Genomic DNA, 143,229 nt, shown 5'->3' with positions numbered 1-143,229 from the left:
AGCACCAGCGGCCAGACAAGCTTAGGCACGTCCTGTCCAGCTATACTGGTATTATTCCAATACACTCTTACTTGTTCTGGGCATTTCCAAAGGTGCCAAAAGGATCCCCAGCCATGCCTCCATCTCCAGTGAAGATGTAGAGATACTCATCATCTCCAAAGAGCAGCTCTCCTCCGTTATGGTTGGAAGCAGGTTCTTCTATTTCAAGGATTATCCTAAGTGAAAACAGGGAGAAAGCAATTTCCTACTGCACAAGCACTATGCATAGGGCAGAGCAATGTCATGACAGTGTAGATCTTGACAGATGGAAGCAGCCACAGATTGGTTTTGATACAAATTCCTCCATATCCTAGTTACTGAATTTTTCTTGGGCATAGCTGATTTTCTAACCTTAAATAGTTTCAACATATTTTCCAGATTACAGAAACACTAAATTGTGTAATATGGAAAGTCTGGGAAATCACATGACAAAATATACTTTTAATTGCTTAAACTTTTCCTCTGATTCTTTCTTCCTCCTTGTTAATCTTCTTTTTTATTTTTCTTTATAACTTATTAAAGAAGAGGCATCTGAGCTTATAACCAATTGGAAATTGTAAGAGAAAGGACTCCAGTCCATCTGTGCATCTGTGCAGCTTTTGTCACAGTCCTGCCAGGTGCTTTCAAGGCGAACATAAAACTTCTCAAACATTAAGGAATAGTTAAATTCTTAAAGAGAGAAGAATCCTTGAATGATAATTACACACTCAGGATCTTTTGAGTTTAAAGAGCAGTTAAAAGCAGCCTCAACAACAAACTGAATTTACCAAAGGCTATTTAAAGAAGTACCAACAAAATTTACCTTAATTTTAACCCCACAGCCTTTATTTTATTTGTTTATTTTATGCTTTTGGAATACCTTCCATAGCATGAAAGGGGAAAAATACATAAATTATAATTTTATAGAATGGTAAAGCCACAAATACATGCAGTGGAGGTTCCCAAGTATAACAACTGAAGTTTATTATTTCCAGATTCTAAAAGAGTCCAGATTTCATCTGGCAGTGCATCTTAATAGCTACAAAAGCAAATTATAACATTTACTTAAAGCATCTCATTTTTAGACATCTTTTTTCGATTCTGAAATGTTGATAGTTATTGTGAGTTGTGGGAAGGAACCCAGCTCTGGAGTTACTGTCACCTCCTGTTAAATGTCAGCACCTCTGTGACAAGGTAACTGTACAAGAGTGCACAGGTTCCAGCTGACAGGAGGAGTGAGGAAGGATCCTGTACGGACACAAAGGTGAATCTTCCTCAGCCTCCCAAAGAAGATGGAAAAAACCAAAATTCATTGAGAAACATCTGAGGTTAAACAGACACATGCATTTGAGCCAAGGCAGTGCACAGCACATGTCAGCCTGAGCTCCCTCTTGGGCAGCAGCTCAGGGTGAAGTCAGTGGGCCCTGAGCCTACACAAGCACAATAGGACCACAAGCTTGTTTTCTTAAGCTTTTGCTGTACTAACCATAAGCTAAGTAAGCACAGAAATTGTTACAAACATAGAGCCTGAGGATTCTTAAACAAGACAGCTCATGGGCTGTTGATACCTGCAGGTTTCTGATTCGCTTTCCTGAGTGCCACGTTGTAATTCCCCCTACCTGTCATCTACAGGGCTGTTTACACTGGATTGCTGTAAATGCTTTATAAACCAGTATCCCCTCTCTATCATTAGGCTATGTGCATTTTTGAGCTAGAATCATCCATTAGGCTATGTGCATTTTTGAGCTAGAATCATCCACAGCTGGGCGTTGGAAAGCCCCTAATAAAATCCAAATAATGAAGAAAAAATCTTTGAATTAGTAATATCCAAGGGTCTCTTAAAACAGTGGTTCTATAACTATATACATATATAGTTACATATATACATATTACATAGCTAACATATAGAACAGTGGTTCTATATGTTGTAGAACATAGTTCTGCAACAGGTTATAAATCTGTGAGCCTGATTCTACAAACAAGTCTCTCATCATCTGTGCATATTAGTGTGGAACAACTGCAAGACCAGAGTCAAACAAATTACGTGTCCAATTAAAATGCACTCGATAATAATATGGTGACTTGTGTTTTATTTAATTTGATATTAAATTTGTAATATCAAAGGGTTGAGTTGTTCAGATAAAGAAACATGGGACCAATCCATCTTTGGTCTGGTATCACTTAGTTTGTTTATACTAATTTTGGAAATCTTTGGCTTTGGAAAGAATTTCACTCATTCTTTGCAGAAGTCTGTTTTAAAGGGTAATCACAAAAGTACAAAACAAACAAACTTTAAAGCCCCACCCAACAATAACCTCAAAACACAAACTATAAATAATGTTTAATCCATGTTTAGTTAAAGCCTCTGACATGCCAGAATTAAGAACTGTACATGTTTTACCCCTGCACACTTGCAGTTCAGCCATGGAGGACACACAGCTTCTGTACCTCAATACACTAGACATGGACTTGGACTAACTTTGGAATGCAGAAACATGAAGCTAAGTCTCATTCATTAATGATCTTTAAAAATGCACAAGTGGCCTTCTAGGATCTTAAAAAAAATGTGTGTACAATACCTTTCAGAACCATGGTCCAAGGCATTCATGTCAGTAGGAGAAATTCTGAACTCACTGATTCGGATCCTCTCTTCATAATGAACTTCAACTGAATAGTAGACGTACACTTTACCATTAAATTTGAATTTAGGATGGAAGACAATACACAGAAACCCTCTCTCATCTCCTTCCCAAGGCGAGGTGAGCACAGCCTCGCTGATGTTCAGGAATGGCTTTTCGAGCCTGGATCCATCAGGAAGGTAGGCCCACACCAGGCCGACCTGCTCGGCGATGAAGAAGCGGTGGGTGCCGTCGTTGGCGTGCACCATGGCCACGGGGTTGCGCAGCCCGTTGGCCACCTCCAGCAGGCACAGCTGCAGGCAGCCCTCGGCGTCAGCCGTCACCAGCCCCAGGTTCTGGTTCAGGTGCTGGTTGGCCAGCAGGTGGGGGAAGCAGTAGTCGGTGTCCTCCAGGGACAGGTAGCGGCAGAGCTTTGCCGCGTTGTTTTCCAGCGCCGTTAGCTCCGGGTCTGCGGAGAGGGCGCGGAAGATGGAGCGGCAGCTGTGCCACAGCTGCGTGCAGTAGTCCTGGCACAGCCCTGGGATCGTCCGCACGGGGGTGGAGGGGTCCTCAGCGTCATACAAGTGAGCCGCATATGGAGAGCACTCCTAGAGGGAGGGAGAAAAAGGTTCAAATCATTTATTGGATCAGATTTGAAACAGCTGAGCAGTGATGCTAATTGGAGATATTTCATCTTAATTACAAGATATGTTGTGGTTTATTCGGAAGATATGTTAACAGAGGGAAAGATCTTAGAGAGGGGGTTTGTCTCAGCACTCATGGAAATTATCTTCAGCTTTCCTGGTGAAAGCTGACTTCCTCAAGCTGTTACTCATTTATTCTAACCACAGAGCTCTTCAAAAAACCCTGCAATGACGCCTATGTTGCTATATCACCCTAGCAGACCGTACTGGGGAAAAAGAGACTTTTCTTCCTTGGATGCTCTGACTCTATCTATGAAATAATAAGAATAATCACAGAGCAGAAGTGAAACCAAAGAATTAGCTGAGAAGATTCAGGCCCTGCACACTGATGATAGAATGGGAAAGGCCATCAGGGTCAAAGCCTGGGACATTCATACCTCATCATCTGATAATCCAGCCATGACCTCAAACATGGATATGGTTTACAGCTTGGAAGGAGTGGGATGTGAAAGTGGAGGAGGAGGGGAGGACACCGTCCTTGCTTGGGTCCAGCTGCCTTTGCTGGTGGACCTTTGCCTACAGATAGTTTACATCCCCAGCCAGGAGTGGGGAAAGGCATCTCATGATCATGACATGGGTCACCAAGTTCTGCGAGGGATGCTGAGGCTACAGGATTTCAGACAGTGAGCACAAAGAGCCATAATCCAGGCAAGGTCCTGGCAGCAGCTGCAGCTCAACCCGTGTTTATGGAAGGTGCAGCCTTGGAAATCTGCTTAAGGACTGGATCAAGTTCACACAGCTCATTGAAATCTCCATGATGAGAACTCCTACAGACACATTTTCCTTATGAAAAAGCTGCAATTCAGTAAAACTGTCTGTAAATTACAAACTGACCAAAGTGACTCAGTTCTGTTTTGCAAGGGTTTTTGCTTGTAATAAACACAATATTTTCCAGTTATAATGCATCTTCCCAACAAGCACCTCAAAAGTGCTCTTCAAATAATGCAACATGACTCTGTGGAGGCTCAATTATTTTCAAAGTTATATTTCAGTAAATACCTGAGGCAACAAAGGTCAGAAGAGAAACCACTATGTAAATAAATTCTGTATTCTTTAATTCCTATCTGGCATTGCTTCTTTTACTAAGCAAAACCAGCTTAATAAAAAAAAATAGGGAGCTGTTTCTAGATCTATAGGGAGACATTTATTAATGCAGATCACAACTCTATTCAATAGCTGAAAAGATGTAACATCTGAGATTCCGAACTGTTTAAATTAGCTGATGAGCATACACAATATTTAATTTTTATTTTATTTTCCATTACATACCATAATAAACTGAGAGGCCATATAACAGATCATTAGTGTATAATAAGCTTTCCTCCTGGAATGTCAAGCCATTCATTGCAAAATGAAGGTTATTAAGCTTCCAAATGAGCAGCAATTATTGTGGTAAAAAGAAGATTGCTTGTGAAACAAAACACCGAAATTACACAGGCAGATTGGGTAACACACTTGGCTTGGTTACATGAGGTGTGCCGGGGACAGAAAGAGACAGAGCATTTGTCAATTCACTTGTAATGACTGAAAAAATTGCCTTAGAAGACAAATTGAAATGAGATAGAAAGAGAATTTGATGGGAGGGCTGGGTGGGAGCTCAATCTGTTGTTGCCTATGGAGGTTTCCCATTCAGAGAGATGAGCCTCTCTCTTGAGTACTCAGGTGTACCTCATTCTGTGAAAGCCTCTTTCAAAGCAAGCAGTGATCTTATGCATTACAAAGCAATGCCCTGGCTTCAGCATCAGAATTTAAAATAGCCCAGAGACAAGGATTCCCTGTGTCTGCCATTGCAGGCTGCTCACCACGGCCTCAGCTGTGTCTGAATAGAAGCTGGGGGCAACTTCTTCCCTCCTTACAACATTCCTGGTGGCATACAGCTAATTACAGCAGCATTACACTGGCAGTGAAATTCAGAGATCTATCACTAGCCTGAAAGTACCTAAGCATGTCCTTGGGTATTTTCAAGACATGTGAAATATTTTCCAAATTTTATTCTGGAAGAGATGGAGCCTCATGCCTTTTGCTGAATTTCTCTGCTTAGAAAGCAAATGTTGTGGTCCTTCAGCCTTCACATCATCCTGTCATGTTCACATAACTCAAAATGCCAAGAAGCTCTACCCGTAGTCAGAGCCCAGAATCGATATTAGATCTAAATTGTAATTTCCAAATGATGCTGTCTGCTCATTAATTTTAAACTATGATGAGGTCCAGAGACTGAGGAAACTACTGGGCAGATGATCAGTTACTTCAGTAGGGCTGGAACAAGTTTGTACTATGAAAATAACTCATCAGAAAACAAAACAAGTCACATTAAGACAGGCTAACCAAATGCATCCTGTCTGTTCCAGGAATTCAGTGGCAGCTCCTTATCTGGGGAATTCCAACAGTCTGATGGAACACCCACATCAGGCAATGTCTTATTTACTGCTGCTATCAGCCTGGAGGAAGCAACAGGACTCCTCAGAAAAGCATTTAACCTCCACATTATCCCTGACATTCCTTGACCGCCTCATCTGGAAACTCAAGCCTTTAAGCAAGCTGTTCCCTGAGAAGCAGAGTGAGGCACCTGCTCTTGCAGTTTGGTGGAGAAGAGAAGGCTCCAAGGTAACCTTATGGCACCTTCCACACGAGAGCTGGAGAGGGATGATTTACAGGGAGGTGTAGTGATAGGACAAGAGGTAATGGCTTTAAACTGGAGGAGGGTCAACACAGATCAGATTTAAGACAGAAGTTGTTTACAATGAGGGTGGAAATACTATAACTATATAGAAGGTTGCCAAGAGAGGGGATAGAAGCCCTATCCCTGGAAACATTCAGGTTGAGTAACCTGATCCAGTTGAAGCTACCCCTGCTCATTGCAGGGGAGGTTGGACTAGGTCCTTTCCAAATCAAACTGTTCTATTATTTTATGAATTCAGGAAAAGGCAGGGATCCACAAGTACAAACTGAGACACTTGTCAAAATAATTTGATCACATTTGAGAGAAATCATGAATTGTGAGCAGAAAGAGACAGAAGTGTGCTGAGTCACAGGTAATTCAGGTCTAGGATATAAATTGTATATATAATGAATAAATAGAAGCAGAATGTTTCTAGAGTGTTTGCAATGACTGAAGTTCTGTGACATGCTTGTGCAGTCAGAGGCAGTGGTGTGTAGCCACATCTGGGCTGGTGATGCACTGAGCTCATCAGAACATTTTCAGTGAATCATTGCTCCCACATGGAAATATTTCTCTGCTGCTGAAGACATTTTCAATGGTTGGCTTTCTGACAAACACAGGAGACTTAGTTATCACTTCCAGAAGCAGGAGTGCTTAGCACACATTGCTAATTGGTGTCCTATCTGCAAATGGACTCTGAGACAACACTTGTTGTAGGAATATATTCAAATGTTTTTTGCTTCCAGTACAACGTGAGATGAAAAAGGAGCCAATTCTATAGATCCTGGTGTGGAAAAGTGTTGTCTTTCTCTTCACACTTTAAGGAACCCAAGAGGTACTGGCAAAACGCCAAGAGCAGGATTTCTGAAAAGCCATTTTGATCCCATCTGAGCACAGCAGACAAGACTCCACTGTCTGAATTAATTTAAGGTTTACACTCGCACAGTGCTGAGCTGCTCTGTCTTAGGGGCATTTTCATACATGCGAGCCTCCACTGATGATAGGGTGAGACACTTTGCTCTGTGCAGACTGTGATCATCCCATTATCATACCTGGCCCCAGAACATCAGCTCTGAGTGGAAATTCCCCCTTGTGCAGGATGGCCACCACAGAGGTTCCTAGGCCACATCCACAGGCATTGCTCTGCACCCATCACCAGGACTATTAGCCCCTGGCACCTGCTAAAAGTGCTGTAACCCAATACAAAAAAAAAGCACCTGACCCCATCAGCTGGTCATAACAAGGAGCAAGATTTGTACAGACAGGTGCCCTGTGGGTTTCTTCACCAGATCTGGTATCCTAACCCTGGGAGGGGAGGGAGTGTGCAAACTGAAATGCCCACTTACCTATCTCAGAGACTTCTGCTCCTAAACTAAAGAAGAGCAACATCCCTGTTCCTCTTTTAGACAACTGCCAAAGAACAAAAAGTCCACTGGGATACTTGATGATGGACAGTCACTCCTTCCAGTGCCTAGGAGCACATGCCCAGGCTGCTGTGCTATCCCTGATGCACTGATGTGTGGGCTGATGTACCCATGCCTGTGCCCAGGTGCCAATGCCATGGCTGATGTGCCTGTGGCTGGGTACTCCAGTCTGGGCTTGGGAATTCACATCATGGCTCACACTCCCCTGGACTGTCCAAAGTTCCTGTGCCTGGATCAGTGCACCCATGGGATCAATGCATCCCTGTCTGGGCCAAAGCATCCCCACCCGGGATGGGGCAGAAGCATCCATGCCCACACCAGAGCTCCGTGCGGGGCTGACCGGCCCCGTGTGGCCGAGCCCACGCGGCGGGGTACCCGCAGTGCAGAGGGGCTCCCGGAGGTCTCACCTGGCACAGCAGCTCCTGCAGGTGCCCGGCGCAGGCGGCGTAGGTGCGCTCGTCGAGGCTGGCGCTGAGGCGGTAGAAGCGCTGCAGCAGGGCGCTGTCGCGGCGCGGGTCGCAGCAGCCGAACTCGCCGTAGCGGCGGCAGAAGGCGAGGCCCCGCGGCGGCCGGAACGGCGGCTTGAAGTCCAGGCACTGCGGGTGCGGCCGCGCCGGGCGCGGGGCGAGCGCCGCCGCCAGCAGCAGCGCCAGGGCCGCCCGCGGGCCCCGCATGGCTCTGCCCGGGCGCCGCCGGGGCACGGCCGGCCGGGGCAGCGCTGCCCCCGCCCCGCTCCGCCCGGCCCCGCTCCGCCCGCGGCCCCGGCAGCGCCCGCACGGGCGGCACCGCCGCTCGCCGCACCCGCGGGCCTCCGCCGTGCCTCTGGACCGGAGGTTTTATTTCGATTCCGTCCAGAGAGCAGCCGGGCAGGTGCTTGGCTGGACAGCCGGCACAGGGTGTCACACAGCACCGCAGCGGATCCTACTGGGAACCGATTCCTTAGACCGACTCCTCGAGGGATGTCTGCTGGACTCGGCTCTGCCGCTGAGACTTTTGTGTGATCCAGGCACGGCAGAATAATAGCACTCGGAGTTTATGCGGGTGATGGACTTGTTTAATAACAAGATGTTTAATGTTTAATAACAAGAAAACCCAAGTTCAGTACAACTAGTGCTTCTGCATCCCTTGTCAATCTCATCCTGGGCAGAGACCGATTAGATTTAGCTTTGAGGTTGGAAAGCAGTCTGGTGTAGTCTTTACACCGTGTGGCCCTAAGCAACCCAGGTGACATACTTGGCTCTGTGAAGCACTCAGAATGATGCTCCCTTGCCCGAGGAAAACTGCTGAGGACACTTTCCTTACCCTAAAGCTCCTCATGGCACACCTCAGGAAGATAGTTACTCCACATGCACATGGTATATAGCCATATCATATGTGGTGCTATCAGCTAGTAAGATCTAGTCCCTGGCAGATGGCTATTTTTTGCTGTTAAACACAGCTAGCCAAAGTGTATTGTGTATTTTAATACTAACACACTGACTGCCCCTCAAAGACAAAGAATGGAATTCATGCTGATATACTATTTCTGACTCCTACTTTGAGACCAAAGAACCACTGTACAGTGCACGTGGACTATAAAATCACTGCATGGCTTGCAGCATCCTGTCAGGAGACCATATGTATTACACATTTAATACAAGTTTATTTTCTCTCCCTATGCTTATGTAACTGCTGTTAAGGTCACTCAAAACTCTCCAAATGTGCAGGCAACCAGAATACCCAATGATCTCAGCTGAGAATTCTCTGCCCTTTTATTTTTGGTCACTTAAAACCACTTTTTTCACAGACAACGTTTGCAAGGGCTTTGGAAAGCACGTGATCAAGTTACTGCCCCTGAAAAGTTTGAGAGCCATGCAAAACATGAGAATGCAGTTATGCAACTCCATATTGCATAAAAAACCTGATGTAAAGACATCTCCCTCTTCATCCCAGCTAATCTTTTATTCCTGTGGTTAACACTGGCTGTTTCAGTGTTTATAATGATTATTAGACACTGTTAATTAACACTGAAACAATGCTTAATATATAAAGAATGGATTGCAGTAGCCAAACATATTCTGGATAATGAGATTTATCCTATAGCCTCTTGATTTGCTATTGGACTTCTTGATTAGTTTGGCATCCGTGAAACGTTCAGAAATGAAAGGAAAATTAAATGCTGTGCATATTTAGCAGTCAGTTGTAGAACAAGAACTACAGACTAGGTCTGCTCATCACTGTGAAACAGCATGAAATACCTTCTGGAAGTCCCCTGTGAGCATTTACAATACACCTCCCATGCCAGAGCTACCACTGTTTTGCTCTTTCGGGCAGGGCAATTATTTGGTTGCCCCTCAGGCTGGGGGCTGCTCAGCAATTCACAGGCAAGGCTCTGCTGAAGCAGAGACTGGAGCTGCTCTGGCTTATTAATGAGATCATTCCATTAAAGATGGCTTAATTTAAAGCTTGTTGTCAGCTGAGTTTTGAGGCTTCCCAGGCCACAGGTAGGAGCTCCTGGGCTGCATTTGAGGGATCTGTGGTGTGGTGCATAGAGCACACAGCTCTGCCTGGAGACTTAACTTACTATTCCCAAGATACTGTGCTTCTGCCTGGATTCTCCCATTCGTGGAATGAGGGCAGTGAATGCTCATCCACCCCATGGCAGTCTCTCAAGGTGTTGTTTATTTATATTTTAATCACCTTTTTTTCTTTTTTTATGCGTTCTCTGCTGAGCCATTGCTAGAGACTAAGCTCAGAAGGGGAACTGTTACCCTTGACCTGACATGCTAAATTTGAGGTTGCCCTTGCTCCTACCCAGGGGCAATAACATGCATCTGTGCAGCAGTCACAGAATGGGGATGAAGTTTGATTTAAGCAGTATTCTCCAAGATCATATGGTAGGTTGAGAATTTTGTACTCAGGAAGTTTTGTATTAAAATGACTCATTTTTAATTTGGTTAATTTGAATACTCATTCTTGTGCCTGATGGCCTAAATCAATCAATTAAATATTTTGTGCTGTATATCAGCTATTGGAAACAAGTCCTTTTTTCTTTTATTTTATTTTTGGTGGCTTTTTGATTGATATTTTTTGTTAAGATATTGGATTTTTTGAATTTACATTGAAGTTTTTGGCTTTAATTAATTCTCAAAATTAGAATTTTTATTGATGGATGAAATTGAAAAAACCAAGTGTGAAAATGCAGTATTTGCTTGCAAACAACACAACATTAAGGCACAAAAAAACTGTATTTAAAAAATGTTGTTTGTTTTGGTGTATGAAACCTGAAATCTTTAGTGAGCATTGAAGCAACCGATAGTTATAGGTACCCTGCAGCTCAAAAAAACTCCCTTATGTACCTCAGACCGAGCTCCTTGAATGTGCAACATCCAGATTTTTTCTCTTCCTGCATACATTAGAATTTGGTAGTGTTCATGGGACTGTGGGCATGAATGAGTGAATGTGGGCACATTGATTAAAAATGTAAACAAATTGCGTTTGATAAAATTACCAATATTAGACCCCATGTCTGGAAGTCCATCCTTAAGGGGGAGCTTAATGCTCTGAGCTTTAATAGCCAAAGGACACACTGCTCATACCCAAGTCAGCTGTGAACACCATCCCTAAAAACTTAACAGTCAGGAATTAAACACAGGGTTATGGCTCTTCTCAAAGGAAATTAGGCTTTGCTTTCTCAATGCTCATCTGATCACAAAACCCTTCTGCTCCTCATTTGTCTTCTCAGTGTTTTGTTTTCCTGACTGATGGAGATACTGAGGACAGATTGTTATTATGAGAATAAAATAAAGGAAAATGTGTGTGTGCCTGTACATACAAACCCACAATGCAGGTGAGCTAAGACCTGGACAGAACAGAACCCATGCTAGGCAGTCTGTGATCCACTGGCATGGAGGCTGCTCATTCACACAGCTCTTACTATTCTACACAAACAATTGAAACAATGTGTTAAGCCTGAGGAGAGATGAAAGAATAGTTTTATAGAACAGTCAAAAGCAAATGGGCATCTTCTATTCAAGGTGATTTTCCAGGGAACACAAGTAGCTGAAGTCACACTGGCAGTGACAGGCCTACCAATACATTTTGGTATTGGGGAAAAGTTTACTGCGGGAAAGCTGGGGAGCCAGCCCAGTGCAGGCAGCACCGTGTGCTGGATCAGGAACACTGGCAGAGGGTTCCATAAGCAGAATTCCCACTGCGGCCTGGCATGCTGGGATGACTCAGATGTGGAATGAAACGAACTGCTGCAGCATCAAAGACCTAATTTCTCATTCTAATGGAACAATGTCAGTCCATCACATCCTTTCATCGTGCTGTGATGAAGCACCTTCAGCAGTAGCCTTTGGTGCACGTTTCTGGGCTCTGTGTCATGGCAGATTTTTGTACAAAGCAGTGAGCAACCCTGCAGAGGATGTAAATCAGCAGAGCTCAACCATGGTGTATAATATCCAGGATTCCCATACAGGTGGCACATTGCTAAATGCTTTTCCTGTCCTTCTTATGCTCATTTTATGCACAGGCAGGATGAAAACACCACAGTTTTACAGCATTCACAGCATTCAGATAATTGCTTTTTTTGCTCTCAACTTGCTACCATAGAAATTCTAATGTCAGAGTCCTCAAGAGACCATATGGGCAGTAAACATTCCTTATGTGTTGCATGTGCAGAAAGAACATATTTTCTTATCAGTTCACACAAAAGCAGATCATGCAGAAATGATTTTTTAAAATTACTACTATTTTCCCTGCGGTAACAGCAATAGAACAATAAGTAACAGCCCTTGAATGGCTTCTCTCTGTTATAGTACATGGATCTTTTTATTTTGGTCACAAGAGAAATAAAGACATTAAAATGTATATTTCTTTTCAGAAAGCGTTGTATTGATTTTATGTAACATCTGAATATTTTGTGTTGTAACTTAACATATAACCATATAATTTGTCTGTAACAAGAAATAGACCAAAAGACTTGCTCAGTGAATTGTACAAATGAGCCTTTCCTCATCAGTGATCCAAGGCATAATAAAATACCCCGCTTTTTCATTTCCCTCTGTGAGGTGAAAAAGCTCACTTACAGAAGCTAGTATATTCCACTGAAAGAAAAGGTGATTAATCATAGCTTGAGCTCATACTCAAAAGGAAAAAATTCCATTTGGATCCAGGCATTTGTCCCAGGATCATTCAGTTCCATCTCTAGTTTGGAGAGAATAAGGTTTTTTTGATTAAGAACCGCAAAAATGTTACTTTGTTGGAAGAAAGCTAGCAGCAGCCAATGCTGCTATTACACCACCCCTGTTGAAGGACAAAAAGCTAATAAACAGGTTGTTCAGATATTTTCTAATGGTTGAAAATACAAGTCATAGCCAATAAAAGCCAGCTGAAACTTGAAAGATTCTTCCCTAAAGTAATCAGGTTATGCAGCAAAGAATGGATGCTGGTCTAAACCCAGAGATATTACAAATTTAGTATTTCTGAAATCTTTCTGAGAAATGAGGTGTATAACACTGACAGCTCAACCAAGCCCTCAGATATGCATTTCATAAAAAACATACCTAGAGGCCAAACAAATTTTCAGGAAGGACAAAATAGGAGAGCAAAAAAAAAAAAAAAAAAGAAAAGAAATTGCAAAAGTCCATGTGGATATTCTAGTGGGCTCTTTGTCTCTTTTCTGGAGGAACAGGGATCATGGCTGTGTAGACCATGCATACTTTAGAACACCTGGAGAATCCTGAATCAATCATCAATCTCGGGTAGTTACATCCCTTGCATATCTGCCCCAGTACCAGCAGGCATCTGGTAACCACACTGCCACTGGTTTGCAATCAAATCCAGTGTCTTCATGAAATACTCAAATAATTACTTTATCTGATGAGGGAATATACAAATTTTCAGTTTCTTTACAGTAGCATTGCATTTAAGGGCCAAGACAACCATTCTCCTCCATCACTGACTCGGTGCTTTTCCTTTCACATTCTGTGGGCAAGGTTGAGAAGAAACACGTGGTCATTTCCCTCTCCAAAGCTGAGGAGGCTTTGTCCCCAAACTGCTGTGGGGTATCTGCCACTGTGGGGTATCTTCAAGCACCTCTCTTGGTAACAGCAAATGCTGCAGTGGTCTGGGAACATTGCAACTAAAACCTGCTCTAGGGGCAGTACCTGGAAACTTGAGGGCAGATTCTGAGCAGGTTCTGATTGCTTCCCTTCCTCTTGCTGCTCTGCCCCACAGAAAAGGCTGTAATGGAGCAACAGTACTGCAGACTACTCAATTCTCTCACAGCCTAATTCTGGAGGAAGTTCATGATGGCCTTTTACAAATCCAAGTGGGTTAGGTGCCTGCCTGCCACTGCTGTCCACACAGGCTCAGTGTCTGGTGTACTTCAACACCCTTGGCATTTCCACTGTCTGTATGTGCCTCTAGACTTTTGCAATTCCAGCTCTAAAGTCCTATTGACCTAAATAATGGAATTAATTCCTAAGTTTTGAAAGAATGGCATTTTCAGACACTTAGAGTTATTTTGCCATAAGCAAAATGTCTCATAGTCTGTATATCAGTTATGATTTATGAGTCAACCTGACATGGTTCAAAATGCTCAAAAGCAGATCTGGCACTTTAAAAGCTTTGCAGAAACATAGCTGTGAAAGCCAAAAAGGCACAACCACATCAACAGGCACAAACTCTAGGTTTTGTGCAGAATTTTTATTTTTGTAGAGTTTTCTAAGATCTGCTGGAAATAACTGCAAATTAGAGCTGTATTTGTTTGATGTTTAATTCATGAGTAATAGTATCTGTTGCTGTAGGAGTACATGGGTTTAAAAGAGTTTCTGCTCTTGGCTCTTCCCTGGCCTCAGCATTGGCTGCAGCATTTTCAGTGGGGACTGGGGTGTCAGGAGCTGTCAGCTTTGGCTGTTGAAGGCAGGAAGGAGCACACTCAGGAGCAAAGGGGCTTTCCCTGTCAGTGACCTGTCACAAGCCCTGAACAGGTCATATCTGGGAAATTGTGGTCTGATCACCTCCCACAGCCCCAGCAGTCCAGCAAGGGAGAGGTCAGATAAGGAGGTCTTGAACTAACTACAGCTAATATATGTCAAAATTAACAGCCTGATTGTCACACAGAGATAACTGGGAGGTCACTGGAGATCACACAGCATTGCTATTTCTGGATGCCCTTGGGGCATCCTGCAGTAACCCAAGCTAGATTGAGCAGAGCCCTGTTCACTGTATCAACATCTGGGTCAGGAGCAGAAGGAAATCCCCTCTGAGCAAGCATCAGCAGTGAAAAAATCATCCCTGCTCCTGGTGCTTTGGCTATTCCTCAGCTAAGGAGGATCCTGTGCTATTTCTAAATGCTGACTCTGTTTTATGCAACCCAGGCAGTGCCCCATGAAATAACCACCATTTATCCCTTGACTGAGAGCAGCTACTCAGGGCCTCTGAGCTCTTTACTGCTCCCAAATGCTGTGGATTGAGGAGCAGAGAAGTGTCTTTCAGGGTCACTCAAAGCCCAAGGAAGGCACTGAGGTGCTCCTGGATGGATTGCTTCTGGACTCCACTGGAGGAGACAGCTGAGCTCTTGGGATAATGCAAATCTTGCAGGTGCTCTGAGCTTTCACCATGAAGTTCTGCCAGGGTACAAACTCTGCTGTCAACAGATTCTCACTTAAATTGTGGTGTCCAGTGCATAGCCTGCTACCATATGGATATTTCCAGTATCTGACATGGCAGAGACAATGGGATGGATCTGGGTTAAGGATTAGTACTTTTCTCTATTCTTTATGTGACATCTGTATGGTGGATCCAAATCCAGGTTTCCACGTCTGAGTCTTTGTTTCAAATCCAGTTAAGTAACACCTGAGGGCTGTTACCACACAAATAGCTGTCATGTGAGCCGTATCCAATGGCATCTTTATTAGCCTCTATCAGCTTGGGAAACTGGCTTGTTCCCAGCACTGTCCTCACAAGGGAATGCCCACACTTAGCCTTCTTCCCCTCCATGCCTCTGCATCCAAGCACTCAGCATTGCCAGCTGCCTTATTTGTAAGCTCCAAGAGAAAATTTCCTGAATATCTCAAGTAAAGGTCCTCTCTGTGGGGCAAAGCATTGCGTGCACTGATGCTTCATGTGGCATGACTCCATCTCCTGGTGACCAGGGGGAAATAAAGCCATCTGCTCTTTGGGAGTCCCAGGATCATTCTTGGCTTTTTGCTGTTACATGGAGTGTGTGTGTCCCCTGGCTGTGCCAGTGACATCCTGAAGGTGTAAATGGAAGCTGCCCACAGGGTCTGGATGCCTCCAGTGTGAGACCTTCCATGCTCAGGCCAGCCTGATGTGGCCAAATATCTCTCTGTTGCAACTACAGTACATGAATTAGGAGTATTTAGCCCATAACTGTACAGATCTCACCTTTGATGCTTTAAGGAGGGTTGAGCCCACCCAGCAGTAAGCAGGTAGCCATGCTGAAGACTTGGATTCAATTCCCTTATGCTGAGACCACCATGAGTTAAAGGTGTTCAGGATACCCAAGGCAGGAGGTTAGAGTATGTAGCCTAATTTCAGTACTTAATCTCTTATTTTCCCCTGTTTTCATCAATAAAAAGGGGAGACAGATCTTTTATACTTCACAGTACCCTAGTATTGTACCAATGCAAGCCATAAAAACACATAGAAGTTCTCTTCTCATCTTCTCAAATAAAGACTTATACATTTTGGACAAGAACATCTTATAAGACTTTAAAATACATATAATAGACACAAATATTGATAATCATAAAAACAGAGAAACTGTAGAGAGGTGGTAACTGATGCAGCAGTTCACTACAATGATGTGAAAGGTTCCTAGAAATGGAAAAATTCCTCCTTCACAGTGATGACTCTTGCCCTCTAAAAAAGAGCCAGATGAGACTTTCTACCCACAGGGCTCTCCTGCAGTGACAGCTACATTAACCTTTGCTGACAAGCACTTCTCTTTGCTTGTAAAATCAGCTTAGTGAGTGCAAAATTCTTCCAGACTTAAAAATGGTTACCATCCTAGTGGAGATACACTCCATGCAAAACAAAACATCTCGTGCCTCACAATTACTCCTGTTTTTTTTTCCTTTGAGATCTCTGGGTGGGCTGATACAGGATGATGTCTGGGCATCTGTCTGCTTTGGCTAATATTGCAGAAGAGATGTGAACGTAGGAAAGGACACTGAGGTTTTTCCTGCCTTTCTCTCCCTGGGCATTTTTCCATGCTTATCACCAGATTGTCTGGGCAATGAGCAACAAAGCAGAGGAGCAGTAATATATGCTTGGGCTATCTGTCTGTTGTTATTAGAGAAATGCTTCAAAATTGCAGGAGCAGCCAGCCCTCTCCCTCCTGCGCAGGGCACGCGCACACGAACGCATGCTCCATCCATCCCTGACGTCCTATTTCCCTCTATTAATTCCACATCCTTCTGGATTATACATCTGAGCTCTCCTATGCATGCAAGCAACTCCTCCCATGCAAAGGGAATTCTTCTGGGCTTGGGCAAAGGGAGGCTGTGCCAGTCTCTTCCCAGCCTTTGGCAGCACCCAGCCTTTGAAACTGGGTCACACGAGCTCTGCCACCTCGTCAGGGTTGAGCTTTCACATCACCTTGGGCCATTTCAAAGACTTCACAGCCCCATGGATTGAATTTAAACCATACAACATACACAGTTTTGATGCACTCAGCAGTTCTGTGATTTTTCTATGACATTTGTAATTGCTGACCAGAAATCTCCAGGACCAGGACATTGGCATAAAATGCACCCAATCCAGTGCCAGCTCGTCACAAACTGGTCATGTCCTGGATATCAGCAAGGTACAGGAATCCATACATAACTGAAAAGATTAAAAAAGCTTGGAACAGAGAGAAATGGAATGGAATGGAATGGAATGGAATGGAATAGAATAGAATAGAATAGAATAGAATAGAATAGAATAGAATAGAATAGAATAGAATAATACATGAAATATATATAGACTATAAAAATGCTTGAAATAATGATTTTTATATCAGGATAATTTTGCAGTGTAAACACAATGTATTCTTACACTGTCTTTCCTTTAAGTGCCTACCCATCACATTTATTGCAAAACTCCTACTGAGCTCTGAGAGGCAAACCTTGCTTTCAAGCCTGTCTTTTCACTTTATTTGGTGGGGCTGGAATTGCCCAGGTCAAATAATTGACTGTTAACACCTTAAAGTAAAATATTACATTAGGCATCAGAAGGAGCAACCTTCTGCTGCAGAAGCAGTGGGCAAGAACTTTGCTGCAAAGATCAAGTGAAGTTACTTTTCTAATAACTTGCAAATTAAGCCATTCTTACTGTTTGCATTATTCTGGGATGTTGGATTTGACATAACTTTGTAAAGATGTAAAGTTAACTGGCAAATCAGACCAAGAATGCTGAATTTCTAAGAATTCTGTATGTATGAATTAATTGCATGTACTTAGTATTATCAAGTTAAATTTTGGAACTGACCTTGTCTGCTACATGATAAGATTTAATTGTGTCATATGGTTCATTAAGGAAGGGTCCATGATTTGCTGAAACTAGACTGAGTTCTTTATGAAGCATGTTTATGAAAATTTGTTTGCTGGCATTTAGAGGGGAAATTATTTTCTGTCTCCTGTATACTCACTTGAAGGACTGCCAACATCTTGTTTAATACAGGTATAATTCCATTATTTTGATACTGAACAAGAATCAAAATTCCAATATAAATACAGATGCGAGAAATCAGACCTGTTTTCTGCAGATCACAATGGCAGCCCAGTCCTTGACTTCATTTGGACCAGGATTTTAGCCAGGATACTTTGTCATCCAAGCTTCCATGTTAAAAGCTTTAAAATAACCCAGTAAAAAAGGAAAAGATCATGGATAATGCAGTCAGGGTGTATCATTCAAATGGACTTTAGAGACAGCTCATAAGCCAGAGCTCTAAAACACAGCACAGTCTGGATGGTGAAGTCCTTGGGACTGAAGGCAATTCTTTGGCTTCCTTTGCTGGGGCACTAAGATTCTTTTTTCACTGGTGGACTAATTACAGATAATTATTACAATTTATTCCAGTGAATGGAATTAGTGGACATTACAGTTGTGCAATTTTTTTTTCCACTGCCTCTGCCCATTTAGCAACTTTGCTTTCTGGCTGGTGGTGGTCAGCTACAGGCTCTAAACAGCACATCCCTTTGCTAGGGAGAAGAGATAATTTAAAGGCCATGTGCCACCCATGTGCCTCTTGGGTACTCTCCACTCCCCTCAGTCTTCAGTGTTCTGCTGTCACAGGGTCCCAACCCTCCTGGCTGCTCTGTGCCCATCTTTTTCAGACCTCCACACCTTCTTTATTTGCACCTAAATTGCTGCTAATAATAAAACAGCAGTTCAATTTCTTAGCTTCAACAAATGCATCTGATTTCTGCTTTTGTTTCACAGTTTCAGCTATGAATAAAACTAATCAAGGCATGTGAGGAAGCCTTGGGGTCAGAACAGTTTAGAAAAGGGTCACTAATAATCTAAAACTGTGGTCAGAATGTTTTGTTTAAATGTCTAAAAGAGCCATGGGAAGGGAAGGCAACTTTTTTCTGCTCTTAAATTCACATGTAGAAATGTTTCCAGTTTAATATCTGCAACTCTTTTGACTGAAACGATCCACAGTTTCTGGAAACAGACTAACAAATCCTGAAATTGGCATTTGGGAAGTGGTATGATTATTATTCCAGTCTGATCCAAGATCTAAAAGAATTTCTAATTTATCATATCAAGGTTTCCTGATGAGTAGCCATGAGGGAGATTTCAAAGGTCAGGAGAAATGAAATGCAGATTTAAATTCAAATTAATCAGAGGCAGACTCCAGACTGGCTTACACGTACATGGGTAAACATTCACCATGGACTATATATCACTCCAAAACATGGAAATGTAATCTAGAATTGAATTTCAGAGCACTGAACAAAATGTAAGCCATAAGAAAAAAGCTGTGGCTGAAGGTGAAAATCACACAGCAGAGACTGGGGAGCAACAGAGCAGGGAAATGGGTGGACATGACCCGAGTCTGCCTAGGCAGTCCTTATCACTGGGGCAGGGGAAAAGCTGCTCTGATTGATCCCATTGTGAGCTTCAAGATGGTTTTCCAGGATCAGATCCCTGACTTGCTACTTTTCTGGGACTTGTCATTTTTTCAGAGTGGGAAGAGACCCTTAAGGACCTGTAGCCACCACTGCAGGAGAGGCTGAGCTGTGTCACAGAGACCACGATGCTGACCTGGTCTGAGGCTTAGAGATTTTATATGACAGCTGTTGAATGTCTGAAAGTTTTGGTCAAAAGTTTGTCAGCCATATAGAAGCTCTAGTAGATGTGTTTGCTTTATTTAATCCATATATTTGCCCATTAAATAATTCAGAAGGTGTAGTATTAAACAGACTTCAGAGAAAAGTGATGGGAGTGCATTTGCTGAAGCAAGAGCTTGTATAATGAGACATTTCATAAAAGAAGCTGGACTTTTAAAGTCAGAATGGATTAAGGGCATGAATTCATGTGTCCCATGAGAACTTATTATAAACCGGAAGGACATTCAGAGACCTTCGGCAGGAAGCAGCTCTCACACTTGAGTTTAATTTTAGTACCATTGGAGTTGTAAATAAATTGTTTTTATAGTTGTTTCAATGTGAATAAGAATCTTATCTGATCACCCAATTAGCAGTATGGGGAGGGGGTTGTAAAAAATGAGAAATGTATTACAGATGATTCTGTGCATTTCTGAACACAAAAGAATATATCTATAAAAACGGTATCTTTCTTTTAAGGCTACAAAAAAAGAGAATTTAAATTATACCAAATAAACCACTTTGAAGAAAGTCAAATGAGTTTTTTCCTATCTGTGGCATTGTTATAACACAATCAGCTGGACACTGATAACTGCTCATCATACTCATGGCTGATTTCCTATTCTCACACAGTAATAATCACATTATGATCATGCTAACTACTGTGTTGCCAAAGCTACAGGGAAATGATAACCTGCCTGAAAGTATCACCTTCAGAAGGAGTGTAAAAGAAAGAAACCCAAACTGGAAACGTTCCCATTGGTCCCCAGTTGAGGTGAGAGCATTTTTGCCCAAACCTGGCTGTGGACAGAGCCAGAGCAGAGAGGATGAGGGAGATGGGATCTCCTGCTTCCAGCACCTGAGGCTGATCTGTCCTTCCAGATTTCTTTTTCAGAGCCTATTTTGCAAAGCAAGCTTCAGTGTGGTTCTCCCCCTGATGCCTCAGGTAACACAAACACTCTCTTCCCATCCTATTCTATTTCCCTTTCCCCCCTCATTTTCACAGAGACTTCAGCTTTCTTTTGGCTAAACTAGTTACAGGGAAACCACCTTTCTTAGTGGAGATTAAGTATAGTCAGTGATTTAAAAACAAGAGAACAAGAGTCCTGCATTTAACTTGCACTAAGAATTTAGAAAAAAAAAAAAAAAAGAAGGCTGTGTAAATGGTCACTCTATTTTAATTCCTCTTTGATTTTTCTGTAGCAGAAATAATTGCCTCCCCTATTTATTTTAGAAGTGCTTTTGAGCTGTTCAACATTATTCCTGCTTTGGACATGAGCTACCACTGTTACAGGTGTGTGCAAATTGTGATAGAATAGAATATTTCAGTTTGAAGGGACCCACAATGCCCACTTAGTCCATCTAGGCTGCTCTTCTGTGATGGACTGATGAACTGATGGATATGATGGACTGATACGATGGACTGCTGGGTATGATGGACTTCTATGATGGACTGCTTTGCTCAGCTCAGGGCCAGGAGACTTTTATGTTTCACCCATCAGCTGCTCCTGCTGCCAGGGAGACTCTTTCCTGTGGTTCTTCAGCAAGGTTTGACCTCTGGTATGTGACAGGTGAAAGACAATGACTGATCTGAGGCCTGGATCTCATTTGGTGATTCTGCTAATGAAGTAGCATGTGGACAGGCAACAGCTTTCATTAGCTGTCCATTTTTTCAACTGCTGTGTTTTAGGTTCACAGCAAGAGTTAAGGATTGTAGGATGGAGTCTGAGAAGAGGAAATATTAAGCTCACTCAGGCACCAGATTGCCTTCTCATCACAAGTTTTGTACCAAATAATGATATAATTAGTTACCATAATGATTTTTATTTTAAAAATATATAATATCATTTATCAACCACAAACTAATTTCACTTTTTCTGTCTTATGAATTTAAGATTCATGTAAGACTGATCATACTGTAAGTGAAAGCAAGTCCTATTTTTACTTAGCCAAAAGAGTATTTGCAGTATGTTAAAGCCATTGTTGCATTTCTTACTGTTCCAAGCCTTTTGCATTTCAGTTGTCAAATACAAATATATAAAAGTTGCACTTCTGAGATTTTTAAACTTTTGGTGTTGCATTGGGTTTCTTTATTTTTTTTAATGAAACTATTAGCTTAAGATTTAAAGCAGCTTAATTATGTGATTAAAAAAATATCTCCTTAGTTTGCATTTTCTTTGTTTGGCTGCTGTAGATACAGATCTGCCATCTCTTGCCTTGCACGGGTCTCTGAAGGGCAGGGACAATTTCCCTAAGATTTAAGAAGAAGAATAGCACTTTAGCACTACCACAGTAAAGAGCAGGAGTGTGTGAAATTATTGGAACAACAAGGCTTGGTATCTCTAAAGGCTTAACCCTTGTGTCCATCCCAGGGGCGGTGAAGGGAGGGGGCAGTATAGTATAAGACATTTTCCCCCACCAGCACCCCCCACTCCTGGCTGGGAGCACATTTCCAAGCTCATTCTGGTGAGTGAGTAATTCCTGTCTCATACCCAGGGAGGGATGAGGCCCTGCCAGGGATGAGGCTGATAATTGGTTTCTCTTTGAGGTGCTGAGATGGGGACACCTGTTAATGAGAAAGTTGGCCAAGGACACCAGCCCCACTGACACCAACTATTTAGCAGCTGTCAGGCAGTAATGACTCCAGTCACTCCTATCTGGCCTGGTTTGAACCAGTAACCCAGAGACAAAGGCCTCCTATCTCATTACTGCCTCTCCCTGGAGCCAGCCCCCTCTTTCCCAGCAGCTGTCTATCGCATTATTGTCAAAATCTTGCATGTAAAGGAAGAAGTTTGCAAAGGTACATCTGTCCAGCACCTAAAAGCTCCCTCCTGCACCCAGAAAGTTCTGTCTCAGGATGCCAGCTGACTGGGGGGTACTGCAGGGTCCATCCCATCTTGGCTCCTCCACTCCCACATCCCTTTTCCTCTCAGTGCCCACTGTACTTCCAAGCTAAAAGTCTTCATTATATTATTATTAAGAGCACTATGTGTGGCCTCTTAAAATAGCTGGGGGACAAAGGAAGGGGCACCAAATTATAGATAGGTATAAAATCCATTTAAGTTAGCTGAGGTGCTCCCACTTACCCTAAGAGAAGATTCAGCTCACCCAGTGAAAATAAAATGAGTAGGCTTACCTGTCTAACATACCTGATAAGTACAGGGGCTGCAAAATAATCTTCCTCTAAGGATATACATGAAAATATCAGCAGCCAAACACATTTTGGCTTCAATTTATCAGGAGTCTGATCCAGATAGTATTCAGTAGTGAGCACTACCCAAAGTGTATCTACAAGCTCCAAAACAACATGCTTCTGGGATAGAAATGGCAATAAAATGTTACCTGAAGACACTACAGACAAAAACAACTCCTGCATCTTTCCCTTCCCCCTGCTTTCAACCTGGCAGTGCTGAGCTCTGCCTACAGAAATGAACAGCTCCTGCTCTGGTAGGAATGCTGCTTCCAGCAGGGCTGTGCGCCACAGTGGGCAGGGTCCCCTCCCAAGCCCCACGGCAGCTTTTCCAGTCTGTCAGGTCAGGTAAGTGAAGTGAAGAACAAAAGCACTGCTGTGTGCAGGAAGGGGAAGGGATGGCAGCAGTGACCTGTGGCTCCCACAGCCCACCTTGCCCCAGCCCCCAGCAGTGAGGAGAGACCTTTGCTCAGGGTTTAAAGCATGGGAAAGGCTGCTGATGTTGGTGGTGAGGTGTAGGTAGGAAGAGGGTTGGCATGTCTCTCAAATCCTCTGCATATTAGTATTAGCATTACTGTTGTTGTTATTGTTATTCTCTTTATTATTATACAGTTTGTACAACAGTCATTTCTGCGGCCCCCAGTTGCAGACCCCAGGCCATGCAGGGTAACAGTGACTGCAGAAAGGCTTCCTCTCTGACCAGCAGAGCTCTCAAGGATGCCAGACTTGCATCTAGGAATTCTCTGCTCTGGATAACCTGTGCAAGAGCAGCAACAGCAATCCTTCTGTACAGCAAACCATGGAAGATGACGATGTGCTGAGTGAGCAGGGGTAGGAAAGGGAGGTGGAGCTCTTTTACCATCACAGATCTCACACAGATGCAGTTCTGGGAGTGGTGATGGCAGCAGACAGGCTTGAGGGGCTGAGCAGATCCCAGGGGGCCAAAGGGGCTGTCCCATGTACAGCAGGATCAGGAGACTGATCACTGCTCCCTGCTCCCTAGGCACTGGGATGGCTCCTGGGGGATACTTTTATTGCTCCCTGAGGAGTTAGGTCTAACCTAGACACCTGCCAAAGAAGCTTCCACCTCTTTTTTCCCTCTCTCTCTTTTCATTACTTGCACAGGGTTTGTGTGGAAATATGCTTCCCAGTTCAGGCAGCATGAAAACCTCCTTTCTCAGCCTCTCTCCTTCACTGTTCTCTGCAGCTGCCTCAGCTGCAAACAAAACAGAAGCACCATGTATAGCAATAACTACTCTTTTTCTTGGCACAGAGAAATTCACTGTGTGGGACTATTCCTAGTCCAGAGATAGAGTTATTGAAAGAAGCAGAGCTAAGGTAAAGCTTTGGAAGCTTTATGGGCAGCTTTGGAACCTTTACAGGCACAGCCTTCTGCTGGTGGCAATGTGTGCTGCTCCCTTGTTGCACTGCATCGTTTGCCACCACCCTGCCATACTTTCTACTCCTGAGCCTCCAGAAGGCCAGCCCAGGATCAGAGAGCCACTCTGGAAGCACCAGGAGGGTTGTTCAGTCCACTGCACACTTTAACAGGCAGGCAACCAGAGCAGAGTATCCCCACCAACAGGACTGGTCCTCGTGGCTGATGCTGTTGATGATCCCAGCACTAAGGCTGACCTCAAGGACAGGGGTTGAGCTGCAGGGAGCACATGGGCGTGATAAATTTGCTTTGATTGGCTCTGTTCAGCTGGAACTTTGGTTTCCGGAGTTGTCGATTCTGGGAACTTTCCTGAGCGTTACATTCACTTCTAATGAAGGCAAAGCAGGGAGTACAACAAATAAGCTCAAATGTGCAAGCAGAACTGATCAATTAAGCCTGGTACATCCTGCATGCTATCAAAATCAATGTACATCACGGCTGAAAAGTAGTATCTGCAAAACAAAGCTCGAGTTGTATCCAAAATGTAAATTCCTGAGTTTGTTTGCTCTGGAAATGAAGAGACTAAAAATAAGATTATAAATATGGGGATCTTTGCTGCTCTGCCTGCTCAGCCCTAGAATGGTTCCCGTGTCTGACAGATTATCTCCGCGCCGCTAAAAATGATCAGAGCCCTGAGGCAATTAATTCCTCACTTTCAGAGTTTCACTTCTGCGGCAACAACGATTGCCAGGGACAATGAGGGGGCGGCCGAGAGGGGCGGGTGCGGAGCGGGGATAGACAACGCAAGGGGCAGATAATGAGCGGGGACACAGAGGCACGGCGACCTGCTTGCTGCAGGGAACAGCCCCAGCCAGGGCAGCCCTGCCCGGACCCACTGAGCCGTGGGAAAGCCTTCATCCCACCGGTGACAGAGTGCAGGGAATGCAATCACAGCCCGGGCCATGCTGGGAAGGGTGCCCCACCTCACCCGGGCAATCTGACCACCCCACATCACCTGGAGCTCCCCTGGGCTCCCGGGGGTGGACAGGGGTGTCCTGCATCCTCTCTACATTCAAATGGCATCCCTGCTGGTGATGGTGACCCCGTCTGGCAGTGGCAGCAGATGGGGGCACAAGAGACAACAGTCACCTGCCTCCAGGACCTGCTGTGGTCACCCAGGCCAGGACGGGGATTTCAGCCACACCAAAAGGTGTGTGGACTGAGATCACCTGTTAGGAGGTGCAAAATGACATCCCCTTCCTGCTTGGTTCACATTTGCAGAGCACATCACGCGGTGCCCAGCCCCACACCACGGAGCTGGCAAGGGGTCAGTGCTCTCAAGGCATTTCCTGCCTGTCACTGTGATATTTTATGAAAAATCCCTTTGCCAGGATTTCTTCTTCTGGGAAGCTTCAGCTTCTCCCTGTTTTCTGCTTTGGAATGTGATTTGGAGAATTGTTTATCCAGCATGTGAATTAATTTTTAATTAATGACCAATCACAGCCATGTATTGGACTCTCTGAGTCCGTCACAGGTTTTTATTATTCATTCTTGTCTAGCCTTCTGATGTATCCTTGCTTCTATTCTTTAGTATAGTTTTATAATATAATATAATATAATATAATATAATATAATATAATATAATATAATATAATATCAGTCTTCTGAGAACAAGGAGTCAAATTCTCATCTCTCACCTTGTCCTGGGAACCCTCACAACACCACAACACCTGCCCAGCACCCAGCCTGAAATATCAGCCCCAGCAAGGGTCACCAGTCCAAACCATGGCCTGAGAAAAACAGAGTAGAAAACAGATTGCACACTCCAGAGGATTTTTTTACTTTCACACAGGCAAGGAGAGACAAGCTGGGAGTGCTACTTTTATATCAGAAGTGGAAGTGTGATTTCCTGGAGGGCTTTCCCTCACTCAATTCAGTGTGATGGTAAGGGTCTTTTGGAAAAACATGAGTCTGGCTTCAGTCCAAAACATCCTGAGAATTCCCAGATCCCTGATGGACCAGCAGCATAAACACCTGATCTCCAGCCTTTGCTTTGGACTTAATTGTTTTGAAAGGCAGTTGCTATAAGGAGCAGAAAGTGATCCTGGAGACCTGCAACAGCAACCTGGGGTCAGCAACATCTCTGCACCAGGATGAACCCAAGGGGAAGGGCACTTTTTGTTGTCTCTTCTTCCAATCCAGGCCAAATTTTATTTCATTCCATTTCAAATACCACACAAGGCAAAGGTAATGGGTAATGTGACAAATCACAAGGAAATTCCCGTGTTTTGTGTATCACCCCACTTCATGTAACACTGTTGCAGTTCTTCCTTGGAAAGACTGATGATGGATTTTGTGTAAGAAAGAAATTTGTGGAGTATTAATTTTTGTGCAGCATGTACTAAAACTGGATGTTGTCACTTAAGCCACTGTTCCTTTAAGTTGTGCTGCTTGACACTATGAATTATTCAGATATCTCTATGATATATAGAAGTGGTGTCAGCATTTTAGGGCAGGACTCTCCTCTCTTATCTACTATAAAATCCCAGTGGCTTCCTTGAACTATAAAAGGCAAAAATTAGGTCCTCAGCAGCATTGTTGTCTTGCAAGCAGAAAATACTCTTTAACACTGAGTGAAGGGTACCAACAGGCCCCGCTTATAGCATAAAACCAGATATTTGTAACTCCCTGGTGCATCAATACATTTAAAAGGTCATTTAATCGTTCAAGAATGAGAAATCAGAGTGCAATGAAGATGGGGGATAGTGTAACATTGCCTATTTTCTCTATTGCAGAGTTACTCAGGTTGCATTGACCTCATGCTGCTAATACCAATGGGCTCATCTGCTGAATAGTGAGGAGTCTGTGCTGTAGGCAGCAGGGCTGAGCCTGAGCACAGAGCTGTGCTGGGAAAAGGAGGGTGGATGTGGAGTGGAGGAGCCCAGAATAGCCCAGGGGCTGCTCCATCCCCTACAGACTGTTCAGGGCAAACCTGTCAAGCTCAGAGGCTGATTGGGCTACAAACATTTGCCATGAAACTGAACAGTCCCTGCGAACAGGGCTGATAATTTTTCTATCTTTGCATTGATTTTTTTCTTCTCCTGTTTTTAACCAATTATGTCAAAGACAATTCAGTTGAATCTGTTATAAATTCATTGTCAAGCATGGAAGAACATTCACTCTGCCTCCCCAAAACTGAGGGGTTGTTAGAGCTGTAAAAGAAACAAGGATAGAGGAGACAAGAGAAAAAAAAAGAAAAAAAGCATGTGATGTGAATATACTCTTGACAAAGCCAGGGTTTAAATTACCAGTGGCTTAAATGATAGAGATCTAAATTCCTGGAGTTTCCTGTGCCCTGTCAGTGTGTGGATGCTACACACTCAGGAAAGATGCAACTATAAACCAGAGAGTGCTTTTGTCTGGCAAAATAACCTCCTGCAAGCTCCTCAGCCTTCAGGAACCAAGTCCTGTCCCCATATATGCAGAGCCCCCCATGCTGTGAGCTCTGTGTGTAACTGAGGGCAGAATTTGTCCTCAGTGATGCACCCTGAAGTCAGGGTAACTGAGGGCTGCAGTTCAGTGATGCCAAGGCAGATGTAAATTCTTACCTTCCGTTTCTCCCATCTCTTTGGTGCAACACTTGTTGTAGGTATTTACAAAAGAGATATTTTAAAAAGGCAAAGACATATCAAGCATTTCTGGCCTTCTTCCCATGTTGGATAGGATGGTAAATATTTTTGGAGGGGATGTAAACCTTAATGTTTCTGGAGTAGAAGCCAAGAGGTACCACATGGCTGAGAAGAGGAAACTCACCCTATGGGCAGGTTTTTTTCACAGTATTCTCACCAGCATCTGGTATTTGCCACTGGCAGAGACAATACAGGGGCCAGCACTTCGATCCAGTCTGCCTGTCTTTCTATTCCTGCTACTGATGTCTTACCTATTTAGAATAAGTTCTGTCACATTATTTTCCTGACACACACTTGGATCCAAAATCGCAGTGTCTCTCCTCTTTGTGTGGATGACGTGACAGCTTCCCAGCACATGGCTTCAGCTCACAGGCAGTTGGCAATCCTGATGATTCAAATCTTGTAAGTGGAGTTGGGAGATTTTTCTTAATACTTCAAAAAATTACTCTGATATTGTATGCATTGTATGTAGCCTTCTGACTGCACAATGAAGTTGGATCCCTACCAAGCACTAAATTTGCAGTGAAATTTCTGCTCTAGTTGTTATGTATGTGTTTTGGACATGTCAATCACCTGCAGCTCCCAGGTAGGAGCAGCATTGACTACTCTTTAGGATTTAGCTTCCAGTCCTTTCCCAATGTACAGGTTAGGGATGAGGGAAAAAGACTCCATATTTAGAGTTGCACAAAATGGTTATAAAATGAAAATGAAGTGGTAGGAAACACTGTGGGTGAGGGGATTTTTATGGGCTTTTTCTATTTGGCTCAAACATACTGTGTATGCCTACTCTGCAGCTGCCACTGCAAGAGATCTGACGTGGTATTGCTCCTTCAGCCCTGCAAAGGTGCCTGCACAGAGCAGATCTGGACCCAACATGTGAATGTGCACCTCTTGGGTGACTGCAGGACACTTTGAAATGGACTGGAAAGCAGCATTTGAGGCATATCTGGACAACACACACCTTCCATGCTTTCCTTCAAGGAACAGCTCTTCATCTCCACTGGTCTTCAGTTTGGTTGCTACTCTTTGTGCAGTGTTTAAAGGCCACTGCTTATGCCTTTTGGAGGACCTGTTTTTCTAGCAAGGCAAAGATTTTGCTGGCCACAACCATAATCCTTCTTGGAATATCCTGAAGTGCTTTAAATGAGTTAGTGCATTGGAGAATTTTCTAGCAGTTTCAGGGCACAAAATAAAAGGCTTTGTGGACACAAGATGAAAACCTCCAGTAAAACATAGTATTTTCATAAGAAGAGAGAATTAACTGGATGGCCCAGTTATATTGCCAGAAGCCAGCATTTAAGAGTGCTGCATAATCTTCCAAGAGACTGCATTTTCCTCATTGCTCAGCCAGATGGGCAAATGGAGGCACAAAGGCTTCTCACAGGATGGTTCAGCTGATCTGGGAAAAGCAGGAAGAATGACACAAGACAGTTCTTCAGGTCGTTGCTACTTGGAAAAGAGTTCTGGCTGAAAATACTGCTTAATCAGGCTGGAAGGGAGGTTCCTATCTTGATAGCAGAGTTTGGAGCATGGCTCAGTTTTTGTTATTGCACAGCTTTGTCTCACAAAGAGAGCTCCCATTGTTGCAACCTCGGTGCTGGATTTCAAAACATTAATCAAGGATTAGGCCTTGGTGCTGATTTATGGGAAAACACCAGTGCCACAGAGGGTATATCCCATGTAAATGATTAATGGAGTATGTGTTCTTTGAGATGGGTCCTTGGCACATATAAACTGGGTGCACAGGCAGCAGTGTGTATTCCTCAGGCTGCCTCAGAAAACCAAGCTCCGGGAGAGTCTCACTGGGATTAATCCTGCCCCTCTGCCCACTCCCACACCCCAGAGTGGGCTTTGGAAGAGCCACCCTCTCCGGGGAAGGGAGGGAAGCGGCAGCACAGCTCTGAGCTGTGGCGGTGTCTTCTGTAATACTGACGTATCCCTGTAGAGGGAATGCTTTGGTAAGACTTCAATGAGGCTGTGTATCTCTGTGTTCTATCACGGACCAAATTCATTTCTTGCATCACCTGCTGAGTTCAGGACTTAACATCAAGAGCATTTTTACCCAGTAGGTTGCTGGTAGTTGTTTTGTTGGGATTTTTTTCTACAATTCTTATTTTGCTACAATTCGCTTTAAAATTTTGTCCCTGACTGAACAGGGTGGAAATGCCCATCTGATTCAGTGCAAGGGATAGGCTTTGATGCTGTCTTACATGAGCATCAAAAGCTTAAGATAACATGCATATTAAAAGTGTTTTTCACTGGCAGCTTGCAGAAGGCCCCATGGCCAGATGTAACAAGAGGGAATCCATAGCGTGTTGTTTATCAACTCCTTCTACACTTCATCTAAAATGCACAAGGAAATCACAATGCCTTCTGAACAGCACTGGGAAATAGGGCTTTTTTCACTAAAACTAAAACTATGAACACATCAAAAATACCCCAACATTATGTGTTATTTGTGTTGATTAAAGTATGCTTTGCAACACTGGGTTTGTTATTGACCATTAAACTGTGCACTGACCTAATCCTTTCCCTCCAAGCTGTCAAAGTATTTAAAGACTTATCTACACCCAGCCCTTGGTTCCACTGTGCCTATAGATCACCTCGGCCACAGACACTTTCTGATGCCTCTCCTCTAGCACTGCTGCCTTGCCTTTCCAAAATGAGGGGATTTTCCTCTACTGCATTGCAAGGCCCACCTTGAAGGGAAGGTGAGGGAGCAGTACAGGTGATGATGCACAGTGTCCTCTTTATTCAGGTCACAGCCACTCAGACCATTTGCCATCTGGACACCTGACAGCTTCAATGCCATCTCCTGAGCACACAGGCCTCCTGATGCCCAAGCACAGCAAGTCACCATCCCTCAGCATCCACCTGGGCACCAGAATGGCAGCACTGACAGCGAACCCTTGTGGATGGCATCAGGGTGGATCTGTGGTGTTAACATTTCCAAAAGCACAGACATACCCTCTGAAAGCAAGTCTTAATCATCACAGGGACTTCCTTTGTGGGTATGAATGATCTCCTCACTTCCTCTGAGGAACCCCCCTGTCTGCTGAGCTCTGTTTCTGCAGAAACATCAATAACACTCAAACTTTGAGAGGTTTCACCTAGGAAAGACAGCTTTTCTTGGGAAAGGGATGAAGCAAACATCAGGCGAGCCCAGCAATAAACTGCCCAGGCCAGGCACTGCCACAGTGCAGCTTTACCCATGTCTGTGACAGCTGCCAGAGGCTTCTCTCTCTTTTCAATTGGTCTTGACTTTGGTCAATGATGAACAATTTCTCTGCAACATCCCCCTGCTCTGCTTCTCCTTCCCCCGGCCACTGGCCAGGGACCTGCTAGTCAGATCAGCATGGGAGGGTCTGGGAGAAGCACTTTCCTCTTCCTGTGGGGAAGGATATGATTAAAACCTTGTAAATAAAAGGCTTGGCTCAAAAAATGTCTGGGTGCCTCCTGGACACAATGCAGCCATGAGCTGTGGCTCGGGGTGGTGAGAAGCAGAGGTGGGACACGGCGTGATGCCATGCCACGCTGGCCATGGCCTGTCTGCCCCAGACCCCAGGAGCAGGCACAGACACCTGCTGCTTCCATGTCCTAAGGGCTAACTGAGGTGGCAACCCCAGGAAAACCTGCCACAACCAGGACTGCACCTTCTGGACAACTGTCACCAAGGTGGAACCCAGGTCAGAGCACAGCTCTGGTCCTGGGTGGTGCCTGCTCTACCTGCTCAGAGCCATCCCCCTTGAAAGGAGCAAACAGGCCTCACCACTGGCTGTACAGTGGGGTTCCCTCCTCTCTAGGGAACTACCCTGGTGTGGGTTTGTGCCAGGGGAGAATTGTCCTCTTTGCACCTTCAGGTGTGTGTTGTGTGCTACCAAGAATCCACCTGCAAATCCCACACAAAGTGAACCAGTGTCTGTGCTCTGTCCTAAGCTCCTCTTACCCTTTTGACAATAATGGGATAAAAATCTTCCTTAGGGGGACAGGGACAACAGCACCCATGGAGGGGATGGGCTCCCCTAGAAGCAGGGAGGGTCTGCTGTTTTGCTTAATTAGGGAGCAGGCAGTTGTCTTGTTTGCCAAGGGTATATCTGGGCTCAGAAACCCAGCAGCATAGACTTGTGCACAAAAACAGGAAGAAACTGCAGCTTTACTGAGACTGAGAAGGATAACATCAAAAGGCAGAAGTTGCGATCCTCCATCCCTCTCTGTTCCGATGTTCCCTCCGTGCACAGGCCATATGCTCTGCATCCCACGCTCTGGCATCGGATTTGATGTCTCTTTATAGCTAGAGGGTGTCTTGACCAGCTTTCCAGTGTGGTCAGAAACCTGATGTTGCACTGGATTAACCCTGGAGTCAAACCATTTACTCAGGTTCCTAAGGAACACAAAGCTGGCAATTCCCTGGGGCATTTTAAGGATACTCATGCTGTGTCCTGGTGTACCTTTTGTTTTAACAGTGTGAGACTGGCCAAAAGGCAGCCCACAGAGAGACATTATAGCCCAAGGAAAAGTGCATTAGACTGAAACTCAGGGGATGTGATGCAAAGATATAGGAAATCTACCCACATGTTGCCTAGGAAATTCACTTTATGAACTTTCCATGCCCTTTACTTGGTTCTGTCCGATGTGTGCAGAAATTGAGACTGGAACCCCAGCCTCCTGACAGTAAGGACCAGAACCTGTGACGGTTTTACCGAAGAATAAGCGTTGTCTGCGACTTCAGGGCCGTTTCCTCCCGCACCGCTGAGGTATAAAGGAATCTGCCGTTCCCAGGAGCAGAGAGGCGGCAGGGATGCTGGAGCCAGCTCTTTCAACCTGCCGAGGCAGGAGGGACCCGCGGACAAAGGCGGCCACCCCAGAGGGAGCAGGGCAGAGAGCCGCGGCTGACAAAGCCCTTGGCGGGGGCGGCAGCAGCGGAGATGCTCCGGGAGATCCCGCTCCGCTCGCATCCCAAGGCGGCCGCCCGCGGCTCGGGTCCCTCCCCGCGCCTGGGCAGAGCGGGACCGGGGCCATTTCGGCGCCGCTTCCCCGGGCCGCCCGGCAGGCGCGTTTTCCTGCCGGTCCAACCCCACCCTTTCCCGGGATGGTGCTCTCTCCGGTACCTTTTCTTCAAGAAAAACCGAGGAAACCCATCTGAAAAAAAAAAAAAAAAAGAAAATGAAAAAAGAAAAAAAAGGCAAAAAGCGGGGTGGAAGCCCCGGGGGGGCAGCGGCGAGGCAGCGCGGCCGCGGCGGGCAGGGCACGGCAGGGCACGGCGGGGCGGGCGGAGGGCGGGCGGAGGGAGGGAGCGAGGGAGCGGCCCCGTCCCTTTGTACCTGCCGTTCGAAGGCGCCAGGCGGGCCCGCATTGGCTGCGGCGGCCGCGGCTCCGTAACCCGAGCCGGGGCGGGCGCGGCGCACCGGGCCCGGCCAGCGCCCAGCCCGGCAGCCAAGGGGCGGCTCGGCTCGGCTCGGCTCGGCACGGCTCCGCCGCCAGCAGCCGCCTCTCCCTGCGCGCCGCTGGGCTCGCCGGGGCAGGGCCGCGCCGCCCTGCCCGGCAGGAGGTGGGACCAAGCCGCGGCGCTGCCGCCCCCTCCTCCCTCGCTCGTTCCCTCCCTCCCGAGGGCTGAGCCATTCCGGGAAGGCGCCGGCTCCCCCACCGCTCCTCGGCAGCGCCGCACCGGCATCGGCCGCCACCGCGCCGGGCTCGGCCCCACGTCGCCCCGGGGCTGCGGAGGCTCAGCGGCGGAGCGCGGCGGGCAGCGGTGCGCGGTGCCCCGGCGGGCGGCGGCGGGCGGCGGGCGGGCGGGAGGACAAGTGGACGGAGCGCCCGGGAACGGGGGGGCGGCCGCCGCGTAGTTGTTTTGCCCGGGGTAAGTTGGCCGATCCCTGCGGAGGCTTCGCTCGGAGAGTGCAGCGCTTGGCTCCCGGCTCCCTGTCGCCCCCAGCCTCCGGGGCAGAGGGGGCGCCTTTTTTTATTTCATTCCCCCCCCCCCTCCCTCTTTGGTTTGTGTTTTCATTATTATTATTATTATTATTATTATTATTATTATTATTATTATTATTATTATTATTATTATTATTATGGGGTCTATGGGAGAGCAGAATTTCCAGTCCGGCGTTGCTCTTCTTCCTTGTCCAACGCTCAACGGAGAACTATAATATTTCTTCCCCGAGATGCTGTAGTGATTTTTAGTTGTAGGAAATCAGGCGAACAAAACCATCCGAATAACCCGAACCATTTGTTATCCTGTGAGAGCAAACGCAGCCTAGGCAGAGATGATGGCAAAAAATTCCATGGAAGGGTCTAAAGAAGACCTGAGCAAAATTACAGAAGAGGAGATGCTGAGATGGAGCAAGGAAGAGCTGGTGAAAAGACTGAGGAAAGTGGAGAATGAAAAGATGAACTTAATGGTGGAACACGGCAACTTGATGAAAGACGTGAACCGGCGGCTGCAGCTCCACCTGCACGAGATCCGCGGGCTGAAGGAGGTGAACCAGAAGTTGCAGGACGACAACCAGGAGCTGCGGGAGCTCTGCTGCTTCTTGGACGACGACCGGCAAAAAGGCAAGAAGCTGTCAAGGGAATGGCAGCGCTTCGGGAGGCACACGGCCAGCGTGATGTGGAAGGAGGTGGGCATGTACCAGCAGAAGCTGAAGGACCTGGAGGCGAGGCAGGAGACCCTCCTGCGGGAGAACGTGGAGCTGAAGGAGATGGTGCTGATGCTGGACGAGGAGCGGAGCGGGGCCGGCTCGCGGAGCTCCATCGACAGCCAGGCCAGCCTGACCAACCTGAACGGCGGCTCGGCCACCAGGGACGTGGGGGACGGGAGCAGCACCTCCAGCACGGGCAGCGCGGGCAGCCCCGACCACCATCACCACCACCTTCACCACCACAAGGCCGGCGACAGCAAGGCCGGGGCCATGCGGAGGTCTATGGATGACCTGTCCGCGCCCCTTCACCACCGGAGCATCCCGAACGGCCTCAATGGTGAGCGAGCCCCTGCCCTCCCTGCCCTGCCCTCCCTGCCCCGCTGGCCCCGCGCCGCCACCCCCGGCCTGCCCGCTCCCCCGTGCGGTGGGCGAGCGACTCCGGGGACGGGGGTCCTGGCCATTCCCAACCCCGTCCATCCTTGTGACCTCTTTGGCACAGCAGCCCCGGGAGCCGGGGAGGGGCACCTGTGTGCGAGGTGTGTGTTATCAGCGCGTTAACTGTGTTATCGATGTCCTGGGCTGAGGGTTGGAGCCTCTTTTATCTCCAGCAGGGTTGGTGTTTGGTTTTGTTTGTTTTGGGTTTCTATTTTGACAAAAATCAGCCTGAGTTTTCAGGGTTAAATAAACACTGATTGTGTTCCCACTCTTCCTCCTCTTTCTCTCCCCCTTTAAATATTTTGGTTTATGTTTAGCTTGTTTGTGTGGTAGTTTGATAAGATTGATAAAGATGGGATGAGATTTTGGAGGCATCTGATGAAAGTTCAGGTTTGTCCCACAGAGCATCACCTGTTAGCTCCACAGGCTCTCAGAGCAGGCTAGCTGTGGAGTCCTCAGCAGTTTTGGAGAGGGGCAGCTCGGCTTTCCCCTGTCTCCACTTCAGAAAGAGGAGTTTTGTTTGTAGAGAAGAGATTGCTCTCGAAGGGACGCTGTACTCACGATTTTGTTCAGGCTAGTCATTGAAGTTGAAAACAAACTCCACAATGAAATCGTGCCAAGCCTCCTCTGGCAGCTCATATCCAAGCAAAGTTTCTCCTGTTGTCTAATAGTGATCAGGCATTAACATAATATTGAAATATCTTTAAAATGGAGATTTTAAAAAAAATCTTTTAAAACTAGCAAGATCAAATACATGATTTTTAGAATGTGTGGTCAAGAGGATTCAGTAGGAATCAAACCAGGCAGCAATCTAAAAACTTCTTATATATAAGACTACTTTTAATGTTCTTAATCCTCTTTTCTCACGAGAGAGGGCTATTTTCTTTGTGGGGTGTCCTTTTCCCACCTCTAAGCACACAGAGGGGGATGGAGCCCCAGAGGTTGGCTCTGATTTATGTCAGCAGTGGATGTGCTTACCAGATAACCATGCTTTCAGTTCCCAGAGCTTTTGGTGTTCTTTTTTTATTTCTGGTGATTTGTGGCAAGTCTTTATGTCCCAAGAGACCTGAGGGCATAGAGGATTGATCAACTCGTTTCACAAGTGTTCATCCATGAATGTGCTGTTTGCAGTCCTGCTGCCTCAGTGTGTCAGCTCATGGCTGGAGATGTTCTGGCCACCTTGCCCAGTAGTCAAGGATTGCTGATTTCAAGGGTGATCCAGTCACCAGATGGTACAGCAAACATCTTTAAGTGTTTGGTGTGGAATTTTTTAATCTCTCTCTCGTAGAGCTGTGTAAATCAGAAGTATCTGCTTTGTAAATCTGCAGATAGCTTCTGCTCTTGACGTGACTTGACTTTATTTTCATAAAGCATTTCTCTCCACAGAGGCTTGAAGAGCACGTGACAGGTATTGAATGTGCTGTCACTGTTATGGAACAGGAGGGTTTCACAGCTCTGGTTTGGGAACCTTAGACCGTGTCCCTTTTAGGTGTTGGTAGCTGAACGGGACAAAGCCAGTTGAATTCATCTGTTAACTCAGGGCTCTTGAGTACACAAAACATAACCAATACCTTAGAGCTGTCCCTTCAGTCCGGGGTGACGGCACAGTGGGATGCTTCACCTGGCATTCAAAGTCGCCCCTGTCAGCACAAAGAGTGAAACCTCTGCTTTCAGAGCTCGGTCCTCATTGCGCTGTGTGTGGGAATGTGCCCAGCAGCATCTTTTGGAGGGGGCTGCGAGCCGAGTTTCATGTCCTACCGTAGGCCAAGGGTAGGAAAGGGAGGATGACCATCTGCGCACACACAGTGCTTCCATGCCTGCCTCTGCACACCCCTTCTCATTTCCTCTGTGGGAAGGATGGGTATGGGCTCGAGCATTTCACTAAAACCTTTAGGTTTTGGTGACTTCTGGTTGTGGGGTGCGTGTGGAAGGTGGTCTCTGTGGGAAGCATTGAAGCTCTTTCCTGTGGACCAGTGCGGCTTCATTTCTGAGGGTGCAGCGGAGATGATCGGCACTTTTAAAGCTAATAATCCTTGTAAAGATGTAGACAAGCCTGATCTCTCCACTTAGGTAGTGAAGCTGTAAAATGACTTGAATAGTTGTCATTCTCAGATAGCATCGGTATTCAGCAAGGCCATTTCCCTGGCTGGGCCTTTGGAAATGCCTCTCAATACATATGCAAATGCAGGGCTTATCAGGCCCCTTTTTTTGACTGACAGCAAGAAGTCTGGGAGGGGGTGTTTGCCTGGGTCCGAGCAACAATTCTGTTAAGCCTGTGAGGGCGTAGAGGAGCAGGGCAGGAGCAGGTGAACATGAAAAACCACTCCAGTGAGTCAGGTGGGCGGTGGAGCTGTCACCGTGCAGCCCCGCAGTGAGCAGCCTGCCGTGTCTCCTGTCCCAGCTCCTGTCTCCTGCTCCTGTCCCTGCCTCCCTGTGTGCAGCCGAGGTCTCAGCCCTTTTGTGCTGTCCTCTTGGTGCGCTTTATTTTCCTCAGGTATAAGACAGAAGGAAGGCAGAGGAAAGAGAGTGCGTGGCCTCGCATTTTTGGGTTGTAAGCTTGAGTCTGGTTTGCTGTTGTCTGATGTTTTTAAAGCACTGGAGAACTAAGCAGAGGGTGAACCAGGGACTGCCCGGCCAGCTCAGCTGATACTGAAATGTACAGCCCTGTGTGCTTTCTTAGGGAGAGGAGGTGGCTGAAAGGGATGCAGTGCAGAATTTAGTATCTCTGGTAAGAACTCAGCAGAAGCTTTGGACAACTGGTGGGAACAAGGTTGCTACTTCTGAGCTGCTTGCTGGAGTATTTTTGCTTATGGAAAAGCTGGAAAATCCTGAAATTGGGAACTGGAAAATGCAGAACTCTACTGCCCCTGCTAATGGTATCCATTGAGCTTCACTTGTTAAGTGCTTTTCTAAAGGTGTCAGGAGTATCGTGGCTGTTAAAACACTTACAGGAAGGTAGATTTTCAGTAGAATCTTAGTGAGCAAATGTGGGTTAAATGTTTCTCATTTTCTGTTCAGCGATCCTTGGAAGTGAGTTGTTGAACCAGGCTTGATTTATTGGCCCCAGTGACCCACCCCAGTGTGAGGTGATGAACTCTAGATTTGTAAGGTGAATTCAGAATAAATGGTGTAAGTGCAAAAAACACCCCCAACCCAACTGGTGGTCCACCTTTGCTTCACTTTTCTGAAGTCTATTTACTTCTGCAAGTTGTCTTTCAGAAGCTGATGATTAATTATTCGCTCATGGAAGATAAGATAATAATTATAAGATAGTGTGAGAATGGCTAATATTAGAAGACATGTAATCCTGCTTGTTGGGAAAGTGAGAGGTATGGTTAATCTCTGTGTGCACAGGGACCTGGGCTGTGGGACAGGGGCACCCCCAAACTGTGTGATGGAAACAGTTGCCTCTGTAAGGATATGTCACAGTTCTAAACCTACCCAGATCTAGGGCAGAAATTGAGGGCAGTCACTCTGTACTTGTGAGTGCTTTGGCTTTCCTTTTTATGCATGGTGTGGATCTGTGTGTGCACACACAATCCTTCTGCCCATCCAGCTTTAGACAGCTCTGTTGAAGCAGCTGCTTGGAATTGGGTTTGAAAAAGAGAATTAAAAAAAAAAAAGGTCAGGCACATTTTGTGATATTGATATTAACATGCCCTGGGGGAAGAAAAACCCCTCAGGTTTATTCCCACAGGATGTACTCCTGGACTGTGAGGTATGTGGGAACATTGGGAGGAGTGACTCAGAGTTCCCTGAGGCCAGGGCAAGGGCTTCCACTGGTTTTAGCCTTATCTAGATCTCACTGGGACAACTGTTCATCCATCTTCCAGCCTGGAGGCATACAGACTCAACTAGCAATGTGCCAGGGACAAAATCCTGTGCATGCAGGGAAAGCATTCAGGCTTTAGTTTTATTTCACACCCATCAAGTGAAGTTGTCCTTAGAACCTCACCTTCCACTGAAACTGTTTGTTCTAGTGTTTCCCAAATGGACTGTTTCCCAAACTGTTTCCCAAATGGACTGGGTGGTTTCCAGTGTCTCTGACTTTATTCCAGTTGGGTGAAGTGTTAATTTTGATGTTTTGTTTTTGTAAATTATTGAAAACATCAACAATTGAAAAGTAGTCAGGGAGGCCCTGTGGGTACATCCTGTTGTAGCAGATGTATTAATCTATGGCCTCTTGTTGCTGTCTTCTCCATGAAAGAAGAATGCTCTCTCTGGGTGAGGGGGTGGGAAGATCTCGAGTTGTATTGATTCCCACTTGTAGATGTCCACATATTTACCTAGAGGGTACAATATATTGCAGTTAAAATGGTGGCAGAGAGAAATGGCTGTTCTCTGTGGGTTGGTATTGATTGGTAATGCAGCTGCCCTTCTTTGCACACCCTTAAGGCCAAAAGACTTTGTTTTATTAGTGTATTAATAATCAATATACTTATTATTTACAATGGCATATTAATGAGGCCTTTGAGATGAGAATATGCAGGGGCAGAAGCGAAAGATGAGATTCATCCCATTTAATTTGAGATATCTCCAATATAGGCTTTAACATCTGCATTCCCTTGGACATCCTTTATTGGCCACGTGGAGAGAGGCACTTTGGTGTGATGATTTATGTGAACTGTGTCTGCATCAAAGAGAGCAGAATTGTGTGCGGGTTGTGCTCTTTCCCTCTGCTGATGCCTGGTCAGCTCATTCAAATGCAGCCATCTAAAGCCAGATGAGATCAGCCCTGTTCCAGGTCTGGTGGTGACCATTGTCCACTTTTGCAGTGCTCCTGTCCTAGCTCTGGTGAAAGAGAGGAAATTGCCTTTCTCAGCAGCATTCAGATACCATCCCCTCACAGTCCCTCACTGGTCAGAGAAAGTCCTGTTCTCTGTGCTGGAGACCTCTCAGAGCTCAGTGGCTCCTGCCAAGCTTAAGCACAGGTTTGGTTACTTGACCAATTATTTTCTTTCTTATATCAAGAGCACTTTTCATCCTATGAAAATGGTTTTAATGTTGTTTTTTTAATACTGCCGTTTTTAACGTGTTGGTATTTTTGGTGCTGTAGGCTGTTACAGACAGACTCTTGTGATTAAGACAGGAAATCAGCTCTGGGGTGGTACACTAGATAGGGGTAAGACCTCTGGAGAAACACCTGTTTCCATCTCTGCTGTAAGTTCAATGGGCTCTGCTATTTGGCTTATCAGTGCTGAGGTCTCAGATATGAAGGGTACAGCTTGAGTTTCTTGTAGCCAGTAGTCATTGGCCACTCATTCAAAGGACTTCCACGGAGTGCTTCATTTGAGGCATCTTTGCCCTTGTCCACTCCTGCCTTCTTGCTGGGGCACTGCCTGTGTGGCAGCCTGCTTGGCTCCCAAACCTCAGGGTAGCTGGTGTCCCTGAAAACAAGGCTCAGGATGCTTAAATTAAAATTGGGCCATATCTGGAAATATATTCTCCATGGTAATGTGTTCTAATTTTGTTTTCCTCTTGCGTATTATATAGAGATATCTTATTCTCAGCTGTCCTGTTGAAGGAAAAAACCTTGTATTGATTAAAAGACAATTTTCTATGGGCCTTTGATGGAATTATCCACTTACTCTCATTGAAAGCAGTCAGAATAAGGGAAGTAGCCTGTGCTGGTTACATGTAAATGATTTGGTACTCTGGAGACATTTCATCAAATAAAGCTGAGGATTGAATTAAATGGTGATCTAATGAAGTGGCAGGCATGGGAACCCAAAATGCAGCCCTGGCAGGTGTTACACCTGATGTGTGTGTGGAGAGGAGAGGCACGAATACCAACACTGACAAAAGCATTGCATCTGAAAGCTGAAGGGTTAATACTCTGTGGGGACAAGGGTGCCTGCATCCATGCAGCCTTGGGGATGCTGGGGGCCTGCCCTGGGAGGCACAGGGCTTTGTATCTGCCCCACAGCATGGCTGTGGCCTTGCTTGCATCTCACACAGACATTTCCTACGGCAGGGTCTGCTGACATTGTCCCTCCAGACTGCCCTTGCAGCATCCTTCTGTACTGGGCTGTCCTTTGGAGATGCTCTGGAAACAGAAAAGTGTTCAACAGCTGATGGTAGGTGAGATGGGGTGAGGTGCTTAAACTGGCAAAAACATCTGGTATACATCAGGTGTGGAGTGAGGCTAATGAGAAACATCTAAGCCCATTTAAAATTCAGCTAAAATGCTTGAACCCAGAAGGCTGATGTTCTTTCCACACTCACACACAGGCCTTAATGCATCCCACTGCAAAACACACAGCACTGCTCTCCTGGAACAGGGAAGGTTTGGAGGCTGCACATCCAGTTTTCCTGCGAATTAGCTGCAACTGGCTGGGTTTGCTTCTGCATTCTGTATTTTTAACCTGATTTTTTGTCTGCCAGCCAGAATTCATCCTGCCCTGTCGCCAAATGTCATCATCCCCTTGTGGTTAACTTGCTGCAATTCATGAAACACTTGGCTGCCATAAATAGTTATGTGCAGAGGTTCCTGTGCGCGCGGGGCGGGCAGAGCGGCGCTGCGAGGCACTCGCACACGAACATGTCCACCAAGAGAAAGTTGACCCACTTCTGCAAATAGATAACTCCTGGCAGAAAAAGTAACACTGTCTCAGAGAATCTATCTTCCCCTTGCCTACTGAATTGTGAAGCAAAAAGCAAGCCAGCTCCATCTCCTGAATTAGCAGTGATGTGGGCACAGTGCTCCCCATTGAAACCGGGGTGCGTGAATCGGCCCTTGATCTGAGGAGGGCTTAAAATTGGCCACAATTTGGTCGTGATTTTTTTTTTTTTTAGTATAATGAAAGCTTTTGTTAGTGAACAAGGTGCATGGGGTTCAGGACTCAGCTGCTCTTAGGCATTAGGAAACATTATCACCATGGCAATTGAAGGCTGCTGGGCAGGTTATTTTGAACACTTTTCTAGTGACTCATGTCTAGGTCAAGACCATATATGCCAGGTTACTTTAGCCCCTGTACATACAGGTGTATATAGTCTTCCTTCCCTTAAATTGTTTCTTGCCTTGCTATCTTGCTTCTCTCAGGGAACTCATTGCTTGTTCTGACTTATGCCTCCAAGACGGTGATGCCAAGCAAGGTTCACTTGCTCAGAGCCTCTTCTGTAAAGGGTCTTTGTGACCTAAAGTCCTTGTGAAGTAGATCACAGGTTAGTTTTGACTGGCTTTGAGACTTCACGGATCTTGCCGTGAGATTGAAGCAATCCTAAATCTGATGTGAGTTATCTCATTGTCTGCTGGGGCCCTCCTAGGGCTTGTAGGAAGGGATGTCTCCTGTTTGCCCGGGGTGGGAGGGCTGTCTGCAGCAGAGGGAGCACCGTGGGTGAGTGTCGGGCTTGTGGCAGCAGGGCTGTGGCCAGCTGCACGCTGCAGTGGCAGGGTGACACGCTAGCTGTCTGCTGTGGTTGTGTCAATGCTGGCTTGCTGGCAGAATTAGTTCAATCAAAGCTGGAGTGCTCTGAAAAGCCCTTCAGACTTTACTCCATCCCTGAGCTCTGTGCAGTGACACTCAGGACTGCATGCTGCTGCCTTTTCCCCCATTTCAGCCCAAACTCCTCTGCTGCTGGGGTTTCATTCATGCACAGGAAGGTCAGCTGCACTGGAATGTCTGTGTGAAGTGAGAGATGAAGTGTGTGGAGCAAATGGATGGGGTAGGGCCTAGGCTGGGAAGCAAGAGGAAATACTTAGCTGCTCTTTCAAACCATCTCCAGGATAGTGAGATCAAACCATCTCCAGGGGTGACTGCTGGGGGTTTGATGGCTGTGTCTGATCTGTCCCTGCATTCCCAGGGGAATGAGAACCCCCTGGCTGCCTCTCTGTCCTTGTGCTGTAGAAGATCCATGAAGAGGAAAGGAGCAGGCAAAAGGACTACTCAAAGTAGAGCAGCAAAACCAAACCATTGTTTTAGAAAAGAAGAGAAAAGACAGCATTTCCAGTCCCCAAAGTGTAATATTTCTATGGAAATAGCAGGAAGAGGCTTGCTGTCAGTCTCTGATCTAGTGGGACTGACTAGATTTTGTTTGTTCTTCCCCACATCTTCCATCATCTCTGGATCATCTGAAGACAGGTTGCTGTGCATCACAAATGCAAGATTCCTGGTTTCTGACTTTTGATTAAGTGCTAAGCAGTCTCTGGAGGACTGGCATCTATCTTTCATCTGCAGTTTTTTACTTGCTAAGGTACATTTCTCTCACTCTATGACACCTATTGATGATGCCTTGTCCTTTAAATGCCACTTCTGTGACACTCTGCTCCTGGCTGTGACTTTTTATGAGGCCATGGGCTGTTCAGTGCTGTGGTACATCTCAGTGGCCAGTGAAGTTACTGTGGGACACTGTTGGACTTGAATGAAATTGAGACTTGGACCCTTTACACTTGCTTTGGTATTTTTTTCAAAGGAAATCCAGAGTGTCTTTAATCTCCAACAAGGGAAGTAATCTGTCCTGTTTAGGCAATGTTCTGCTTGATTTTTGTGTTGCCAGAGGACTACTGCTGGTTATATACTTACAGGAATTTACCATTTTCATGTTGCTGTTTTCACTGTTTCCCCCTCATTTTTCTTTTTAATAGGATCTAATAGAATAGGTTCCAGGACAGTCTACATAAAAGTCTACTTTTATGGAGTAGAGTAATATCATCAGATGCTAATGGAGTATCAGTAATTAAAAATAACTAATTTTGGTTGATGCTGAATCTTTTCCAGCTCATAACAAAGGTTTTAAGAAAGTCTTATTTTAATGTACAATCTTAAAGGGCTATTGTGATGCCAGGAATTCTTTTGTCTTCTTGGTTTCCTTTTCTTATCTCCCTTACTGGGATTTGCAGTCTCATATTTATCTATTTCCCAGCAGCTGAATATAACTTTGATCTATACTTTGGATCTACGGAGCTTTTAATCCCTTTCCAGTGAGTTAAAAGCTTGTTTGCAGTTGAATGTGATACATAGTTACAGGTTATATGATCTTCACCAGCGGTTCATGCATTGCACAGGGATGGCACATTGTGAAAACCTGATAAAATGTTCCCTTGTTCATTTTCCGGATTGCAGCTGAAACCCAGCATGGGAGTGAGTCAATCATTCACTCCTGGTCAAACTGCTGATACAAACTGTCCTTTGCTGTTACAAATACCTCTGCACTTGCTTGCTTTATTTCAGTTATTTATTCATTTCTCTGTGAGGTTTATTTTTGAGGCTACAAGCCAGCTGAGTATTTCAGTCAGTGCAGCAGCCTTTCCATCTTTCAGTTCTGCCAACATTTAGAGGGTTTTCCTTTTCCTTTTAACACCTTTTAAAAATAGGAATCAATTTTTAAAGCCTATGTGTTTGTTCCTCTTTGATGTCTTGAAGCATGATAATATATGCCTTGTTTGTGGAGATCTTCTCTTCCGGAGTGGCTGCAGTTTCCACCTCAGGAGCAATAATGGTTTCTGCAGCTCTGTCCTCCAGGCCATGTGGGTGTAGCTGCACGTGTGTGACTGTGTTCAACCATCTTCTGAAAGTTGTTCTTTTCGAGTTTTGGTGCAGCTCTTTGCTTCCTGGATCCTGAGCAATTTAGCTGAAAGTCCCTCCCATGCTTGTCTCCTGATCTCTTGTAACAGAATGCAGTCCTCTTTTTATGACATCAGTTAAGACTCTATTGTTTTAGATGTAAGCTTTAAAATAACAAAAGGATGGATGGTTCTGCAAGTTTGGAGTGCTGTCTCATTGTTACGTGGCTTTCTGGTGTAGTCTTTTAGCTAACTTATGTGATTTGTGGTTCTCCTTTTATACAACCAGGATAATATATTTCCTTTGTCTTCCCCAAGTTTATTGTGGTGCTCAACAGAATTAGACCCTTACCTCAAATGGGGCCTCTGACCATTGCTATGATACCAGTGATAACAAACAGGTTTTGAGTTATACTGAACTAGCAAGGATACATCTTTAGAGTAACTCCACACATTTCTAATTCCCAGTTTTGGAGCTGCTTCAAATCCTGTTTCAGTTTTACTGGGATAAAAGCACTTTACACATTGGGTTGCCTCCCTCTGTATTGTATATACTTCTTGGAACCACAGGATGATGAAGTGTGTCAGTCTCTCACCACCATAAAAAGTGGTGATGTGTGTCAGGATGAAGTGTGTCAGTCTCTCACCACCATAAAAAACCAGAAACTTGTCAAATAATAATTCCCTCAAATGAGAGATGAGAAAAATTAGATGAAAAGCAGGGTTTGCCTCTCCACAAACACAGAAAGTGCAGAAAGATGCTGCTGCTGCAGTCACAGTGACAGGTTACCTTGATACCTTTCAGAGAGTGGACACAGCATTTGTTGTTATTTCAGCTCGTCCCATCTATGTTGCCCAGTTGAATATCATGCTATATATGTGTATTTAAAATGTTTATCTGTCAGCCTAGTACAGTGTTGACTGAGGTGAAGAATCACAGCTGTGAAGTAGAAGGGTCCTGCTTGTCACTGCAATGCACTGGTGTCTTTGCTGTAATTGCTGAAGGCACTCTTCCTCTTTCCAGTTAAATTCTTACCTGATCCCTTGATTGCTTTATTTCTGATGCTGGTAATTTGGTAACTCCTAATGAGTCCTGACTGAAAAGTCATCAAAGTCATTCTTGGGTGTGAACTCAGAGTTTCTTAACCACATGGGCTTTTATTTCCATTTGCATGGTGGAATTGGGAGGGAGGATCTATTTGTCAGCGTATCACTGATGCCTTAGGAGGGTGACAAGACCACAGTAACTCTTCCTAGGCAATTATGTATGAAAGGTTGTCAGTATGAGTAGTATGGGAAGTTAAAAGCCTTAATTTTCATTTGGAATTGAAGCTCTAATGACTTTCCACTCCCACAGCTCATAAAGACCATGCTTCAGCTTCTAGTTGACCAAGAAAAAAAAAGGGGAGGGGAAATCTTTTATTTCAGACTTTTTTGTGCAAATTTTTTATGAAAAACCAGGTTTATGAGTCACTGTTCTTTGTATAAAAGATGATCACTGGGGTATGAACCTCAGAAAAGTGACACTTTATGACTTTGCCACTAGCCACACAATTTTGCTTTCTCTCTTTTCAATTAGTTAAGTTAAACAACATCTCAGTTTGAAAGGACTAATTTTGTTCCTATTTGTTGTTTGCCTTATACACTAATTATTTTCTCTATGTTACGCTAAACAGCACAGAGGGGAAGAGAAAGGATCATCTGAAGTGAATGCTCTCTAATTTTCAAAATGATGGGTGTAGATCCCATGGGGTTAAGTAAAGTGTATTCAGTCCCATCCCTCACTTGCAGCATAGTAAGGAAGAGAAACTGGATCACACAAATCCTTTTGTTAACTCTAGGAACATAATTAACTTCCTCTGGAAATTTGTTCTTTAAAAACACAACCCTCTAAACATCAATGTTGTTTAATCTGTGCTTAAAAGTAAAGCTATGTTTTTATCCACTTCTGTGTGTTTTGTTGTTGTGTTATTTAGTTTTTTTTTCCCAAGAAATAAGGGAGCATTTTGTATCTCAGCAGCATCTGCTGCCTAACACAAGTGAGAGCCCAGGGCAGGAGTGTTGGTAGAGGTGGCATGTGCAGGTCACAGTCCTGCTTTGGCTCTGTAGCAGCAGGTCCAGAGCTCTCACAGTGACAAGTGATCCAGAGCATGTTTGTCTTTGTGGGTCCACCAGGGATATTGAAGGGCATCTTCTGTTCAAAGCACAGGTGCTCAGCATTTTCAGAGTATTGAGTATTCTGAGTGATGCAGGCTTTATTCTTGAAGTGGTTGAGGTGACTAGATGATTTTCTTGGCCATGGGGCTGTGTTCTTGAGAAAGCATTGCTCCAGAGCTGTAAATGCCCTCTGTCCATAGCAACATAGGTCAACCAAGTTTTCTGATCCTACAGCTCTGGAGACAAGTTTGCTCAGAGACCTGCAAGATGAGGAATGGATTGTGTAAACAGCAGCTGATGCAGTTGTTGGAAAGGCCTCTATTTTTATTTTCTTCATGTTTTCATCTTGGCCAGGTTGGACAGAGAAGGTTTTCAATGGAACATCTGCTCTCCTGTGCTTCATTCTGCCTTATTTGGATAAAAATTACGGTGCTGTCCTTTTAAAATTTTTCTTCTAGTTGGCAGTGTTAAGTGAAGGAAAGATAATATTTTGGGGACAGCCTTGGAACTGCCCCTGTAAAAGGAATGCTGTATAAAGAGTAAAACTCCCTGACTCTGTTATGTTCAAGGTTGAATTTAATATTTTTTTTTCGCAGGAGAGATTTCATGTGTGAATTTAAACCAAAACTGTGTCATGCACAAAGGGACAGGTTTCTTCTGAGGAAAACAACATCTGTAGAGCTGGAGGGAAGGGCTGGGCTGCATGGAGTGTGTGTCCTGGCATGGGGACCCACGGAGGTGCTGCTGTGGGAGGGTAGGGAGCAAGAGGGCAGCTGGGGGCAGAACTTTCCTCAAGCTCAGATGAAGGTCTAATGCAGCCCTTGTGCTGTGCTGGGGGGAGAAGATCGTGAGGAGTGGGCAGCAAGAGCTGCCTGCCTAGCTCAAGATGGGGTTGGAGACCACCACAAAGGGATGTGGCAGCAGCTGAATGAGGGGATGGAGTAAATCACTGCAAAGATGTGGTTTGGGAGCTAGCTGTTATTTTTAACAGCTGATTTTGTTGAACTGGATTGAACTCCCTCCAGCTCAGCATTGATGATGGTGCCTGGAGCTATAAAGATTGTATTTTGATCAGCAAGTCAAAAGCAAGTGTACCACTAGTTATGAATACATTTTCAGAATTACAAGCAAAGGAGATCTCAGAATAATAATGGGCAGAAAAAGTTGCCTGAAGGAACCAGTTTCCTTGATAGATGCTGGAAGAGGTGTGGACCTGAACTTTGCACTCCTTCCCATATCAGCTTTTTAAAAATGTGCCAACAGATCTAGAATCTGAGTTTTGAACTTGTTAAAATCCTGAGTAGACATAATGCATTACGGCAGGAAAACCAATAATGTTGAGGTTTTGAAAATACAAATGGTTCAGCTGTAGATGTGTGATGTGGGTTAAAAACGGGTGTGTGTGTCCTGTGCTGTATGTCGTTGACCCAGTTGGTTATTCAGTGATGAATTCTGATCTGGATGTTTCGAATGACAGATCTGGGTTCTGAAGTGCTGATGAGTAGATTAAGACAGTGTGGTAAACCTTAATGGTGCATGAAGAGCTACTGCTGGATTTGCAGTAATACCTACTTTTCTGCCTTAGAACAGCATGAATAATACTTTATGGTTGTATAACTCCTTCCAGACAAGGAGTCTAGGAGTGCTTTGTAAACGCTAATGAGTTTGGCCTCATAGCATATTTATAAGCCTGAGAAGAAGCGTTATTCCCCTTTTTTACAGTTTGGATGTTGACTAGCCTAAGTATGCAAAGAACATGCAGCAGAGCTTTCAGTCTGCTGACCCTCAGTCCTGGGCCTTATCTGCAGGACTTGCTAAGCTTCCTAAGTGTGTCTGACGCATGCTCAGAAATTTACTGCAGATTCATTCCAGAAAAAAGGTTGAGTTTTTTTGCAAACCTCTGAGTGTCCTTTGTAAAGTGTAAAGCATTGTAATTATTTGATGATAATTTCGTGCTTGCCGTCTTGTTCTACAGCAGCAGAGATTGAAATTAATCCTCTGCTGGAATGAAATCAGATTGGGCATTATGAATATTGTTTCCTTGCCCAGAACAAAGAGACTTAGTTAATGTGAATGCAAACTTCTGTTATCTTTACGTGGGAGTTGCAGGTGGGTAAGGAATGTGAGGTCAGGAGGATTGGGAGCAGATAATTGCCGATGTCAAAGGGCAGTGAGAGTGATGCCTGTGAAAAACGCCTTGCAAAGTAGGTGGGATCAGACACTGCAGCGGGCACACACAGATCTTTTTCCTTAGCAGCTTTCTCAGATGTTCATCCCAGAATGTCTGTATTATTTCTACAGATTTACGTTGTGGGATATTCTACAACATGAGCACTGTGTGGATTGTAGATAAATTTTATAAATATTTTGGGTGTGAATTTAGTGTTTGGTGACACATGCTGTAAAGACAGTTCTAGAAGGATAAGTCCCTCTTTAGCTGTAGGATAAGCATATGCAAGCAGACATTTCACACAGTGCTTTCACATCCCTAACCTGAAAAACTGCTTCCAAATCTCACAGCTTCTTCATGGACTGGAGACCAGTGAAGATCCCAGCAAAGAGTCTGTAGAGTTCTAGATGTGGAGATGGTGATCTTCATGATGTGGTTGTTAGAATTAGCAGCATTTCTGGTCTGATAGAATGATAAAATAGTCTGGTTGGAAGGGGCCTTCAGAGATCACCCAGTCCAACCCCCCTGCAATGAGCAGGGACAACTTCAAACTGATCAGGTTTCTCAGAGCTCCATCCAAACTAACCTTGAGTGTTTCAAGGGATGGGCATCCACCACCTCTCTGGGCAACCTGTGCCAGTGTTTTACCACCCTCATTGTAAATAATGCCCTTCTTAGATTTAATCTAAATCTACCCTCTTAGTTTATGACCATTACCCCTGTTGTATCCAAAAAGGCCCTAATAAAGATTTTGTCCCCATCTATCTTATAACTTCTCTTTGAGTACTGAAGGCCACACTGAGGTCTCCCAGGAGCCTTTTCTTCTCCAGGCTAAAGAAACCCAACTCTCCCAGCTTTTCCTCTTGGAGAGCTGATGCAAGCCTCTGACCATTTCTGTATCTCTCTTTTGGACCTGCTCCAGACATGGACAAACAGGTTCATATCTTTGTTTTGTGAAACTGTGTTCAGTGTGTTGCTGCACTTCAGACCTGTGTATCACTGAAACAAGCGCCATTAAAGCAGTTGCCTCTTCCTTATGACTGGATTTCTGTCTGATTCTGGTATATGAAATGCTATATTGGCATGTGACTTTTCCTTATCTGGTTACTTCTGGAACGCAGCTTAGCCTTAGCTCTTCAGCACAGAACAAAAGCTTTCCTGAAGCTGTTTGCACATGGCTACAAATAGAAACCTCAGGTGATTAGCAAGAGGTTTTGGCAAGTCAGGCAGATACATGGGCTATTTCAGTGTGTGATGTGGCATCCTTGCAGAGCTGGGGGCAGGAGGATCCTGTAGGGAGCCTCTAGTTGACTGTGCAGTGCTTAATCTTTCTAATACATCCCATAATGTGTAGTGGAAGATCTAGATAATGCAAGAAAACAGTTATTTATCTGGGATTAACCTACATAAAACATTTACATTGAGCAGAAACTAGGCCAGAACACCACTCAGTCTGATGAGGAGTAGTTGAGGGACGTGGGGAAAAGGAGGCTCAGCCCCTTCCTGCTCTCTACAGCTATCTGAAAGGAGGTTGGAACAAGGTGAAGGCTGGTCACTTCTCCCAGATAACAAGCAATAGGAAAAGAGGAAATTAGCTCAAGTTGCACCAGGAGAGGTTGAGTTTGGTATTAGGAAAAATTTCTTCAGCAAAAGCATTGTCAGGCATTGGAACAGGCTGCTCAGGGAAGTGGTGGAGGCAGCATCCCTGGAGGAATTTAAAAGATGTGTGGATGTGGCACTGTGGGACATGGTTTAGTTGTGGACTTGGTAGTACTGGGTTAATGGTTGGACTCGATGGTATTCAAGGATCTTTTCCAACTAAAATGATTTGATGATTCCATTATCCTATGAATTGCAGTGTGATATATCTTCTAAAATCAAAAGAGCCTTTGTGGTTCTTTCAGTGAGTGGACCTTAGCTCTGGATTTTGTCTTAGTACCCCTTTTTTTGGTTTGTACCCCTTGACTTACTACAGTCTATGTGTATTGATGTTCTTGTATTAAAAAAACTAAATAAATCGACTTAGCCTCCCAAGCACCCAAACAAGCACACCAAATAAGTAGAGCACAATTAATATAATCTTTATAACAAGCAGGTTGGCTGGTTATCAGTACTCCTTATGAAGAATAGTCTGCCTGTTTTTCCAAACTCCTGCTCTGTTAGTGGTGCACAAGGCATTCTCCTGAAGATTTATTATGGTAGGAGCTACAGAGTAATGCTTGGTAAATAGATTTATACATCTGACACTCTACTGAATGGGAGATTTATACCTGGCTATTCCATTGCTGCTTATTACCATATAATGTTTCATTGAATGCAATTACATGTCTGCCTCTACTCTTTAAAGTTCAGAAAGGTTTCACAATATTACTATCTTCCTCTGCTCAGCAGAGACTCACAAAGAGGCACTTTCCTGTGTGATGGATGGGGGGTTTGAGGTGGCTTTGTCTCTGGTAGGTCTGAATGTGAGGGAAGGTGGGTTTTGGCTGTTAGCAGGACTCATGGAGCTGTTGTGCTGAAGGTGTTTGAGAAGTTTTGCTCAACTTTGCCTGAAGTCTCACAGATTTGTGCTGCAGAACTGACCTGGTCTTGTATATTGTTAATTGTGAAGACCCTTGTAACTCCTACAGGTTTCAAAGAGGCGTAGGTCTTTCCTCTTGATGAATTTAGTGTAACATATTCATTACACCAGCTCAAGATCACAATATTTTCTCTGACACTAGAAGGATGATTTAGATTTTTATTAGCTGATATTTTTCACCTAGTTTCTTTGGCCCATATTTTACTGTTTACTGCCATTATCTGCTACATTTTTAATCAGAAAACATGAAATCAAAATAATTTTTTTCCTGCTTTGGAAATCAACACAATGTAAAATCTTTTCAAAACCGTGCCCTAAAGCAATGGGGTCTGCTGGGTATTTTATTTTGTGTAGATAATTTGTGAGACACCTTGAACTACACTGAGGTCTGTGGCAAAACTTTCCTTGGCTTTGAAAGGACTGGACCTTCACTGCTTATTTTCTGTTTGCCTGCAACTTTTCATTCCTGGCTATTGCATATTGCATCTTTAATGATTTCTCTTCAACGTGCCTTTTAGAAACCATGACCCTTTTTGTCCATGGTCAAGCCCTGTGTTGCTGCACCCCTGTGCTCTGAGACCTCATTCATAAACATCTCTCGGAGCACGGCTCTTTATCCCGTGTCCAGGGATGCGAGAGAATCCCGAACAATGGCGGGGCTGAGACAAAAGCCGGCATTGTGCGGAGGGCGCCGGGGCGGGAGGGTTTGGGGGCCCGGGAGCCTCTCCGGGCTGGGACCATTGTGCCCCTAATTGGATTGCATTGGATTGGATTGGATTGCTGGTGGTGGTGGTGGTGGCCACTCCGAGGGACCCACCGGGACCTGCTGCAACAAACCTGGCGGCGACTGGGGCAGGCAGATGACCTCCAGAGTCCGTGTGGTTGAGCGAGACCTAATACGCTGCAAATGCACCAGGTTGCAACTTTATTAGTGATTAGACACACAGATAAGCCTCAGCACGTTGCCTAATCTGCAGAGTCTAATTCCAGGCATTGAAGGCGGGGATGCTGATGCAGCCTGAGGCCTGCTCAGGCCCAGGGAGCTGCAGGGACTGCAGACAGCGAGAGAGGGACTTTGGGGGACCTGGGGCAGGTTCTGATCAGCCCCTGATGTGGGGATGCTGGGGCAGGGAGGCAGCCACAGAAAAGGTGGAACTGAGGGCAGAGTCAAACAATTGGTGACTTCATACCCAGCTTAACATTTGCTATGGCTGATCAAGAATTTTCACATTGACCAAGGATTGCTCCTTTTGGAGAAAAATAAAGGTGCAGGCTATAGCTCAAAGTGACTTGTAGAATATTTAAGAGGGAAGCAAACTCTTCCACATTTCAGTTTTTGCATCTGAGGCTGTTCCTGGTGCTGTTCTGAGTTTTTTTGTCATCTTTTTAGACTGGGCTCCCTTTCCCGTGATCCAGGATAATGTCTTAGGTGGGTTTGGCCTGTGGTGATTGATCCATGCTGGATGTATTAGTCTGTGACTGAATCCTGGTAGCGTGTCTGCATGAATGGTGGTGGAAAATGTCAGAGGTTGCAGGCAAAGATAAATCACCATAGGCCAAGGGCTCAGACAGCACAGCAAGTATGATGCTGTGGTATGCACTGTTATTGGATTTCCTCCAGGGACTGCTCTTTGTGGAGCTTTGGCCTCATGGCATGCTGCAGAGACCTGCTGCTTGGTGCCATCCTTTAAGCACAATGTGGGAGCCTCCAGTTGGATCGTGTGCAAATCTTGGGCTATGTTACAAATATATGCATTGAAATGCTTGGCAGATTCACTCTGCAAATCCAGACAAGCCCATGCAGCCCTAACTTTTAAATCTGTGGCTTGGAAATCTGCCTCTCAGAGCCACTGCAAACTGCCTCGTTCTGGACTCTCTTGGATGGCATCTATCTTTTTCTTCAGACCCACCTAGACAAGTACACAAATATGATCCAAGAAACTAGCTTGCTAAAACCCAAATCCTCAAAACTTTGTTGTTCAGAGGAGCTGGTTTTGACCTTTATTTGGGCAAACGGGTATTAAACTAATCTCACCCAATCTCTGCAGTGACAGGATGACCTATTTCTTTTTAATCTTATAAAATTAAGTTGTTAAAGTTACTACATCTCACTGCTTTTGCCCCTTGCCTCCAGGCAAAACCCATTTGGGATTCCTGCTTCTCTAGTTTTTCTCTTAGCCCTTCCTGTGTTTTGACTTGTATTTTGGAACACCTGGCTCTGTATTTGGGACTGAAAGGGCTGAGAAGCCTCATTTGCTGTAAGAGAAGTATCACTGGGCTAACATTTACCCCCAAGCAGTGTCAGGCCACAGAAATTAGAGATTCTGGAGAAACCAAAATCTTGTCTTTGTGATGTTAAATTTTTTAGTTTGTTATGGGGGAATTTGGAGATGTTAAATTCTCCAGTGGTCTGTTCAGGACTGGGAAGTGACCTGGCCAAGGCCTGGCTGTAGGTGAGACCTTGGCAGGTCCCAGGTCAGCATCCCTGTCCCTGGGAGAGCACTTTGTTAGGCTTCTGTGTCAACTTCCCTGTGGCTTTGCATTGTTTTCCCTTTTATTACCCAGCCAGGGCTAGCTGTTGGACCTTTGCCTCCAGAATTTAGGAGAGGAGCCACTGACTTCCCTTTCTGTCCATGGCAGCTATGCATTAACTAGTCTTCCTTGTTCAAAAAAGTGTGAATCACGAGAAGTTTCAGTTGCCTTAAGTGTTGGACTGGACTTGATTTTGTGAAGTCAAAATCTGTGAATAGCAAATGATACAGGCTAAATATCTGGTGGCCTGTCCAGGCCATTTGGGCATCTTCCCCACAGGTGTAAAGTAGATATTGTTCCACCAACCTTGTGTTTCATGCATCACCTTCCCTCGGGATAGGTTTATGCTTTGTTCTGGAGGTGCTTGGAGAAGGTCAAGCAGGAGCTGAAGTGAAGTTGCTCAGCCCACAACTTCATGGCTTGCCTGTGGTGGGTGATATCTGTGAAGGTTTCCTGGACAGATGCAAATTTTGGATTTGTATGTCTATTTTTGTTTTCTGCTTGCATGCTTTACTCCAGAGCAGTGCTAGTGCTGCTGTAGACACCTCCTATGCCATAGCTTCTGCTGGAGCTGATTAGGGCAGGATTGCTCCTAAAGCCTTAAGAGGAGCCTAAACCCTTCTACCTCAGAAAGGAGAACTCCTTGTTTGCTCTGTTGTCTTAGAAGGTGGTGGTGTGACTTCTTCCCACCCACTTCTTGGAGGTAAGGACAGCAGAAGCAAGACACTTGGGAGAACAGCTTGTATTGGTCCTGTGAGCAAACCTTCATGTCCTGGGAGGAGGTTTAGTGAGCAGCAGGCTCCTCAGCACCTGCTGGCAGCTCCTTTCTGGGAGCCAGAGGTGCTGCATCCTCTGCTGCCAGCCCTCAGCCACCCACGGCTGTGGGGGCTCCCGGCACCGTGGGGTTGGGAAATACTTTGTTTGCTAATCTCCAGACAGTGTGGCCTTGGTTAGATAAATCCATGCCTATAGGCAGATTTCTGGGGCTCATTATAATACTAATTCAGTTCAATTCCTAATTAGAGACCAGTGGTTTCGTGTAGGTATTTGAAGTTGGTGTAACTTTCTTAGGGTGGAGGAATCATCCACTCAAAGCTGCTTTCGGGACAGAGGCTGAAATGAGATTGAAATCTAAAAAAGGATGTCTATAAAATAAAACATCCATTTTAAGTGTGTTGTATGGGCTGGTGTATTGCTTCAGATCAGCCAGGGTTTGGAATTATTATTTTAGTTGACTTTTTGTGTGCAAAATATACCTCTACCTTGGGATACTAGGAAGGACAGTTTTCAAGCCCAAGTCGAATGTTTCTCTGTTGGAGTAGGTGAGAGGGCTGCTTCAGATAATTTGAATTATGATTAAATAAAAACAGGCTTGAAGAGACAGAGAGAATCCAAAGCAAGCCTTGTCTGACCCCTTGATAACTGTGGAGAAATCCAAGCAATGCCCCTCTTTGACCATTCGGGGTTAGATATGTCCAGAACAAGCAGAACAAAAATTAATTATAGCCCATGTATTTTAATTTTGTAAAGTGGAAGAAGCAATATGTCTACACTGTACCATGGCCTGGTTAGGCTTATGATCTCTTCTATTTATATTGCCTCTTCTGTTTGAAAGGGCTGCTTTAGAAGGGTTTAGTTCAGGGAGTGTTTGTGCATATGTTTTTGTGTTGGTGTTGCACTCTATCATTGCTCTAATGGATCTCTGGGGAATGTGATACAATAGTTAATGCCAGCTATGCTGTTAAATAATAGCTCTTTCAGGAAGGAAGTGAAGAATAATTTATGTACAGGAAAACAGAGCAGGTATACAGAGAACAATAAAATAGATAAGCTGTGATTTCATTAGAACAGTTGAGCCAAAAGTGGCTTGGACTCCATGATGCCTGCTGGTGCCCTCCTGCCTGCTTCCAGCAGTGGCAGCTCCATGAGGATGCTCCATGGATGGCCTGTGGCTGGGGCTCAAGGGGCCTGGACACTCAGGAGGACACAGTGAGGAGTGGGCCAAAAGCCAGAGCTGTTCAGCCAGTGCTGGGATGTGCATTCAGCAGCCCAAATGAAGTGTCCTTGCCCATGCATGGCCAAAATCCTGCACTGGTAAGGGTTTCAGGAGGGAAAGGGTGTTACCCCTGAGTACAGTTCTGGGGTGAGGGGCACTGCTGGAGCTTGTTTATACAGAGAATGGATTATAAGCTGTGACCTGCCTTTTGATTGTACCAATATGCTCACTCTTATCTAAATAGATTTGTGCATTAGCGTACTTAATTATCTGCTGGACACTCTCAACTTTTGTTTGGATAGCCTTCCTTTTGTATGTAAAGGTAAATAAATACTGATAGAGTAGATTGGGCTCCATGTGGGCTGTGGGGCTGAACAGGAGTCTCTGCTGTGCTATGCTCCTGTGAGCTCCTCAAATAAACAGAGACCTTCTCCAGCGCTACCGGGAGAACTCCCCCACCACTAATTTTAAAAGTAACCTATAAATCAAAAGCATATCACTCTCTTTCCTCTAGCATTTCACTTTTAGAGGTGGTTTACTTTTGCAGTGCACAGCTGAAATGGCAGCTTTTGATTAGCCCTTGCCTTTAGTCACTGAGATGTATATTTAAGTGTAAATACATTTGCACGAGAAGTGGTATCCTGTGTCTAAGCTGTTGGGAAGTGAGCACTGTTTATCTTGTCATAGAAACTTCTGCAGGCTTCACCTGACCACCCCCACTCCCCTTCCCTGAGCCCCAGCCCCTCTCTCCCCATTTCTTGTGTGTGGTGGCCTCTCAAGCAGAGAAGACATGAAAGCAAAGAAATCCCAGTTGCAATCTCGTAAAGAAACAGACCACCTATGTGATGGGGCACCTGGGCATGTAGGTCAGCAGTGTATTTTGAGAATGTGGATTACCTGTGGTGGGGCTGCAGTTCACATTCCCATATGACATGGGATGGGATAATGCTATCTGCTACCTCTGGCACCACTATCGCTTTTCTACCGAGCTTCAGATGGTAATTTTAAACCATGGGAAAATATTTTTTCTCTTTGAAGAGTATTGTTAGTCACTTGAAGTCTCCTCCCTTGTTCGTTTGCTGAGTGCATCAGCCCTCAATCAGACTGCGGGAGGGGAGCGGGCTGCCCTCGCTGCGGTGGATGCAGGGACAGAGGGGACTGGCATTGCTTTTCTCCTGGCTTTGACTCATGTGAGTGTGCTGGTCTGTGTTTGTGAGGGCAGGAATGCGACAGACACCTTCTGAGTTATTCTTGGATCAGATTAACCAACATTTCAGAAGAGAACTTCTACAAATTCACAAATTACAGTTAGGTCAAGAAAAGACTAATTGCCTGCAATTTTCCTTCTACCCCTTCTCACCTCCCAGCGTATCTGTGTTCCCTCACTGATAATATTCCACCTCTCTGGAAATGTAGTCGAATGCCTGCATGAATTTCAATGGAAGTGTCATTACAGTAAAAATGCTTGGTGTGTTATGTACTGCCAGGTGTTATTGGCACAGGGGGGAAATCTGCACTTTAACAGATCCTTGGCTTAATGAAGAAGTGAAAATGATGCCTGGTATCTTAAGGTTGGTTGGTTTTTTTTAAATGGAAAAGCTATCCCTGATCTCTTATGAACAATGCACAGTCACTATAAAGTACTTGCATTTCAATAGTACTGTTTTTTTTTCTCTCAGTGCTGGGTTGAGGGAGATCTGATAATGCAATCCAGGGTGGAAAACCTTGAAAACTTGAGCTGTTAAAATAAAACACAGCGTGCTGTGTTGTATTAAAAGATAAGGCTACAAAGGTGTGGTGATTATTTTTGTGGGTTTTTCTTTTCTAGAGGCAAGAGGTGGGTTTGACAAAGTCAGAGCAGGGAGTGGGGTGGAGGCAAATTTGTTGCTGGTGGAATTGTGCTCGTGATCATTGTGCTACCAGGCTATAGCTCCATTTAGGTTTGCTAGAAATATTAGGTCTCTCCTAGAAGATAATGACTGATTGTAGGAAGCAAGTTGTGAGATAAATATAGTATCTTTTTGAGGCTTTCTGCCTTTTTTTTTCTAAGCTCCTGGGAGCTGTTTCCACCGAACACCTCTCCAGTCCCGGGGAGGGTGAGGAAATCCCCGCCTGCAGCTGGGTGTGTGCCAGGCGTGATGTTGCCCTTATGGTAAAAACAAACCTCCAGAAAAACCCCAACAAAACCAGGGCTTGTGCAGCTTCAAAGGAAGGGCAGGGCTGCGGGCAAGAGTATGCTGAGAATCTGACCCTGGGAGCACAAAGCCAAAAGGGCAGCGGCAGGAGCAGGTTACGGCCGTGCCGGCACAGCGGCTGTCAGGCTGTTTGTTCAGTTGCAGTTTAATTAAAAGCTGGGGTGGTTGCAGCCACACTGTTATTTATTTATTTGTGCTGGTAGAAGCTCTTCTCTTTAGGAAAGTTTAGGTTTCTGGAAGGGAAGTGGTCTGAGTGTTGAAGAAGCTTTTCTAAAGAATAGCTTGTGGCATTGCCTGCTCTCCAAGGATCTCAGTCCCATCTCTGTGGTGGGCATGGTCCAGTGATGATCTCACAGATACAAAACTGACAGTAATGTTGTTTAGCTAGAATTAATTTTTATAGTTTTGTAGAAATATTTAGGTTGGAAAAGACCCTAAAAATGACTGAGACCAGTCCTTAACCCAGCACTGCCAAGTCCACCACTAAATCATGCTCCTAAATGCCTCATCTGCACTTCTGTTAAATACCTTCATCACTTCCCTAGGGAGCCTGTTCCAATGCTGGGCAACCCTTTAGGTGAAGAAAGCTTTCCTAAAAGCCAGTCTAAACCCTTCCTGGAGCAACTTGAGACCACTCCCTCTTGTTTTTATTAGGATCATCTCCTTCTGCTGGAAACTAGAGACCCAGAAAATGCCCTTTCTTGGTGAGGGAATGTTGGTTGATTTGGTTTTCTTTCCCTGGTGCAAATGCCAGGCCAAAGCTCACCCCCTGCAGTTTGTGTCCCTGCCTTATTACTGCTGTTTCTGTTCCAGAAGGTGAAAGCACCAATCCAGGTATCTGTGTGATCCAGTTAGATCTGGGCAGGCACAAACATTCCCAAATATGTGATAAACTGATGGATTTTTTTTGAAGGGGTAGAGTGTTGTCAATCCATCCATACCAGATAATTTTTAGATCTATTTTGTTTCTGTGCACCAGAGGCCTGTGATCTTGATGACATTCATGATTTGACTTTTTTGTGAGGTATTCAATTAGAATATTGCATTAAAATTCTGCTGTCTTTAATGATACTCATGTGGAAAGTACAGGCAGGTAATTACACATAATTTCCATGGGGTTTTTTTTCTGAGATAGACAACAATCTTCACCTATACTAGGATGAGTGACACAGAACAATCTTTCATCGAGTATGCCTTAATTAATACAAATGTTAACTAGTCTTACAAATAAGTCTCATTTAAATGTCAAACATTTGTTATTCCTTGCCTATGAGTAATTTTTCTTGCTTGCATGTGTGTGAATTAAGCATATGTTTTGAAGTCATTAGATATCTGAGGTCACAACTTAAAATAGGGAGGTACATTGTTTGCCATCAAGGGTAAAAGAAATTCTTGATTGCAGACACTTTCCTGCTGCGTGGTGTTCAAGGGAGAGAGAAGGGCTCTGAAACATTTGTGTGGTGCTGTGGGACCTTCCTGAATGCTGGAGTTCTTAGGGAAGAACTTTTTACTTGTCATTACAAATTTCCTTGTTTGTACAGTCTGCACCAGAGCCATCCTGTATGGGTGTTATTCCCAGCTGCAGAGCTGTGAATCCAGATATGCCACTTCAAAAAAGGATGAGTGACAAGGCAGTGACAAGTCCTTCTATTTGATTTCCCTCTGTATTCACCAGTGTTTTTATCCTATTGCCAAATGATCAGCAAAGAGGTGGTTACAAGCCTTTGCATTTCAGTAGTCTTTATGTGGAAATAAGTGACAGCAGCTGGAACCCTGCAAGCCTGTGCTGATCTCTTGTTTCCTGGTGGTGACCAGAGGAGCCTGCCCTGCTGCAAGCTGACACACAGCAGCTCTTCTGCTGCTGGGATGCTCTGTCTTAGGTAGGGCAGGCTGCTGGTGGCCTGCTCCAGCCCCTCACTGCTGGTGGGAATCCTTGGAAGGGTCATTAGTCAGGATGTTTGGAAGTGCCTCTGTTGGGGATACTTGGAAAAGTCCTTGTTGGGGATCCTCGGAGAAGTCCTCAGTAAGGACACTTGAAAAAGTCCTGGCGTGACCAATTCTTTAAGCTATTTATCTGGAATGGATGCTGGTTTTATTTCCTTCAGGGATCTCTCACTTGCAGCTTTTGCTATTTTAAGAGGTGGAAAGTGAGGTTTCCCTGAGGTAAAAGAGGTGAAAAGGGAAGCTTTTGTAGGAAGCCACAAGGCAAGTGCCAAGATACTGTTTTCCAGTTGTGCTTTAAGGCTTTGTGCAGCTGCTGCTGAGACAACTGCTTCATGAAAATGCTGCTGGAGCTGTAATTCTCTCCTGAGCTTGGCCATGGGACTGTAAAAGCACCCAAAGGAAACCCAAGCTTGTTCTGCTGGAAAGTCCATCTAGCACAGAAAGGGTGATTTGCAGCCAAGCCAGGCAGTCAGATCTGGGGTGTTTGGACATACAAACCCCCTCACTGCTGCAAGCTCAGGAGAACTGGCTCTTGCCTGAGCTGGCTGTCCACTGTGGCCTGGCCATTGAAACTGCTGGATGAGATGGAGGTGCAGGAATTGAGTAAGTGTCAGAGTTGGAAACTGGAAATGATGCTCTGCATCTAGGAATGCTACAGGGAAGGAGTCTCCAAATGTTGGCCTTTCCAGCAAAACTTTTCATATCCATTTATACTTCTTCACCATAGCACAGCATTTGCTGATTCTATTCTCTTTGTGGAAGAGACTGGGACAGGGTGAGGGAGGAGCTGCAAGGAACAGTGGTCTGTGGAGGAATGCAGAAGTTTGAAGTGTGGAGCAAGGCTGCCAGGGGCAATTGCACTGGGGCAGTTGTTTTGGAGCAGAACTGCTCCCCAGACAGCCTGGTTTGGGGGGAGACTGGCCTGGCTCACCTCCTCCCCACTGCCTGACCCTCTGCTTCCTCTGATGCTTGGTACTGGGACCTGGGAAGAGGCCTCTGATTATTTTATTGCTGAGTTTAGGGCTACTTTTGGAGCTGTCTTGAGCACAATGCCTTTGAGGAGGGTTAGCCTGTGCTTTGATTAGGCAATCTGTGCTTTGGGCAATAAAGAGCCTTAATTCTGCACTGAGAGTTTTGCAAAACAGATATGAGGCCTGGAAAAACAGATATTTGAGTCAAGGAGTCCATCCTGGCTGCTCAGTTCCAGGCACAAGATAGGAAAAAAGTATTTCAGTGGATCTAATCCCTTGCAATATCATGGCCTTGGGTGACAACAGGAAAAAAGAAAAAAAAAAAAGCAAGATTTTTCTCCCCTGTAATGAAGGAAATGAGGAGTGACCCCTTGGACTGTCCATAACCTCCCAGCTTGTCAGGGATGCTCTCACAGATTCCCCTGCCAGCCTGGGTTCCTGCCTTGAAACACATCTGATTTATCTAATCTCTGCTAAAGCATCCTGAGTGATAAGGGATGTTTTTATTTCTCCATTCCTCCTTGTGCTGTCTGGGGGGCTGCAGTATTTCATAAAAGCACAAAGCTGCTGTTTTAGGCAGCAGTAGGCTTGCTGGCTACTCGAATCAGGCACCCTGTCTTTCTCCAGGTTTTGTGCAGGACTGATCCCACTGGCAGCAATAGATAACAGCAGTTCCCTGTTGTGCAGATGGAGGTGCAGATGGAGGTATTAATGTACCTCCTTTTTGGGGGTAGTGAGCCAGCCCTGGGGGTTACCCACACTTGGGTTTCCAATGGCTGCATTGAAATTTTTGGTGGCATGATCCTGTTTGTATCCCTCAGAGCTTGATGTATATCAGGGGTGGCTTTCAAGCTCTGAATTTGCCATCCCTTGAGGTGGGATTGCAAGCTGATCACTCTGCAGAGCTGCCAGAATGTGCCTGTGACCTGCTCTGGGATGGACTTCAGCACCTGCTGGGCTCTGAAGTTGCACTTGTGGGGCCAGCCTGGAGCTGCTCCCTCAGCCTGAGCCTTCCCCGGAGCCAAGCCAGCAAAATGGGTTCAAACAGGCTGCTGCTAATCTGCTTAATGTCCCCACATGAAACAGCACATGAAACAGCACATGAAATAGCAATGAAACAGCACATGAAATAGCAATGGAATAGCACATGAAATAGCACATGAAATAGCAATGGAATAGCACATGAAACAGCACATGAAATAGCAACACAACAGCACATGAAATAGCAATGGAATAGCACATGAAATAGCACATGAAACAGCACATGAAATAGCAATGGAATAGCACATGAAATAGCACATGAAACAGCACATGAAATAGCAATGGAATAGCACATGAAACAGCACATGAAATAGCAATGGAATAGCACATGAAATAGCACATGAAACAGCACATGAAATAGCAATGGAATAGCACATGAAATAGCAATGGAATAGCACATGAAATAGCACATGAAATAGCAACGAAATAGCACATGAAATAGCAATGAAACAGCACATGAAACAGCACATGAAACAGCACATGAAAAAGCAACACAACAGCACATGAAATAGCAATGAAATAGCACATGAAATAGCAATGAAACAGCACATGAAATAGCACATGAAATAGCAATGGAATAGCACATGAAATAGCAATGAAATAGCACATGAAATAGCAATGGAATAGCACATGAAATAGCAATGGAATAGCACATGAAATAGCACATTGTCTGCTGCTGCTGGTGGGAAACAGGGCTCTTATCACTGCTGGTTTCAAGTGCCCAGTCATGCCGCCAAAACAGATACAATTCAAGTCCCAGAGCTGATCTGATGAAATTAAAATTAAAAATTGGGCTTGCTTATTTATTTATATTTAAAACAAGTCATCCTTCCCTCAAAAGAGCTGAACTCCTCCAAAAAAGTCTCCAGCCAATCCTCACCCTCCAGCTGTGGCTCGTTTGATGCTTTTCAGTCTCTTTTTGTGGTTCCTCTCTGAAAGGAGAGCTGTGGGTGAGTGCAGTGCTGGGAGGGAGGAAGAGCACATGGTGCTTGTCCTGCTCTGTTCTCACATGCTTCCAGGACTGGGAGGTGGAGGAATGGGAGCCTCCCAGGGTGTGTCATTGCTGCAGTACATACCCAGGTCTGTGGGTCTGGTGCCTGTTTCTGGTGTTTGTTTGCTCTGTGCTGTGCAGTCCCTCTGTGTGAGGCACAGCCTCACTGCAGGAACATGCTGTACATCACTGTTCCTGGGGGAGGGAGCGTGCTGGAGGTCCTGAACATGTGTGTACACCGGTGTGATGGCATCAGAGCAAACATGGAAGGGGCTGTTTCTTCCTTGGCTGCACTGGCATTGTTGTGGTGATGTGACTTTCTTGTGTTCAGACAAGGCTTTGGGCAGAAAAATGGCATTTTGGAGATGGTTGGCCTGGTGGAAGAAGTTGCTATTCCCTGCAGAGTGGGACCACCTCCTTAGTGTCTCCACTGATCTGCCAGTGGAGCACAGGTTGCCTGGATGAACTCTTCTCTTTCCTTGGCCAGAGCCAGCAATCAAGCTGCTGGGGCAGAAGTCTGTATTTTGTTATAAAGGGAGCAATAGGCATTTGTGATTTTGTTTGTTTAAATACATATTCTTGAAATGAAAGTAAAGCATAAAACAGCAGCAAAAGAAGGCAGAGAAGCAGCAAGAAATGAAGATGTGAGGAGGAAGAACATCAGCAAAGTCTAGAAGAGATGAAAATGTAGACAGGGTCTCAGAAATAAGGGCAAGGTGAAGGCATGGTCAGACATGGCTTTCCTTGAGCACAGGGGGTGCAGACCCTCTCTCACAGGCAGCTGTGCCTGCAGTGCACTGCAGGATCCATCTGCCTTGGAGGTAGTGGCTGATCTCTCAGGTCAGGGTCCAGGCTCCTAATTCCCCTTGCATCAGCAGGGGTGTAGTCTGAGAAAGGACTCTTTGCTGAGCACTGGAAGAGACCAGCAATACAGCTGTGATCTCCTAGTGAAAGAGTAGAGACTTGGGTGGATCTTTTCTTTGGCTTGTGTTTGAAAAAAATAGAGATGAGAAGCCTTTTCTGAAGCATCTTGGTCTTTTCAAAGCCTACAGAAGATTTATTTTTGCCTGTTCCACCTATTTGAAAAGATGTGGGAAGACAGGTAGTGCTCTGCAGCACTCATCAATGTGTACTTGAACTCCTGGTACAATAGCTAATGAGATTGCTATCAAAACCTAGTCAGTGATTTATATGAAGGTGGCTGCTAGCATCAGGCTTATGGATTGCTCTGGGATTTGAATAAAACTTTGTATTTTTATAGGATATTACTCTCCACGTTTTAATAAACAGCATTTCATTGTCACACTAAGAATGTCCAACTCCTTCATCTGAGGGCAGCATTTCAGCACATCACATCCTTATTTGTCTGTGATGTTCTGCTTCACTGCCACTGTCCCATTGTGGGGTGAAAAACTTCAATACAAAAGCCCAAGGGCCTTAAAAAAGAAATCTCTTGTCATAAAATTATATTGCTTGCACACAAATGTGGAACACAAACAAACTCTTCCTTAACAGCCACTTAGAACAAGTTTCCAATTGATAAGGGAATCACTTTTTTTTCCCCTCTCTTTTCTTTGAGAAATTCAGAAGCCATCCTCTCTTATTCAGTTGTGTGGGGTGAGTTGTCATCCACCAGCTGTTCTCAGCTGAGTTAAAGGTTTTGTGGGAACCACCTGAGGCATTAGAGGCCGCTGTGGTTAATGTGTTCAATCTCACCTGTCTCTGTGGTTAGGAACTGACCTTGGGCTCCCTGCTTTGACAGTGCCTGGAATGGGGCTGTAAGCACCTCAGGAGGCTTTAAGCACTTCCCCAGGAGAAATAACAATTCAGTGTTATGCAGGAGAGCACAGGCAGGTCCCTGGTATGTACGTGGGGAAGGTGGGATGGGTTATCACAGCCCGAGGTGGGGCTGCTCTACCTCAGTGGGCACCACTGCAGGATCTCATGCACTTGTTGCAATTATTCTCTGGGCAGAAACAGGGAGGCAGCCCTTCCTTGCATGGCTGCCACAGTCCCCTGTGTGTCCCTGCTTTAGCTGTGATATCTCCAGTCACTTGGGGATGAAAAACTTGACTTTATTTGGTGTCTGAACAGCAGCTCAGACAAGACTTGTCTGTCTGTGACTAGGCTTATAATCTAAATAACAACTACATAATAATAATATTTAAGGGAAAGATTGCTAGCAGGATTAGGATTGCAATCTGTTTTTTTTTCCCCAATTTTTCCTGGGGTTTTGTTGTTAGGTAAATGCTCATCGGCTCTGTCTGACTGCTTGTCACGCAGCATTTACAGAGATGGATTCTTGTGCATTAGTTACATCTTTTTATAGAGGTTCATGAGATGAAACTGTGTAGCTGTTTCACTTCAGAAATGCTCTTTTCAATACCTCTGGGGTTTTGTTTCCCACTATTGTTCCCTCCCTGTAGGACTGCCGTTTAATATGAATTGGAGCTTCAAAACAAGCCCAAAGATGTCCCTTTCTTTCCACTCTTTGGGGTGGAAAGAGGGAGTTTCAACCTTTTAAACTCAACAGATATATTAATTTACTTTGCTGAAGTCAGGCTACCTACCTCCCCCCAGAAGCAAGGTGCCAGATCTGGAAATGGATTTGAGGAGGGAGCTAGGAGGGTGTAGGTACACAGCTTGTGGTAATTGGGAATGGGGCTGCAGCTGAGCCTCATCCCCAGTGGGCTACAGCTGTGCAGGGCAGGTGAACAGTGTTGAAGGTGATGAGCCATGGAGTGCCCAGGTGCACTGACCAAGCAGCAAAGGGCACACAGGTGCAATGCATGTATGATAAGGGTAGAAAAGATTGAAAGGTTTTTCTTGTACTCTTGCTGAAGAATGAGAAACAGCAGATGCTTGTACCCTTCTGAAGTGATGTTACTCTGTATGGGCAGATGCTGAAAGCCTTCTGAAATGGTTTGGTGCTGCTCTGTGTATCATGGCCATCTTGACTGTGACATGTGCTGTGACAAGAGGGAGCCTATGGACCAGCAGCATTCCCAGTCCCTGGCCGTGTCCTTCAGCTGTGGGACAAGGCTTTCTTCTCTCACCCACTTCTTTTGCTGAACAGGGTGGCCAAGGGCAGTTGGTGCTAGAGCTGGTCCAGGCCAGGTAAAGGTGAGCTTCTCCCACTTAGGCAGAGGAATGAAGAGGCTGGTGGCTTGTGTTAATGTGGTTTTAGTCCCTTTGAGAGAATGGGACAAACAGCAGTTGCTGGATTCTGGTCGTATTTCTGCCTTAGCTGAAATGGCCCTTTGCCCTGCTGCTTTCTGATGTTTTCTTATGCCTCTTGTGTAAGTGTGGAAGGAATGTGATTTTGGGAGAACAGGTCTGTAGCCCAAATTTGCAGCAATGTTGAAGTGCCTCATACCCCTTGAAGGGAAATTGAATTGAGTACTTAAATGCTCATTGATAATGATGTTGATTGCTTTGGTGTTTGGTGAATTATTTGCTCTATTAGCTGTCTAATGTCCAGTCTCAGATGTAAAGGAGGGACTGGCCCTTGTGGCAGCAAAAATACTGTGACTACTCCAGAGTGTTTTTGTTCGGAGACTGGAGGCAGTGGGGACCCATTGTCACTGTGTGTTGTATCTCCCAGCCCCTAGCAGCGCTTCTGTAATACCACCCTGGGGACTGCAACCAGTAATTCTGCACTTGCATTGGGGTTTTGTGTTCAGATCTTCCCTAGCAACTCTCTGAAGTAAGGGATGCAGGAAATTGCAGCTCTGGCAATCCCAGTCTTGGGTCCTCTTGACCCTTTCAGAAATGGCACAAACATTGCCTGACGCGTTAAAACCTTCCCCGCTGGGCAGCGTAGATGGGAGCTGAGCGTGTTCAGTTCTTGCAGAGCTGAGCTGTTAAATTGATAGTGCCTGTAGTTACTCTGGTGAAGGGAGAGAAACATCTTAAATCTTTAAACCTCTCAAGCCCATCCTTTTGTGCCATGCTGTGAGAATGTGTAAGTGTATCAGAAAAATCGTACCTGAATGTAGCCGTGCCAAAATGTGCTTGCAGATCTCAGCCTCCTCCTGCTGAGCATGAACCGGTGCCTGCCACGGTCAGGGTCACTCGTGGGGGTCTTTCAAGGCTACTGAGGGCTGTTGTCAGCGTAACTGGCTTTTGAAAGCATTGCACGTTTCAGAAAACCACAGTTCTGTTGTAGTTGCTCCGTTCACGCAACGGAGATCTCAAGGATTATTAGTTTCTGTGCTGAAATATTTTCTTCTAAAGTAACAGTGGATGGCATATGTGTCTGACCAGATCTGTTTTGAGCTCTGGGATGAGTTTGCTTTGTGCTTTCATTTTATTCAGATTCGGTTTAACTAATGAGAAGCACAAGTAAATGTTCTTTGTTGCCTAGAGGGAGATCTTGAATATGGATCATTAAGAAATGGGGTCAGATAAAGAAGAGAAAATACCACTGTCCCCAAACTGGAACTTGCAAACCCATGCACTGTGCAACGCCCCACGGAGCTGGAAATCTTCTGTCAATGCTCATATGACTGTGATGGTCTGCAGTGATGATAGCAGTGCCTGGCTCCAGGGTCTGTGCTATCCCTACTTGTCACAATCACTGTGTTTCAGAAGCCTGGATTGCATTTCCTCCCGGAGAGTTTGTCTGATTGATTGCCCACAGCACATAACAATTTGAAAACGAGTTTGTTTTTAGTAATGAACCTTTATGGCTTTTGCAAAGTGGGTCTTCACAGTCTGTTTGGGGCAGAACAGCTCCACCTGACCTCTGGTTTGGGAAGAATGCCAGCCCGCAGGGAGGAAAGACAAGGTTATCAGGAAAAGGGGAAATGAAAGGTTTTTCTTACACTTAACACTTACTGTGAGCTGAAAAGTCACAGCTTGGCAAAATATATGTTTCTCCAAAATTCTGAAAAAAAATATTGAATTAATGTAGCTGTAAGTTATGTGAAATGAAATCCAAAGGAATTAATTAGAATTCTGAACCATATGGTCATGTGAATCTGGAGACCCACACAACTGCGTTTTTGTATCTGATGTTGACACATTAAAATTCATCAGTTTGCAGGCAGAGTTGTCTTAGTTAATTTAACTAATACCATAACATTCCTGAGATGCATCATTACACCTCATAATGTAAACATAAACCAGGATGATTAGTGGAGAACCACTCACTTCAAAGAATTAATATAGCTGAAAAACTGCTTGCAATTTAGAAAGATTAAAAAAGGATGCTAAATATGTCTCCTTATGCCCCTTGTTAAAGCCAGACCTTTATCAGTTTACACAGTACCTGATTTCTGGTGGTGCATAAAAGCTAATGGCTTGTTTACGCTTGTTTCTGTACCGTTGAGGTGCTTGTGTATTTGGGGTTGCCACAAACATTCTGAAATGAGAGTTTTGAGGAAGAGGTTGTTCAGTTTGTTAACCTGAGTTGTCCCCTTGGCTGCAAAAATGTGTATTCCCTAATGCAAGGTGCCCCTTGCCATGCTTTGGAAGGAAGAAATGATGCCCTCAGGGAGAGGGAACTGGAAGGGAAGCCAGAACTTCAGCTGAAATGCTGAGGGGTATCTTGGCTGCACTGTGGTGGGAAGCAAAGCCTGGCCCACCTCTGTTGTCTTTAACCAGGTCCAGGTTGGACCTTCCTGTTGGTGTCTTGTTTTTGGTGTAGGGAGGTAGAAGAGGCTTGACTCTCCTCTCATGCACAGGTTGAACTGGAGACTTTCTGCTCAGAGGTGAAATTAAGGCAGATGCATGTCACAGGAGAGCTGGGTTCAGAACGTTAATGCATTCTTGATGTCTGCTTAGACACTGGTTTTTGTCCCCTGATGGTTTCTTGTCATGTTATATGTCTTGTGTATCTGTGGTGTGTGTGTGTACCAAGAGACAGAACACACTCCTTGTGATTGCAGAAGCCAGCTTGCAGACTTCTGTGGCTGGCAACAAAAATGTTCATGGGGGTTTTAAGATTGTTTTCAAAACCTCTCTATTTGTGTGCACAGCTTGGGGCTGTGTTGGTCACAGGCTGACCAAGGGACACTAGTTCAGGAGAGCACTGCTTGTGCTTCAGAGTTTTGTGTGATCCTCTGTGCAAGGACCAGCATCATTTGGAAATCTTGTCCTTGTGAGGAAGGCCAGCTACTTTGGACCTCCTCCACTTCATGGAATACAATGTGCAAAGCAGATATGCTTTTGTGGTTGCCTGCTTTGTTGGTAGGGTCTGGGACCAACCTCAGACAGAGCAGTAGTCCTGGGGGGACTGGGCTTAGCACAAAATATGCAGACATCCATAACAGGCCTCAAATGAACCAATTGATTTGAAAACTGTGATATCGACTTGTGAACTGTTACTAATGGATTAAGCAGCAACAGGATGTGAGTCTTTCAGGGGTCATTTAGCTCATCTCCCTGCCCTAAGGCAAGACCACCTCATATCTAAGCAGGTGTTTTTATAGCCTGGTCTTAAAACCTCCACAGATGGCAATTCCATAACCTCAGCAGGCAGTGGCTTCCAGCGTGGCACTGTGATTCCCAACTGGAAGGCTTTTTGTAACCTTTAATCTAAATCTTTATCACTGCAGTTTAGGTCTGGTTTTGCCATGTCCAGTCTGCTGTGGGAAAGGAGAACAGGTTATTCTTTCCACCTACTTGTCATGTATTTCAGATATAGTTATCGTGTCTATTCTCAGTCTTCACTAGACTAAACAACCTAGTTCCTTCAGTCATCCTTTGTAGGTCATGTTTTCTAGGCTGCAGAGAAGTCTTGTTCCCCAGTGGACTGTCAAATCAATGTGCTTCCTTTTTTGAAGCGTTATGCCCCAAACCAGCTGGCTGTGTGAGGGCGATGCTAAGCAGAGAGGGAGGAGCTGGTACAGGCCAACTGCTGGTCACCAGGAGCTCAGAGTGCCCATCTCTGTGGGGAATAATAAAGCCCTTGAGAAAGGACTCATGCCTCATGGCCTGCCCTCAGAGAGGGAGAAACCACCTTGGCACAGGGGCTGGAGCCTCTGAGGTTCCCACATGCCCAAAGGGGCTGTTGGAGCTCCAGCAGAGTTTGCAGCCTGGGCTGAGTTTCTTCATGGGGCTGCTGGGTCTCAGCGGTATCTATGAGCAGGTCCTTGCTTTTGTAGTCCCATCTTACGTTTAGATTGTTACTAACTTTTGTAACAAGCAGAAATAAATGAAAAAGAGGAGGCTGAGGGAAGAGAGTGGAGTATTAGTTTCTCGTTTGGCTCATGCAGCAAGCTGCCTGAGTTTCCAGAGAGCCACTCAAGATTTGACTCTTTAAAAAATTGGCAGGTTGCCATTGCTTTAGGAATTAATTTATTTTTTCTTTGCTCCTAGTGCTTCTGCTGATTTCATAAGAAACGGTTGGAATGGGGGCAGGGGGAATACCTTGTGCAATGAAATCAATCCAAGGAATCATCCTTATTTCCTTAGTGTGACATGGGTTGAGGGATTTCCTCTGCCTTGGAATTGCAGTTTATGCTTGGCCTCCAAATAGACCTTACAGGGTGACAGGAAAGGGTCCAGCTACCCAGCATGTCTTCTTCAGTGGCAAAACTGGTTGCTTACCAGCCTCTCCTTCCTTGCCACCAGTCTGCTTGTCCTGGTCCAGGAATTCCAGCGTTAAAGTCAAGCCAACTCCTACATTCACACTTGGAATAAAGGATAAACCAAAGCAAGCTCCCAAAACATGGCCAACAGGTACCTTGCAGCCAAGCTGCTTGCTCAAAGCAGGCATCAAGCCCATGTCCCAACTGGAATTACCTATGGCAAAGGAACGATTAAAGGAGCCCTCCAGCCTTTTTCCCAGAGCTTAGGATCACACCCCTGTGCATTTTTCTCTCTGCTTGTTGATGGATGCTGCTTCCGCGCTTTCCCCTCCCTGAACCAGTGGGCTGGGTGCCAGCCTGGAGTTGTGCAAGCTCTCAGCCTTGTGAGGCTGCCAGGCATGGCCATGGGGCAAGAGGACACAGGGCTCTTCTTGCAGCATTTGGAGTAGATAATCCTAATTTCCCCTTTTTTTCCCCCCCATTTCTGGCAACAGTTGTAAAAGATGGAAGATAATTACACTGTGAAACAGATTTGATTTCCTACCAGGTCTTTTGTCTCTGCCAGACACTCTTAAAACTTGAGGGTTTTGTAGGGAGAATTTCATAACACATGACTGATCGTTCAGCAGTCCACGTGTGGATCCGACCTTGGAGTGTTTATACAGACTTGGTGGAGCTGCTGAATACAAATATTTTTCTTTTTCTTCCTCTGTATTTGCAAAACATTTGGGTCTCGATCATCTGCTGTGCTGCCGTTTGGAGCTGCACACGCTGACACGCCGTTTGTTCCGCTGCCACTCGGCAGGTTAAACAGTAACCTGCTTGGGACACTCATTACGTGGTGAAACATCTCTCAGGGCTTGAAACCAAGGCTCTGCTGCTATACACAGCAAGATTTATGGCCTGGTGGATAAATTGGATTTAGCAGAGCTGAAGCAGTAATAAAATGATTGTATCAGATTGCAGTGTGTGAATGTGGGGGTGAGGGTCATGTAGGACTCAAATACCTCCTGAATGTACTCACTTTTCTTGTCCTCCCTCTCCCGTAAAACTGTGCTAAGGCAGTGAGAAAAAAACAAAGCAGATAGGTTTGGAAAGAACCACTTCTGACTGGCTGACTTCAGAAGGATGGGTAATTTTAAAACAACAGCATTATTTCTTTGAGGTTGAACTGGCTCAGAGTATTTCTTCTCCCCCTTCTCCCACCCCAAGGGAGAGATTTTATTTTCTTGCAAGTATAGGTCCAATCTGAGGGAAAAAATGTGCTTTTTTTTCTTGTTAAAGGTTTTGAGGGAAACCTTCATGGAGAATTCAACCTGTGTGCTTAAATCTTTGAGAAGTGGACTGTACTTTAATGCACGTTTCTTTCTCTACTCCTGGAAACACCAGGAGTAGAGGTGTTTCCAGGAGAGGAAGGGAGACGCAGTAACAAAATTCTGTCAGTGCAAAGAAAGGAGGATGGAAGATCAACAGAGTCTTCCTAGTCTATCCAGCATCCCACTGGGATTACTGTTTTGGCTGCAATTGTTTGTTGTTGGGTTTGGACAGAAGATGAGATGTTACTGATGAAGCTCTGGATGAAGGCAGACCAAAGCTGTGGGGCAAGCTGGGCCAACAGTGCAGACACAACTGTTGATGCATTTGCAAAGGATAGGCCTGTACCTGGCTTTGAAACTTGCTCTCAGGTTGCTGCTGTGCCTACCTGGGTATGCCTCTGACTGGTTAAAATGGCTCTTGATCTGTATTTTTGGGCCCATTCATAGTGTGCTCTCCCTGGCTGAGAAGGGTAGACCAACACCATATCCATACTGGAAGCTGGTCCTGTTTATTTCTGTGTCTTCTCAACTCAGAATTGAGGTAGAGAGCTTCTTAGACGTGGTTGTATGCTCCAGAGCTCCCTGGGAGGGGATGAGAATCAGCCAACCACGCGCCGTGTGATCATTGGGATTAAAGAAAAGAGGATGGAGGGAGAATAATGTGTCGAGGGCATCATGATGAGGAGAGGTGTCTCTTCCCTTCTGGAGCAAAGCAGCTGCCCTTCCATGTACTTCAGAGCCTCACAAAGCCTCCATGAGCCTCCAGCCATGCAGGCTAATACGGATTACATTAATATAGTCAATCCAAAGATTAATTTTATAAAGCGAACTAGATTGGGGAGCAGGTTAACTTTCTCCCTTCAACCAGTTTTCATTAAAATGATTTGGAGGGTGTGCCTGTACCTTGTCATGGAGTGCAACCCAGGGATGGATGGGTGCCTGTGGGAATGGAGGCTGTAGCAGAGGATCTGGGCATCACGTAACCTCCTCCAGGGGTGGTTGTGTGTCAGGACTTGTTCACTTGGCCGCAGCACTATCCTGCTCTACTCGCTCCAGATCTGCCCAGCGTTGCTCTTGGTTCTCCCTGCCACACCTTCTGCAGGCAACAGATAAGTGCTTTTGGGGGATGATGTAAGATTTTCCGTGTATGAATGCTACAAAGTTGATTTTAGGGCAGCACAGTTAAATTGCATTCTGCCTAATGGTAAAGTGTGCTTCTTGGATAGGTTTTGCTGAGTTTCAGATTTTGTCTAATCTAAAAAACAGTTGCTGTTCCTGGGAAACAGGCATTCCCAAAACAAATGCAGTGCTAAGTGAGAGTGGCTGACAGCTGGGGTGCACAGGAGATTTATTTACGTTATATATATATATATATATATATATATATATATATATATATATATATATATATCTTTACAAAGATAATGGTAAAAGGAAATCAATAGCAATAGTGGTTGCAGTCTTAGAGAAGTGTGTCTGGACATTTTGTGGACACAGATATTTTCTGGCATTGATGACTACAGTTGGTAGAAACCCTGCTCGTTCCATTAAAAATAATGTTCGTAATTGGTCAGTTCAAAATTCACCAGTACAGATCATTGCTTTCCAGAAGCAGTATTTTATGCTTTTCATTGGACATTGCTTACAGCATCAGTGGACAGTGCAAGGAGAAAATGGGCTCATTAGATATGAACTTAATTGAGAGTGACATGACTGGGTATTAATATTAGTCTTGCCTCAGGCTTTTCCTTTCTTTTTTTTTTTTTTTGTGTTTATAGTCATGCTAGTAGATCCTGAACGTTTTATCCATTTACCAAATTCCACAACAGTACCTTCACTAAAAGGCATAGGTTTCCTTTTTTGTTTCTAAATGGAGATGCAGCATCTGATGTTCTCCTCCTCCAGGTGCAGGAGGGCAGGGCTCTGCCTGGCTCCAAGCACAGGTCACACTTGCTACCGATGTGACCTTTTTGATGGTATTTCTGTTTGCAGAAATCCGTGTTTGTGGTGGTTATGGCGGTTTATGGAATTTACCTTGGCATTTATTTTTCTGAGGAATGGTCTGGTGACAAGAAACTGACACAGATTTCTTCGGGGTCCTGCCCCTGGGCACTCCTACCTGTTTCCCTTCCCCCCTGAAATATGCCTTGGAGAAGAAACAAATTGTCAGGTGAAATGGAGGGGTCTGTTTTCACTGGGAGCAGGAGGAGCACGCAGGGGAGGCGGGTGGGCTGCGATTGGCGCGGAGGGAGGCGCTGCTTGGGATAAAGAGCGGGATGCGCTCCTTTGTGCCAGAGAGCTTTCCCGTGCAAGGCTGAGCAAAGATGCCGGTTGTGTTGCTGTCACGGCCGATTCAGCTCTTTTTGGTACCTCAGCTTTTCTTTTAGGGCATGGTTCTTTCCCCCCACCCCTCCCTTGCCGGGGAAGGTGCGGATGCCCCTCGCAGGGAGGGCGCTTTGCGCTGCGCCGTGCCCGGCTCCGTGCGCGCTCCTCCCGGCCAGGGTGGACAATTATCGGAACGGTTTGTGTCACAAGTCGCTGCCATCTGTGCAGGGCGCCTCGTTCGCCGAACAAAAGGATTTGGAGGGGATGAGGGGCTACGGCTTTAAAAAAGCCCCAGCTGAGCGGAAGAAAGGGATGCTGTCACCCACTTGTGACTGCACACGGGAGCTTTGTTCCCTCCCGGAACGCTCAGCATCACTCGTGTTACCTGCAGCCATGCCAGCCCCTGGCAGCCTGGTTTGTGATTGGGAGATAGGGTAATACAGTCAGTCATTCTGCCTGCTGCTGCTATGTTTTGTTTTGTTTATAGATATTTTACAGGGTTTGGTCTGACAGTTTTGTCTCCTGGGTAATTAAGCTGAATTATTGAAGGCCCTGAAATTAACGCTGTCATTTTAAATGATTAAAATAAAATAAATCTCAGCCTGTTTATCAAGTTAGGTTATTTCCTCTTTCTGATTTTGAAGGGTGTGTGAACTTGTTGGGAAGAATGTGAGCACTCAGGTAGCTTGGTTTTGAAATTTTGTTTAACAAAGTATGGGGAAAACCCTAGGTCTGGGTAAGGTCTCTTAAAACATCCAAGCCTTAAAAGAAAAGAGAGTAGGTGGGAAAAGTTCATAGTATGATAAGCACTGCCGGTCAGATTTTTTCTGCCCAAATATTAGACAATAGGAATCTCTTGGACATTATTCTGAAACAGGGAAGAAGCTTTGGAAACATATTTTCTTTTTAGATTGTAACACTGGCAACAAAATTTTTACTGGCCTGATTACATGTGTGTAGGTTTAAAAATTTTTTTTCTTCAAACATTCAAATTTATTTTATCATTACTTCATTTTTTAGTATCTCTTTATGCAGCACTGGAATTTTCTATTTGCTGTGGATTTGGGAATCCTCCTCCTTTGCTATCTGGGAAATCCTCAGTAGTGGATTTCCAGGAGCCTAATTTAGTTTAAGTTCAGTTTAACACTGAGGTTCTGGCCTTTGTTCCCTAGCTCTGGGTCAGCTGTACCCAGCCTCATGCCTATGAATCACCCAGGCTTCCCTCTCTTGACAAGGATTTACAAAATCTGGCTCTTACTTTTCTGGACCAAGTTCTATCATTTCTTATAGGATCAAGAGCTATAAGCAGGGATAGTGACATCCACATGTTTGTGGAGCTGCAGCAAAGAAAGGGGCTGCTCCTCACAGAGAACTGAGACACTCAGATCCCATCAGCGCTGCTGCCTGTTGGGAGTGAGCATTTTGTGCCAGTGAAGGAGCAATTGGAGTCAGAACAATGACCAGCAGCAGCCAGAGGATAGTTCAGGCTGGAAAGGGCCTCAGGAAAATCTTTTCTCCAACATGCTGCTCATAGCAGGGTTGTCCATGAGATCAGAGGAGGTTCTCTGGGGTCTGGAGACCATGCAGCGTCTCAGGTCAGTTTGCTGCAGTGCTGGACTGAAGGAAAAGGAAGCTCCTCAGGCCAGTAAAGCTTTGTGTCTCTGCTTGTGCATGTGCAAATGTCTAAAGCCACAGAGGAGGTCACAGGTGGGTTAGGACAGCTGGAGAACAGGAGGAGTGGCTCCAGGCCCAGCTGATTTAACTGGTCTGTCTGTGCACACCCAACACTTTTTATTGATAAGCATATTGTTGTATTTCCTTGGCAACAGTGTTATGGCAACAGCTGACTTCCAGTTTGCAGAGTGAAGGTAAAGGAGGGGAGGTGGTGGAGGGGCTGGCATGGGGCAGGGGCCAAGGGGAGAAATATGAGCCCTGATCTCCAGTTGCTGCATGGGGCTTCAGTGCTGCTCTCAAAGCTGCTGGCTGCAGCAGGACATGTGCCAAGAAGGGCTCGAGGATGTGGCTTTGCCTTGAGAAACATCAGCAGCTCTTCAGCTCCTGCCCGGTCACCACATGAAAGAGAGGAGCTGGTGTGTGGTTGGGGCAGTGGATTGGGCCTCCTGGCACTGGGATTGGCCACAGATTGCTGCTGTGACCTTAGGCAAGACACCCAGCTTCTCTGTGTCTGGGGTGCCATGGGCAAGATGGGGATAGCAGGGTTTGTTCATTCAGCATGTCCAGCTGAATTATGGGCTCTTGGGGCAGCCTTGGCTTTCCTGGCACTGCAGAATGGGGCTTCAGGCTCTGCTCTGGCTTGTCTGGGTGCTGCTGTCACAGCCAGGCTGACATGCTCAGGTAGACCACTGCTTTGCAAATAAGGAATATTGCCTTAGGAGCCAGAGGAGGACACAGCTCCTGAGGATTGCCACCGATGGGTGGGTTTGGGTGGGCTGAAAGGCAGAGTGCCTGCATTAGGCAAGGCACAGGGGCTGTCTCTCCTGCAGTCCTGCAGGAGGAGACCCTGCTCCCTTACCTCTCCACAGCTCTGCTGTTTGCTTTCTGAGTGCTCAGAGCCTCTGTCCTCCCTGCAGAAGCAGAAACACCAGCTTGTCCCATTTGGGTTCCTGCACAGCAGTGAGTGGCTCAGACCTGCCTAGGGTGGGGTTTCAGCATCTCACCTGGAGGACTTCTTTGGTCTGACTTTGCCAAGCTCAGGGGGGAAATGGACAGGTAGAATGCACTGGAGGTGCCCATCACCAAGGCATTTGCAGGCTTCTGAGTCCTTGCATCTTACTTTTATTCATTGCACCTGAGCATTTACAGGAAAATAAGCAGTATTCTTAATTAATACTGTTTTTAAAGCATATAATTTAAAGGTTTTAATCTTTGTCTACCTTCTGGCCCACGTTGCCTTTCATTCCTTCTCAGATGAATGGGTGAAATAGAGGATCACTGGGGGTGTGTGTGTTTGGGGAATATTCACTAGAGCATCTCCCAAGTCACTTGCAAAGAAGCATTTTAGCATTCAGATGCCAAGCCAGTACTTCAGAAAGCTCCTTCAAATGAAATATTTGGCAAATCCATTTTCACATCTCTTAAAAGTGTGGGAAGATTTTTTTTTTTTAATTTGAAAATCTGGTTTGGGCCCTTGCTAATTTTCAGGAAAGACTGATGGAAGGATTATGACCAACCCTAATTTTGCGAATGAGGTAAGGGAGCAAAGCTTGTATAACAAAACCACAGGATAATGTGTCATCTTGTGCCCTTTCTTCACTCACTGCCTGAATACACTTTACTTGTAATGATGTGTGAACTTTTCTTCAAGTGAATTCTGGAATAAATTTTGCCAAAGGAAAAAAATCTCAGGACTACCAGATCTCATGATATCTCCCTGCTGTTTGGGGCATGCAAATTATGGGCGAGTTTCTAATGTGTTAAGTTCCCACAAGCCTAAACCAAATCCTTAAGGAGAAGCAGGAGAAGCCAATGGGAAAGACATTTCCCAAGATTGCAGGATAGGTTTTTTTTCCTTTTAGCCTTGCAAAGAGTCTTGGATTTGCTTTGTTGTTTTTTTTTTTTTTTTGTTGTTTTTTACTTTTAATGAGCAGCAATATTAGCTAGGATTCCTGCTCTTAGGAACACCAGGCATGAATTTTCCCATTGCTGTGTGGGCATGTTGTGTGAGCTAGGAGTGGTGGATTCAATCCATTGGGGCTCAGTGCTCTCACTATTTTCATATTGATGTCTTTGAACTGAGCACTGGATGCTGAACAGGTGAAAGCCTGGGTCACCATGCAGGAGGGGGTGAGAACTGCCCTGAGGTGAGCAGAGGGCACTGGGGCTGGGAGGTGCAGGGCAGGGGCTGCAAGGGCAGGTTTGGTGTCTCTCAGGGGCTGTGATGGCAGGGAAAAAGCCTTGCTCTGGGATCATACCTAACAGTGCTGGAAAAGCCTGACTATCTTGTCCTGCCTATCTCCCCAGCGTTCACTTTGAATTGGCCCTCTAATGTCTGTTGTCCCCCCAGAAGGATGCTTTTCCAAGCTGGTGATCCCTGGATCTGGCTGACAGCTGGTGCTGTTGTTGTTTTCTTGGATTCCAAGTGCTGCTTCTCTTTGCAGTCTGGAAACCAGGCACAAATTGTTTGCCCAATATCTTTTCCTCAGGTAAACATTGCTTTAGATGCTGCAGCTGCGTTATGCAATGCAGATAGGTGGGGACAGTTTTTCTTTCTGCCAGCAGTAGAAAGGGAAAGTTGTTTTGCTAAGATAAAAGTGGGATTTTCTCCAATAGCTGGGTGCACAATATAACATCCCTTTTTCAACTTTGTTATCCTTGGCAGCTAGAGGTGGCTGGAGCTCTGTTCCTGGGGGGGAGAGGTGGGTGAATCAGACAAGGTTTTCAGAGTGCAGCATTTTTCACCAGGTTTTGGACAGATCCCTGTTCTCCAGGGGCAAAGGAGGACACAAAATGGGCTCTGCACGCACCTGGGTCAGCACAGCACGCAGGGCTGCTCTGAGTGCTGGCTGTGCCTGCCCCTTCACTGCCATCCTGCCTGTGCATTGTGCTGCTCCTGCCCCTCCAGCTGCCATCCTGCCCCTCCAGCTGCCATCCTGCCCCTCCAGCTGCCATCCTGCCCGTGCATTGTGCTGCTCCTGCCCCTCCACTGCCATCCTGCCCGTGCATTGTGCTGCTCCTGCCCCTCCAGCTGCCATCCTGCCCGTGCATTGTGCTGCTCCTGCCCCTCCAGCTGCCATCCTGCCCCTCGAGCTGCCATCCTGCCCCTCCAGCTGCCATCCTGCCCCTCCACTGCCATCCTGCCCGTGCATTGTGCTGCTTCTGCCCCTCCACTGCCATCCTGCCTGTGCATTGTGCTGCTCCTGCCCCTCCAGCTGCCATCCTGCCTGTGCATTGTGCTGCTCATGCCCTCCAGCTGCCATCCTGCCTGTGCATTTTGCTTCTTCTGCCCCTCCAGCTGCCATCCTGCCTGTGCATTGTGCTTCTCCTGCCCCTCCACTGCCATCCTGCCTGTGCATTGTGCTGCTCCTGCCCCTCCACTGCCGTCCTGCCCCTCCAGCTGCCATCCTGCCTGTGCATTGTGCTGCTCCTGCCCCTGCCCCTCCACTGCCATCCTGCCTATGCATTGTGCTGCTCCTGCCCCTCCACTGCCATCCTGCCCATGGATTGTGCTTCTCCTGCCCCATCAGCTGAGATGCCGCTCCCGGCTGCGTCCTTGTGCTGTTACTCCCCTCTGGCAGATCTCACCAGGGGTTTGCTGTGCTGGGGCTCTGCTGCTGGCTGCCTGCACGGCAGATCCGTCCCCAGATGCCAGCAAGGCTGTTGGAGCTGAAATGAGAGCGGGGGCTGTGGTCCCCGATGGTGACACGCGTGTCCCCGCGGTGGCAGGGGCACGGCAGGGCTGCCTGCAGCCTGGAAAGCCTGGCAGCTGCCTCTCCCTGTGCCCTGCACCTGGGGGATACCCAGCACACCCATGGTCTGCAGGAAATAAAACATTTTGTGCTCTCGTGCAACAGACCCAGTGGCAGTTTGGGGGCCTAGAGGGAAGAGGGCGAAGAGTTAAATTTTGTATCTGTTCCTTCTTGTCCTTGGTGATGTCCTTTATGGGCAAAACCACAGACATGCGTGCATTATTTTAGTATCATTTTTTCTATTTCACGGAAGGTTTTAAAAAGTCAAGGATGACCCTGTAGCTGTGGTAAACTCCCTGTGATAAACTTTCCAAGGGCCTTGTGTACTCAAGGCCCCATGGCTTTTCTGGTGATTGAAAATCCATTGAGTAAGTGTATAGTACCCTAACAAGACAGTTGCTTCATGGAAATATGAGAGTATTTGTAAAATATTTGGTCGTTGTGTTTTTTAAGTTATTGTCACTGAACCTGTGATTCTGGTGTCTGTGTATTTCAATATTTAAAACAATGCCAGTAAAAGCAAAAAAAAAACCAAAAACCAAAAAGCAAATCTTTGCCCTTTGTCCACTGTCTAAATCAAAAGTAATTACCCAGAGCAGAAGTATTCACACTTCATTATATGAGGACTGACTTTTCCAATTGAGGAATCGTGAGATTGTGGAGAAAATTCAGTTCAAGGATGAGCCCAACTTGGAGTCTGTTAAGTAGTGTCTGTCATCTTCACTTCTTCAGTCAAGCTGTATTAATCTGTCTGAAAGCTCATATTCCCAAGGGCCACCCAGCGCTTGCTAAACTGTGGCAGTGACCTGAAGGAAAGAGTGTGTTACTTGTGTTATTTTGAAGAAAAGCTGAAATGAATTTTTTTTGGCTAAGCAAAAACAGCAGTGAAATCAGCAGATGAGTGCTAGAGAATCCTAAGCCAAGAGGCACTTTTATCCATTGCCTCCAGCTTGGACATCCCCCATCTCTGTATGTCATCACGCTTGTCCAAAAGACCCATTACCCCTTTGTAGGTGCACAGCTCATCTGGTAATAATGAGACATGGGTATTCAAGTTGGCCAAATTCATCCCTGAGGTCATTTCAGATGACTCCAGGAGAATTAAAACAGGGCTGAATTTGCTCCTGAATCTTTGTGTTTGCAAATTAATTTCTGTGAAATCTATTTTTAGTTATGCTGTACCTAATTATACCAGATTTACTATCACAAGGGAGAAATGCTCTGGTGTCCAAAACACACAATATTTTCTGATATCCAAAGCAGAGTGAGTATGCCCAGCCCCTTAGATGAATCTTACACTGATGCTGTGTGTGACATGTGGTGATGGGTATATCCAAAATGCACCAGTATAAGGAGACAGGAGATCAGAAGGGATGTTTGGGGTTGGTGAATGGGGTCTTGTGTCATAGTGAGCACTCACACTTGACACTGACTGCCTTCTGAAATTTTTGTTCCTGCTGCTTTTATTGCAAGGCAAATTATATTCCTGAATCTCATACTTTCCTTTCTCTTGTGAATATCTTCGAATTTAGTCTGTGTTCATATTTCCATCTCTTTCAGTTGCTGAACATTTTGCTTTTCCTGCCATATTATTGCCCAAGGCAAATGCTGCTGAGTCCTGGAGAAACACAAGTCTGTCAGTGTGAATCCTGGGTTCTGCTATCATGATGTTGCTTTCATCCTAAAAGCAACATCCAACCTCATGATATATGCTGTGAATGTCATAGGCAGCCTTGCAAAGTGAGCCCTTCAGCTCCCACCTGGGAGCCTGTGCTAATGCATTACTTTGGAAGAAGGCCTCTATGAACACAGTCAAGGGCACCTTAAAATTCCCAGTTGGTTGGTACATTTATAGAGAAACATATTTGGGGCAGCCTTGGCTCACAAAAATGTAGTGTAACCCCTGTGGCGTGCAGGGTGCTGCTGTGCTGGGCAGCTCTGTGCTCAGCACTTCTGCCTGTGCTGGTGAGCAGGACACTTCCCTGCCCTGTGGGCTGTGCCAGGCAAGGGAGGAGGGGCAGGGAGGAGAAAACTTGCTGGCTGAGGTGTGGGACTTGGGGGTAGGCAAGGAAGGTGCTGCTCATGGCTGTGCTGAAGGCTTGTGATGCACAGCTCTGATCCACAAAAGCGTATGGAAGTATGATTGACTCTAGGCAATGGCTTTTTATCATTCCTCGGGTTACTGAGCTGTTCAGCCAGGGTTTAACACTTAGCTCTGCAGGAAGTTTTGCTTAGCTGGTATTAAATTTATTGAGATTTTGTGTCTTGATGGGGAGGCCCAGGTCAGAACTTGGGGTGGGGAAGTTGTACAGCACCACTGGAGCCTGGGAGTGCCAGGCTGGTATTCAGAACTTTACCAAGCTGCGTGGGAAGTGCTGTAAGTACTGTGAAGTACACTGGAAGTCCCAGATTTGTTAATGCTGCAGAGACAGCAGGTTTGCTACCCAGTGTGGCTGGGATGCTACCCTGCCTGAACAGTGCTGTAGAACACCACAGTGCACTTTCCATTCCGCTCAGCGAGTATCCTGCGCTGTGGAGGGGAAAAAGCAGTGGGGAGCCATTAGCTCCGCTTCAGCGATGAAGCACCAGGCATGTGGCTTCACAGGCAGCTTCCACTGACCTCGTGCTGGGCAGCTGCCAAGGGCTGGTGCTGGCTGCCCATGCCCAGCTGCACGTCCCCATGCCTGGTGCCAGCCCCAGCCAGGGATGCTCTGCGTCACCAGGTCATCCCGGGATGGCACTGGGAAGTGCTGCCCCTTTAGGCAGCTGCCTGCGCTCGGATGGGCACAAAAGCTGAGATCTTGCCCATCGTTAGTGGCAAGCTTTTAAGCAGAATGTAGGCTTTCCAGGTGCCAGGCTTTGGCTCCCCGCCTCCCCCACACTCCAGTTTTTGCCCTCTTTGCCGTCACTGTTACAGGATTCCCCAGATCTGAGGTCCCTAGGCAGCTCTGGTATCTTGTGTGACCAAAACCAGCCCTTTTATGCATTGAGGGAGTAAGTAGGAATGCTTTTATTCTTGTGATACCTCTTAATGCATTTTGCTTGAGGAAATGTTTGTTAAAAGGGTTGAGTAGGGTTAGAGAAGATAAATTTGAGCCTGTGGGCATACTGTGGCTTGATGGGCATGAAGCTCTTTCTGCTTCTTCCTCTGTCAGTGGCTTGCAGTGCCACCATGTCAAAGGCTGGCACTGGCTACTGCAGCACCACCAGGACTCACTTTTCTCCTCCTTCTGGCAAGCAATTTGCTGGGAAACCATTTGTATTATTTAACTAATGATGACTAATACTTGAGAGTGGGTATCTGAGCAATGCAGGAGTGTGCCTGTCTGAGGTCTCAGCACTTACTGTCTGGGTTTTGTGCCTGAGAACACAGCCTTCCCTAAAAAGATAAAAAAGCCAAAAAGTGCTTTACAGGAATCCTTTCATTCCTCCTTTTTGAGAGTGAATCATTCTGAAAACGAGTTCTCTGAAAATTCTCACCTCAGTTTTTGTTGAGGCAAAATTGGGTTATAAGTTGTTTTGGGGGAGAAACAGAAGTTTGGGAGTCCCATGTCTCTTCTGGGACGTGCACTCTTTGTGTGTGTTTGTGTGTGTTTTGACCCAGCTCTGGGTGACAGCCAGATCTCCAGCACGTTCCTCCTTCAGTCCCTTGTGTGTTGACACAGGTGTAGGGACTGAGGACATGTATCTCCATTCTGCTGAGGCTGTCAAAGGCAGGTCTTGGCTCTTGGCAGCAGCCAAGGATGGCTGGAGGACCCCTGGACTCTGAGGTTGAAGGGTGGATGAGCCTTTGCAAACCTAACCCCATGCAGTCCCATTCTGGTTGCTGCAAGGGGAGCAGCAGCCCACAGCCTGGACACTGCAACTGGGCAAAGTCCAAACAGCTCCTTGGAGCCTCTCACACAGCTCAGGGTGATGGAGTAGCCTGACAAAGCAACCCAAAATGAATCTGCTCTGTGACATGATCAGCTGGTTGGGCTGAGCTCACCAGGAATGAAGCTTTTGCCTCGTGCATGATGTTTTTGAGCATCATGTTGTGTCTTGTGTATTGCTCTGCTTTGGCCTGAGTTTTCTGCTCTTGGGTACTCATGGAACCTCCAAGGTCTGAGAAGTCTCAGAGGTCTCTGTTTATTTAATTTTTTTTAGTTAAATTATTTATATCCAGTTGCAGTCTTCCTCTTTTTCCTCACTGCCTTTCAGGACAGCACCTGCTTCCCTCCTAAAGAAGCCATTAGCTTGCATGCTCTGAACCAAAATGTTAGCTCAGCTGTAACAGATGGATGGATATGGGCATCATGTAGCAACTTAATGAATAATATCTATCACCTAATTTCCCAAAAGTTGGCATGTAATGAGTCTGATGCTGTGATTATTACCTCTGTAAATCATGACTTTAGGATGCTGACAGTCCCTCCTGGCCCAAGGATACAGGGCAGCCAGGCAGTGATGTACATTAATTGCTGGATGAGAGAGGCGATGTGTTCGGGAGCTCGCCATCGCCTCTGAGTTATCTTCTGCAGCACAGACACTGCACAGATTAGTGCAGATTGGAGGGGAGGGAGCTGCCGCGTGCATGGGTGTGTTTGTTCCCTGGAGCCAGCTGGTGGAGGTGCTGTGAGCTGGCCGGTGTGGGATGGGGGTGTGACTCCCAGGCTGGCCTTTTTGGTCTCTCCTCAGGACTAAAGAAGAAGGAGGGGATGGAAATGGAGATTGCTCACAACTGTGTAGAGATGTTTACTTTGTTTTTCTGATGAGTGTTTGTTTGTGGTGAATACCTCTGTAGATAGAGAACTTTGACCTACCAAACACAGCCTTGGCTTCAAGGGTGAAAGCTGCCAAACCTCTGCCCAAACCTCCTCCCACTACAGGAAATTTCTGTCCCTGATTTCTTCCTACCACAAACCACGTCTGGCCATAAAGCAGAGCCAATGCCCATATTGTGGGCTCTCAGCTTGCTCACGCAGTTGATTCCTAGCCAAGGGAGGCATCTCTGCTTGCAGGGCCCTCCCACACCTTCTTGTTCTTCATCAATTGATTGTAAAATTATTATTCTGGTGGGCTTTTAAGGTGTCTTTCATTAGATCCTCTGCTATGACAGTTGATAGGGATGTGGATGAATCAGATATTGCAACTGACCCTTGGAAAGCAGCTGCTGCCAGTCTGCCTGTGCTGCTGGCTGATGCTGCTGTTTTGCTGTGTTGTCTCCCCTGCTTGGGTACTTCTATGTGTTTGTTTAATTTCTCTTTTCCTTTTAATTCTGCCCCCATCTCATGTGTGGTGGGTGAGTGTGGTTATAGCTGGCTGCATGTGGCCCAGAGCAATGGACACCCTGATGTCCTCTCCTCACTGCAGTGCCTCTGAGCCACGTGAGGAGCAGAGGTGAAAATAGCCTGGAAGCTGTGACAATGGCTGCTTTGGGTCAGACTGAGGATCCCCTGGCCTGATGTCCTGTCTCCAGTAGTGCTCAGGGCAAAGTGATGACCACATATGGTGATGGGTTTCCCTACAATACTCTCCCAGCCACCAGAGGTTTGCAGCCCAAGGATTTCCCAGTCCAGAAGTGTTACCTTGGGTTTGGTGGCCCCTATGCAGCCAGCACTGGCAGTATCACAGCTGCTCTCACTTCCTGCAGCTCAGGCCCAAAGCCCAGATGCTTACCTGGTTAGTGGGGAGATGGCTGTAAAGTCAGCAATGTTGTGACTGTCTGGGTGATGTGAGCCAGAGCTCATTTCCAAAGGCACTGAGTGCTCTGGGCTGCATGGGCTGGGACTGCTCAGCCATGTGCTGGTCTCTCTGTGTTTCAGGGGGAGCCACTGAGGGGCTGGAAGAGGAGACCCACAGTGCTGATGGACCATGTCTTGTGCAGAGGGTGGCATGCCTGAATCAACCTCCCCTCCCTCTATCACGTTGGCTCGCACAGAGGTGACCAGTGTCACCCCAAATGGGTCAGCTCCCACAGTGCTGACCCAGTGTCACCCTCACCTGACCCTGCCTTGCAGGGCTCCCTGCTGGAAGTGTGGGCAGGTTCTGCAGAAGGAAGGTGAGGATTTCATCAGCCTGTGTAAGTGCAGGGCCTGGGGGGCACATGCAAATACCTCTGAGAGCTCGTACTCTCAGGCATCTTTTTACAGCCAAAAAATGCCCTGGAGCATTTCCTTGGTTTCCTTTTTTTCCCCCAAGTAGGCAAACACCATCCTGCCAATGATTTGTGGTGTCAGATGTTCCCATACCTGCTGGAAAATCACTATCTGCTCAAGCAAGGCTGCTGGCGCTGACGGATTTCCCAATGTAACACCAGTTTCTTCTCTTTAGCTCTCAGCAGTGAATTGGCTGCAGTTGGTCTGAGTCTGTGTTGAGCCTTTTTGTCACTAAAGACATTGTAGTGCTTATGGCATTACTGGTTACATAAGCTGGCTGTCTCCAAGGGGCTTTGCTGTGGCACGATGCTCCTTTAGGGTGAGGGAAGAGCCTGCCTCAGAACAGGGGGGCGTGAAAAAAAATACACATATGTGCTTGACTTACTTGAACTTAACCCACCCTGCAGGAAAACCCAGATTTTGGAGTTTTCATGCATTCTCTCTGGCTCCACAGATTAGAAGGGGACCGTGGGAAAGCTGCCAGGGCTTGGAGATCAATCCAGCTTTTGTAAATCCTTTCATCTGACTGGCGGCTCCATACAATTGAGTATTACCCACTTTATTATTGTTGGTTGATTAAATTCCTGTTGGTCAACACAAATAGTGCTGTGCAGGCTGTGCGTTCATGGGATGGAGATTGGCATTGCAAAGCACTTCCTAGAGAAAGGCAGGGGCAACCTGTCACTTAAAACCACATTCAGAGGGTGTTTGGCAGTGATGGGGAGGAGGGGGGAAGAACAAATCCCCCCATGCAGGCAACTTCCCAGGCATTTCTCACATGCCTGCCGAGGTTCAGTTGGCAGTGAGGGAGTGTGAGGTTTGGTCTCCACTTTTCTGGCAGTGGAAGCAAGCAGCCTCAGCAGGGATGCACTCACCAAGCCCTGTGTCTGCAAGGTGGGAGAGGTGTGGTGTGGGGTGACTCCAGCCTGTATAACCAGGATTAATAGGATGAAATTAGGTGAAGGAGAAAGTTGTCAGGAAATGTTTCCTCAAGGTGAAAGCTATTAGGCTGCAGCACAGCTTCTCAAGGGAAGCCGTGGGCACTTACCTACCTGGGTTGTGTTTAAATGACAACGTGAGAAAAATCTGGCTTTGGGGAGGAGAGGGATGCTATCAGTGACTTCAGGGGCTCCAGGGAGATGTGACTGCTCCCCAGGGATAGTGCATTTCTGGGAGGGATGGGGGGGCTGCAGGGTCTTCAGCTGAGGTTCGGGTTGGGCTGCTGTCTTCCAAAGCAGGATGTTACCAGTAAGCCAGCAGCTGGGCCTTGCCCTGGTGTTAGTCAGGGCTCTGGTAACAGAGGCTCTGAAACAGCACCCCCTAATTTTTTTTTTGCCTTTCAAAATGCTATTTCTATGTAATGTCTGGCTTGTAAGAGGGAGGGCACAGAACATATTTCTCAAGAGTGGGAGTAATTGGCAAACAAATAATTTGGCAACCTCTGCCCTAGATGACCTGAAACATATTTGTGCTTTTTTGAATGGTGTTACTTTGACCATCCATGTATTTTTACATCACTATCCTTGTGCCTGAATCAATGAAACAACCTTTATCTTTGGGTGAACGATTTGTTTCCCATCTCTGTGCAGCATACACCCCTAGAAAATGAACCCACCTGATTATTTGGGGGGGCAGATAGGGAATAGCAGCAGCTTTAGGGGCCTTGTGCTTAGCAAAATAGCAAATAGCTATTCTGTGGAAATAAGACCATCTTCTCTCCCTCTGCTAGTTCTCAGATAGTCTTGAGATGTGGACACAGAGCAGCCCCAGGCAGTGAGCAGACAGAGAATCCCTGGAGCAGCACGTGGTTGGGAATGAAGATGCTCATCACAGGGTCCCTTTCCACGTTGCTTCCCTCTGCCCCTGCTCTGCCATGATGTGTAGGTAGAACCTACTCATGAATGTGACACGAGGGAGGGAGGGAGGGAGCAGGGCTGCACACTGCAGGGAGCCTGCTCTTCAAGCCTGGAACACAGAATATGCATTTGCAAGCCAGCAGGCAGAGGTGGATCCTGTGTGCTGCTGTGTGGTGGGGCTGGGAGTGAGCCATGAAGGCTGCCTTGGCCTAGGAAAGCCATGTCAACCTGCCTGGCAGGGAGCCCTCAGCAGCCAGGCCCAAGGGCTGGAGTGAGGGGCAATAAACTGGTTAATAAATAACAGGGAAAGCTGGCAGTGTTGCATAGTTTTAGTTTCTGCATGCAACCTCAGGGAAACATGGCAAAGGTTTGCACAGCCCTTTGCAAAGCTGTGTGAGCACTTGGAGGATCAGGAGGTCTCCTCCAGCTGCCTGCACTCTGAATCATTGTGGGACTGATTTTATTATCCCCAGGGGCCAAGTGCTTGGGCTCTCCTTAGCTACCCCCAGCCAGGTGATGGTGCAGTTCTCTGGTTTGCTGTCATCCCCAGGGATTTTTCCTGTGGGGTGCTGCCAGGACAGCTGCCCCGACAGTGAGGGTTGCTCAGCATCCCCTGTAAGGAGCCGGTTCTGCCACAGATCAGTCACCTCTCTATTGTATTTCCCTAAAAATCTTGGCTCAGGGTGGTAGCATGGATAAAAGTGAGTTACAATTATTAGGGAAACTTACCTGAGGATAGACTTGCTGTTTCTAAATGATATCTCCTATTGTTATTGTTGTAGTACTGTACTATTAACTTGTTTTAAAACAGGTTTTGTTCCCTTGTCTCATTGTTTCAATCCAGCCTAGTGATACACTGTAATCTGTGCCTCCACCTTGTTTCTACTCCCATCAGACACTGTGCATTATGAAATTCTTAGGTATGCATTGTCGAGCCTTTCTTTCCAGGCATGAATTATACATTTGCAGTATTTGGAGTCTTAAGCCATACCCTGTGTCACTTGCTTAGGTATCTGGGGTTCTTGTCCTGCTCAGTTCTAGGGTTATAGCATATTTTTGGTTGGCCTACTGCTGTTCCCAGCTGGTCCTGACAAAGCCCATGCTGTTTTGGCATAGCCAACACATTCCACTTGACAGCCCTTCTCCTGTTTAATTTCCTCTTGCTGACTCCCACGCCAGGAAAGGGCTGCAGGTAGGAGTAGGGGCATTGCTGTTTTCCAAAATGAGGATTTCCCTTCACCCTCAGGTAAGAACATAGGCAACAGTCTCTGCTCTCTTTGTGCAATCTGATGGCATAAAGGATCCCCTCTGTGGCACAGTTTGTGGTTTTTTGGTTGAACTTTTTCTCAGGTGAAAGCTGACAGGGATTGGATCCATGCCATCTTCCAGCTTGACACTGAAGTACTGTAAATAAAATGTGCATACTTTATCATTTTATATGTGTGGCTGTTTCTCCTGTCTGTAGTGAGTCCCTGAAGATGTTTAGGAGGAAGCACACCTTCATGTCATGATCTCACACCACCATTGGATTGTGTTTATCACAAGCCAGTTAAGTTGGAAAGGAACTGTAATTTGTAATGTTTAACTACAGGCTGCAATAGGGAGAGTGTGAGGCTGAGGGGTTTCTGCTGCTGGATGGGAAGGAGGAACAGGGCAGGGGAAGAGAAAATAAATTCCTCAGAAAATCCCCAGGTCACAGGGGAACAGTCTCTTCTGCCCTGGACTGCAGCAGGGTATTTCTTCCCAAAACACTGGCTCTCAGGGAGAGGCCAGCATGTTAAGCCAGCGAACTGCAAAACACACAGAGAAATCCAAAACTGAGCTGTAGGTGAGCACTAGAACCTCACAGGTGCCCATCCTTGCTGGTAGGAATCACTGACTCTACAACTGCAGTTATTTTTGGCAAATAGGACTGGGTGTGGGGCTTCTGCCTGCAGTTTTGCAAAGCTCCATATCCCTGGCCACAGAAATTTGTGCCTTTGACACATTCACTTACAATCCCCAACTCCAGAAGAGCTTAGTGTGCAGGGATTTAGACGTTTCCTGGTGATGGACTCACAGCTATTTTAGGCTTTCTCCCCTTTTCTATCTGAGGGTCTGACTAGAAATTTCATCCAAGCTAAAAATTGCTTGAAACTGAGTGTGTGGGATAAAAAAAAAAAAAAGCTCTTTTGATAAAACAGTGTTTTCCTACCAAAAGCTGCTTTACCTAAATTTTCCCAGCCAGCCCTCATCCCAAGGGGTGTGGCACTGTGAAATGAGGCATCTCCCTGACCTCTTGGCCAAGAGCCCTCCCTGCCAGCCCCCAGGTGGGAATGAGGTTTGTTGCCATCCTGTGCATCAATGCCAGTTATAACTGGGGAAATGCTTTTTGCTGCAAAAAGCATTAACACCTTTGCTACCTTGCACTTCTTTAGGCTCAGGGAGAGAGCTGGGGGCAGACAGTGCTGAGGTTAAAGATGAGATGTAGGGCAGCCTGTGGAGGGGGGGATAATGAATTCATGGGCACATGGAGGCCATTCAGCAAGCTTTGGGCTCCTGTGGGCCCCTGGGTGGGAGGACTTTGATCTGACTCCAGCCTTTGCCCAACTTTGAATGCGTTCCTGCTCTCAGCCCTGCCCTCGCTGCAGACAAAGGCGAGGGGAGCAGGGAAGAGGAGGGGGGGCTGTTTACCCTCATCAGAATGGTCGAGTGGCCTGAGTCAATACAGCCTATTTTTCATTAACCTAATCATCAGTTTTTCCTCACTGCCAATTAAATTTTTCCTGTCAGTACTCAGAAGGGCATCATTTGAATCTATGAGTTTTTTAGTGTTTTTTTAATAGGGAGCTTCCTGGACATGGTAGGGTTATTTGAGGAGTAGAAATGAAAGTTGAATTTCCGTCTGGATGGAAGAAGATTTTTTGAGTTTTAATTATCACGTGGCTTGGATTCCTGACGGTTGAGGACTGTATTGGAAAGGCTGGTTTCCATTGTGTGGAGTGGATAATTATGCAGCCCTCTCCCAGGCTCACTGCATTTATTGTCCAGAAGAATCTTCCCAAGCAAAAGGGGGGAGCAGATTTACAACCCAAAATGCATTTTTAGAGCCTGCAAAACTTTCAACTTGATGTTTGCGAAGGAAAACTTCTGCAACTATTTGAGATTTTATTTACCCTTTTAACAAAATAACCCCCATCAATTAATCTGGTAATCTGCCTTTCTCCTCACAGGTTGCTTAGGAAATAGTTTTGTAAACTAAGAGAGCCCTTTTGCAGCTGGACTGCTTTGTGCTATCAGTTTCTAAGCAGAATTCCTGGCAGTGGGAATTTCTGCATAAAATCTACTGTCCCATTTGTATGTAGAGTGTTGAATAGAAGATTTACAGCCATCCAAAACTTGGAAGTGCTTCTTTCCTGGGAGGTAATGTTAATCTGTCCAGGAGAACATGTTAAAGGATTCAGAGAAACCTAAAATGCCAAAGCAAAGCTCATTTACAAATGTTCTCTTTCACAAGCCTTTGGATTAACCTCGTGTCTTTCTCACTGGGTTTTGAACCATGGATAGGGTTTGAAGTTTGCCATGAAAATTGAGATATTTCAGCAAAGGTCTGGTCAAATCTGGGGAAGCTTTTGGAACTGCAACAATCCCACCAAATCCTCCAAGGGTGGGATCAAATCTGCATGTGTTTGGGTGGGGTCTGATCTGTGCAATTTTGATTAGTGTGATGAGATGAAAGAGAAAAATGCTCATTGTGGATGTTCACTCTTTTTCTCCTTGCTGAGAAGTGGAGCAGCAATAGTGCAAACTGGGGACCAGGGAGGAGATTCTGGAAGCACTTGTGCTCATTTCAGTGGATTTGTAAGAGATAATTTAGCAGGACAGCTGTGTATGCAAACATTTCAGATAGGCCTTATTTCCAGAGCTTTCTGACTGTGACAGGGTGGCAGAGGACTCTGAACCCAGCTTGACTTTCATTTTCAATTCCTCTTCGTTTAACTAGCATTAACCCAAGAGGATTTGGGCTTCCACCTTCCATGTGGTTGTTTTGGGGAAGTTAGCAACTTACTGTGGGGGTTTCTGCATTATTAAAATAGCTTAAAACAACCCAGTCTCCATTTCCCATCCTCAATTTTCAAATCTCATTCACTTGTGCTGCCCAAAGACTCACAGACACAGACCCTGCTGTCTCTGTAGCCCTCTCCAGCCCTTTCCTCTGACAGGGTGCCTCCAAGCCTTGACCACAGTTGGACTGTCAGTGCTTCTGAGGCTGCTTCCTAACCCACGTGGTTTCCTGGCATTCTCCAGCTTGCCTACATACACTGAGCAGCCTCTTTTTTAAGCTCCTTCAGCTAGAGACCATATGTTGTTACTATAGTCATACCAAGCCTCGTGCATGTTGGCCTTCTGTGATTTAGGACTGTGAATTTATGTGGAAAAGCTGGATAACTCTTAAAGATAAAAGCCCTCCTTTTTTTTTTGGTGGGGAAGTACTTTTGAAACTTTTGAAACCTCTGTCTGTATTTTACACAGCCATCTGTTTCTAATATAACTTTTTTATTGCAAACATCCCAGTAGTGTCAGAGAGCCTTACCCCAGTACTTGTTCTTCTCCCCACAGTCTTTCCAGCCCTCTTTGCTTCTTTGCCAGCCACTCTGCAATTAGGTGAGACTTTCTGCAGGTGATGAAAAACCAAAAGGCATGGATGGTTTCAGATTGCTGAATCTTGACAAGACAACAGAGGCTGCTTAGTGATTTCATTTTTTGCCTTCAAGTAACTCGTGATGTTTGCTTTCTGGAATTAAAGTGAAACATCCACAGATTTTCCTCGTGTGATATTGTACAGGGTAGACATGGAAAACAGGATTGAAGGGCTCTCAGTTTCACCTAAGCAATCCCTTTGCCCCAGGTCAGACTCGGTTCTACCTAAAGTGCTCCTGACAGATGTTTGTTTAACCTGCTTGTGAAAGTCATCATCAATGGCAATTCCACTGCCTCCTAAAGCAACCTCTTCTACCCTTAAATATTGCTGTTATTAGAGACCTTGCTCTTCCTGGGTGGAGATGGAGTACAATTTATTAACTTTTTAATTCTTCTGGCAGTCATTTACATGTTTGAATCCTTTACTGCATTCTATGTTTGGTCTCTTCTTCCCCAGGCTAAGCAAGCTGGATTCCTTCAAGCTCTCCTGCTAGATTATACTTTCCACACTCTGATCCTCCTTATTTCTCTCCTGAATTTCTCCAAATAGCCTGCATGAGTCTTGAAGTGTGATGCCTAAAAGTGGACACAGATCTGTATTCAAGATCTTTAATAGCACTGGTAAAGGAGGATTATTTCCCTTGTTTACATACAGGTCTCTTGTTTCTGCATCATGATATGATCTCAGATATTGTTTTCAGCCTAACAACTGGTTCATGCACAGTTTACAAGCTGCAATAGTCTCCAAGATCCTTTTTCACAGGACTGCTGTGTGCTGAATGAGGAATCAAAGGATGCTGCCACAAAGGTTTGGGTTGACCTTGGCAGAGGCTGTGAGCGTGGCATGCTGGCAGTGGGATGGACTGAGCCTTTGGTTGATGCTGTAGAGACAGGGAGAGCAGCTACCTCAGCAGTATCCAAAGTCAGACAGGAAGGGTTGGGTTTTGGCAATGGGAGAGGGGAATTGAGTAACTGGATTGATACAAACAGAAATTAGTACAGCCTGTCCCATAGGTTTCAGGGAATTTCCCCTGGGACCATACTCTCTTGCTGGCTTCTAGAGGCTGCAGTGTTCATCAGTGCCCCCAGAAGGAGGTTGTGGAGCAAAATGGGCCACTCTTGCTGAAAGATCCACACTACTCCAAATGTTGAGTCCTTTGTAGCCAGTGGAAAGACACTAATCGGCTTTGGGGCTTTTTTTGACCTGGTCACGTGATTGTGCTATCAAGATTAAAGCAGCACGAGGAAGGAAAAGAGGCTTAAACAGCTGAGGGTGCCTGGCAGGTCATTTTAACCTTTTCATAATCATTAAAGCTGCAGAATCCCATTAGCAGTGAGTGACTTGCAGCTTCTCTCCTCTAACAAGCACTGGTGACACAACTTTCTGTTCACCTCTGTTTTCCTGCCCAGAAGAGTGCAACCCAGCTGGACCCAAACTTTGAGCCAAGTCTGGCCATTCCATCATGTGGTTCAAGGAGTTTGTTGTACCAAGGAGAAACAATCAATCCATGGGTCTAGCAAAAGCAGAGGATTTATCTCTCAGTTTCTAAAATTAGACTCTCTTGGAAGGTCCTGCTCAGGCCATACTGTGGTAGATCAGCCCTTGTCCATCTGTGGCAATAGCAGAGAGGTACAGGATAAGGAAGATTATGATGATCTCCTAAGTCACTTCTTTGGCACTGGTCAGTGGGCTATGGCTTTATTCTGCTGGGATTGGTGACAGCAGAAGATCCTGCGCTGCCACAGTGCAGCTCTGACATGGGAAGCAAAGCTTTTTGAATGAAGCTGTGTTAACTGAGGCATGAGCCCTCAAAGAGCCTCCAGTATATTGGGGTTACTCATCTTTTCATCTCTTGTAAGTTTTCAGGAGTGCAGCATCACTTCCAGTAGTCAGTCTGATCCTCCTCTGTCTTTCCTCCAACTTCTGTATCTTCTTTTGTCTCCCTTCATATCATCTAGTATGCTCTGGTGTAGAATTTCTTGCCCCACAGTGTCTGGAAGACAGGATCACTCTGATCCACCTGAAACCTGAACATTGTCATACTTTCTTTAGCATTGTCCTTTCTGCATTCAGGCAGAAACCATTGGGTACATCTAGTGGTTGCACAGCAAATGGCTTCTTCAAGAGGCCAAGGAAACCCTGAATTTTGCCTGGTGTCAGTGGGCTATGATGGGATTTGCAGGTATTGCAGCACCTGGGGTTGATCTGGAGAGCACCTGCTTTCTCAGACAGGGCAGGCTTCCATGTGCAGGGAGGGAGAGCACTGCAGGGGATGCAAATCAGCTTTTCTCTGTTACATGTACACCAGTCAAGACTGTCTGGCTGTGTGTGTCTTGAAAATTAATATTTCTATCACTGTGTTTGCCTATTTCATCTAATTACAGTCTATTCACTCTTGACTGAAAGCTTAGTCTGAGGCTGAACCATCAGAAACTCACACTGATTTTTCTCGGGGTGATGCCCAAAGTCAGGCATTAAACACAACTTGTAAAGCAAACACCTCTTTTTCCTTGGCTGTTTACCTTCAGAATTTCTGGGGGAACAGCAGGAAGGATCTCCCCAGGAAACCTGGCTGGCCAGCAGTGACTGGTGCCAGGGCTGAGGCAGTCTGTCATGCAGGCAGCACGCGTGAGAAGCCTGGTGAAGGTGCTGTCCTCTGCATGCAGGCTTACAGGGGGGCTGTGGAGAGCCCTGGAGAGCAGCACTGGGGTCCCTGCCCACTGCCAGCAGCAGAAGAGCAGCTCCTGGTTGTCCCCTCAGGAGGGGGAAGGTGTGGATTCAGATGACAGGACTTGGAGGAGTTTTACCAGGTTCCTGTTTGGCAGGTTTTTCGTGGTTGTGAGGGTTAGACATCCTCAGATGCAGATGTTCTCCAGTGGTGCCTGCTGTTCTGTGCTGTGATAGAGGGACAGCCCCCACAGAGATTGTCATGTACACATCACCCAAGCAAGGAAGGAGAAACTGGCAGCCACCGTGCTGCAGCACATGGGCACACACACACTGCTCCTTCCCTATCAGCCACCTGCTAGTGAAATCCTGATTTCAGGAGCTCCTCAACTGTTGACAGTCATTGTGGGCAGATATTTTCCTGTGTGCAGAGATGATGTCATGGCTGGAAGTCACAGTAGTGAGCTGTAACAACCAGGGTCAGGAGAGATCTTACCAGACTCTTACAGACCAGCTTGAGGCTGCTAAACACCCTGAGAGGTCTAATGAACTGAAACTGAGTCAGGAACATACAGTCTTGAAAACCTTCAGAGCTTGTAGTTAGAGGCTTGCTATGAAATGTTAATTAAATAGCTGCAGCAGCATATGTTCCATCCTGTCAGAGCTGCAGCACAGCCATGTTGCCTGTGCATAGCCAGTCTTGTTAGAGTTAAAAATGTGTGTTATTCTGAGACCATATTTCTTTGTTATTTGTGATTGGACTGGCTGCACACTCCTTTGTTGTTTTGACTAGTGTTTGAGTACCTAAGCTATGCCTGAGCTATCACCTGCACCTTGAAAATGAGGCCTGATCCTACCAGTCTCATTCAGACAGATGTTCTTGTGGGTGGCTTTGGATGCTACAGATGGGCCTTTCATTTATTTATTGTAGTCTAAAGGCAGTGTCTGTTCAGTAGATGTGCTGCACCTCAGCCATGGAAATATTTAAGATTTGGCCTTAGTTCTCTTTCTGTGAGTGCATTCCTGCCCCCTCTATCAGTGGCTGACAGAGTGCAGAGGAAACATCTCCCTACACAACCCACAGTGAATGAGGTGGTGGGACAAGAGCTAGAGCAGGTTGGTATGGCTTGCTTGCTGAATATCTTGCATAGGTACAAAACACTGGGAGCTTCTATTTACCATAGACGTTGTTGTTGTATATTCTCTTACCACATCTCAAGGGAGACCCCAGGTTGTGACTGAGATGCTGCTGGAAAGGCATGGGATTTGGGATTAGCAGAGTATGATATTTTGGACATGATGATCACGAAGATGTGAGGATGATCAGGGGGCTGGAACACCTCTCCTCTGAGGAGAAGCTGAGAGAGTTGGGGTTGTTCAGCCTGGCAAAGAGAAGGCTTCAAGGAGTCTTAGAGCAGCTTTTCAGTACCCAAAGGGAGCTACAAGAGAGCTGAAGAGGGACTTTTTACAGGGGTATATAGAGGTAGGAGATGGGTTAATGGCTTTGAACTGACAGAGGTCAGGCTTAGGTTAGGTATGAGGAAAGAAATTTGTACAATGACAGTGGTGAAATGCTGTCACAGGTTGTCCAAGAGGACCTCCCTGGAAACATTCAAGGACAGGTGGATGAGGCTCTGAGCAGCCTGATCTAGTTGAAGATGTCCCTGCTTGCTGCAGGGGCTGTACTAGGTGACTGTTAAAGGTCCCTTCCCACGCAGGTTATTCTGAGATTCTGCACCAAGGCAAACCCACGAGCATTCCCTGAAAACCCTGGTGGTGCCATAGCAGAGGGCAGCACCTGTGAAACCAAAGTAACTTTGGTTTTGTGGTGGCCCTGCTCACATTTGAGCATCCATCCACTGACTTCAACCTGTTGTGAAATCTTGCCTTGTATACCAGTCTGAAACAGAACATTGGGATTGGGGTTTTCTGGTGGGAGCAGAAAGATGGGAGCTGCCTTGGAAAAGCAAGGGTGGTGCATTTGTCCATCTCTCCCAATAGTTCCCTTTAATGACAATATTCAAGATATGTGAGTTTCATCTGCTTTCCAACTTCTCTGAAAGAGTGCTGTTGCTTTAATAAATCAACTTCTTTACAAGATATAACCACTGGCCATTTTTCAGCCTGCTTGTGTGTGTCAAGCAAGACCAGTTGAGCACTACGAATATGAAATATAGTGGGGAAGAGCAGAGATGTGATAATGAAACTGCCAACAAACAGCAAAGTGTTTTATTGAGCACAGGTGAAGGCCTTCTTATGAGATGATCTTTGATGGAAGGAGAGGAAGGGAAAATGTCAGCATTCTATCATGCAAAGAAGGCAGCTGGCTGCAAGGTGCAAATCTGGCAGAGCATCATTCCTTCGTGTGCCTTTCCTCTGTGGTTTGGGAGAATCCCTTTAGGGATGCTGCTTTTTATGAGGATAGGAAGAGCCTTGTTTGCAGGACATTGACAAGATATAGCTGTGCTTTGCTGTCATGAATCAAGCTTAGTTAAAGTAGCTCCTGGGGAAGAAATGCAGTGGAAGCAGTGGGTGTCCAGCCTGGCTCCTGGGTGTGTGGGGCACCTCTGAGCTGCATGGGGGGACAGAGCTGCAGTGGGGCACCGTGCCCTGGCCTGCCAGCCAGCACTCCAGCTGGGCTCTGGGTAACCTGTGCTTTCTAGCAAAAAGGCAAATCAAAAGGACAGATCAAATGGGTTGCTATGGAAGAGGACTAAAGCACCTCTGTTGGTTCAAGTCTTGCTGTTTTGTTTGGTATTGCCCAGGCTGTCATGCTGGGAATAAGTCCCCTCAAAGGGCTCTTGCAATTTTCTCATCTCACAGACACCTACATTAACCTTTTCTGACATCTCTGGTGTGAGCTGCCCTAAGTAAAGGGTAGTTTTTCCTTATATTAATTTAGGTGCTAGCACCTCATTATGAGAAGGTCTTAAATAAAAGTGTCTCAATCCCAACCTTGCAACTACCACACAAACCTCTGCTCTGCATTCCTGTGTTTGGAGAAGTGGCATACAAGGAAATGAAACCATTTATTTTGCTGCTGTCAAAATAAATGTGTAATTTATCATATTTACCCCTCTGCCAGATTCCTCTGAAATCTCAGATGAGAATCAGAAAGGCTACAAGTGTCTTTTAAAATTAAACTGTTCTGTGCTCTGCAGGCTGCAAGATTGTTTTGTTTGCAAAAACAATTTCTAATTTATGGTTTTACAAAGCTTGAGGAGCCAGACAGTTCCCTGCTCTCTGAGATACCATTGAGTTAAAACAAGGTAGACTGATTTGTCTTGCCTCCATTTAGCTGTAATGAGTATTAAGTGGTTTATCTATGTGGAGAAAAGTTACTCAGCTAGATTGCACCCAAGCTGAATTACATCCCATTCCAGATGGAGTATGTTTTTTAGAGCAGTAAATCTTGAGGAGGGTGGATAATAACAGTAATGCGCCTTCCTGAGCTGGAGCGCAGCTCCTCTGCCTCTCATGGACATAATGTGGAGAGCTCTACATCCAATTAGGTTTTCCCAAGGCTTTGTAAAGAAACAGGACTTCAGGTTTCTCAGCTCTGTGAGCAATTTAGCTTGTAGAATTTACAGGGTGCAAGTGAGGGATGGCTGATGGGGATCACAGTTTTCACTGTCGTGGGTAGCAGCCTGGCAGGGCACGTTCTGCCTCTCCCCAGCTTCCTCTGCTGTGTGATGGCTGCCACAGGGAGGGAGGCTGCTGAGTGGGATGTGAAATGTTTTGATGGGAAATTTCCTTCCCTCTGGTGCCATCTAGCCCACTGAGGCACCCACTGCTCGTGCAGCTGGCTCTCGTGGCCCCAAGGGGCAACTAGAGGAGGATGTTGGCCCCAGTGGCATCCCAGGCAGCACTGAAAGTGCCAGAAAGTTTATCCTTGACCACCATGCTGGTCTGGTCACCAGCAGAGCTCCAGCAGGTGAGAGTGGACTCAAAGACAGTGCCATGAGGTGTGGCTGGGTGGCTGTGCTGGGTTCCACTGCTCCAGTGCCTGAGTCTGGGAGCTGCTCCAGCCACTGAGGAGAGTGGGCTTTTGGGCTGGTGAAGGTGGAGCACTGCTCACAGCTTTGGCACAGCAGTGAGGACCATTTGTTTGATTTCTAATGAAAAGGGATGTGAGGGATTCATCAGTCAGTGATCCAACTCTGCTGCCTCTCCTGGATGGGTCACTGAGGCTGTCCTTGTCTCCTGGCTCTGGGGGAGGCAGGAGAGGATGGAAATTCACTGATAAGAGAAAGGTCAGAGTCAGAAAAATGTTGGGAATGTGTTTCTTGATATAACATGGGTGAGACCTAGCCTGGAGTTTCGCTGTGTAGCCTGGCAGTGTTACTGCCTGCTGTTGTGAGAGTTATGAGCTTTTTGAGAACTGAGATCAAGATGCAAATGGTTCATCTGGCACCTGCCTCAACACAGGCAGGTCCAGAAGATGGAGCTGATTCATCTCTGAGGCCATAGCAAAGACTGGGATGGCTCTGAGCACTCATTTGTTTTTTTTTTCTATTTTTTTCCTGTGTATATTTTATGTTTTCATAGGGTGTTTTCTGGCTGAGGTCAGACATCAAACATGGTTTGCGGTTGAACAGTGGTGTCTGAAGAATTCTAGCATTTCTCAGGTCAGGCTTTCAGAACCAGTGGTGTGCATTGGCTCCCAATGATGCAGGACTTGCCTTCCCAAGGAATATCCTTTTTTTTGGTAAGGGGTATGAAACCACAGAGAGGAAATAATTCTCTATTTCCTTTTCTTTGGCAGTCATGCTCTATTCTTTTCATCAACCAGCCAGTCAGTCCTGGTAGCATTCAGGGCCTGAACATGGCAGCTTCTGCATCACCATTCATCCAACTAACCTAAATTCCTTGTAGCTGCTGGCACAGTGAGGGTACTGGTGGAGCTGGAATGCAGGTGGGAGGGACACCTTATCTGACCAGATCTGCCAGTGGAAGCTGTTGTATTCAGCACACAGCCAGTAGTCTCTGTGTCTTCAGACAGAGATGGAGACTGGTTTTGGAGCTGTTTAGCCAAATGGGTATTATTGTACTGATATTAGGGGTAAGTTAACAAAGTGTGATGGCCTGGGGCACAGAGGAGGTCAGACCAAAGAATCCATGGTCCTCCTGGCTTTGACAATCTCAAACTCCCCTTGCACCCTGCTGGAGGACAGGTTCATTACTAATTCAGCAGGTTCTTCAAGCTGATCCTGAAATCTTGCTGAATTCAGCACCAATCTGCTGCAGCATTCTGCTCACCACCCTTAGCTGTGCATGGGTAATGCTGTGGTGCAGAGGCCTTCACAGGGAAAGTGCTTTAGATTGATTCTATAACCTGCTTGGTTTGCTCTCTTCTCTGACCTGGAGACTCCCCCATGTTAGGGTGGTTGTTGGGCTGAGTTTGTGCTCCCTGCAGCTCAAGCTGGTGTTGCTGTGAACCTTGTCACCACTTAAGCTGTTCACTGAACTTACATAGCTCCCTACAGTGTCTTCTTAACCTTTCTCTTGAGGACTTGTTTGGATTTCCTGGGTTTGAACAAAGCATAATCCAGTCAAAAAACTGAGCATTTTTCCTCTGAGAGTGTGCTTTTAGATGGGCACTTGACTCAGATCCATCCTGCTGTTCCTTTGTGTGCTTTGGCACTGGTCTAGGGTAGCACTTTTTTGAGCATATTCCAGTTTTTCCCTTGAGTGGCCAAGGCAGAGTCAGTGATTAGCTGTGGCTCCCCTGCTGGCCCTTCTGCTGAGGGGCCAGAAGAGCATTCAGCCTTAGTGCTGAGAGCCTTTGGCAGCCACAGAGGCAGAGAGGAGCTGTTCAGCAGGTTCAGAGCCAGCCCAAACCTCACCCCCGTGCCTGGTGAGTGTTCCTGGGCCAGAGCTGCAGCCAGAGGTGCCTGCTCTCCATGGGGGGCTGATCCCAAAAGGTGCAGGTGCCACAGCAGCACACCCCACTGGCACTGGGGCCCTTGGGTCAGCACCTGGGTCCTCGGCCATTCATGCTCAGCAGGAAGTCCTGGGGTGGAACAGTGGCTTCTACAGTCAAACCATAATAAATGAGATGAGGGAAGTTATAATTTTGTACTTTTCAGAGCCCCTTTAGCAGTGTGGAAAATGTTTGGAATTTTTAATATACTTATGTTTCAAAACTTTTCCTCCTGCTGTGACAGCTAATGGCCTCTGCTACTCCAATTACAAGTGGAGGAGAAATTTTGCTAAGATCCAATTGTATGGGAGGAACTCATCAAGCTGTAATGAGAATGGAGAAAAGGTTGTCCCAGCATCCTTTATTTTCTTCCCTGTGAAATTTTCAGATGTGTTTCTTCTAGGCATGGTTCAAAACAAAAGCCAGATGCTTTGGAGAGCAGTCAGCCACCCACAGAGCTCTCCAGTGACTTCTCTTCTGTGCCAGGCCACCCTGTCTGGTGCTCCTGTCTTGCTGCAGTGGTAAACTGGCCATTGCATTCCTTCAGGTTGAATATTACCATTTTATGTGGGGGTATTCCCTATTTTATTGTCCTCTAGTTTTTCTGGTTAGTGACACGTGCTTCCACTAGAAAAAACAGATGTCCTGGTTAGGCACTTGTGTGTGTCAGGCTGTGTGCATGCTGCAGCTCTGTGGCCTTGCTGAATACACTTCTCTCCCTTTTACAGCACTGGGAGCTGTGGCACTGACCTCCTCTTAGAGCTGTGCCAACAGCTTGGTTTTGTGAGTTTCTCAGTTGTTTTTTGAAAGAAAAAGGCACGTGTCTGGAGGGGTTGTTTATTCAAACCTAAAAGAAAACATCTTGTTCTGTTGTGGAGTATTTTGGTGCAGTCTAGATGAATGGGAATAGCCTTCAAAACTAGGAAATTACTTTTATGAAAATACAAAACACAATGTTTCAACTTTACTCTCCTTCTGTATCACCCACCCCTCAAACTGGCATTGATGCAGCTCTACAGAAGATATTGCTGTTGCTAAATCTCAGCTTTTTAATGAAAAAAACCTTTGATGGAGTCCCTCATCACCCTACACACATAGGGTTTTATTCATCAAGTCCTTCCCAAACTTGATGAATAGCAAGTATGTTGCTTCTGACACAATACTTGCCTGTACCCCTGTACCACAAGAAGCTTAAATGTGTTTTTTTTTTCTCTTTTCCTAAAGATTCATCTTCCAACTATATCAGGCAACTTGAAACAAAAGTGAAGCTGCTGGAGGATGACAACAAGCTTCTTTCCCAGGTAGGTTTTATTGCCTAATAGATACTAGTGTGGCCCAGTTCTCCTGTTTCCATATGGTTGTGTCGGACTGCCCATGTTAATGCACACTGGCTTTTGGTAAACATCCTGTGCAGGAAGAACACAATTCATAGACAGAATTGTGTTCTCCTTTTGTTAAAATTTAAAAATGGATAGAATTTGGTCTCCTTTTGTTAAAATTAAAAAAAAATAGGGAAAAAAAGTGAATCCTCTGTTAGTGTCTGTGTGTGTTTCAGAGAGGCATTAATGCCTCCCTGCAGAGCTCCTTGACCCACCTCTGCTCCTGGGGATGCCACGAGAGTCCAGCTCTGCCTGTCCTTGCTGTAGGATTTTGCCTTCCTTGCCCATTTACATCGACTTTTATCTTGTTGAAAGAGGAGACTGTTGTCAAAGGACAGCCTTGGGAATAGTTGTGTGTGGTGCAGGCTCCCAGCTTTTATTTGAGATCTTACTTAAATCTGAACAGACTCTCTAAAGGGGCACTTTTTGCTTGCATCTCCCTTTCAAATTCTACTCCACGTGCCACTGTGCTTTTGATCACTCGTGCTGCTTACCTGTCTTTATATAGCAATGTCAAGCAGTGAGAAGAAAACAGCCATTCTGGCTGGTATGTCCTCTGGATCCCCTGTGAAACACAGCAGTTGGTGTAAACAGGGGCAGCTCTGCTGCATTTAATAAGGCACTGTCTATTTAAACCATTGGAAAAGTTACCCTCTTTTACCTGTTCTTTGCATCCTTTCACTGCTTTTATGTTCCACCTTCCTGCGATTTTTAAAGATTTTTTCCTATACTTTGCTTCTTACTTCAAGCACTATGTTTCACTTAGTGAAACAGTAATTTTGTTCCAGATTTTTCCCAATTATAAGGGCTGGAAATAAAAAAAACCCTGGTAATATTTTTTTTAAATGCCTTTTTGCCAGTTTATGTTGTGCTGTTCTTTGCATTTCACCAGATTGGAGAATAGATTGTCCTAGGGTCACATTTTTAAAACATTCTCATTTAAAATAAACACACAAAAATAATAGAGAGCTCTATGTGTACTGAAATTTTAATAACATAATTTTGCCAATTTTTTTTCTCTCTGAAATACGCATTTTGGCCCGACTCTGAGCTTTTTTAAGGATTACTCCTTTCTCCCAGCATACTCATTGGCATTACTAGCCATGAAAAAAACTCAGAGGGCACCAAAGGGTTAAACCCCAAAGGGTGCTCAACTCACCAGCTTTGTAGTTGCTTCATATATTAATTGATTGCTAATTTGATTTTAGGTCCCCCGTCTTTCTCCCAAACTGTGGCTGAGCTGGTGTCTGGTTGCTTTAATTGGAGCTATTGACAGGCAGATGGGATGTGCATGGATTCAGGGATGGGCTCAGTGTGCCCTTGGCCCAGCTTTGTCCTGCCACAGCCAAGCACTTTACTCTGTCAGATCTGCCTTGGGAGGTCAAGAAGAAGTTGGTAATTAATGGTGAACATGAATAGGGTCTGCATAGCTGCATGGGTTTATTGCATTGTTAGGATGAAACCCAGTTAATTTTGGGTTGTGCAGGGCTGCTTCAGGCTCATCAGCCCTTCACCTGCATGCTGCCCTGGGTATGAAGGCTATGCCTTTTCCTCTACTGTCCTCAGGTGTCATCACCTTCTGGGCTGTATAATTACAAATATTTGAATCCAGGAGGGTGGGACATTACCTTAAAATAGCTCTGTGTTCTGGAGAAGGGCAGTCACATCCCCAGTGGCAGCAGGCACTGATGCCAGCCTGGCTGTGATGTGCTGTGCAGCCCCTGTGTGATGTCTCAATGGCTCTCCAAAAAGACCAGGATCCAACTTCTTTTAGATCACATTCAGGAAATAACTTCTCTTATTATAAGAAGGGGCTTAGCTGTCCTTAGGGCATCAGGACTGTTGAAGGACTACCATGGGCTGGCTGAACTCCCTGGGAATACTGAGCTGCATCACCTCCAGTCTGTCATACTACACACCCAGATCTGGATTTTTTTCTTTTTAATGAGAAAGATTAGGAAAATCTGTATAGACACAGGCTCACATGCATATGTACATATAGTTCCCAGCACTTTCCCACAGAGCATAATCCACTTACTGTGTTTTTACTTGCTTTGTCTGACTGGGAAGTGTTTAGCTGTTACTATGTGGATTTTGGGATAAGACTCTAGTCAGAAAGGATCCTGGCAAACTTTCTCCTGTTTTCAAAGTTGCCAGGTGATCCTGGCTGTTTGAACTCTGCAGTGCCAAACTGGCTTGTCAACACCAAAGTCACATTTCAGCTCGGCTTGGCTTTCTCCCTGGGAGTATTGACTTTGCAATAATATTTGCAGCCTGGTGTCAAGAAGTTCTATCACCAGTGTGCTGAGGGGTGATGAAACCTGACGTCCTAAGTAACAAAAAGTGCCTGAACATTAAGGGATTAACAAATCAGGGGTGGTTATGGAAGTCTTCCTGGCTCCCTTCCAACTGCTAAACATAGAGCTGAAATAGTGCTTCATCCAGAGAAACCTGAGAAGGCTGGTGCTGCAAAGGATATTTGCAAGCTTTATGGCTGGATTTATATTCCAGTGGCCAGTGACACAATACCCTTTTGCTGGCTGATGCATCCTGAGTGAGACTTGTTGCTTTATCTTCTTCAGCATCTCTGGAGTGAAGGTATGCTGAGAGGTGGTGCCTTTGTAGCCCCTTCTGGAATCAAGATGTTGATTGCAGGGGATTCTGAGCTTGAACTTTTTCTCCTGCTTCCCACATATCCTTTCTCTAGAAGCACTCAGAAGAAAGCCTCAGTGGGACAGGCAAAAGCTGCAAAAGCAGCCCAGCCCATGCCTGGCAGCTGCTGTGCACTGTACATGTCACCTGAAGTACAGATGTGCTGGGGTTCACACTTCTGTTTTTCTAGTGACTTATTTGAACAGGTTAATGGAGAGAGCTTTTCTTACTCTTGGGAATCAAGAAATACCATCTTACAAGCCACACTGCAGTGGGAGGAAAGCAAATGGAGATAAGGGTGTTACTATGATAGTCATATATGTGGGGGTTTTGTTGTTTTGACTTTTGCTTTCTAAGGAAGGATATTATGTGCATTTCCAGTTGGAAAATAATATGCTTCTGACATTGCTAACCCATCAGTACTCATCACTCTCTCCATTTTCCTTTCTCTGAGGAGAAACAACCCCAGCTTTTACTTTTTTGACACAGTTTATGCTGTGATGCTTTGTTGGTGTGACCATGTCAGCTAGAAGGTCACGCTCTTGGATGGCATCACTGTGCTGGCAAAGTCTCTGGCAGCAATTCTGGCAACCCACAACTTCTGTTGCCCTGGTTTATATTGTTTGGGCAGAGGTTGTAGCAAATGCTACTACCAGAAAAGACCCCTCCATCCTGCTCTCCAGTGCTGGTAGGTGTCTGTGGTGTAGCCACAGTGGCAAAGACCCCACAAAGCCTGGTGAGGATGGTGTGAACCTTTCTCCCAGGTGCAGCTGGTTTCTGGAAGTTTTAGTTTTGCAGTGTGAAGAAGATGAATGAAAGCTCTGAGAAATGTTGGGTATTGGTTTCAGAGAGCTTCATGGGCAGCACTTCTGTAGCCTCACATTCTCCAGGCAAGACTTGCACTGTGCTCTGCTGAGTGCATGCATTTGTTCTGTGCACCATCACGTACGTGAAGTCCTGATATTCCTCTGTGTCATTGTGGGAAATGCCCAGAAGAGCTGATGTTAACCTTTCTTTACTGGTGTCTGGTTGACCAGGCAAGGATACCTTCCATATTGCTAAGATACAATCCCTGAGGTGGGAGACCATATTTGCTTTCCATTCCTCTGAGCTAGAAGTGTCCAAGCACAAAATAAACCCCTTAAGCTCCTTCATGCTGCCCCTTGAACAAAAAAAAGGAATTTTTAATTACACACTTTCCCCTTAAGGTTAGAGAGACGTGTATTTACAACATTTAGGAGCTCCAAAGGTCAGTTCTGGGTAGTTTCATAACTAGTGCATACATTATAGAGATAATAAGGGTAACAAACTTCTGGCCATTCTTTCACACTATTTTGCATTTTCAGCTCATTCTGTACACACACACTTTTAGCTAAAACTGGAGTTTTTAGGCTGTGTGGGCTCATCACTTTTCTCTCTCCTTGTAACCAGGTACTGTGCACCATGGGCTGGCTGTCAGGACTCCTTTTGGTTTGTAGTCTCTGCTGAGCTGTGTCTACCTTTTCCCTTGAGAGCAGGAGTGCCAGAGGCATTTTTCTATTCAGAGATGCTCAGGGCACATTACACAGCTTTGTTTCAAAACATCCAGGTTTATAGAAACCAGGTGCATTGGGCAGGTGAGGCTCCAAGTAACTGGACATTTGAAAATGAAGTCCTGGTGCCTCTTTCACAAGTCCCCTGGTGCAGAAACAAAAAATTCTTCTCTAGGGAGTGACAGCCCTTGAGATTTATGAGTATTTAATTAAAATTGCCAAATAGACTTCAGTAGCAGCACTTGACAGCAGTTCAGCCTGCTAGCTGCCTGGGATTTAGAGTTTCCTTGCAAGATCTTTAGAGCATCCCTACAAGTTCTTGAAAACTGTTCTTAGTCTCACTTTTAAGAAATTGCATGCTTTTCCTGAATTAAAAGGCTGCAGCTAAATGAGTTAATAAAATATTAACTAATTTAATAGTAGGAATGGTAGATATTATTAACTCATTAGATAGTAGGCAGTGCCTGAAACACTGCTATTGAAACAGGGCTGAGGTGTTTGAGCAAGGAACTTCCATGGTCACAGCATCTGCAGGCTGCCACAATTCTTGGGCAAATTGGATTTTGGCACAACCATGCACTCAGCAGGCAGTTTCCAGCACATCCTTCTGAAAACAAGAGGGAAAATCTGGACCCCAGGGCCAAAAGGAGCCTGACAATCGTTAGCACTGCAAAGAACAAAGATGTAAATGCCATTCAGTGGAGAGAAGTGCCATTCTGATCTCTTCCCAAGGAGGAGAAAAAGAAATTGCCCACAATGTGCTGGCTGGCTTCAGCAGAGTCAGAGTGCAATTTCCCCTGTTATTTTATTATCAGCCACTTCTGTGCCAAGTCTGCCATTAACAGTTCCTGCTTGCAGAGTTGCCCCTGGCTCTCAGAGGTGCTGTAAGGTCTCAGCATTTGGGCCTCTCTGTGAATTGGCTCTGGAGGTTTGTCTGAGGCCATGGCTTGTGCCAGGAGCACTGCACACACTCACCACGACAGGAACAAAATTACAAACCTGTCTGATTTCCCCAAAGCCTGCCTATTGTTTGTGTGTGAGGAGGATAAGTATAATTGCTTTAATTTAAGGTCTCACAAGGGAAATAGGATTTTTTTTTTTGGTAATACAGAGCAACTCAGACATGAAAGTTTTCCAGGCAGTTGGTCTCCATTTAAATTCAGAATACTGAAGGGGATTTGCCCTCAGTTACTCTATTACCATTTTTAGTCAGTGTTTCAATGTTTAGCTGCATATTAATTTTAAGTAATGAAAAAGGAGATTCGTATTTGGGGTCACATCCAAATATTCCTTTCAAGTAAATGGTGAGAATTCCTACAGGACTCCATGCATTTTGGAGTACAATTCTTGAAGAAAGATTTTCAGAGACCTTCTCTCTCGAGACCAAAACTTTGATATAGTTTTGAGAATGCACTGCATTGCTTACATGTGTAAATGCAAAATATGATAACAGAATCCCTCAAATGTTGCTTCCTTAGTTGTGGAAGCAGAAACTTAAAAAAAAAATCCAACATAGCATGCAAAGCCAATCAGTGGCTGTTGTCATTATATTGCAAAAGTCCCACAGTGGCGTTTCCTTATTGCAAGAGTTTCATGCCTCCTTGATGTTCTCACGAGCACTGACTCTTCCTTCTTCACAAAGCAGCCACTTGTCTCCAGGTCCTCCCCAACCAACCAATCCACTCTTTTATAGCACTCTTCTTCTCATTGGTTACAGCTGTGGCCTGTTAAAGTCAGGTCTGCTCCTTATCTTTAATAATTAGCCCACTGCAACTCCTTAGGGGTAAGATTACTTTCTATACTACCTTTATTTTTTTATATTCTATCCCCCTACAAATGTCCAAGTGTGTTCCATTTCACTTCTTCTATGAATTACAATAACAAGACTGATCTGACCAGTCTGCTATCCAATAAGTTGACTTGAGATGTAAGTAACAATATGTACTTATTGAATAAAATGTTTTTTCTCCCCAGATAAGAAATGCACACTTTTATAGGAGCAGTTCAAAATACCTTCAAGCCCTCTAAGATAGTGGAGTTCCTTCAGTTTGCTTTGGACATCAGAGATTTGAGCTGCTACTTACCAAAATAAATATTCTCTGAATAAATACTTAGAAGTGCATTTGTGCACTTCTGAAGTGCATGATCAGTGACAGAAATGAGCTTTTGCAACTTGTAATGAAATCTGGGTGGTGTACTGTGTGTTCTGGGGGTTGTCACCTGTGGCATCCAGGGATTTTTATGAGAATGTAAATAGAGTTCCCTAAAAATCTAGGAAATATAATTCAAAAGATCTGGATCCAGAAGTCAACTAACAGATAGAAAGAGACATGCTGGGTTGATTCACTCTTACAATTCTGAGACCATCATATAATTTCTTGCAGCTTAAAATTTTGGAAGGGCTGGAGCTGAATTTCAGTGTTAGAGTGTGTGTGAGAGAGATGCACACGTGCAAAGCTCTGTCATGCCCCATTTGTTTCTGTTGTGGGTAAGCAAGAACATTGGGTTTAATGAGGCTCAGTTTAACCTCCAGCTGTGAAATACAGGATTAGTCATATCCTGTGCTTAACCAGCTTTGTAATAATTTCACTAAATTCCACTTTTTATCTCTGTATGAGGACAGGGCCAGGGAAAAAGCTCTTAATTGCAGTTAGATCAGGCTATGAAGAAGCCTTTTTGTGTCTTTGATACATGTGGAGAAGTTCAAAGTACACAGAGTCTCAGTGATCTGTCCATCTGAGAAGTACTGAAAAATGTCTTGAGGGGAAACTATGCAATAACTGCAGAGGCTGAAAACCAGATTTTTTCAATGAGTAAAATGCCAAATTCAAGCCCAGATCAAGAAAGATTCAGAGTCTGACATCTGAAAACTACTTGGGCAACAATGGGAAGGATGTTAATCATTCATTGCTTTGAGAACAAAAAAGCCTCTTTACTCAAAACTGTAAGTTTATGACAAGATTTTCAGTTTTCTTTTGTTTTTCATGAAGCCAAAAATGTAAATCTAAATCTTAATAAGAGACTTTTAAAGAATATTCAGATTAACTCAAAAAAAATTGAGACTGGCAGTAATTGATTCTCCCTGCCTGCTTGAGTCCTGGTTCAGCAGAGAGCTTGGAATATCTGAGTTCCTCCAGAGGGGAGAGACTTGCGTGCCCAGCATGAGCTGAATCCTGCAAGGGACCTTTGCTGCTTTATCAGGAGATGGTTCAGGTCTTTGTTTATCTCATTCCCAACTCTGTTGTTTTATGGCATGTGGGGATTGCCTTGAGGGCAGCCCAGCAGCACTGCTGTGGCTGTGATTTTGGGAGGAGGGGCTGTGCTTCCCTGTAGCCTCCTTGCCTGGAGTGCAGCTGACAGGAGAAAATGAAAGGTGACTCTGGGGGATGGTCCAGAGCTGTGCTTGATACTACATCCATATCAACATCTACTTCCCTGGAGGAGCTGGGGCAGCATTCTGTAGTTTCTCTGCTGGCACGCCCAGTAAAGATGCTGATTTTGGTTCTAATGGGCCATGATGAGCTCTATTAATCTGTGACTCTGAAACTCCAGCCCTGCAAGCCACAGACCAGACCTGGGCTGCACCAAATGCCAGTGGCTATAGCTCCATTTGGCTTTGTTAACTATTGAGCTGCATTTCTGTTTGGGTTATAGGCTGTGATACTTGGATCTCTCAGCCATGCCAGCTCATATATCCTCCTGAGCAAAGCCTGCCAGTTGTGTGATTATAATTATATACTGCAATTTGGTTTGAACTGATTATCTGAGTCTCCTGTGAGTTATGGGCTTGATCTTTCTCTGCAGATCTAAAACAAGAGGACAAAAATTCAGACATTCTTGAATATTAGCAGTGCACTTAAGTTCCCTACCTCAGTTGCTACAGAGAATGGAGAGGTTTGAAACCTGCACTGCTTTTATATCCTGTACCCCACTGAGATGCTAATAAGTCTTTTTCCAAGAATGATTTTACATGGTAGAATCTGCTAAGCCTCTTACCGACTGTCTCCTGCCTTTCCCAAAGTTGTTAGCTCCCCCAACATTAGAGAATTCCAGCTGTCACCAATGCAGCCAGGTGAAATCTGGTTGCCCCTCCAGCTTCTGTGAACACAGATCATGATGTGAGGGGGAAGTCAGAGCCTAGGCAGAAGTGGGGATCCTCACCCCTGTGTTACATTTGTGAATGGCCACAATCCAGCCATGGCACAATGCCCAAATGCATTTCCAATTCTACATGAAGTACTAAAAATGGATATACTGATGGAGCTGGCTGAGGCTGTGCTTGTGACCTCCTGGCTGAATACTGAAGAGGGAATCAGGAGAGTGGGTGTTTGACAGACCCTTATCCCCTAAAGCCTTTGTCACCAGTTCAAGTGATCCCCAGATGTGTTGCATGTACAACAGGGATATGAACCAGTGTAAAGGAATTTAATCTCTCCTGTTGCAGAAAGCTCATATTATTGCATGACATGGAGGATGTTAAATAGTTTTAATCTCATCCCTTAATTTTTTTTCCTTATTTGCAGAGTTCTTTCAAAATCAAATCTGTTGATTTTTTATTGCACTCTCATGTGTGGGATTTCCAACTTGCCTGATAAATGCTGCTGAAGCTAATGGGACTCTTCACATATACTTAAAGTCAGATATGTGCTATGCTGAGCTTATTTTTGCCTGAAAGTCTTGTAGTGATAACTGCAATTACTGAACCTTAATTCAATTATTTGCTAGCTTCACACAGTGAAATTGCCCATCCCTCAGATTCCTGGTGCATGAGACACTAAAACATGGACTAATGAGATAAGGGGGAAATGTTTGTGCTAGGTTGTGTGATAGGGGATGTTCTCTGGGGCACAGGGCTGCCTGACAGGGCTAATCCCTGCTGGTGCTGAGAATCAGGGCCCATTGCCCTGGTGCCCCTGTGAGAGCTGTGCAAGGCAGGTGCTTTGCACCACCTCCTGTGTGTTGAGATGTGTTTGTGCTTTGCTTTAGCTCAGTAAAATGTCACTGCTCTGCCTTGGGCCAGCTCCTTGTTACAGGGTGTCACCATGATATTTTCTGAAAAATCCCTTCACCAGGATTTTTCTCCTGAGAAGCTGAGAAGCTTTAGAAAAGAAATGTAAACAATAATTATCTGATTGCTTGGAATGTGGCCTGGAGGTTGCTCACCAACAGGTGCATCTTTGATTGCTTCCATGCAAATTGTTTTTAATTAATGACCAATCCCAGTCCAGCTGTGTCAGACTCTCTGGTCAGTCACGGGTTTTTATTATCATTCTTGGCTGGCCTCCTGATGTCTCTTTTCTCTATAGTTTAGTATTGTATTAGTATATGATATAATATAATATATATAATATAATATAATATAATATAATATAATATAATATAAGCCTTCTAAGAACTTGGAGTCAGAGTCTCATCTCTCACCCCATCCTGGGAACCCTCACAACACCACAACAACAGGGCTGTGTGCTCTGATAGTGCCTTTGACCTCTGCAGGTGTGCTGGAGTGTGGTAGCTGAGAAGAAGAGTAAGGTGATCAAGCTTTACCAGCTGTTTGGGGGGTTCACCATGCTCTGAATCTGGACAGTAAGGTATTAGTGTTTGTGCAGATGGGTTCCACAAGGCTTCATTCACAAATATAGGGAAAGGGGTTGAAGTTCAGATAATGATGTTGTCTTACCAAGTAACTCAATATTGACACCTGCATATTAGACCTTTGGTCACCTGTGGTAAAGATATGGGGTTTTTTCAAGATAATAAAATAACTTTATTTGGGTTAAGTTTCCACGTGTATAATGTTCTTCTGTTCCCTTCTAGCTGGCTGAGTGCAACAGCTTCCCAGGAAATTTCAGTAAGGCAGAGAGAGCTAATGTATCCACAAGCAGCTTTTTGGAAGTGGGGGGCTGCCTTTAGTACTGCTGCTGATTGTTTAGGGCTCTGATTGCTTATTCTATTGCTTCACTTGCTAATGTTGGTGATTTCCATTTTTTAATCATCTGAATGTATAAATATGCCACTAATTTATTTTTATTTCTGCCCTGTTCTTGTGCAAAAGACATTGGTTAGTAATATCTGTGTTTTGGCCAAGTTCAAATCAATGCCATTTGCCTATGTGAAGAGAAGTGTGCACTTTCAGCTAAACTGCTACAGGAAATAACAGAAAAAGGTCTTGAGCTAAATCTTCCATTTAATTACTCAGTTGCAAACAATGGGTTGTTGAGTGTCAAAATTGAGGCAGTTTCAATTACTGGAACAATTATGGTTTAGAGTATTGTTGCTGGTAGGTTAAGAATTTATATTACAGTGACAGACAAGTAATCCAGGTAATGGGCAGTGCAAGAGTCCATAAAGATGAAGGCAGCCTGACACAGTGGGCTGAAATAAAACCTTCTGCATTTTTTTTCTCTTCACAAATGTATATAATCAAAAGCCAGGGTCTCAACAGAGTTTTCCATCTAACATCCAAGATTTATGGGTGAAACTAAAATCTGAAATAAGAGCATTTTTTTCTTTTTAATACTGGCATTTTTTCCCATATAGAGAATTACCCAAATCATAAGACAGGATCTCTATGGGCTTACATGGTCAGGATGTGATGCCCTTGCCCTGTTGCTGAGGACCAAGTTCATTCTGATGTTTTTAAATGATGGCTGAAGGAAATCCTGTGCTTTGTAAAAGGGGAGGTAGCCACTGAAAAATGGAAATTGCTTGTCTGTCACAGGGCTGGGTGATGGTGTGGCATAATAATTTGTCCAAAGAAAATCTTCTAAGCTAGTGTCAATAAGAGCATGTTCTCTTGTCAATATTGAGTTCCTTGCAGTATTCCTTTCCATCTATTTGCATTTCATGCTGTTACATAATTTCTTCTAAAGTTGTGTTGAAAGCAGATATAATATTAATACATTTAAGAGGTGCAGTGTGTAATCCGCTGTCTCCTGAGCTTAGTGCAAGTGGGTCTGCATTGTAGGAAAATGAGGCTGATTATTATAAACCCTTGGAAATGACAGTCCTTTGGGAAGTCTGCTGTCAGTGACTCATGTATGCTTGATTTTCTGTGTTCTGGACACATTTTGCCATCCCTTTATACTCCCCAGAGCTAAACAGAAAGGGGCCTTCAATTTGGTGCTTTGTTGTGTGTTTTTAAAAAAGGCTTGTGAAAGAAGTGAGGAGAGAAAGTTCTCACAGTGCAGGAGGTTAGAAATGAGTTTCAAAGGGGTGGAGAGAGCTGTGGTCCTCAGGTGCCTGCAGGCCTGTCCCTCCTTGCTCCTGCCTGCAGCTGGAGGATGCTCTTTGTCTCCAGCAGCTCTTTGTCACTTCTGCCAGGTCTCCAGGGCTGCCTCGGGTATGCTCAGGCACAGGATGCCCGTGTTTAGACACCCAATTGGCTCCCAAATGACCCCACAGCCCATGGGGAGAAGGGAAGCTGTGACCCTTTGTGAAGGCTTTAATATTTCCACAGGGCACAGGGTCAAACTGATCGTTTATGATTAAATCTTTTTAAAATCTGTTTTCAGCCTTCATCTGTTAGAATTTATGTGAAAGGAGAAAAAAAGTGTTTTCAATTAAAGGCTACTTATGTAACAACCCTGTTTTGAATGCTAATTCATGAATTACTGGGAGCTGACAGTGCTGCTTTTTAATTTTCCACGGTCACTTCAGAACATAATTCTAATTGAAATAATTTTTTGCTAATCTCATAAATACTGAGAACTTTCTGTCAAGTAAATTTCTTTCTGTATTTAATTTATGTTAAGAACAGTCCATTTTGTTGCATCAAAGTATTTCAGAATTAAATATTTGTCTTCTTTTTTCTCCCTTCTAGCAGAAGTAACACTAAAGGGTAGCAGAAAAGATAATTTGTCTGACTTGTCTCTAAGTTTTCAACACTTTATCTTCATAGTTGGTCCAACATGGCCACAGCATTGATCTGACTTTACTGGACAGAAACGAAGAGGAAAATAAATGTTTCTTTGTAGTACTTTGACCTTAAAATACCACAAACACCATCCATCTTCTTGTGTTATTTGTGTTATTTTTCAATTGAATCACTCAGCACAGCAGGTCAAAAAGTCAGAGGCCACCATTTCTTCTCTTTGCTAGCAGGATAGAAAGCTTTGATAGGAACAAGTGTTTGCTGTTTTTTCATTGTTTTGTTTTGCCTTTTTTTTTTTTTTTAATGTAATTTTAGTCTTTGGTAAGCACCAAGACTTTAATTTCTATCTCAAGCATTTAAAATTATACATTATTTGTTATGGAAAATATCCATTTCCACCCATCAAATTGCTTGTTTTCTACACTGAAAAAAAGTTGGTTTTTCAGTCTATTTTTACTAAAAAACTTGTTTTGTTGGCCCTACTCTTTTCTCACTGGTGGGAATAGACCAAACTCCCTTCCCTGGTGGGAGGGACAGGCCTGTGTGCATTTGTTTCATAACAGGCTGGCAAGGTCTTGGGCTTTGGTCCAGTGGTATCTTCTGGGTCACTCTGAAGTCCTGCCCAGTTGAAAAATTGATCAATAACTGTTTTGTTGTTTTTTGTGAGTGCTGAGGAGTGATTGTGTTGGAATGACAGTGGTGGGGTGCCAGTGCTGGCTGTGTGTGGCTCAGGTTTGTGCTGCCAGGGGAAGGTGCTGGCTCTGCTGGCTTGTCCCTGTGCTCATCAGGAAGTGCTGAGCAGGACCAAGGGCAGGTCTTGCACTTTTGTACCACTGTGAAAGTCAGGACATGCTTCCTTTATCTTTTCTTTTTTTCTTTGACCTATGGATGAAACTAGGGTTTGAAAAATATTGACAGTAAGAGAGCAAGAGCCACTCTTGGAGCAGTCAGTGGCCAGTTGTTGGTGTTTGCTGGGGACTGGTGTGTGAGTCTCCTGAGCTCTCACTTGGTCTCCTTTGCTGTGTCCCTCCTTCTGTCTCTGCTCCTCAGCTCAGGAAGCAGTTCCAATAAAAGTTTGACTGAGACTGAGTGCTCCCACAGAGTTTTAGTTCAGATGAAAATGATTCTGGTGATAAATTTCTTGAAACTCCAGAAACGTGAAGTGATTTTACCTGAAGGATAATTTATTATAGATATGTTGCCCTTTAGTTGAGATAATCTCCAGCAATGATGATGAACAGAGATGATCAGGGATTCTACTTTTAAAATGTCTTTCTGACTAGAAAAGCAATTTGGGATCCACTTACATCTCAGTAATGAAAATTGGGTAAGGTAATAAGAGATTTCATTTTGTGAGTGAATTGACAATGCAAATACCAGGATTTTTAATTTAGGTTTAAGTGGAGTAATGGCTACTCATTCTGATGCATCATTAGTCATATTGCTTTTTAATGAGGGATTCACTTTCTTTCCCTGGTTAGCTCCAACACTGATAGCAAAGCCCAAGGAATGTGCAAATGTTTAGGGAGGTCTGTTGAATATGTGTCATTGCAGCATTTTAATTTTAGAAAGGGAGAAAAAGCAGTTTTCTTTCTATGGTGTAAAAACACACATTTCCCTTTAGTACAGGGAAGATAAATGGTGCAGAGCTGTGATTGGTAGCCTGTTGTAAAAAACCACAAGCAATAAAGTAAGATGCATTCCCAAATAACTTCTAGAAAATATAGAAGGAAAATTGCATTGAGCGCAGGGCTCATGAAAGAGGCTTTATGACAGACAGTGGGAGGAAAAAGTTTACTCTGCCCATCTCTGACAGGGATGTCTTATAAATAATGGCAGGTGAAGACTCTTTTTGCACTAGCAAACCCACTCTCTGCTCCAAACACCTTGTTCCTCTTCTGGAGAGATCACTGCTCAGCGTTTTTATTTCTTAGATGTCTTTTCTTTTTCTTGTCCTATTTTTTTTCTCTTTTTCCTTTCTGTTCTTTAATTAAGAGCTTGTTTTAATGTTCATTGAACTCAGTGGGAATCTTTCCATCAAATTGAATGCATTAGGTCAGATTCATAATCAGCTGCCACTGAAACAACCTAACAATGGTTTTGTCACACGCTAGTGCAGTCTTAAATGGGATTTGCTTTAAAAAAAGCAATAGAACTAATCCATTATAAACACTTGTTAGAGCAGAGTTTTGACTGTATCTGTGTATTTACCAACACAATTTCAACCAATTTAAGCCAAATTGAAATCAGCGCAGACTTTTTCTCCAGGCAGGAGCATAGGGCAGTTAATTAAATTAATTTAAACTAGTGTGGGTTTAGTGACAGCAGTGTGATACTGGGTGTTGTCTGGACTTGGTTTGGTTGTCTCCCTTCCTTAGCTGGGAAGAGCATTTTGACTTTCTGTGAGGACAAGCTGTAATGTGAGGAAACACGTGGGGAATCCAAGGTAGACCAACCCATTTGGATTTTGGGGCAAACCAGCAAGTTTCTGGGATGCAAATGTCCAGCAAATCTCTCTTTCTCAGACCTGGTTTTACATTTCTGGTGCCCCATGATTGTGTGCCATCTTGCAGGTCTCAGCGCGGTTTTCAGAAGTCTGAGTAACCCATGGCCTCTAAACTGCTGAGGCCACACACTCTTCTGGAGCAGAGATTTGAGGGGATCTGCAGCCCCTGGGGTCTCCAGCGCAAAGATACAACCTCACGTTTTGGTTCTGCTGTTTTGTTCTGCTTTTCCCTTGGCCACACATCTGCCCCTTCATCCCAGATATCAGGGGAGAGTGCCTGAGCTCCTGAGCTGACGGCCCAAAGCAGTGGGTGGCAGGGCCAGGACCTCTCCAGGAAGCTGCTGTGTCCCCACGCTGCTGTGTCCCCACACACACACAGGAGTGGAGAGGGGGTTGCACACAGCAGGGGTGTGGGAGCACAACCAGCCAAGGTGAAATCCTTCCAGGATAACCACCAAGAGACATCACATGCCTGGGACACTGCCAGTAAACTAAGAGTCTTCTTATCATCTTCAATTGTGACCTGCTAACCTTTCTTTGAAATCATATACCTCCCAGGAATAGTGGAAACTCGGTTTTGCAGCAGTCACTTTTCAGCTTCAGAAGGAGTTATCTCCTTCAGATCTCTCTCTTTCTGACTCTCTGTTGTGAAATGTGAAAGAAATACAGGCCACATCTTCTCTCTTCATAAATTCAGGGGAATTCCAGATATCTGATATGCTGAACTCATTCTCTATCACTCGACTCCATGTGAGACACTGCAGCTCCCAGCAGATTGGGTCACACAGGACTAGCATCCATTTCTCATTATGGCTTTCTTGAGAACTGCCCTTCTCTTCACAGCTTATAAAAGGAAAGTTGATAGGGTGAGGCCTCCAGAATGGTTGTGAAAGCACTGGGTCACTGTAGAAGTTTTAACCTAAGAAAACAGCATTTTGAAATAAAGCCAAAGCTGAATATCAGCTAAAACAGGCCATGTAGCTACAAGAAAATATATATGACACTGATAGAAAATAATGCATCCACTCAGAGTGCATTAATTCTTCTCTTTGAGCAGGAAATGGAAATGAACTTCTGATGTTTCCAGAGATCTGTGCATGACAACAGTCTCCAAAGTCCTTGTTATGTTCAGGCCTTTGGGTTATTGTAAGGTTTTTACATACAATTGATACGATTTATGAGATTTCTTGTTAAATTTTATTGCTCCAATGATTTTTCTTTGGTTCTTTTGAAGTAGAAAACATAATTTCTGTAGCAAATGGCAGTTGAAAGTCTTAATAGAGCATAAAAATCTGAAAGGTCATGATTTCTAAACCTTAAAATAGAGGACAGTGCACTGCTTGATACTGCTAAAAATATGAAAAGTTAATGAGATGTTTATTGGTGATAAAGATAGAATCTTCTCCCAGACCTTTGATTTTGGCTGCTTGTGTATTGGCTTTTTCTGGGTGCACTTTTATAAATGAGAAACACTTCTCATTCTTCACATTTCAAGATCACAGAGAGTTAAAGACACAAGGCAGAAACTTTGTCCCAAGGTGATTTTTCAGTCCTCCTAACACCCAGTGCTCCTTCCCCTGTGAGTGCAGGCTGATGGTTGCATTTATCTGGTTTTTAGAGTCATGTTAACCACCTTCATTTATTTGACTATGTTTAAGACCTGTGGGTTCAAGCAAATTTGTAACCAAATGAGAAACTGTTCCCGTCAACACAAATTTTGCAAGCTTAGGTGAATGATAGTAGCACTGTTTACAAAGCCTTAATCTAGAAAATGTCTCTTGGTGTGGGTTTTTTGGGTGAGTTTTTTGGTTGGTTGGTTAGTTGGTTGGTTTGTTTGTTTGGGGTTTGTGGATTTTTTTGCTGATTCTGATTTAATCTGAAGTCTTAAAAATATTTTTATGTGCTTCTTAATAAATGTTTTTATTGAGCATGTAGGAACTTAGATAAAAATGCCTTCCTGCTGTATCACTTAATGTAGCAGACCTTGAACAGTTCACCTCCAGCTGCTTGCAGGTGTTTTCTCTAGGACTAGAATGGAAAAAGCATTTTATTCCAGTGTTCACTGTCACTGTTGGTGCAGGGAGAAGTAAAGAGGGGACAGATGTGGTCATGGGAAAAGCCAGGACATCAGGGAGAGCCCAGCTTTCTTTTCTGCCATTAACATGTCCTGTTTTCTGTTGTCTTTGCAGCAGTCCAGCACGGGGGACCTGCGGACTCTGAGGAAAGGATTGTCCCCGTACCACTCTGAGTCCCAGCTCTCCTCACTGCCACAGTACCAGGACGCCCTGCAGAACGTAAGAGACATTTCCTCACCTGCACAGGCAGAGCCATGGCTGTCCCCAGGGTGGCCATGGCTGCAGGGGACAGGCTGCCCTGCAGCTGCTGGTTGTCCCAAGGAGTGCTGCTACTCATGATTTTTTGGTTATCCTGTCAGCCAGGCTGGGATACATCCAGTTACAGGGGAGCTCTCACAAGGGATTGCTCACCCTGAAGCTGGAGTTGCAAACATGTAACAAAAACCTTGGGAGGATTTGGAGCCCCTGGAACATTAATCTTTGCCTGAATTTAGTTCATCAGCTTCCCAGCATGGGTTTTCAGTCTACTGACAGTCACTGTTGTGAATCTTTTAAAGCTAGGGTGGTGCTTGTTACACCTGCAGCTTCTTCTTGGTAAATGCCCTGTGCCTGCTGTAAAAAAGTTGGTTGTGGGTGAAGCTTGCCAGGTGTCTGGCAGTGCATGGACAGGGTTGTTTAGTGAGTAAGTTCTTGGGTTTTTCTGTATCACAAATGAGGTTTGGGTTTCCCAAGATTTGCCTGCATTGCTTCTCAAACCACAGAAGAACTTTGACTAAAGCCTCCTGCATAAGATGGAATCTGTGCTGCTGTGCCAGACATGGCTGAGGACCCCTGCCAGGTGTTTGCCTTCCAGATGTTTGCTTCACTGCTTGGGCCTCTAGGTTTGTGTGTTGATGCTGCTTTCCAGATTAGAAGAAGAGAATAGAAACAGTCAGAGAGTCCTGGTGGGAATGGGCTGTGAGTGTTGGGAATGTGAGCAAAATCCTGATGGCAGCAGAGCTGGAGAACCTCCCTGCTCCATGTCTGGGACACTGGTCAGAGAGCTGCAGGTGCTGTTGGACCAGACGTGTTGGCTGCTTGACTGGGAAAAAGTCATTCTGTAGATTTAGTGTATCTCTTACAGTTGTAAAGAAGGGCACAATGATAATTTAACAAAGTTTGCATAAATAAAACTCAAGTATGGAAGCATACCCCCTTCCTATCCCTGCTAACTGGCAGGATGGATAGAGATGCTTCAAGCTAAAAAAAGAGGGATAAAGCTGTCCAGGTGAATATTCACTTTCATAACTTTGTGCCCCATATGTAAAGACAGGACACTTTATAGGGAGTGCAGAGAGACTTGAACCTGGAGATGTTTATCTGGCTGTGCCAGCCTTACAATTTTGGAGATTTTGCTTTGCTTCCCTGGTGCTCAGGCTTTTGCTCCCCAGCTTTGTTCCAGGTTGGTGATGCTCAGTCAGCCTGTGCTGGTTGCCCCAAGGAGTGCTGCTGCTCATGATTTTACATTTATCTTGTCAGTCAGGCTGGGGTACATCCAGCAGCTCTCTGCAGAGGGGCTGTGCTGCGATGGGAGCTGGCAGGAGAGTTTTCTGCTTGAGCATTGGCCCCCGCAGCTCACTGGGGCTGTGTGAGGGCTGGTGGCAGATGGTCCTGCCTGCTGGAGCCCTTCCTGGCTACTTGTCCCTGTTTTCTCTCCTTCCTCAAGGAAGAGATGGCACCTGGCATTTATGGAGAGGCCTGGGTGCTGTGTGGCATTCACTTTCATCTGTCACCCTAGCTGTGTTCTGCCTTCTCTGTGGGAAGTTGATAGAGGAAAAAACAAAAACAGCTTTGGATCCAAATCCACCTTGTCTGAGATAGCCATTTATTTACTTATTTCTAACAAAATCGCTTGATTTGTGGCTTGATGTGATACACTGTTTTTGTAATGAGGATAATGATCACAGATTCATGAAAATGTCTTTGAATGACTTGAGCATGGCCAGAAGTGGATATTTATATATACCTGAGTTTCTCTGTGTTTTTTTTTAAACAAGTAGATATTTGGATGTACCTGAGTTTCTCTGTGGCTTTTTTTAACAGACAGCAGGCATGAGTTTGTGAGAAATCATTCTTCTTTGTGCCTGCACAAGCTTCATGTGGGTGAGTGATGGACAATTGGTGTCAGCTTCAAAGCTGCCACATCCATTCAGGGTTCCATCATTGGCACTGCCCGTGTAACTCTTTGAGAAGTTCCCCAGCTCATCCCTGTCACTGTCACACAGGTAACAAGCAGGCATCACCCCAGCTCTCCAGGGCTCTGTCATAGCCCAGTTTAGGACACAGCTGGGTGTTTCCTAGTGTGTCCTGGATCAGGGACACCAGTGCACCCTCAGGATGCAGAAGCAGAGGACACTCACAGTTGCACTCTGTGCATTGGCCTTCATGCACACAGATAATTACAGATTTGCTCTGTAGTCTGCAGTGGTCACCAAATGTCCAGGAGCAGCAGTCCTTGGGGTTAGTCTGGCCTACAAGACCCTGTCCTTTGCAGGGGAAGGTGTGATATAGATGTTAGCTTGAACTGATAGCTGAGAGTCAATCTTTCCAGCTCTGGGAGCTGCCACCCAGTGCCATTTCATGGAGTACCAGAGTACTGTGTCCTTCAGGAGATGAGGGTGATTTCCTCTGGCTTGGACTCATGAGAGGAGGCAGCAACAAGCTCCTGATGGGACCTGCCATTTCCCTGGGATGAGACTGGATAGGCTGGCTCCATTTTTCCCATTGCCAGAGCCTCCAGAGCTGCTCAGTCTCATGTGAGCTGCTGTCCCAGGCATGAGAGCTGTCTTTGAGTGAGCCGTGCACTGCTGAGGACTCCGTGGCCCACCTGGCTTTTGGGTGTCATGGTTTCACTGCAGCTGGCAGCTAAACCCCACAGAGCTGCTTGCTTACTCCCCCACATCCATGGGGACATCCCAGACCCCTGCAGCACAGCTGGGGATGCATGTGGAGGCTGAGGCATGGCCCAGAGCTTGCACCTCTCTCTTTGGCCTCTTCATGGGTGCTCTGGCTGCTCTGACACATGTTCCCTGCAGACTTTCATGTACCGCCTGCTGCCCCCAGGCCCATCTCAGTGCCCAGGCATGAGAAGGTGACCTGAGGGCTGCTTATGGTCCTGTGGTGGTACCATCACCTTGAGAAGCTCAGAAACCAGCTGCCTGGAGGAACCATTTATCCACACTGGCAAAGAACACCATTAAACATGAACCAGCTTGTTGCTAGCAGTCAGACCTAGCCTGGCTGGCTTGCACTTAAAATCTGCTAGCAGTGTTGATGTGATTTATGATGGGAATCCTGCCTTTGGTGGGAGTAACTCAGTGGAAATGCTAAGGGTAGTGTGCATGGAGTGTGGGTGGGAAAGTGTGTGTGAAAACAGCAGCAGGAATTCTAGAGGAAGGGATGCTTTGGCTCATGCTGATGGCCACAGACGTGACTGGCAGCAAGAAATGGGTAAACACCCCAGGATGTGTGGTTTGTGTCAGGACTGGGAGGTCTGGGCTGTGATAAGACCACAGCACAGATGGCTCATCAGCAGAGGACTGGTTCCCTGATAACAGGAGCAGTGTCACACCACAATTTTTCTTCCTGTGGTTCCAAGAGGAAGGAATAGATAAGATGACCAAAGTGATGGAAAGGAGGCAACAGGCAGCAGCTTTCCTAGGGTTTTTGGAGGGTAAGCAAGATGCTGAGATAAAGGTCAGCCTGTAATCACCACTGACTCCTAAGGCATGTGAAAAATGTGTCCCAGAACCCATTTCTTTGCTGTCAGTGAGGAGGGATGCCAGGGCTGTCAGTGGGTGTCCCTTGTTTCCTGTGCCACACACAGGGACCCTGGCCACCTTTTGGTGAACATGTGAATGTGTGTTTGTAGGTGTGAGTGTGAGTGACATGTTAGGTTAGAATAATCCTCACCTTCCCCTTCCTTCAGGTTTTGCACCAAGTTTGTAGTGTTCCCTTGGTGAGGAGCAGGAGCTCCTTGTGGTTCCCCATCTGGGTGCAGGAGGATGTGTCTGCTGGTGATGTGGCTGGAGACCATTCTGGGTCTGGAACTGGGAATCCTGGGCAAAGTACCTGCAGATACACTCTGTGAGGGCTGAGACAAGCTCTGCCTTTTTGAGAAGACAATGCCTGATGATGCCAATTCCTGTAGGGGGATAGAATATAAGGTAGTATGGAATGTAATCTTACCCCCTCAAGAGTTGCAGCTGGGTTAATTATTAAGGATTAGGAGCCAGCCTGATTTTAACAGGCCACAGCTCTAGCAATAAGAAGAGTGTTATAAAAGAGGGGATTGGTTGGCTGAGGGGAACTGGAGTCAGTTGGCTGCTGCAAGGACAAGGAGGAGTTAGTGCCTAGAGGAGCTGCCTATGAGAAACATCAAGGAGGTATGAAACTCTAGCAATATGGAACCCTTAATGATAACAAATACCCAGCTTTTATACAGGCCCCTGAGGACAACAATAAGTATCTCCAGATAAAAGTGAGATTTCTGTTAGAGTGTTCAAAGCTGCTTCTCTCAGGAGTCTGTGTAGACTACAGACCATTCTGGGGAGACACAATTTCTTTTTCCCTTCTAAATCTATATTAAAACCAACCAGGTCCATAGGAAAATGCAAAGTTGTAGTGTGGTTATGTAGTGGAGAGCACTCAGCTTAGAGGGCTGCTGAGTCTCTGACTTCCTGACACTGTTTCTGACTGTATTTTTCTCCAGTGCCCACTTCTTGAAGGGTGCAAAGCCTGGGAGATACCTCTGGCAGCACCAGCCCCTTCCCTGGATTGCCACCATGCTGCCACAAGGAGTCACATTCTGTACCTCTGCCTTGCAGAGATGCTCGGGGGAAGTGGATTTTGTTTTGCCAGATGGCACACTTGCTATTACAAAAACAAGCCCAAATGTTTGTGGTCTGTAGGTGTAAAGAGAAGCCATTAGATGGAGTGGGAAGGGATGATGAGTCCTTGGCTGTCTGCTGAGCCTGGGAGAGCAGTGGTGAGGAGAGGTGATGTGAGGGAACATAGCAGCTAAACCCCAACCCCAATGGCAGTCCTGTCTCTCCCTCTTGGCTGGAAAGACAGTGGTGCCCATCCTGCTCAGTACAAGGGCTAAGGCAGAAGAAAAGTGAGAAGGTAACTGTCTGTCTCTCCCTCAGCTCCCTGCAGAGGAAGGACAAAGCTGGCTCCTGAACCAGCCTGGTGTAGGCAAGGAGATGTAACTGGGGCCCAAGCCTGGTCTGGGGTCTCACTGGGCAAATCTTGTAGTCCCCTCCTCAGCCTGCATGGGAATACATCTATCTTCTCAGGGAGAAGAACTGGATCAGCTTCTTAAAGCCAACCTGACTTTTAAAATCAAGCTTGAAATGGCTAAAGATCAGCACACTGTTCTCATTGTGATGTCCTGAAGATGCACCCAGAAGAATCAGGGGAACCCCTGGAGCACTGATTCCCCTGCAGAGTCACCTGGTGCACTGGAGATGTTAACAGGGCCCCAAGGTGTCCCAGCACAGCAACCCCTCCACTGCCAAAAAGGGACCCCCAGGCCCTCACAGTTGTACATGAACCCATGGGCAGGGGGATCTCTGGCTGCCCAGTGCCTCTGGCATCCCCAGGACTGCATTTACATCTTCAACATCTCATTGTGGCCTCTCAGAATGCCTCCAGCCCCTTCTGTTACTTCAGAAGCCCCTCTGTGCAGTTCCCTGATGGTCACCTGCCTTCTTCCATCCCTGCACCCATCCCCTGTCACTGTCAGGTGAGCTGAGCTCAGCTGGAGTGTGTCAGAGGATGACTCTAGGCTGATTTCTCACCTTCCCACATCAGTGGTGGCCATGGTGCCTTTTTAGGCAGGGGGAAGCAATGATTGAGAGAAGCATGAGACGTGTGACTGAAGGCAGCTCCTTCCCACTGGCTTCACTGATACCACCAGGATGTTATTGAGCAGAAAAAAAGAGAAGTTCAAGGTGCCTGATTTGCTGCTGCAGCAACAGTAGCTGTGGAAGAGAAAGCAAAATGAAAGGTTTGTCAGGATTTATGGAGTGCTATGGTGAAGCTTCAGGAGCTGAGAACATCTTTTTGAAAGCAGTTGCCCTTCATCTGCTGCTATTGCAGAGGCTCTGAGCAGTGGGTGGCTTTTTTCCCCATGGCAGCTGACTAGCACAAAGTTGGGCAGTGACAAAGTTGGGCAAAAGAGGCATTGAGAGGCTGTGCCCATAATCCACCCTTACAGGTAACCACAGGAAACAAGAAAAATCCATCTGCTTCGAGGATCTGCTGTGGGTTCTCATGCTCATTTTTGATGTACCCTTGTGTGGGGCTGGCAGTGGGTCAGGGGAGAGGCAGGGGCACAAGAGACCCTTGCTCTGCCACAGGTCTGGAAGGGCAGGCAGGCTCAAATGGGCCCTGCAGATGTGCACAGATGTGCACCCTCCTGTGCCTGCATGCATCCTCTACCACTCAGAGGCTTTCACCTGCATCATCCCCAAATCAGGTTTGCTTCAAAATCATGAAAGTCTTAAGAAGGAAACGGAGGGCATTCTTAAAACAAATGTGCTTGGGGTTCTTTTATCAGAAGCACCTCTGGGATTGCTCACGCTGACAGTGCCCCTGTGAGTCAGTCAGGGTTAGTGCACTTGGCTGCTGGCACGGCTGGACAGAGCGGTTCTGTTTGCTCGTGTCGGGTAACCACGGGCTGGAGCTGCTCTGCACGTGTCTTGGTGGGGGTTTCACAGTCCGAGGGGGCAGCTGGAGCTGTCGGGGGTGATTTTACTGCGTGCCCCATCCCCACTGCTGCCCATGGAGCGGGCGCTGCCCTCGCCCCCAGCCAGAGGAGGCCGTGCGTGACTCACCGGCTCTGTGTGCTCCAAGGAGTCTCCCGTGTCTGGAGCTTCCATCAACTCCGTGCTGAGAAAAGACACCCTTCCTGTTTGTAATGACATCCAGTTGCAAACAATGTCCTGACTTTGTTTTTCTGTTCGGGGCAGTCGCTGAAATCTTCCTTTCCCTTGGGTGCCCCAGCACAACCCGTGCAGCCAGCCTGCCAGGGAGAAGAGCCATTCTTTTGTGATGTTTGCTGAGAAGGCAATGAAGGAGTTAAATTGTTTCTTTAATAATCAGAAAGTGCCATGTAAGTCCTTGTTATTACTTAAGCAGAAGTCCATGCATGCTGGGGGCACCATGAAGGTGCAGGAGGAGCTGGCTGGGACACACAGACGGGCTCTGTCTGGCTCCCGTGTGGACCCAGCAGTTAATTCATGGATTTGAATGTTTACATGACCAGCTGCTCTCTGTGATTAAAGGCAGCAAATTAAGTAATGCCAAAGGAGATTATCATCTGCAATAAAGTCCCTTGATTTGATAAGGAAGATGCTAATACAGGGTACTGATGGCTCTGAACTCACTCCCCGTCAGGGACGTGTGTTGTGCTGGAGAGCTGGGTCTGTCTAGGAATCCTCCTGGTGCCTGGTGCCAGGCTCTCAGGTGCTTGCAGCTGCAGGGCAGCCCACTGTGTCTTTGGGACTGTGCAGCCATTTAAGTGGCCCAGAAGGAGCTGGTGGTTAGGTTTGAGCTGGGTGCTGGCAGGATTTCTGCACAATAGGCATGGAATAGCCACAGCCCAGCACCATCAGTGCTCTGGATCATCTGCTAGGCAGACAGGACACACAGGGATGCTCCCTGGCTCCTGTCAGGATGTCCCATGCTCAGATATCAGAGGTCTGGCATCATCTGCAGTAGGGTGACAAAAAGGTGTGGTCTGCAGAGGAGCTGGCACTGGTCACTTCTTTGTACCTCCAGGAAATGTTGTAGCCAGCAAGGAGCCTTGGGGCTGCTGCCAGAGTTCCATCAGGTAGCCCTGTCCCTGAAGGGCTCTGGGGCGAGCTGGGCTCCCTCAGGAGCATCACACATGGTGGCAATGGCAGAGCTGCCGTGGGCATGAGGAGATGTGGCAGGGAGGGAAGGGAGGGTGGCATGTCAGCTGGGAGTTCTGTCCTGCTCCAGCCTGCCTGGTGCTTTGTTTCAGCCATTAACCCTCTGCAGCTGCAGGGCAGGGAGCACGGGAAGGGAAATGTGGCCTGGGATGCAGAACGATGAGGGGGCCCAGGGAATTTCTCAGGCTGGTGGTAACAGGAGATTTTTTTTGTGTGTGATCACCCAGGAATGCCCCTCATCTTTGTGTGAAGGGAGATTTCTCATTCTGAATGGACCATCAGTCCATGTGAGCCCAGTGCTGCCCTTGGTGCTGCCTGTGCACTCTTCTGATGGGGACGCCATGCTGAGGGGTTTGGTGCATTCCCTGCCTTCTCTCCTCCCATGCCAGGGTGGCCTTGTGCTCTCAGTCCTTGGTTTTGGTGCTGGTTTTCCCCCATCTGCCCCAGCACTGCCTGGCTGGAGCTGCTCCAGGCACTTCCTTTAACTTGTAGCCACATGTGCCATTCACCAACAAAAATGTGCTGGGCCCCCTGTTCTGTCAGCACACCAGGGCTGGGGTGCCAGCCGTGGCACCTTTCCATGGTCCTGGCCCTGCCATCCACTTGCCATGAACTGTTACTGCATGTTACTGCCTCCTGCTCATCTCTTAACAGTTCCTAATTTGCAGAGTGGCATTGACACCTTTATTTATTTTTTATTTATTTAAAACACCTGGATGGTGACAGGTGCTAAGGAAGGGTCCAAGTACAATTCAAAACTGGGTAAGCAGGTTGCAAACAAAACCACTGTGAGATAAATAGACATGCCTGGGAATTTTATTGTGAGCTGTCTGACAGTGCCTGATGTAATGTAATTTTCTGTGTTCTGTCTCGGCAATAAAAACTTCACGGTGTCTGATATGACTCCATTTAGCTTTAATGTTGTCTGAGGTATGCCATTAGAAAAATGTGGCTTATAAAATCGGGTTTGAATTCTAAATGCTTGTTTTTTGAAATGGGAGACAAAAATTAATAGAAGGCAAGGGGAAGATGTGAGGTTCAGAAGCATTAATACTTGTTCATATGTTTCGTATTGGTCTGAAGCATCCCCAGTGCCTGGGTTGTACCTGCTGGCTGAAGTAAAACCAGCATGATGTTCTCTTCTGGGTTTTGAAACTTAGTCTTTTGCAGTCTTTCTGCAGATCAGGAATAGCTCTCTTGGCAGTGAGGTAGGAAAGGGTGTCATTAAAAGACAGAATATAATTGAGCAAAAAGAGATTGAAAACTGATGGCAGGCCCAAGGTCTCATGTCTTTTCAGATCCCTGGAGGAATCAAGGAGAAATTGTTTATCACAATTTCTTTATTCTTTTTTTTTTGAATTTCTGATCCAAAACCTCTAAAAGAGCAGACACCTGTCATGCCCAGTTTGTCTCTTTTCTTCCTGGCTTCCAAAGCATTCCCCCTATTATGAAGAGATGTTCATGTTTTAAGCCTTACTTTACCTCCATGGAGGTGTGTCATTACTGGGATTTCTCAGCGTGCCCTATTGCAGAGAGTCTTGTTAATTTTAGTCCTCCAAGTGCACAGGACTGGAGTGTCCATGGCAGTGCTTGTCAGCATCTGTGCTGGACCACATCCCATGCAGCCAGACAGAGCCAGCCAGGACTCATTAGCAAACTTGGTCTTAGACACTGGTAATGACATTGTGGCGTGACACACAGCAGCAGATGTTGGCCAGCAGCTGCAAGTTGAGGCCTCTGCTCTTCATTTTTCTGGTGTCAGATTGAAAAGGATCCTTGGCACTGTTTGTGGTCTGGGGATTTTCTCTCTCACATTATCACTATTGCTTTGCTGATGGTTTTTGTCTGGGGCAGTGAATGGCGCTACTTTGATTTGCTTTGTTTTCTGCTTTGGATTGGAGGGTGTCAGTGTCATTCTAGCAACAGAGAATTGGGGAATTTACCCCCTGCATGTGGCATATTGCTTCAAGGGTGCTGTGGCATGAGGGACTGCAGAGTTTCTCTCTCTTCTCTTAGTCAATGATACAGCTGGACTGTGACTCTCCATGCAGACTTGGAGACAAGCCCTGCCAGCTCCAGGGAGAGGTTTCTGGGAGGGTCTCAGATGGAATTGAGCTTCTCTGGTAGATTTGTGGTTTTGGTGTGCATGGTGTGGGGTGGGTGGGATGGGGAGGAGACTGAGCCACATGGGAGCAGTAAGCTCTGAGAAGTGCATTGGTCCTATCACTGATTCCAGCAAATATTCAGCAAATATTTGTGCTTGAAATGGAGGAACAAGTGAGTGCTGGAAGGGAAATGTGTTCAGTGGTGCTTCAGTACTGCTGTCTGCACAGAGGCAGCAGAGGAATAGCTCTTGTTGTGGTTTTCCCTGTGGAAAAAGGCCTGGATATGGGGATGCAGGGAGTCTCATCAGGACCCTCTCAGGACACTGCAGTCCCAGAACCATCCTGGCAGCAGATATAGGGCTGGTCTGTCCAGGGCTGAGCTCCTCAGGGATCCATGCCACAGCAATCTCGAGTGGTCTGAGCAGCCACAGGGTTTGGAGAGAAGCAAAAGCACCAGCTTGCTGAGGAGGCATGGCATGGGTCACACACAGCTCCACAGCCTCTGGTTCCCTGGGACTTTTGCTTCTTAAGGAGAGCTACCTTTGGGTCTCAGAGGTGCAGTGGTTGATAAACACTGTGCATAGGGAAGAAAGGTGCTTCCTGCAAGTATCTGGACACTCAGAGACACAACCCATACCCCTTTCCTTAATTAGGCATTGCCTTAATTAGGTAATCTCACTGCTGGGCAGCTCTTCATTTGCTGGGGTGACTGTGGATACAGCTGGAAGTGATATGCTGTTTCTCAACATCTCTATTATAAATTTTAATGGCATTTTTGGTGACTTCTGAGCTGTCTTGTAGCACCATTCATTTTATAATTACATAATGCCTCAGCCACATATCTGAGGGTGAGGAGTAAACCACCTCTGAACTACCAAACACTATAAAAACCTGGCAAGTGGAAAAGCCATATGTGCATCTAATACAGAGACTGCATGCTTGACAAAACCAGACAGGGAGAGGAAACTGAGAGTGACACTTGCCTCAAAACACACCATGTGGACAATTTCTGCTTCTTAGGATGTAACCAGATTAACCTGGCTATTATTGTCTGCCAGGGTGCTGAGTCAGAGGTGTTCCTATGTCTGTGAAAATGTCAGCTGTAGGGAACAGGAAGGGCATGGGTCTCTGTAGTGGTGGGGGTCCTCAGATTAGCTGAGTTGGAGTGCTGGGGTGCAGCTGTGGGAATTCTTGCCTACAGTTTCCAAATGCATCTGTTCTAGGCATGAGGAATCTCCTCCATCTGTGCAATTTTACTTACTGCTTTAACACTGACTTCTTGAGATTTTTGCCTGCCCTACTTCCAACCTCCTGTCTCAAATCTCTGGTTCCCTCTCCTCTGCATTTCACCTCAATGGATTTCCTGCTGGGTAAAATACACATCCTCCTCTTCCTTCCCATTCCCTCCCTTCTCCCATTGTTGGCAGTTTTCCAATATAGCAACTTTGACCTTTTCTCCAATTCCTTCAATTTCCTCCTCTTCAGCTAGCACTGTCGGTGAACTCTGCCCATTTTCCTCTCCTCCATCCTCCAAAGGCTGGCCTTGCATCCTGCTGGCCATGCATCCTGCTGGATATGTTGTCACTTCTTTCCTTGCTGACTGCAGTCCCCTCAGTTCTGGCCTCCTTTATGTGTGCCTCTGTGTGCAGGAAGCTGATAGGAGTTTGGCTGAAGCTTTTTTTTTCTTTTTTGTGAACCACATGAAATCAGTGGGAATGAAGCACCAACCCCTTTAAAAAATGCTGACTCTGTGTGTCTGGGAAGAGCCTTCCCTCAGGGTGCAGCTGCACAAGAAGCACTGCCTGCAGTGATGAACATGGAGCCATGTGTGTGTTTTTACTGGGTGCATCCCAAAGCTGCAGAGATTGGGGATGTTGGTGAGATCCTTGCTTGCTCCCCCACCTTCTTCACATGTGTGTTTGACCTTTTATATCAGCAGCCTGGCATGGTGTGGAGGTCTCTGTGGCCTGGGGCAATGGCTCAGTGGTGTGGCCATGGTGCTCTCACTATTGCTGATGATGGCACTCAGCAATTTGGACATCTCTTTCTGCTGGCTGGGGCATTTGACTTCTAAGGATCTAGGATCATGCCTATTTTAGAAATGAAGCAGTCTGTCACTTTGACTACAAGTTTTGGGTCTACCTCTTTTGCGGCATTTCTCATTCTTTAAAGTTATTTTTCCCTTCTTCAGTCAAATTCTCTACCTGTGTTCAGGGGCCACTCAGTTGAGTGCCTTTGTCTGAGAAGGAAGGTGACCCTGTAAATGCTTTTTGTGTGATATAATATATCCAGTATATCACTGTGTTTGCAAGAATGCTTTTATCTTGTCAGTATGGTGATTGGTTAAGTATGATCAAGCTCTTTAGAAAAAACATTTCTCTCTAATAATTTTTGTTTCATTTGTATTCTGTAATAATTTTGAGAGTGATTGTGATCATGGAAGTGCTTTGTAGCTCATTAGTGCCTTCAGTTATGTGAGGAGAAGCTGCTGCTGTCTTTCATATGGGAGACCTCGTGATCTACTCCAGTTTGGCCTGGAAACTGTATTTAAAATTATGTCAGCAGCAATATCCAGCAGAATTCCTTTTAACTTTGTCATATTACTCTCAACTCCAAAGAAATATTAGATGTTAGACCTTTGTTTGGCATTTCCTGTGCTAGTTCTGAAGAGGACCGTGGGAGAAGATCCATATCAAGTATGACCACAAACTCCTTAATATTCTTCTTTCTTTTGTCATGAAGCTGCTAATTTATGGAAAGAAAGCATCTTTCATGATGAAGCCAGAGTAATTATACATGCATTGGTGTCTCTGACCTCTGTGGGAAGCTGATTCTGGAAGGACTCTGTTGCATTTACCAGCCCTGTGCAAAATTTGTGCCCCATTTTGCAGCTGTAGACTGGCTGGATCCAGTCCCTAGTGCTCCCCCCCAGCCTCTGGCTTTTCTGTCTGATGTTATGGATGGGGTGGCTGAGATGTGTCCCCAGGTGACCAAGCTGTAACACTCTGCCACTAGGTCCAGAACCATGCCCATCCTGTGAGTGCCTCTGCTTTTCAGTCTGTTTAATAACCTTGGAGAATTTTTGTGGGGTTAGTAAGTCTAACTTTCCTTTTTCTGAGATGCCACCCCTCTCCAAAGGAAGTTTGTGTATCACCTGCAACTCAGTGCATGAAGGTTGCTATTATGAGTAAATGGCTGTTGGTCATGGCATTGCTTAGGCACAGATCAATGGCCAGGGCTTGAAAGGCTCTGTGCCTCTTTGTCTGTAGCCTAATGGATTAGCCCACCTTTTCCTTTAATACATGTACATGAATGCTTTTAAGAGTAGAAAGGTTTAAACAACATAAAACATTTGGGAGAATGAGAGCTGAGAAAGTGCCCCTCCACTGGTTCTCCTTTACTGTAAAAGTGGTGAGGCTCTGGCACAGGTTGCCCAGAGAAGCTGTGGATGCTCCATCCCTGGAAGTGTTCAAGGCCAGGCTGGGTGGGGCTTTAGGCAACCCAATTTAGTGGAAGGTTCCCTGCCCATGGCAGGGGGTTGGAACTAAAGGATCTTTAGGGTCCTTCCAACCCAAACCATTCTGTGTTTCTATTTTTCTGTGATTCTTCTGGCACAACTAACTTGCTGGCCTTGGCATGGAAGGCGAAGTGATGAGACAAAGCATAAAAATGCTGTGTTTTTCAATCAGGGAAGAGGTGAATGGAGTGCCTCGTGTGTTGTGTGTGAAAGCATTCCTGTGATGGTGCTACATGCTGCTCTGCCATCCCAATTTGCTTTCAGAGGCCCCCAAGTATAATAATTCTTTGTGTTTCCTAAAGGATATGAAGGCTAAATACAAGTTTGGTCAATGATTTCATTGTTGATTTCTCCTGGAGTTACAAAGCAAGGCGAAAATATTAGGGACAGGCAGGGTGCATCTCACTGAATAAAGATATTGTGTCTCTCATAATTCAAGCTGGATGCCTGTAGAAAAAGGAAAGCCCTATGAAAAATGCTTACAAGGCTGGTTGGACAGTAGAAATCTTTTGTAAAATGTAATTTCGGCATCTTTCCCACTGGAATCCTTCATGCAGGAGGACTGGCCAGCATTTTGGAAACAAAACCAGCCAACATTAGGTTTGGACATCTGCTTGTTTTAAGGTTGCTTTCACAATTTTCTCTGTAGCTGAAGATGGGTACTTGATGTCAATGTGAAAGCACTGCCAGAGAAGCAATGAAGTTATGCCAACTGTTTCTTTCATGAGCACAGCTTCTTAGAAATGACTGTTTGATGCTGGAAAATCATCTTGTTTGCCTTGCTCCCATGTCTCGAAGGATGAGTGCTGTTTGATCTTGTCCTTGTGGAAAGCTGTCCTAAATGAACAAAAAATGTTTCTTGAAATGATTTAGAATTAAAGCAGGGTGATCTCCTGCCTGAGCACATCTAGACTGAGTGCTGGTACTTAAATGGTATCAAATGAAGTGATTTGTGAGGAAGGAGTAGTGGTGTCTTTTGTCTCTGAAGGTGGCTGAAGGGATTAAATTTGAGACAAGCTAGTGGTCAAATTTTCTGAATATTGTCTTCATCCTTGCTTAAATCCCCCAAAGGGGAATTAACACATATCTTATCTGATTTCCACAGGGACCAGCTCGCATGACATCTGACCTTGCGTCTTCCCCTGCAGCAGGGTATGTCCCTGTGGGTCAGAAGCCAGAGGCTGTGGTGCATGCTATGAAGGTAAGGCTGTGTGGGGCACTGAGGTGTCAGAGCTGGGCATTGCCTCTGCTTGTGGGAGCAGCTGAACACAGAAAGTTGATACACAGCCAGGATATTGGTAACCAGCACCTGTATCATGATGAATAAGCATTGCTTCTTAAAATAGTTGCAGAGCTAAGCAAGATTATGCACAGCTATTTTTTGGGGGCTGGAAACCTCCAATAAAAGCTGCTGATGCTGAAGGTGTTGGTTGCCCTTTGTGTTCATCAGTCCTGTGTGTTCTGGGGTGACAGTGGTGACTGAAATGCTGTTTTAAAAAGGGACACAAAAACTGCATTTCCTCGTATATTTTGTTGATGAAAATCCTGCAGCAGTCTTCAAAGGAGAAAGATTTTATTTTCTGAAAATACACAGCAGACAAATAGTGGCATCCTACCCATGCAGGATGTGCATCATCAGTAGGGATTAAGTCAGGACATTGACAATGGGACCATGGAAGACTGGTAGGTGAGTTAAAGGAGAAAACTTGCACTATGATTTCACAGCAGCTTTCAGGTTCTAGTGACCATCCATTAGCAGAAAAAGTGTAATTCCCCAGTGTTACATGTTTAACTAGTTAAGCAAGATACTTCTGAGTATCTGAGAGACACAGAAGCACAAATCCTTTACAAGGTGCAATAAGGATGGCTGGAAAGTCTCTTAATTAAATTAGTCTTTGGTTGAAATATAGTGATTTATAGATTTGGATTTGCTTGAGCTGAAGAATTTTGTACAGGGTTAAAGAAGAATTTTGTACAGGGTTACATCAACTCAAAGGGGGATTCTGGATGGCTGCTCTGGAGCTCAGATCTCTATGGTTCTAGCTGGAAAAAAGGTCCAGCAGTGGCATCACCAGCTTGGATGATCTTAAACCTGGAAACAGATGCTTACAAATCTCTTTTCGGTGTACCTTTCCACATCTGACAGATAAATAAATGGCACAGATGTTGCTTGTGGCTATGATCCACAAATTCCCTACATTTTATAATTTTTAGTGTTTCTATCTTAGTATATCATGCCTGTCCAGGGTCTCTTGGCTCCAGGCCAGATGTTGTGATGGTGGTGGTGGTAAAACCAACAAATGTCAGGAGAAGCAGTAGTGTGGCTGGCAAGGATATTGGCTCCACTGGGCAGTTGCCAGATCCCAGGAGGATATTGAATGCCACTATTTCTCAAGTAGTTATTAAAGGCAAGACAAGTTTGATTTCATTTGGATCTAATTAGAATTTAAATTATAAATGATCCTTCAAATTGAAAATCTTGATTTTTCAGCTTTCTTGAGACTTTATACTTTCAAATGGTATAACTTCTATTGATTGATTGTATAACTTAAGAGGAGGATGTCCAGCATGGTCAAGGATTAAGAAATACCTTTAGTACAGTTTTTGCTTGTTCCCAAAGGAGCTGACCACACAAGTGGCAGTTCACTTGCTGCCATATATTTGTCCTGTGTTTTCCAACAAGTCTCTTTGCTTGTTGTGAATGGCTCTGTGCTATCAGAAAGTTCCATCTTGTACTATGCTGCAATGTGCTTGTGGGTGACATTTCTGTGTGTGTGTGTATAGATAAATACATATATTATATATATATATACATACAGATGGATCTGCTAAACTGTTGCCTTGCAGCATGTTGCAAACCCATGTGAACCTTTGTTTTTCTGTCACTTTGTGTTGATTTGTCTTTGATTGCATTTGATCATCAAAGCTCTGATGCAGTCCAGACTACTGCTGTTGGCTTTTTCTTTCCAATCTGTGGCATTCAGACCTTTCTGCTCCTCTCTTCATTGCATTTGGCAAGGTGGTGGTGAGGGATAGTATTAAGTAGAGCTGGTAGTGTTTTTAAATTACAAGATCAAATACTTCTAAATTGATTATGATCATATTCTGGGGAGCAATTAGTTTCCTATTTGCTTTAGGGATTGCAGGGCTCAATTTCTCACTAAGGGCAGGAAACATTAATGGTTTTAAGATGTGGTTTGATAAGCATATGAAAAGGATTGAAAATTAATAAGGACGATTCATGGAAACTGGAAATTAAGTTTGGAAGGTCTGGTGCAATGATTCATTTAAAGGAATTGAAAGGAACTTGGATAGCTGGGTGTTTGCACATATTAGTAATCCCTCTGCTTCAGAGCTTTGTGATTCCTAGGAAGGGCTAGAAGAAATTCAGGAGAAATTCTCTTCTGCGACATCATAGTTTGGCTGGTGAGGTGCATTTGTCATGTCTCCAAAACCCTGGAATCTGCCATGGCTGGAGTCAGGGAGCAGGTGACAGAGCAGTCACATCTCATGGGGCATAAATGATCTCACATGCTGTGTCCTGCTCACTCACTCAGGGTTAAAAACGTTCTCACATTTGAGGTGAGGAGGAAATTCTCCTGTAGGTCAGGGTGGCACGGAGGGATGAGGAGGTGCCTGTTTTTCTATCCTGTGGCTCATTTCCAAGGATCATCTGGAAAATGAAAGCCTGAGGAATCTGGTCATGGTCTCAATCTCTCCTCTCCCTTGTGGCACAGTGAAATAGTTGGTAGGTGTTGGTCTCCAGCTGCAGACCTTTTTCTTGGCCACATCATGCTGTAGCAGATGGAGTAGGTGTTATTTGCCCCCTGCAGAACTGGGCAGCTTTTCCAGTGCCAGCCCCTGCATGTGGGAAGCTGGATGCAGCTGCTGCCTTGCACCCTCACCTCCTGTGACACAGATCATGACTCTCTCTTGAGAAGAGAGCAGCTTACAAATGAGAACTTTGTGCTTTGGCTGTACCGCAGTAGATATTGGAAGAAGCACTGCTTGGTTGAGAAGGGAAGTCCTTATGGCTCAGCAGGCCAGCTCCTTGCTGCAAGAAAAGGCAAGGAGAGATGGAAAGGGGAAAATGATCAAGGGGATGGAGCACCTCTCCTATGAAGAAAGGCTGGGGGTGTTGGGTTGTTCAGCCTGGAAAAGAGAAGGCTCCAGAGGCACCTTGTAACACCTTCCAATCCTGTAAAGAGGGCTCAGAAAAAAGAGGGAGAGGGACTTCTGTGTCACATAGTGACAGGACAAGAGGCAATGGTTTTAAACTGAAAGAAGGCAGGTTTAGATTATCTGTTGGGAAGGAATTCTTTGCTGTGAGGGCAGTGAGGCTCTGGCACAGGTTGCCCAGAGAAGCTGTGGATGCTCCATCCCTGGAAGTGTTCAAGGCCAGGCTGGCTGGGGCTCTGAGCAGCCTGCTCTAATGAATGGCATCCATGCCAAACCATTCTATTATTCCATGATTCTGTGCAGTTGGCTCCACTTGTCTTGTGGAACACCTGCATGCAAGCCTGTCCACAAGTGGTGAGGCTGCAAGGATGTGGCTCTGTGCCCAAGCAAAAGCCACTGAGGGATTGTCCACTCCACATGGATCTGCAGGGCTTCTGGACTGCCCCTGTCTGCACCTACATGCATAATATCCCCTGGGCTTTTTCCTTGGGATTTTCTGCCAGCTAAATTCTATCTGTGTGGCTGAAGTACTGCCTGCAATTCAGCACAGGTTCTTCCTTGAGCATGTTTAGGATTTTCTTTATTTTTCCTTCTGAAATAGTTTTGTTTGTTTGCACCTACTAAATAAGGAGCAAGATGACAGGTTGGCACTCCTAACAGCTGTTTTTGCTAGCAAGAATAAAAGGTACATATGCTACAGCTCAGTATCTCACTGAACATCAAAGCACTTTTCTTAGGAACTGAGCAAACCTGCTAAAGACGTGGGGAGGTGATGAGGAGACAAATGTAGAAGAATGACATTTAGCCTATAACCCAGCTGCCCCCACAGCAGCAGCCTGGACCTCTTCCATGCACACAGAGCTATCAAGCAGGTGATCATCACTCCCACTAATTGTGGATAAGACAGGATTTGGCCTTCCAAAACTAGGGAAAATCCTAGCAGGGCATATGGACTGTTCCCTTGCTGAAGCAGGATGTTTCCCAGTGCTGTGTCCAGCTGACTTATGAAGCAACAAAATTAGTGAGGTTTGCACAATTTGGGAAGTATCCCTCAATCTCAGTGTGCTTTGTGTTGCAGAAATGAATACCTCAATTTTCAGCTTCCTTTCCAAAGCTTTACTACTGTCATTCAGACTCTTTAGGGGTGGTTTTTTTGATTGAATATTTGTTTTTAAAATATATTTGGCCATATGGGGTCAGTACAGCAAGTCAGAAGGGATGTGGCATCAGGTGACTTTGAGGTGACACTGCCTGGCTCACAGACATCAGTGTGGTCTCAAAGAGCACTTGAAGTGTTCCTCAGTTTATGTATCAGCAGGGAAAATGCCAGACATGCCAGCATGCCCACTGAGAGCAGGGTGAGAGTTGTTTTTGGGAAGTAACATCCCTGTGCAGGAGAGCAGCATTTCCCAGTCCAGCCCCATGCAGAGCAGAGCAGGCTGCTCTCACTGGCTGGCATTTTACCCAGGGAGATCACAAAGGGCTGCTGTGTCAGCAAAGGGCCCAGTGCTGTCAGTGCAGCTTGATGAAAAGCAAAAAGGAGGGGATGGCATGAGCCACTTAGAGCCTGGGGTGCATTTGTGTTTCCTTTAGGCTCCTGGGCTGAGAGGTGGCAGAAAGCACAGAAGGACATAGCCCAGTTTCTTAGACCCACACTGAAGGCACAGTCCTTGAACTTCAGCTGATCCAGAGAGAGCTGATGTGGAGGCATGTTTGTATTCCCCAGTGGTGTAACTGGAGGAACATTAACCTGGTCCTTCTAAACAGCTGAGGAGGCATCTGGCAGGATCTGAGAATAGCTGGGGCTGGGTCAGCACTAAGGAAAGGCCTTCCTGGCTTTCTTCAGGAGGTTATTCCACTCTTCAGAGTGTATTTTCTTCCAACATGCCTTTCCTGGACAGGCTGTTGCATTTTATCACTATGAATCCCATTTTCCCACACCCAAGATGCTAACACATCTTTACAAAGTGCCTAGCCAGACTGGGTTGAGCCTGGGAAGCAGGATGATTTCCAGGGTAAATGAGATTCAGAAATTAAATACAAACATAACTTCCATCTGATCATCTTTCAGCTCCAGCTCTGGCTGGGTAACACTATTAAAAGACATTTCCACGGAAGGAAATAACATGCTGTGCCACCTTTTCACACCTCCTGGGCTAAGGAATGTGGGTTTAGTTTGAGCACAAGTTGTAGAAAAACAGTTTATTTTGGTCCACTGAGACTCCTGTGCCTGCAAGATGGATGGCTGTTGAGAGCAGAGGCTGGGGCTGATGAGATCTCTAACCAAGCTCCCCCATGGCTTCCTTGACACTTGCCCTGTGGACACAGGCAGTGTTTGGCTGCCAGGCAGGCAGCCTGGTGCTCCTGCTTCCTGCAGGCTGCTGCCTGTGCAGCCAGCTTTGGAAGCACACAGGCTCCAGACAGGCAAGTTCAATGTGTGAGTCCAGCTGGATCAATAATTAATTCCCTCCTCTTTAGCAGAAAATAGATGCTCTCTTTGTCAGCACGTACATGCTTTTTGCATCCCTCTTGCCCTTCCTCTCTTAGAATGGATATGGATAATTCCTGTCTGTGCAAAGACTGGTCCCAACTAGGCTGCAGGCCCTAGGAGAATGACCTATTTTTGTTTGTAACTCATTTTGAGTGCAGCAGGATTGCTGTGCTGAAGCAGACCTGGGGATAATCTTCCCTGGTATCCCATTTTGTGGAGCAGCCAGTGCTGTTCGTACCTCAGCAAAGGCTGAAGCCCATTCTAGCACAGCACCTGGCTCTGCACCTCCCTGGGATGTGTAGGAATATTTATTCACACAACTACACCTTGTACACCTTTCTCTGTGTGTGGATGCACCGTGGTGAACGAGACCATGTGCTGTTTGATGATATTGGGTGGTTGCAGATCTCTGACCCTGCACACTGAGCTGACCAGCTGGCTCAGCCCTGGGTGAGGTGTGCAAATCAGCACAGAGAGTAAAAGAGTAAAACCTGTGCCCACCTTGTGGGATGTGCCTGTCTGGAGGAACTGTCAGAATGCATGTGGGTGTGACAGAGGGGTATCCCTGGGCTCAGTGTTTCCAGCTAGGAATGAAGGCTGCCCTTAGCCCCAGGCTAAAGTCTCCTTTTGTGATCAAAGGACCAGCTGGCCACAGCTGGGCACTTTCTCTCTGAAGGAGCTCTGTGGGGGTGGCCAGGACAGTGGGATGTGGCAGGCCAGGGCTGGCTCCCTCTTGAGCTGCTCTAGAGGTTTGGGGTGTGGGCAGCACATGGTGAGGGACAACATCATGCTTGTTGGGGTGCTGCCTGGAAGGTGGGACTACCAGCAGCCTTCCTGGAAGAGAGGCACTTGTGGGCACAAGCAACCTGCTGCCAATGGTCCCCAGGACTGGCAGCAGCCATGCCATGGAGGTGGTGGGACAGAGGCAGGACATGGCTGGGGGAACAGGGAGGATGGAGGTGCCCAGCTTGATGTCACATTTGTCTTTGCTTGTCTCGAGGCTTTGTGAATCCTGCCAATTTAAATACTTGTTAATGATGTTCTTAGGACACAAATAACTGTTTGAGGATCATAATGGTTTTGTAATGCTGTTTCTTTGTAGGTCCTTGAGGTCCATGAAAATTTGGACAGGCAAATGCAAGACAACTATGAAGAAGACCTAAGTGAAAAGGAGAAGGCAATTGTTCGTGAAATGTGCAATGTAAGAACTCCTCCCAGCAGCTCTTGGGGTTCCTTTTGTGGTCTTTTGTTAAAAGTATGGAGGAACAGGGATCTGCTGCATGTAAGCCTTGTGAGGTCCATAGGCACAAGGGAAGAGTGGAGGCTCTGCTGACCACTGTTTTGGGTAATCTGAGTGCCTAGTTCACTGCACAGAGCAGCCTTTGCTCAGTAGATAATTCCCACTTTGCTGCCTCCCTGACTAGGAGAGCCCTGTTGGCAATTGTCTCCACCTGGGCCCTTAAGGACTCGGTTTGGGTTAAGCAACAATTGCCTGCCTTGTTTAAAGCTGTACAGCTTGAACAGGTTTGAGCCCAAACCATGTGGTAATGTCAGAGGGAGAATCTTGTCTGGGGCCATTGAACAGCATCATGATATGTGGGGTGCTTTAACACTGCTGATGTTTTGGGCAACCACACTGTTAACTGAGCTGGCCACGTCCCATATGGTGAGTGCTCATACCCAGCCTCTGCTCTGTGGTGGCTGCTTCATGGCATTGCCTCCAGCCTCAGAGCACCTTGGCCATGCTCTGGCTTTGAACAGAAAGTTTGAGATTCCTGCTGGAACACAGCCTGAGCCCCCTGTCACCTGCAGTTGGGGATGTGCTGTTCAATTGCCCAGACTAGGGAGGAGAATGCCTGTGAGCCTTCTTTTTTTTGAAGTCCACATAAGAGGTGGGCCCAGGTGGCATCCTTTAGTGCCTTCCAGCAGTTGAGAGGGGCCTGATGCTCTCTTTAAATTCTGAAACTCACCTTAACCCTAAAAGGAGGTGTGAACACAAGTGCACCTTGCTGAGCTAAATCACTGTGAGCATCCTCGGCGGGGGCTGAGGCACTTCACTTTGGCTGCTGGATCCTTATTAGCAAAGCAAAGAGTAAACTAAAGCCTGCTTTTTAAGATATTTTGTCTGCTTAATTTCCCTTGTAGCTATGCTGAGGGAAAGGTAAAATACTGTAACTTCATCCTCCCAAACTGACTCATCTCTATTTGTCTATCATCAGCTGTTTTCTCTTTAAATATTCATTCCATGTAGATTCAAGGCAGCAATAAAGTTTTGTGCAGTTTATTTTTTATTTAAATAGTAGCCCTAGAGTGATAAAATGTATGTTTTTAGAAAGTCATGTATATATAATTTTAATCATTATCTTTTTCATTATCTTTTCTGTTCATGGTAGCATCTTTTCTGTAAGCATGGCAGGGTTGACCTACGATTGAACTTATGTTCTGAATCTAGTGTATTTGTTTTATGCTATTACCCCAGGCAAAAACGGTTCTAATTTCAAGAGGGACTAATTAGAAAAATGCATCAATGGTTTCTTTCCTTGGAAACTAGTGCAAAGATGCCATCCAGTGTCCCTGCTGAGAACTGCAGCCCAGCTCTAGGAAAGGGCTGGTTTTGGCTTTCCGACTGCAATTAAAACAATATTGCTATTCCTCAGTGGCTTTGCTGTTTGGACTTTAATTCCTGTCTTTCTCTCCCCAAACCCTTTATTTTTTCTTGCAGGTTGTCTGGCGAAAGCTGGGTGATGCTGCGAGCTCCAAACCCTCCATCAGGCAACATCTGTCAGGAAACCAGTTCAAGGGTCCCTTGTAGGAACACTGTCCTGACAACTGGAAGTGATGGATTCTGTGAAGACTAAAGAGGCAGAGCTCAGTGTTTCTGGCTGCCTGTTCTTTGGGAGTTGGGGTTGAGGTTTTTCAGGGTTTCCTTTTTTCTTCTTTTTTTTTTTTTTTTTTTTTTTTTTTTTTTTTTTTTTTTTTTTTTGTAACAATAGTGTAAATATGGCAGCTAAAGGCCTGATTTCCAGGCTGTGGTGCTCTGGAGCTACTGTTCACTGGGTAACCATCCAATAATGCCAGACTTGCATCATTTTTATTGTAGTTCAAACCTGCTTTGTTGTAATGGTCTGTTTGTAGAATTAACTAACACAAGAGAATTTCTAAGAGGAACAAGAAGAACCCTTAACCAGCGGAGAAGTCACCATTTGTATTGCTCCTGTCCACCTGCTTGTCTGTGATTCATAGCCAGGTTAGTAGCTCCAGGAAGCCAAGGAAAATGCAATTCAAATTCCTTGGCTTACTGCCTGCCAAGTTCATGAGCTGCTAACACTTTTTTTGGAGGTCCTTATTTTGAAGAATGACATGCAACTGTTTTCACAAGGCTCTGTGTAAAAATACTGAGTGGCAAGCTAAAAACACTTGTACTGCCCTACATTGTAAGGTGGTATTCGTCACACAAGTGTACATAAAGGCTAAGACTTCATATCAGGTGGTAATGAACAATTTTTCATGATCAAATGACACAAGATTTCTGCTGATGTAATGTGAATGAAGTCACTTAGCCACACAACAGTATTCCCTACAAAACGGCAACACTTTTCTTGTAAAGCTTTCACTATGAAATAATTCAGCAGAAACTGCTATCCTGACAGTGCTTATGGCTTTCACAGGATCTTCAAAAGCAGCTCATCTTTCACATAAGGAAGATTTGGGGTGGGTTTTTTTAATGTTCTTGCTGGATCCCTCACTTATAATGGTTCCTGTGTAAGGTAACCAAACAACAATGTTGCAGAGCTGAATAAAAACTCCATAAACACAGGCTGCCAGGTGAGACTACTTCCTGCCATTCAAGCTTTATTTTTATTAATGAACCAAAACAAGTGGGTTTTGCTTCTTCAAATGGTTGTATATAAAATAATGGGACTTACATTTTGCTATT

The 143,229-nt window shown here is 45.5% G+C and overlaps 2 protein-coding genes across 3 annotated transcripts in view; one reads left to right on the top strand and one right to left on the bottom strand.

Annotated features, from left to right (window-relative positions):
- Nucleotides 1-8,097, bottom strand: part of HHIPL1 (HHIP like 1) — a 21,541-nt gene extending 13,444 nt beyond the window's left edge. Inside the window, exons 1-3 of the mRNA XM_036384298.1 lie at nucleotides 7,831-8,097; nucleotides 2,598-3,244; nucleotides 72-215 (exon numbers count right to left, since the gene is read on the bottom strand). Coding sequence (XP_036240191.1) covers nucleotides 72-215; nucleotides 2,598-3,244; nucleotides 7,831-8,097 — 1,058 coding nt within the window. The remainder of the gene's footprint in view (nucleotides 1-71; nucleotides 216-2,597; nucleotides 3,245-7,830) is intronic.
- Nucleotides 8,098-33,864: 25,767 nt separating this feature from the next.
- CCDC85C (coiled-coil domain containing 85C) lies at nucleotides 33,865-142,214 on the top strand. Of its 2 annotated transcripts, none has more exons than XM_054515057.1 (6): nucleotides 33,865-34,984; nucleotides 102,253-102,329; nucleotides 119,160-119,261; nucleotides 133,728-133,823; nucleotides 140,395-140,493; nucleotides 142,015-142,214. In XM_054515057.1, exons 1-6 carry the CDS (start codon nucleotides 34,273-34,275, stop codon nucleotides 142,102-142,104), a joined length of 1,176 nt encoding a protein of 391 aa, XP_054371032.1. In that variant the 5' UTR covers nucleotides 33,865-34,272; the 3' UTR covers nucleotides 142,105-142,214. The 2 variants fall into 2 exon arrangements, with proteins under 2 accessions (XP_054371032.1, XP_036239258.1); XM_036383365.1 differs by having other exon boundaries at nucleotides 119,157-119,261.
- Nucleotides 142,215-143,229: the final 1,015 nt, after the last annotated feature.

This window comes from Molothrus ater, chromosome 6 (genome assembly GCF_012460135.2).
Source record: "Molothrus ater isolate BHLD 08-10-18 breed brown headed cowbird chromosome 6, BPBGC_Mater_1.1, whole genome shotgun sequence".
NCBI lineage: Eukaryota > Metazoa > Chordata > Aves > Passeriformes > Icteridae > Molothrus > Molothrus ater.
Note: the sequence above shows the minus strand (reverse complement) of the source record. Positions and strands in the feature narration are given on the sequence as shown.

What these genes read in the sequence shown, in the direction of transcription:
- CCDC85C (XM_036383365.1), top strand. Translation starts at nt 34,273, where the DNA reads ATGATGGCAAAAAATTCCATGGAAGGGTCTAAAGAAGACCTGAGCAAA. An exon ending in CATCCCGAACGGCCTCAATG is followed by an intron (nt 34,985 to 102,252) that starts GTGAGCGAGCCC and finishes CTTTTCCTAAAG; the next exon opens with ATTCATCTTCCAACTATATC. An exon ending in ACCAGGACGCCCTGCAGAAC is followed by an intron (nt 119,262 to 133,727) that starts GTAAGAGACATT and finishes TGATTTCCACAG; the next exon opens with GGACCAGCTCGCATGACATC.